Here is a 140,856-nt window from a genome sequence, read left to right as displayed (position 1 = left end):
CGGCGGGAGCCTCGGCTGGCGAAAGGTTTTCCTCGCCAGCACGAAACCATCCGAATCCTGCCCGTTTATGCGGTTCCCTTCCAGTTCCGGTGTTTCCTGGTCCCCTCCTAGGACAACGACAGGTGCTGTCGGGGGCGCGGGCTCCTCAGAGGGTGTGGAAGTGGTTGGGATGGGGGTGGTGGATTGCTTTTTCCCCTTGGAGTGCTTCTCCTGCTTGTTCTTCCTTACACGCCTTTGTCGGGATGTGGTGGACTTGAGTGGGGGGGATTTTAGGAACTGGGATCGGGTAGGGGGTTGGGTGGCAGTTACGGGTTTGGGGAGGATCTTAGTCGGTTGACTGGGCTTCTGCTTGCCATTTAGGCTGCGGATATGTTCAGCAAGGAGGCCACAGCCGTTGGCAAGCAGGAGAGGGCTGAGGAGAGTGGAGGGAGGGGCGGGATCGCAAGTCCTGACGATGTATTTATCTGTCTGCGTTTTATGTAGTTTTGCCATGTCGGTAGCGGAAAGGGGGCTTGCTGCCAGGTTATTGTCAGTTGCAACCTTTGTTGGCACCGTTAGGTTTTCCGGTTGCAGAGCTGACCCTAGTAACATGATGGCAGACGCGGAATTCTGGACGGGGGCGGCGGAAAACCTCTCTGTGGTTCCGCGGCCCGCTTCCAGGTCCTGGCCTACTTTTTCCCTATTCTTGGGGGGGGCAGAGACTGACTCTGCGGCAGCTGAGGTGCTCGAGACGGCCGGCCGCGCGGCCCGCGGCAACAAGAAAGCGCGCCTCGTGTCGTCGGCGGAAAGAGACCGCCGCGACCCCAAGGCGCCACCCAAGCTCGACATTCCACAACGGCGACAAGACACGACAACTCTGCCAGGCGACGCCATGCAAAATTTTCTCCAAGTGCCGTCCGTGCTGAGACCTAGGCGCAGGTGCCCGTCAATGTTTTAATAAAAACAGAGCCGGAGAACACCTCTGTTTGTACTCCCGTACTAGCGGGGGCCTATGGCTGACAGTACGCGAGTGAGAGGAGCGGTGCTCAACCCTCGACTGCTACTCAGCGAGTGCCGGCGCAGCCGGGGTGGGGGTGCTTTATGGGCTCGGGTGCGGCGGCCGGTTGCGCGCGCGCCCCATTGGTCGGCGGCCGCAACAGGGCGAGCTGGTAAAGGTGCGGCGGCGGCTGGCGGCGGGTGCGGCCGGCCGCGGCGATTCCGAGCTCGCACTCCGCGCTGAACGGAGCTTCCTGCTACCTGGCGCGCGTGTGCTTGCCGCCGCCTTTGTCCGCTCGCTGCCATTGTCTGCGCCGCCACGCTGTGGCGCGCTGACTGCTCCGACCACGTGGGCGTGAAGTGGACGACGCTTCGACGAGGCTTACAACTCGCATGCGAGTCTGTGAGCTAGCAAATTGTCGTGTTCGCCGATCTGTTCATGATGCTCGTCGGTATTCCAGGCTAGCTGGAATCTAGGCGTGTTAGTCAGGGACTGAGTGAGCCAGGGCCCCCTTCACGTGGGACAAGCCCGCGTTCACAGAGGCAAAGGCAGGGTTTCAGAACGCATCACATCCGACTGTCAGAAATTTTAGAAGCATCATCACACCCACCTCCGCCCGCCGCGGTACCCCCTGGGGTTCCCGCGGCCATCTCACATCATACAGTCCAAACAGAACACACACAGCACTCTACACACAACGCACTCACTCATGACAAGATAATGGGGGACGATCGAAAACAAAAAAGGAAAAACGACTCAACCCAAGGAGAGAGTTCTTCCGAACCCAAGCGGAAACTCGAACTCCGAAATGACTCCGACATCGACACAGATTCAGACCCAGAAAATTTAGTAATTGACGAAAGCCAGATGGAACAAGAACCGATCTTAGTAGCGCAGGTTCCGACCGAAAACAGGTTTAGTGAACTTCCAGACGATGACGCAGGGGACAAACCGGCCCCAGCTCAACCCTCTGAGAAACGACCGCGAGTGCCGCCAATTGTCGTATACGACACTAAAAACTATCTCAACATTCTAAAGGCACTCAAACCAAAACTCGAAGGTTCTCTAAACACACAATCTAGAGGGGGCAGAATTACCTTCCAGCTCTCGCTTCCCCAGGACTTCCAAAAACTCATAACCATACTTAGAAGTGAGAATATACAATACTACACTCACGAGCTAACACCAACGAAACCTCTAAAGGTGGTGGTCAAGAAGCTTCTGACCACTATGGACCCAAAACTAGTAGAAGAGGCACTTCTCGAGAAGGGGTTCCCAGTCCTGAAAGTCGCCCAAATGTCTACCCTCGATGAGGGTCAGACCGAAAAGCGGCTCCAGCCGAACTTCCAAGTCCATCTGGAAAACACCGTCGAAGCAAGGACGATATACAAACTGAAGTCACTTCTCCACTTAAAGGTCTCTGTAGAATCCTACCGCTCCCCAACTGGCCCCACGCAGTGCCATAACTGCCAGGGCTTCCATCATGGTGCCAGACACTGCAACCTAAAACCGAAGTGCGTCAAGTGCGGTCAAAACCACCGCACGGCCGAATGCGGAAAACAATTCGTAACCACACCGAAATGTGCAAACTGCGAAGGTCCACATACTGCAAACTACTCCAAATGCCCTGCAAGATTAGCAATAGTGAAAGCCAGGCAGGAAAGGAAACAAACAAAGGCTGCACAAAAAGTGCCGCCCCCACCTCCAGCCCCAGCCAACGATGTCAAAAACTTTCCTACTATTCGATCCAGGAAAACTCATAAAACAACTTTTGCATGGAACACCGCTTCCACTTCTACCACAACGCCAACAAACCAACCTCAGAGTGACACAGCACCTTCCACATCACCAGGAATAGGTGCTGATCTTCAGGAAATTCTTGGCCTCCTTACAAAATTCAATATACCGAAAATAATCAGAACCGTCCAGGACACTGCGGCACAGCTACGACAAGCCGCCGACCCAGTCACAAAATTTAGTATTATCTGCACTGCTGTGATGTCCATTCTCAGCCCTTAATAATGAAACCATAATCATGAACTGGAATGCCAATGGCATCCTACAACAAAAAATCGAATTGCAGGAATTCCTAGATGCACACAGTGTCGACATTGCACTAATCACAGAGACTCACCTCAACCCAGAGGAAACTCTAAAAATTAGAAACTACAATATTACCAGGACTGACAGGCCAAACAGACCTGGAGGAGGCACTGCTATACTTGTTAAAAACAGACTAGCACACAGGAAAATTCAGCCACCCAGGTTAATCAGGGCGGAAGCGACCGCTATAGAAACAAAAATTGGAGGAAAATTACTACAACTGGCAGCAGTATACAACCCACCTGGCGCCCCAAACCTACAGAGAGGAGACCTAGACGCCCTCCTTAACCTGGGTGACACAGTACTACTAGGAGGAGATTTCAACTCCAAGCATGCGGATTGGAATTGCAGGACTACTAATACAAATGGCAGGATACTCCGACCATACCTCAACACTCGGAGAGACACAACAGTCATTGCGCCAGACGTTCCGACCCACTATTCCCACTACGACAGGAACAGACCAGACATACTAGACATATTTCTAGCCAAAAATTTCGCACTCCAGACGTCGGTTTCGGTCATAAATGACCTAAACTCAGACCATAATCCTGTGATTCTGTCAGTAAACAGGGATGCAGTCAGACAGCTGGACTCGAGAAACATCAAAACCAAGCACTTCAACTGGGAAAAGTTCACTGGCATGTCACACCAGAAGACACCTCCTGTAGCCCCACTGCGAACAAGAAGAGAAATTAACAGGGCTATAGAAGAAATAACCGAAATTATCCAGGACTGTGCTAAAAATTCGACCATAACAATAACCCATACAACATCTAGAACAGACCTCCCTGCCCATATCCAGGACCTCCTCGCCGAAAAGAAATACTACAGACGTAGATGGCAAGACTATAGGGATCCTGCTGACAGGACCAGGATGTACAGGTTAGCCAGGAGAGCCAGAACAGAACTACAAACTCACCGTAGTAACTGCTGGGAAACTGTCCTATCGGACATGGAAACCTGCCCTGACAAATTCTGGCGGATGATTAAATCGAGGAAAAAGGAGAACACAGCCCTAACACCATTACACGGACGCAACGGTATAGTCTACGACCCCCAAGAAAGAGCAGAGGCAATGGCTGACTCTCTGGAATTACAATTTAGGACACCAAACACAGAAGATCAGGAAAGCGATGACCACGAGGAGCAGGTGTTGCGCCAACTTAACAGAATCTCCAGAACCCCATGCACCACATCCTTCACACACGTAGATCAAGATGAAATCACCACCATCATCAACACCATAGGAAGCAAGAAAGCTACAGGGCCAGACAACATTAGTCCTCTTCATCTGAAACACCTGGCGCCGAATGCAATACAATTTATCACATCCATACTAAATGCCTGCCTGGATCACCACTATTTTCCCCTGCCATGGAAAAAAGCAAAAATAATAACTATACCCAAACCACACAAGGACCACCTCTTTCCCCAGAATCACAGACCAATATCACTCCTGTGTTTCCTGGGGAAAATCCTGGAGAGAATCATACTAAAAGAGCTCCAGAGATTTCTGAAGGACAAAAACATCATCATAGCAGAACAGTTTGGATTCCGCAGTGAACATAGTACCATACACCAAGCCATGCGTCTGACGGAAACAATCTGTGTGGCCAAAAATATACGGAGCAGCACGGGAGCAGTCTTTCTCGATATCGAGAAAGCCTTTGACCGTGTCTGGCACCAGGGTTTAGTATACAAACTGCATAATCAAGGCTGTCCAAGGCACATCACCAACATTATTGCTTCGTTCCTGAGGAACCGCACTTTCTTCGTACATCTTTCTGGTGCAGACAGCACCACCAAGGACATAGAGGCTGGAGTCCCACAGGGCTCAGTTATGGGCCCAGTCCTCTACTCCATCTACACCAATGACATCCCGAAACAACCAGGAGGTCATCTCTCACTCTTCGCCGACGATACTGCCATCTATAGGAGCAGCCCAAACTTTCTCTTCATCGCAAAAAAGCTGGAACAACATCTCGCAGCCATACAGGATTGGGCAAACCTGTGGAAAATAACAGTAAATAGCACTAAGACACAGGCAATAATGTTTACCCACCGCAGAATGAGCCCCAACGTTAGCATAACATTCAACAATGTAGTCCTACCTTGGAAAGACAACATTAGATATTTAGGAATAGTATTCGACAAAAGACTGACATTCAAGGACCATATCACACAGATATGCAACAAGGGCTCACAGTTCATTTATCAACTATACCCTCTGCTAAAAGGAAACGGCCTCACGGTCAAATCGAAACTCAAGATGTATAAAACTATAGTACTACCAGCAATACTATATGGATCGGAACTCTGGTCGCTAGCCAGTGACACCAACATCAGAAGAGTCAAAGTAGTCCAAAACAAATTCCTTAGATTGGCGTCAAATGCGCCCCGTTATCTGTCAAACAGAGACTTATACAACAACACAAACTTCCCCTCAATCACAGACATCATCATCAGAAAATCAGAAACATTCTTTCGCAACTCGCTGAATTCTCCTTACCCACTCATTCGTAACATAGGCATCATACCAGACCATCACATAACCAAATTTCCGAAAATGACGACCGCTCGCATCTTTAACATCTAGACGCCACCACTAAACATCACACAAGAACTCAAAAACACAACACTTCCTACATCAAAAACCAATTAGCTTCGTTCCCCATAACATTCTGACAGAAGGCATGAGCTAACTGAAGCCTGAACCTTCAATACCAAGGGGTCCCTGCACCCATTCGACATGTCGCTCGCTCGCTCGCGGCGGGTGCCACTGTGTGGGGAGACGCTGACTAGAGCGGAGCGCTTGCTACTGGTGTTGCTGCTGCCGTACGTTGGTTCGAGATGCCGCCCAAGACTAGCGGGAAGGCCGCCAAGAAGGCTGGCAAGGCGCAGAAGAACATTTCGAAGGGCGACAAGAAGAAGAAGCGCAAGAGGAAGGAGAGCTATGCCATCTACATCTACAAGGTGCTGAAGCAGGTGCACCCTGACACGGGCATCTCGTCGAAGGCGATGAGCATCATGAACAGCTTCGTGAACGACATTTTCGAGCGCATTGCGGCCGAGGCTTCTCGCCTGGCGCACTACAACAAGCGCTCGACCATCACGTCCCGCGAGATCCAGACCGCTGTGCGGCTGTTGCTGCCTGGCGAGCTGGCCAAGCACGCCGTGAGCGAGGGCACGAAGGCGGTGACCAAGTACACGAGCTCCAAGTAAGGAGGTGGCTCTGGAATGGAAGGAAGGATGGAGAAGGCTCCTCCGTTGCGAGAGCGGCAAAACGGCCCTTTTCAGGGCCACCAACTTGCCTTTTGCGGGAAGGGCGGAATTGTTGTTGTTGTTTGTGTGGACGGCTGTGATGTATGTGTGCATTTTGATTGTGGGTGGGGGGGCGCGCGTCAAAGCGTGTTGCGGGGTACGGCCACGAGGTTGGTCGCCGTGGCGTGGAATGGTGGCACGCCTCGTTGGAGTGAGTGGTTTTGACCCATTGGTGTTGGTGTGTGTGTGTGTGTTACCTGTCTGCGAGGGGGGACAGTGCGATCGGCGACTTTTGTGTCACCGTAACGACGGCCGTTTGCGGGTTTGTTTTTTTTGCACATCATACATGGCGAGGGTGAAATGTGAAATGTTTTTGTTTGGTTTTTTTTTTTTTTTTTTTTTTGCCGCCCACTATTCCCTTTGCTGTACGCCGAGTTTGACAATGGTGCGACGTAACTGCAGCGTGGAGGTGTGTGAGTGACGTTGAAATGAACGTGCCATTAAGACGCATTGTTGTTGTATTGTACTGTACGTGTACGGCGACACGCACGATGATGTACCATTCGACTCTGATGTTTGATAGCCGTGTCTGACTGATTGCGTACGACGCACGCACACCGATGTCGTCATTCAAGATGCACGCGTGTCCAGTGCAGTACAGTAAGCGCGACGCTAGACGACGACGGCGGCGGTCGTTTGTTTGGCGAATGTCTGTACACGTGTTTGTCTGTGTCCATCCGGTATGTATTTGTTTGTTTGAAAGTGTTTTGTGTGTCGGTGACGTGGTCCGATCCGTCGCCCCCTGAGTAACTGTCGATCGGCGCGATAGACCGGCGTCACGCAACTGAACCGAAGTCTTGGGCACACCCGTCATACTGTTGTACACCGTCGCGCTGAGAACGGTAACGAAAGGTTGACTTTGATCGGTCGAATGTCTGGGCAGAACGTGAGGAATGAGGCAAGAGTGCAAGGAGGGGGGGCAAAAGAGAGAGGAAGGGAAAAAGGGGAGAAACGCATTCGTAGAGCAACGGAACGTTCCCGTGTCGGAGGCGTATTGGAGCCGCACTGAAATGCGTTTAACGGCGGCGCGGCTGCAAGTGTCTGCCGTGGTGAACGTTACCTTTGACGGCTGCATTGGGCTTTGCCTTTGCTTTTGCTTTCGCTTTCGCTTTCGCTTTCGCTTTCCCGGATGTACGTAACGTTTGTTGATATGGTTCTGAGGAAGAGTGTATGACAGTGCCGTGCCGTCCATGTTCGTGTGCCCTCCCATTGTGTGTATGCTATTGTCTGTGTACTTGAATGATGTATGTAGGTGTTAGTGGACATGTTTTACCAGTGGGGGGAAGTGGATCGTCGATAGTTGCCGTCACTCTGTCACGGTCGAGATGACGCACCCTCCGTACAGAAAGGTGTCGAGAAAGTGAGTGTGTGTGCGTGTGTGTGAATTGGCAGTGTTTGGAGGTGGGCGTGCCCTGCATGTGGCCCGGAAGGCTGTTCGTTTGGCGGTAGTGTTGTGTGGACAGGGGAGGGGCATGCGTAACGCTGCTGGCATGGCATTTCGGGAGATGGGAGGGGGCAAACGAGGAAACGAGGAGCGGCGGCCAAAGACGGGACGGGGAGGGGCGCGGTGTGGGTGGCTTGCGCCTGTGCTCGGCGTTGTGGTTTGTGCAAAAGAGGAGGAGAAAAACAATGTGAGTTGCCAGGGAGGGGAGCGGTGTTGTGTTGTGGTTGTCGTGGTGTAGCCGCAGACGCGGCTGTCAGTGAACGTGGCGAGACGGACGGATGCGCGGAGGGGCGGGGGCGGCGCATTTCGCCGGTGCCGTGCCGTGCCGTGCCGTGCCGTGCCGTGCCGTGCCGTGCCATGCCTGAAAGCCGCGTGGTCGCTGTGTTGTTGGTGGCGTGGGGGCGAGGAGAGTACCGTACGGGTGTGCTTGTGCGCCGGAAATGGCACACTGCGCCCGCCCGTCTTGGAGGCTGATGGCTGTGGTGTGGAAATGGGGCGCGGTGATGTTGAAGCAGTTGAAGAACAGAAAAGAAACCAAGAAAACGGAAGGCGTGATGCGGCGGTGGTGGTGAGAGCGGGAAAAACAAAACAAAAAAAAAAAACAACAAAAAAAAAAGAAGGAAAAACAACAAGAAACAAAAAAGAAAACAAAAAGTCTATCAATATTAAAATGTAAATGGAAATGGAAATGGACCCAGGTATAACCTCCCTGCACAAATAGCAGAGAGTCCGATGATAATAAAAATGTGCCAGAATGTTAACGTCCCTACAAAACAAACCCAACGATAATATTAATGAAAGAGTGAACCGTATGTAACATTGCAACAGACATAATGAAACCTGATAAATTGTATAAGGGCAGCAGCGTTGACCTTTGGCCCTGTATTCAGAATAAAAAGAGCCAAAGATCGTTACCCCAATGAAAAAGACACTGAAACACGTATGTAACATAGTAGCGATGGCGAGACATTGTAGCATCTGTGACCAGAGAGTTTGCGCTGGACTGCGCGAGTGTTGCGAGCGGTTCTCAGTCAGTCAGTCAGTCAGTCAGTCAGTCAGTCAGCCGTTGCGAGTCCGTAGCTCTGTGTAGTTGAGGGCTGTACTCTGTCAGTAGTCGTCGCGTGCAGTACGCTAATAGTCGTCATGCAGAGCGGTCGGTCAGTAGTAGCAGCCGAGTGCGGTTGTGTGATGTAGGCGGTCGGCAACACTGGTCAAGATGGTGAATAAGGTATACTGTTAATTAATATAATCATTAGATGATGAAAAATTGTATTTATTGTAATTATTCTCCAACAAGTTCCCCAATAATAATTTTTATTTCAAAAGCATTTTTCAAACATTTAATTTTTTATTGAACTAAAGAGTTCGTTGCACTTCACATTTCATTCCACTTCTTTGAAGAAAAATGTCACTAAAATCACAAAAAAAAGAGAATATTATTATTTGCAATGCAGTTCCTCCAAGCGCTGCGCAACAACCAGAGCAGAAATGTGACATCCATTTATTCGGAGGTAAGACTTTAATTCTGATTGTTTTGCACAGGGCCAAAGACCGATATTTCGGTTTAATTGAAGTTTCTTGTCACTGAACGGACTTTTTTAAATGTTGTGTGAAGACTTTATATTTGAGTCAGATTGCGAATTTCACATTTTTGTTGCCATTTTCAATACCTCTCATTGTGGGCGAGGTTACAATTAGCGCAATGTCCATTAGCATCCGTAAATAACATTGTCCATTATTTTAAATTTTGCTGGGAGGTTACAACACACACACAAAAAAAAAAAAACAAAAAATTGCATTTATATCCACTCCTCAATTGTAGATACCCCTTACACAGCTGTGTGCAATGAATGAGTGCTGGCTGGTAATTAATTGCACTCCTTGGAGGGAAATGCCATAGGAAGTAGTCTTTAAAAAGTGAATGTTTTTCGTTAAGAGACACAAGTTACTTTAGAAAAAAAAGTAATAGTGGGGCTTTTGTTGTTGAACAAAATAAGTACAATGAACATACGTTATCAGATTTGCGCAATGCAGCGTCACACCACCTTTTGATTATAACACAATATACTATACATCGTCCCGAACCGTGACCAGAGTCGCGAGACGAGCAGAGCACGCCGCCGACGCCCGCTCAGTACAACCGTCCACCCGCTACCACTGTCGACCGACTACTACCTCTCCCGACTCGCGCTACAATATATATAACAACTGTTCCTGGCGACCCGGTGCGTGCCACTACTGTCGTCTGGCGCGGTCCAAGCGCCGACTAGCAGCGATAAAGAACTCTCTGGTCAGACAGAGATGCTGTCATGCCTCGCCATCGCTCTGGTAATGAATACATACGTGTTGCAGCGTGCGTACCACCGGAACACGCAGTGGCGGAGCCAAAGACTGTGTTGTCGAGGTCGAGTGCGAGCGGGAAGAGAGGCAGCGTCGGCACGGAGATGCAAGCGAGCGCGAGACGCACGGGGGCTGCGGCGTGGCGCGTTTGCGGTCGGCGCCTTTGGTGGCAACGGCCGGGACAAGCAGCGGTGTATGGTGTGGTGCGGGGCGGACAGGGGCGGCGGTGGACGGGGAGGAGGCGGCGCGACGACGGCATGGGGGCGAAAACGGGACGGGGGACGGCGGATGTTGAGAGGCGTCACGCGCGGACAGGACACAGACACAGAGATTGGAAAGGGAGGGTGCGCGGTAGTAGTTGGGAATGTGCGTACCGTGCGGGATGGGAGTGGGCGAGGAACACGGTCGTGGCCCCTGTTTTGGGTGCGTGTGATGACGTCGGTGTGTTGTGGGAAGGGAAGGTGCTGTGGCGGCGGCGCGTAATGGGCGTAGGCCGAAAAGAGAAAGGAACGTGGGCAGTGTGTTGGCAAGCGTCGGTTCGACTGCTGCGACGTTGATGGGCAGGGCAGGGCAAGGTTAATGGTGGTAGGAGTAGGCGTGTGGGCGCAAAAAATCTGCCGCTGCAGGCGGTGCCGTAACCGCCATGGCGGGAAGGAGAGAGGGCCAAAGAAAGAAAGAAAGAAGACAAAAAAAAACAAAAAAAAAAGGAGGGGGGGGCGAAAGTGGAGAGGCGGTGGTGTGAGAAGGGCGGGGGCGGAAGGAAGGCAGGAAGGACAAGAGGCGAGGCGACGGCTTGCTTTGTGTATCGGTCGGTCTCTGGCTATGCTTCGTTTTCTGCAGCAGGGTCGGTGCGCGGCGTGGCTCGCGGCAGTGGGAACGCCTGGTGGCTGGACGGCCAGCAATGCGGTTGGATGGGCGGCCACAGCACCGCACCTGTGCCCGAGGAGGAGACGCTGGCGGCGGGCCCTGAGGTGAGGCCGGCTCGGCTGGGGCTGTGGATGTGTAGGTGTGCGCCGCTGCTGCAACAACGAGTAAAACGCGAGAAGAAGGGATGGCGGTAGAGAGAGAAAAAAAAAGGTCGTGTTGTGTTGATGCGCAGGCAGACGCGTACAGAGGGACGAGCCCGGTCTGCAGCAGGGTGTGGCCGTGCCGAGTGCAGAGCAGCGGCGGCTCGGTTCGGTTCGGCCCGGCCCGGCCCGGCCCGGCGGGCCGCGCTGTTGTCGCGGACGTGAGCGCCCCCTGGCGGGTGGCCGGAGGCGGCGCGGCGTGTTGGACGTGTGGCTGGTGGCAGTGCACAATTTGCGAGTGGCTGGCGGTGTGGTGTGGCGGTTGGCGCGTCGGGCGGCGGAGAGGTATGTGTTGCGGGCGCCCTTTGCTGCGCTGCGTCGTTGCGTGTGCCGTACAGGGCGGGCGCTTGTCGACTGTGTGGGCGGTGTGGCGAATTGGCGTGAAACGGCTGCCGAGAGGTGTGTGGTAGCGAGCCGGTCGGTGGTGTCAGTGCGAAGGGGAATGTGCGTGCGTTTGGCGGTTTCGGTGTGCTTTTTGCGGCGTGAGAGTGGGAACTAGTGGGGCCGGCTGTTGTGTTGGTTCCTTGTGTCTTGTGTCGCGTAGCTTGATGGCAACGTGGAAGGACGCCGGTTTCGTTTCGAGCCTTGCGTGTGGTTGTCGACGTTGACTGGTTGGCGTGTGCCGATGCACGTGCATGTGTGGGTCGCGAGTGCGTTTTTGGCTGGCTGTGTGTGTTTTGGGGGGGAAGGGGGAGGCGGTGGTGAAAGTGCAGTCGTTGCCACGGGCGTCGTCGGGTGGGGCTGGGGCTGTGCGTCGTGGCGGAAAGGTGGTAGGTTGCGGGAAGCGAGCCCGTCGTTGACGGTGTCGCGTGAGTTGTGAATCGAGCGGGGCGCGGGGCGCGGGGCGCGGGGCGCGGGGCGCGGGACAGGAGCAGCGTGCCGCTGCGTCGTGGTCGTCAGCAGAGGCTGTGCGTGTGCTTGTCCTTTTTGTGGGCGGTTCGTGCGAGGCGTTTTTGTTTTGTGTTGCCCTAGTTGTTAGTTTATTTTGTTTGTGTTTGTTATTGTGAGACGACGACTGGTTGGTGGCGTGCGCGCGAAGTGGCGGTGTGCGCTTCCCGTGTCGTTTGTGTTGTTTTGTTTTTTTGTTTTTGTGTGTTTTTTTGCACTGGGCCCCGGTGGGTGGGTGCGTGTGTGTCGATTGCCGGCTGGCGAAAGGTGCGCCATCGGCGGGGTGGGTCGCCGGCACAAGTAGAGGCGGCGGCGTTGTTGCTGTTGTTGTGTGGTGTTTGTTTTGTTCGGCTGTGTCGGCGAGCTGTGTTGCGGTGCGTGTGAATGGTGGTCGATGTTGTGAACAGCGGCTGTGTACGGTAGTGGTGTTGTTGTAGCACGACGTGCATCCGGGCCGGCGCGGAAAGCGCAGTTGCGGGCGGTTGCCCTTCGGTGCCAGCCATGTCGCGTGAGCGGCGGGTTGCTCTGGTGTCGACACGTGGTGCTCTGGGTTGTTGTGTGGTGCCCTTTGGCCGGTGGGTGGGGGTGGTTCGCGTGTGTCTCGTTCGCGCTCGGTGTCTGGTCGTGGTCGTGCTGCTCCCCCGTCTGTCGGCGGTTTCCGACGTGGTCTGTACGTTTTTGTTCGTTTGCGGCGTGCCTGCCGACGTCGTCCCGTCGCGACCTTTCAACCGAAAGTGTGGCGCCCGAAGGTGAACGAACGTAACCCTGACCTCGGCGCTTTACGCTGAGCCGAGCGAACCGAACCGAACCTAACCTGTGGTGTGGCGAGGTGAGCTCAGCCTGTGAGCCCCTAACGTCTACGTAAGGTAAGCTGTCCGGCTCACGCCTCACGTTTGAACGCTTTTTTAACCTACGTTTGACGCTTCTTAACCTAGCACTGACCCCTTAACCTAACGTGTAACCTAACCTAACCTAACCTAACCTAACCTAACCTAACCTAACCTAACCTAACCTAACCTAACCTAACCTCTGACGCCTGACGTGTTTGAATGCTTAACCTAAGTTTGACGCTTAACCTAACCCAGGTCCTCCTTAACCTAACCCACGTCCACCTAACCTAACCTAACGTAGACGTGTAAACGTAATGTGTAACGCGTAACGTGTAAGGTCGGCTGTCGTGTGTGCTTGACGGCAGATTGGGTTGGTCTGTAGATTCGGATTGCGGTTTGCCTCGGTCGAGGGGTTGGGTCGGAAGCGGCGAGGGGCGGCGGCGCCTGTTGCGCAGGCGGCGTCCGTTTGCGGCGGGCAATTGTTGAGAAACGGCTGTGAATGTTGGCGGGCGAGAGGAGGAGGACGGCGCGCGATGTGGCCCGACGGCTGCGGGCCGATCGGGAAACGGCGGGAGGGCGACGGAAGGCGATGGGGCGGCGGAGGCGCGTTTGCACGGCCGTCATCGCCGCACGCCTCGGCTTGTGTGGCTGTGGCGCCGGCCGCGCTGGCCGGGCTGCCGCGGCGACGGTGTGGGAGTTTTGCCGAAGGTTTGGCCATTGTGGCGGGTCGTCGGCTGGGGCTGTGGGGGCGGCATTTGGGCGGGGGCGGCGATTCTCGGCGGGCCGACCCAGGCTGTAGCGCGCGGTAGCTGCAGTTTGGCCGTGGTTTGCGGCGCTGCCGTGGCGACTGGTTGGCGACTGTGGTGTGGCTGTGTGTAGCCCCATCCTCGGTGGTTTGAAAGGCGCGGGCGGTTGTGGCGCAGGTTTGGGGCTGCTCCGCACAGGCTGTCGGACGTTGGGCGGTAGCAAGCGCGGGAGGCGCGGCGCGGCGGAGCGCAGAGTGGCGGCCGCTCTCTCGGCCGTCCGCGCCCGCCCGCGACACTGGCTGGGCCCTTGTGATTCTCTGCTCCGCTGCTGTGCTGTGCTTGCGTGCCTGCCGTGCCGTCCCGCTCGCTCTCGCTGTGTGTTACGCGCGTCGTCGAAATGGCAGATCAGGCGGCTACGAACGAGACTGCTGCGGCACCCGCCGCCACCGGCACTACGAAGAAGGCCAAGTCTGCGTCGTCTGCGAAGAAGCCGCGCGCCAAGCCTGCGCACCCGCGCACCTCTGAGATGGTGACGGCCGCCATCAAGAGTCTGAAGGAGCGCGGCGGGTCGTCGCTGCAGGCGATCAAGAAGTACATAGCCGCGCACTACAAGCTGGACGCGGAGAAGCTGGCGCCGTTTATCAAGAAGTACCTCAAGTCGGCCGTCGTGGCGGGCGAGCTGGTGCAGACGAAGGGGAAGGGCGCGTCCGGCTCGTTCAAGCTTGCCGGCGCCGGCGGCGGGGGGGCGGCCGAGGGCGGCAAGGCTCGTGCTGGCGGTGCCAAGAAGAAGCGCGCCGCTCCGGCCAGCAAGGAGAAGAAGGGCGCCCGTGCGGCCGGCGCAAAGAAGGCTGGTGGCGTGAAGGCGGCGACCGGTCGGAAGGCGGGCGCCGCCAAGAAGGCGTCTGCGGCGTCGGCCGCTCCCGCGGGTGCGAAGAAGGCGGCTGCGGCCAAGCCGGCCAAGGCCAAGTCGCCGTCGAAGGCGAAGAAGGCCGCCAAGGTTCCGACGAAGAAGCCGAAGGCGCCGCGCCCGAAGAAGGCGACGACGCCGTCTAAGGCGAAGGCTTCGCCCAAGAAGAAGAAGTAGAGTAGAGTAGAGGAGAAAGAGATGGGAAAGGAAGGGTTTGGCGCTTGACTCCGTCGTCCCCACCCCCCGTCGTCGTCTAGTGGCGCGCAAGAGACGCGCGGCCCAAAACGGCCCTTCTCAGGGCCATCAAAGCACGTCGGGGAAGGTTTTGATTGTCGTGTTGCGTTTGGTGTGGGTGTCTGTCTGTCTGTCTGGCGTTTCTGTATGCCCGTGGGGATGCTGTTTGCGTGCCGTGGTGGTTGGATTGCGGGGGTCGGTGGCGGGTGTGGGCGGCGGTAGCGGTAAGCGGTGTTGTTGTCGTGGTTGATTGTCGCCGTGTTTGTGGCGGCGGCCGACGGTTGGTTTTCTGTCACGTTGTTTTTGTTTGAATACGTTGGTTGGCTTGCCTGCGTTCGTTCTTCTCGGATGTCTGTCTTGTCGAGTCGTGTCTGGTCTTTGTTTTGTTCCTTTGTGTGTGTGTTATGTTTTGCAATGGGGGGCACGTTGAGATGTGGGAAGGAGTCGGCGGGGATTTCGGTGGCGTGTAGAGCGAGCGAGCGCGCCTGCCTGGCCGTTGGCCGTCGGAGTGGAGTGCGGGTTTTTTTTGTTTTCGAAACGAAAGCGGCGGCCGGCCAGCCAGCCAGCCACCCGTGCGGTGTGACGTCGGCCGTTGGGTATTGTGCGCTTTGAGCGCCGGGGAGGGATGATGTGTGATTGTTGCGCGCTGCTAGCAGGCAGGCAGAGTGAGCGGGTGTGGCGGACGGACGGGAAGTGGTGGTTTTTTTTGTTTTTGGGTTGCGGGGCGAGAGGCAGGCGACCGACAAAGTTTGCTCGCGACGGAGAGATGTTAGTGGCCCTGAAAAGGGCCGTTTTTGTTTGTGCGGTGCGGTGCCGCGGCGCGGTTTAGGCGCGCTCGCCGCGGATGCGGCGCGCGAGCTGGATGTCCTTGGGCATGATGGTGACGCGCTTGGCGTGGATTGCGCACAGGTTGGTGTCTTCGAAGAGGCCGACGAGGTAGGCCTCGCTGGCCTCCTGCAGGGCCATGACTGCGGAGCTCTGGAAGCGCAGGTCGGTCTTGAAGTCCTGGGCGATCTCGCGCACTAGGCGCTGGAATGGCAGCTTGCGGATGAGCAGCTCTGTGCTCTTCTGGTAGCGCCTGATTTCTCGCAGGGCGACGGTGCCCGGCCTGTAGCGGTGGGGCTTCTTGACGCCTCCGGTGGCGGGCGCGCTCTTCCTCGCCGCCTTGGTGGCGAGCTGTTTGCGCGGCGCCTTTCCGCCGGTGGACTTGCGGGCCGTTTGCTTTGTGCGGGCCATGGCGGTAGCGTTGGCGGTAGCGGTAGCGGTAGCGGAGCGGCGTGCGTGGAGGTTAGGTGCGGCGCGGCGTCCGGTGCTGCCTTGACAACGGGCCCGCGCGCCTCCGTGCTGCGCTTATATGCCCTCGGTTGCGCGTGGTGGGGGGAGGGCGGGCCAGAGTCTATATAGGGGGGCGGCGGGCGCGCTGGGCGCAGACCGTAGCCGACTCGCCAGCCGCTGCAGCTGCTGTTTGTGCACGTTTTGCTTTGCCCGAGGAAGGAAGGATGACAGGCCGCGGCAAGGGAGGAAAGGGGCTCGGCAAGGGTGGCGCCAAGCGGCACCGCAAGGTGTTGCGCGACAACATCCAGGGCATCACGAAGCCCGCCATCCGCCGCCTGGCTCGCAGGGGCGGCGTGAAGCGCATCTCTGGTCTGATCTACGAGGAGACCCGCGGGGTGCTGAAGGTGTTCCTGGAGAACGTGATCCGCGACGCGGTGACGTACACTGAGCACGCCAAGCGCAAGACTGTGACGGCCATGGACGTGGTGTACGCCCTGAAGAGGCAGGGGCGCACCCTGTACGGTTTCGGCGGTTAGGCTGCGTCGCAGCGGGCGCTGGCCTTCCCGCGGCCGTGCTTGTGGGTGGGAGAGACTAGAAAACGGCCCTTTTCAGGGCCACCACACTGTTCGGAAGTTGAAAAGTGCGAAAGAGTCTGTGTTGTTGCTGCGTGTGTGCGCTGTGTTGTTTGTTTGTTTGTTTCTTTCTTTCTTTCCGTTTGAGCGACGTGATGTGACTGGGAGGGGGAGAAGGAAAGGAAACGTGTCATGTGGCTGGAGCTGCTTCGTTTGTGTGTCTTTGTATCGATCGCGACGGAGATGGCGGGCTGTGTGTTGTTGTGCGAGAGGCGGTGATTATTTGCTTGCGTGGTTTGGCTCTGTGTGTGTGTGTGTTTGCGGCGGCGTTGGGGTTTCCGAGGCAAGGCGTGTGGGCATAGGCGGCCGGATCAGCTGTTTCGTTCGTGTCGACGGCCGTTGCGCGCGGGAGTGGAGGGCGGTGTGTCGACACGCCTCCCTTTAACAATGGTCATTATTGCTGCCGTTGTCGTTTGGAAGGCGACTGCGACCGTGCAAAATGTGGGTGGGTGTGTGTGTTGGGCCACACGGGCTGTGTGGACGACAAGATGGCGGACGTGCGCCGGCGGCGGCTGTGCTGTGACAGTGCAAAGTTAAAAAAAAAAAAAAAAACAAAACAAGGTGCGGCGAGGACGACTGAAATTTTGCTTTGGACGTAGGTTTGTGTGGTGGCCCTGAAAAGGGCCGATTGTTGTGGGCCGAGCCGAGCCGGCAAAGCGCGTTGCGTGCAGGGGAGCACGCGGCGCTGCGATTGCCTGGCCTCCTTTAGGCCTTCTTCTCGGTCTTCTTTGGCAGCAGGACGGCCTGGATGTTGGGCAGGACACCACCCTGTGCGATGGTGACGCCCGACAGGAGCTTGTTGAGCTCCTCGTCGTTGCGGATGGCAAGCTGCAGGTGGCGCGGGATGATGCGCGTCTTCTTGTTGTCGCGGGCCGCGTTTCCGGCCAGCTCGAGCACCTCAGCCGCGAGGTACTCCATGACGGCGGCGAGGTAGACGGGCGCCCCGGCGCCGACGCGCTCTGCGTAGTTTCCCTTGCGCAGGAGGCGGTGGATTCTGCCGACCGGGAACTGGAGCCCGGCCCTGCTTGAGCGGGACTTTGACTTGCCCTTGACTTTGCCTCCCTTTCCGCGTCCGGACATGGCGATGGGCTAGCGACGGTGCACACGAAACGGAAACGAAAACGACCGGTGCGAGCGGCAGCGAGTCGAGCAGCGGAGTGCGTGCCGGCGCACTCACTCACTGCAAAACACTGGCAACATCTGCCAGGTGTGGAGGCAGGGTAAGCAGCGTAGCTGCTGTTCCTGCATATACCTCTCTTTTGAATTTGGTTTCCTAACTTCAGGGATTTTCCTCGGTGAGCGCCTCTGACTAGGGAGGCGCTCTATGTGGCGTCATCGCCTCCGTGGGAGTTTGTTTACTCCCGCAGGAGGTCGGGCCAACGTGTAGTCGGCCTGTGGTGGACCTGGTGGCCCAGCCCACGAATCAGGCGGCTGCCAGAGTGTTCTGCAGCGTTGTAGAACCCTCTGGCGATGTGCCGGAAGCGGTCCCGCAGTAGCGGGACGCCTGCTTCCTCGTGCAGAAGCCTCGTAGGATAGCGAGGCGGCTTATGAAGGGCAAGGCGCAGCGCCCTGTTCTGTACTCGCTGAAGCACCGCGATGTGTGTGGCGGCAGCGTTGCCCCACACCACGGCCGCATACTCTAGTATCGGCCGTACCAGGGCCAGATACAGAGAGAGGCCGTGTCTTGGCGGGAGTGTGGAGGAGGGGTTGAGCAGCGGGTACAGCGCACGAAGGCGTCCCACTGCTCGCCCCCTGACCTCGCGGACGTGGGGGAGCCACGTCAGGCGCCGATCGAGCGTCACCCCGAGGTACTTTCCTGTCCGCAACCATGGAATGGGGCCTCCCATGATCGTGACTGGCTGCAGGTTCGGAGGTAGCCTTTTCCTGCTGAAGACAATGGCCTGGCTCTTTGCGGCGTTAAATTTGAGTCGCCATTTGGTGGACCAGGCTCCCAGGACGTCACATCCGAGCTGGAGGCGACGGCGCATCTCGGCCGCGTTCATGCTGCGGGTGAACAGCGCTGTGTCGTCAGCATAAAGTGCTAACTCCACGCGTGCCACCCGCGGAGCGTCGGCTGTGTAGAGGGAGTACAGCAGGGGGCCGAGTACCGACCCTTGTGGTACTCCCGCGCGGATCTGTCTATCTGTGGAGATGCCACCGTCTGCTCGGACGTGGAACGTTCGTCCCGAGAGATACGAGCGCAGCAGGACCACGTGTGACGTCGGTACCCCGTGTGCAAAGAGTTTGTACACGAGGCCGTCGTGCCACACGCAGTCGAAGGCCTTGGAGACATCAAGAAGCACCGCCCCGAGGTACTCCCGCGTCTCCAGCGCTCGCATCGCCTGCTCCACCAGGCGCAGCAGCTGTTGGCTGGTGGAATGGCCGCTCCGAAACCCAAATTGCTCCTCCGGGATGAGTTGCTGCTCCGTGGCGTGGCGGAGCAGCCGCCCCACGTACAGCCGCTCAAATACTTTTGAGAGGGACGGGAGCAAGCTGATCGGCCTGTAATTCGCTGCCTGGCGGGGGTCCTTCCCGCTCTTTGGTATGGCAATCACTTCCGCGTGTTTCCACGCGGAAGGGTAGGTGCCAGTGCGAAGAATGCTGTTAAAGATGTCCGCCAGAGTCTGGTGTATCTCCGGCGGCAGCATCTTCAGCAGACAGTTGGTGACCCCGTCCGAGCCACCCGCCTTTTTGGGATTGAGGCGACGGAGTTGCAGGTCTACTTCCTCCGCCGATATCTCCTCGATCTCGTCGTCGTCGGCCCGCGCAGCGAGGAAGACCGGCAGGCGGTCCTCCACCATGCGGACGTGGTCGACGTCGACGACGCCTTCGGCGGGTTGGAAGTTCTCCGCGAATGTGTCTGCGAGGACACTCGCCTTTGTGTCTGGCTCGCAGACGACGTTTCCCCCCACTTGGAGAGGCGGAACGCGTTGGTGTCTCCGGAGGAAGCGCTTGGCGGTCCGCCATGCGCTGCCGTCCGTTGTCGTGAGTGTGGCCACAAGGCCCGCCCAGTCGCGGTTCCTGTGTTCCTCGATTGCTGCCCGAATCTCGCGCCGAGCCCTGTTGAGGCGGCGTTTCGTTGCCGGCAGCCGCGTGAGCTGCCACTCCCGAAAGAGGCGATTCTTGTCCGTGATCGCCTCCAGGATGTGCGGCGGGAGTTGGCGCGACATCTCGCGCGGCCGTCCTGGCCGCCTGGGGGTGGCCACCTCTGCGGCCGCGAGTGTGTGGCGCGTGAGGAAGTTCAGTGCCCCGTCGGCACCCTCCACGTACGGGTCAGGCGCTCCCTCGAGGCGGTCTAAGACCTCCGCTCGGAAGCGCGCCTCGTCGATGCCGCGGAAGTTGCGGCGGGCGGCCGGCAGGGACGCTCCTATGACGTCCATGTCGAAGACCACCGGGAGGTGGTCGGACGACAGGGCGCTACGGACGGTGGCAGACGTGAAGTGCCCGACACCTTTCAGAACCGCGATGTCGAGCACGTCAGACTGGCCTCGGTTGGGAAATACCGTATGATCATAAGGCCCCAGCACAATCGCGCCATGCCGTTGCGTGGCGCGGAGGAGGCGGCGGCCACTGGTGTTGGTGAGGCGGGAGTTCCACTGCGTGTGCTTAGCGTTAAGGTCACCCGCAATGAAAATCTTCCCGCGCAACGCCAGTAGGACATCGAAGTCAGCCTCCTGGAGATGTCCCCTCGGCGGCCTGTAAGCCGCGACGAAGGTGATCACCCCTGCCGCAGTGGTAACAGCCACCCCAGTGGCTTCCACTGCGGCAAGGGGCGGAAGCTGAACTTCATGGTGCTTCAGGGAGGCCTTGATGTAAACGGCCGTCCCTCCGCCGTGGGTCAGCCTGTCGGTGCGGTAGCACCGGTAGTTGGCAACATTCACATGCACCCCAGGCTTCAGGAAGGTCTCGCACACGAGGCAGACATCTATTGCCTCGTCGCGCAAGAACTCCCTGAATTCCCCTTGTTGTGGGTACAGGCTGTTGGCGTTAAACGCGCAGATGGTGAGGCCGTGGACATGGTGATTATCCATGGCGGGGTTGGGGAGCTACGCCGGCCTGGAGGGCCGCGGTGGCCGCGGTGACGAGCACCGGGAGTTGCTCGAGCACCTGGCTCAACGATCGCAGAAGCGATCGGAGCTCGGCTGCTGCTTCTGGTGCCGTGGAGACGCCAGGGGCCGCTGGGGCGACCTCCGCCACAGGGGCGGTTGACTGGGGGCTCTCTGGTGGCGTTGACTGTCGCGAAGCGTCAGTATCTGGCCGTAGGCGAGGCGCAGCGCGGGTTGATTGCTGCTGCTGCGGCGGAGTGTCGGTGGCTGTCTGTTGCGCTGCGGCACGGGTGGCACGCCCCCCGCGCCGGCGACGCCTGCGCGAGCGGGTGACCCGCGCGTCAGGCGCGGCCACCGCCCTCTCGGGCGGAGCCGTGGACGGCGCAGACGGCTGCTGTATCTCTCTGTCGTGGAGGTCGGAGCGCTGCAGCCCGCTTTTGGTGGCAGCAGCGAAGCTGGTGGTAGAGTGCACCTTTCTAGACGGAGCACCTCTGCCTCGCTGCTGGTTCCGGCCCCTCTGGAAGGCCGTGCAGCCTCTGTAGCATGCAACGTGCGGCCCGCCGCAGTTGCAGCAGGTCGGTTTGTCCTCGCGGGGGAGTCCGCAAGATCGGCTCTCATGCTGTCCCGCGCACTTGACGCAGCGGGGGGGCATGGAGCAGTACCTTGAGACATGGTCCAGCCGCTGACAGGAGAAACATTGGGCCCTTTTTCCTTTGGCCCTAAGCGGTTCGACCTCGACCTTGACACGGCCGACCCGCTGTACCTGGAAGATCTTTCTATTTTCCAGGTTGTCGACTAGGACAACTTGGTACAGCGGCATGTCGCGGTGGGTCCTGGGAGACTTCATCAGGCCTGTGGACCTGATGCCGAATCCCATGTCTTCGAGCTCCTCGCGGAGGTAGTCCGCCCCAAACTTGAGGGGAAGGTGGCGGAATACCACCTTCAGGAGTTTGAGCGGCTCAGAGGGGTGTGTGAAGCAATGGACGTGCCGGCGCAGCCGGGGTGGGGGTGCTTTATGGGCTCGGGTGCGGCGGCCGGTTGCGCGCGCGCCCCATTGGTCGGCGGCCGCAACAGGGCGAGCTGGTAAAGGTGCGGCGGCGGCTGGCGGCGGGTGCCACTGTGTGGGGAGACGCTGACTAGAGCGGAGCGCTTGCTACTGGTGTTGCTGCTGCCGTACGTTGGTTCGAGATGCCGCCCAAGACTAGCGGGAAGGCCGCCAAGAAGGCTGGCAAGGCGCAGAAGAACATTTCGAAGGGCGACAAGAAGAAGAAGCGCAAGAGGAAGGAGAGCTATGCCATCTACATCTACAAGGTGCTGAAGCAGGTGCACCCTGACACGGGCATCTCGTCGAAGGCGATGAGCATCATGAACAGCTTCGTGAACGACATTTTCGAGCGCATTGCGGCCGAGGCTTCTCGCCTGGCGCACTACAACAAGCGCTCGACCATCACGTCCCGCGAGATCCAGACCGCTGTGCGGCTGTTGCTGCCTGGCGAGCTGGCCAAGCACGCCGTGAGCGAGGGCACGAAGGCGGTGACCAAGTACACGAGCTCCAAGTAAGGAGGTGGCTCTGGAATGGAAGGAAGGATGGAGAAGGCTCCTCCGTTGCGAGAGCGGCAAAACGGCCCTTTTCAGGGCCACCAACTTGCCTTTTGCGGGAAGGGCGGAATTGTTGTTGTTGTTTGTGTGGACGGCTGTGATGTATGTGTGCATTTTGATTGTGGGTGGGGGGGCGCGCGTCAAAGCGTGTTGCGGGGTACGGCCACGAGGTTGGTCGCCGTGGCGTGGAATGGTGGCACGCCTCGTTGGAGTGAGTGGTTTTGACCCATTGGTGTTGGTGTGTGTGTGTGTGTTACCTGTCTGCGAGGGGGGACAGTGCGATCGGCGACTTTTGTGTCACCGTAACGACGGCCGTTTGCGGGTTTGTTTTTTTTGCACATCATACATGGCGAGGGTGAAATGTGAAATGTTTTTGTTTGGTTTTTTTTTTTTTTTTTTTTTGCCGCCCACTATTCCCTTTGCTGTACGCCGAGTTTGACAATGGTGCGACGTAACTGCAGCGTGGAGGTGTGTGAGTGACGTTGAAATGAACGTGCCATTAAGACGCATTGTTGTTGTATTGTACTGTACGTGTACGGCGACACGCACGATGATGTACCATTCGACTCTGATGTTTGATAGCCGTGTCTGACTGATTGCGTACGACGCACGCACACCGATGTCGTCATTCAAGATGCACGCGTGTCCAGTGCAGTACAGTAAGCGCGACGCTAGACGACGACGGCGGCGGTCGTTTGTTTGGCGAATGTCTGTACACGTGTTTGTCTGTGTCCATCCGGTATGTATTTGTTTGTTTGAAAGTGTTTTGTGTGTCGGTGACGTGGTCCGATCCGTCGCCCCCTGAGTAACTGTCGATCGGCGCGATAGACCGGCGTCACGCAACTGAACCGAAGTCTTGGGCACACCCGTCATACTGTTGTACACCGTCGCGCTGAGAACGGTAACGAAAGGTTGACTTTGATCGGTCGAATGTCTGGGCAGAACGTGAGGAATGAGGCAAGAGTGCAAGGAGGGGGGGCAAAAGAGAGAGGAAGGGAAAAAGGGGAGAAACGCATTCGTAGAGCAACGGAACGTTCCCGTGTCGGAGGCGTATTGGAGCCGCACTGAAATGCGTTTAACGGCGGCGCGGCTGCAAGTGTCTGCCGTGGTGAACGTTACCTTTGACGGCTGCATTGGGCTTTGCCTTTGCTTTTGCTTTCGCTTTCGCTTTCGCTTTCGCTTTCCCGGATGTACGTAACGTTTGTTGATATGGTTCTGAGGAAGAGTGTATGACAGTGCCGTGCCGTCCATGTTCGTGTGCCCTCCCATTGTGTGTATGCTATTGTCTGTGTACTTGAATGATGTATGTAGGTGTTAGTGGACATGTTTTACCAGTGGGGGGAAGTGGATCGTCGATAGTTGCCGTCACTCTGTCACGGTCGAGATGACGCACCCTCCGTACAGAAAGGTGTCGAGAAAGTGAGTGTGTGTGCGTGTGTGTGAATTGGCAGTGTTTGGAGGTGGGCGTGCCCTGCATGTGGCCCGGAAGGCTGTTCGTTTGGCGGTAGTGTTGTGTGGACAGGGGAGGGGCATGCGTAACGCTGCTGGCATGGCATTTCGGGAGATGGGAGGGGGCAAACGAGGAAACGAGGAGCGGCGGCCAAAGACGGGACGGGGAGGGGCGCGGTGTGGGTGGCTTGCGCCTGTGCTCGGCGTTGTGGTTTGTGCAAAAGAGGAGGAGAAAAACAATGTGAGTTGCCAGGGAGGGGAGCGGTGTTGTGTTGTGGTTGTCGTGGTGTAGCCGCAGACGCGGCTGTCAGTGAACGTGGCGAGACGGACGGATGCGCGGAGGGGCGGGGGCGGCGCATTTCGCCGGTGCCGTGCCGTGCCGTGCCGTGCCGTGCCGTGCCGTGCCATGCCTGAAAGCCGCGTGGTCGCTGTGTTGTTGGTGGCGTGGGGGCGAGGAGAGTACCGTACGGGTGTGCTTGTGCGCCGGAAATGGCACACTGCGCCCGCCCGTCTTGGAGGCTGATGGCTGTGGTGTGGAAATGGGGCGCGGTGATGTTGAAGCAGTTGAAGAACAGAAAAGAAACCAAGAAAACGGAAGGCGTGATGCGGCGGTGGTGGTGAGAGCGGGAAAAACAAAACAAAAAAAAAAAAAACAACAAAAAAAAAAAGAAGGAAAAACAACAAGAAACAAAAAAGAAAACAAAAAGTCTATCAATATTAAAATGTAAATGGAAATGGAAATGGACCCAGGTATAACCTCCCTGCACAAATAGCAGAGAGTCCGATGATAATAAAAATGTGCCAGAATGTTAACGTCCCTACAAAACAAACCCAACGATAATATTAATGAAAGAGTGAACCGTATGTAACATTGCAACAGACATAATGAAACCTGATAAATTGTATAAGGGCAGCAGCGTTGACCTTTGGCCCTGTATTCAGAATAAAAAGAGCCAAAGATCGTTACCCCAATGAAAAAGACACTGAAACACGTATGTAACATAGTAGCGATGGCGAGACATTGTAGCATCTGTGACCAGAGAGTTTGCGCTGGACTGCGCGAGTGTTGCGAGCGGTTCTCAGTCAGTCAGTCAGTCAGTCAGCCGTTGCGAGTCCGTAGCTCTGTGTAGTTGAGGGCTGTACTCTGTCAGTAGTCGTCGCGTGCAGTACGCTAATAGTCGTCATGCAGAGCGGTCGGTCAGTAGTAGCAGCCGAGTGCGGTTGTGTGATGTAGGCGGTCGGCAACACTGGTCAAGATGGTGAATAAGGTATACTGTTAATTAATATAATCATTAGATGATGAAAAATTGTATTTATTGTAATTATTCTCCAACAAGTTCCCCAATAATAATTTTTATTTCAAAAGCATTTTTCAAACATTTAATTTTTTATTGAACTAAAGAGTTCGTTGCACTTCACATTTCATTCCACTTCTTTGAAGAAAAATGTCACTAAAATCACAAAAAAAAGAGAATATTATTATTTGCAATGCAGTTCCTCCAAGCGCTGCGCAACAACCAGAGCAGAAATGTGACATCCATTTATTCGGAGGTAAGACTTTAATTCTGATTGTTTTGCACAGGGCCAAAGACCGATATTTCGGTTTAATTGAAGTTTCTTGTCACTGAACGGACTTTTTTAAATGTTGTGTGAAGACTTTATATTTGAGTCAGATTGCGAATTTCACATTTTTGTTGCCATTTTCAATACCTCTCATTGTGGGCGAGGTTACAATTAGCGCAATGTCCATTAGCATCCGTAAATAACATTGTCCATTATTTTAAATTTTGCTGGGAGGTTACAACACACACACAAAAAAAAAAAAACAAAAAATTGCATTTATATCCACTCCTCAATTGTAGATACCCCTTACACAGCTGTGTGCAATGAATGAGTGCTGGCTGGTAATTAATTGCACTCCTTGGAGGGAAATGCCATAGGAAGTAGTCTTTAAAAAGTGAATGTTTTTCGTTAAGAGACACAAGTTACTTTAGAAAAAAAAGTAATAGTGGGGCTTTTGTTGTTGAACAAAATAAGTACAATGAACATACGTTATCAGATTTGCGCAATGCAGCGTCACACCACCTTTTGATTATAACACAATATACTATACATCGTCCCGAACCGTGACCAGAGTCGCGAGACGAGCAGAGCACGCCGCCGACGCCCGCTCAGTACAACCGTCCACCCGCTACCACTGTCGACCGACTACTACCTCTCCCGACTCGCGCTACAATATATATAACAACTGTTCCTGGCGACCCGGTGCGTGCCACTACTGTCGTCTGGCGCGGTCCAAGCGCCGACTAGCAGCGATAAAGAACTCTCTGGTCAGACAGAGATGCTGTCATGCCTCGCCATCGCTCTGGTAATGAATACATACGTGTTGCAGCGTGCGTACCACCGGAACACGCAGTGGCGGAGCCAAAGACTGTGTTGTCGAGGTCGAGTGCGAGCGGGAAGAGAGGCAGCGTCGGCACGGAGATGCAAGCGAGCGCGAGACGCACGGGGGCTGCGGCGTGGCGCGTTTGCGGTCGGCGCCTTTGGTGGCAACGGCCGGGACAAGCAGCGGTGTATGGTGTGGTGCGGGGCGGACAGGGGCGGCGGTGGACGGGGAGGAGGCGGCGCGACGACGGCATGGGGGCGAAAACGGGACGGGGGACGGCGGATGTTGAGAGGCGTCACGCGCGGACAGGACACAGACACAGAGATTGGAAAGGGAGGGTGCGCGGTAGTAGTTGGGAATGTGCGTACCGTGCGGGATGGGAGTGGGCGAGGAACACGGTCGTGGCCCCTGTTTTGGGTGCGTGTGATGACGTCGGTGTGTTGTGGGAAGGGAAGGTGCTGTGGCGGCGGCGCGTAATGGGCGTAGGCCGAAAAGAGAAAGGAACGTGGGCAGTGTGTTGGCAAGCGTCGGTTCGACTGCTGCGACGTTGATGGGCAGGGCAGGGCAAGGTTAATGGTGGTAGGAGTAGGCGTGTGGGCGCAAAAAATCTGCCGCTGCAGGCGGTGCCGTAACCGCCATGGCGGGAAGGAGAGAGGGCCAAAGAAAGAAAGAAAGAAGACAAAAAAAACAAAAAAAAAGGAGGGGGGGGCGAAAGTGGAGAGGCGGTGGTGTGAGAAGGGCGGGGGCGGAAGGAAGGCAGGAAGGACAAGAGGCGAGGCGACGGCTTGCTTTGTGTATCGGTCGGTCTCTGGCTATGCTTCGTTTTCTGCAGCAGGGTCGGTGCGCGGCGTGGCTCGCGGCAGTGGGAACGCCTGGTGGCTGGACGGCCAGCAATGCGGTTGGATGGGCGGCCACAGCACCGCACCTGTGCCCGAGGAGGAGACGCTGGCGGCGGGCCCTGAGGTGAGGCCGGCTCGGCTGGGGCTGTGGATGTGTAGGTGTGCGCCGCTGCTGCAACAACGAGTAAAACGCGAGAAGAAGGGATGGCGGTAGAGAGAAAAAAAAAAAGGTCGTGTTGTGTTGATGCGCAGGCAGACGCGTACAGAGGGACGAGCCCGGTCTGCAGCAGGGTGTGGCCGTGCCGAGTGCAGAGCAGCGGCGGCTCGGTTCGGTTCGGCCCGGCCCGGCCCGGCCCGGCGGGCCGCGCTGTTGTCGCGGACGTGAGCGCCCCCTGGCGGATGGCCGGAGGCGGCGCGGCGTGTTGGACGTGTGGCTGGTGGCAGTGCACAATTTGCGAGTGGCTGGCGGTGTGGTGTGGCGGTTGGCGCGTCGGGCGGCGGAGAGGTATGTGTTGCGGGCGCCCTTTGCTGCGCTGCGTCGTTGCGTGTGCCGTACAGGGCGGGCGCTTGTCGACTGTGTGGGCGGTGTGGCGAATTGGCGTGAAACGGCTGCCGAGAGGTGTGTGGTAGCGAGCCGGTCGGTGGTGTCAGTGCGAAGGGGAATGTGCGTGCGTTTGGCGGTTTCGGTGTGCTTTTTGCGGCGTGAGAGTGGGAACTAGTGGGGCCGGCTGTTGTGTTGGTTCCTTGTGTCTTGTGTCGCGTAGCTTGATGGCAACGTGGAAGGACGCCGGTTTCGTTTCGAGCCTTGCGTGTGGTTGTCGACGTTGACTGGTTGGCGTGTGCCGATGCACGTGCATGTGTGGGTCGCGAGTGCGTTTTTGGCTGGCTGTGTGTGTTTTGGGGGGGAAGGGGGAGGCGGTGGTGAAAGTGCAGTCGTTGCCACGGGCGTCGTCGGGTGGGGCTGGGGCTGTGCGTCGTGGCGGAAAGGTGGTAGGTTGCGGGAAGCGAGCCCGTCGTTGACGGTGTCGCGTGAGTTGTGAATCGAGCGGGGCGCGGGGCGCGGGGCGCGGGGCGCGGGACAGGAGCAGCGTGCCGCTGCGTCGTGGTCGTCAGCAGAGGCTGTGCGTGTGCTTGTCCTTTTTGTGGGCGGTTCGTGCGAGGCGTTTTTGTTTTGTGTTGCCCTAGTTGTTAGTTTATTTTGTTTGTGTTTGTTATTGTGAGACGACGACTGGTTGGTGGCGTGCGCGCGAAGTGGCGGTGTGCGCTTCCCGTGTCGTTTGTGTTGTTTTGTTTTTTTGTTTTTGTGTGTTTTTTTGCACTGGGCCCCGGTGGGTGGGTGCGTGTGTGTCGATTGCCGGCTGGCGAAAGGTGCGCCATCGGCGGGGTGGGTCGCCGGCACAAGTAGAGGCGGCGGCGTTGTTGCTGTTGTTGTGTGGTGTTTGTTTTGTTCGGCTGTGTCGGCGAGCTGTGTTGCGGTGCGTGTGAATGGTGGTCGATGTTGTGAACAGCGGCTGTGTACGGTAGTGGTGTTGTTGTAGCACGACGTGCATCCGGGCCGGCGCGGAAAGCGCAGTTGCGGGCGGTTGCCCTTCGGTGCCAGCCATGTCGCGTGAGCGGCGGGTTGCTCTGGTGTCGACACGTGGTGCTCTGGGTTGTTGTGTGGTGCCCTTTGGCCGGTGGGTGGGGGTGGTTCGCGTGTGTCTCGTTCGCGCTCGGTGTCTGGTCGTGGTCGTGCTGCTCCCCCGTCTGTCGGCGGTTTCCGACGTGGTCTGTACGTTTTTGTTCGTTTGCGGCGTGCCTGCCGACGTCGTCCCGTCGCGACCTTTCAACCGAAAGTGTGGCGCCCGAAGGTGAACGAACGTAACCCTGACCTCGGCGCTTTACGCTGAGCCGAGCGAACCGAACCGAACCTAACCTGTGGTGTGGCGAGGTGAGCTCAGCCTGTGAGCCCCTAACGTCTACGTAAGGTAAGCTGTCCGGCTCACGCCTCACGTTTGAACGCTTTTTTAACCTACGTTTGACGCTTCTTAACCTAGCACTGACCCCTTAACCTAACGTGTAACCTAACCTAACCTAACCTAACCTAACCTAACCTAACCTAACCTAACCTAACCTAACCTAACCTAACCTAACCTCTGACGCCTGACGTGTTTGAATGCTTAACCTAAGTTTGACGCTTAACCTAACCCAGGTCCTCCTTAACCTAACCCACATCCACCTAACCTAACCTAACGTAGACGTGTAAACGTAATGTGTAACGCGTAACGTGTAAGGTCGGCTGTCGTGTGTGCTTGACGGCAGATTGGGTTGGTCTGTAGATTCGGATTGCGGTTTGCCTCGGTCGAGGGGTTGGGTCGGAAGCGGCGAGGGGCGGCGGCGCCTGTTGCGCAGGCGGCGTCCGTTTGCGGCGGGCAATTGTTGAGAAACGGCTGTGAATGTTGGCGGGCGAGAGGAGGAGGACGGCGCGCGATGTGGCCCGACGGCTGCGGGCCGATCGGGAAACGGCGGGAGGGCGACGGAAGGCGATGGGGCGGCGGAGGCGCGTTTGCACGGCCGTCATCGCCGCACGCCTCGGCTTGTGTGGCTGTGGCGCCGGCCGCGCTGGCCGGGCTGCCGCGGCGACGGTGTGGGAGTTTTGCCGAAGGTTTGGCCATTGTGGCGGGTCGTCGGCTGGGGCTGTGGGGGCGGCATTTGGGCGGGGGCGGCGATTCTCGGCGGGCCGACCCAGGCTGTAGCGCGCGGTAGCTGCAGTTTGGCCGTGGTTTGCGGCGCTGCCGTGGCGACTGGTTGGCGACTGTGGTGTGGCTGTGTGTAGCCCCATCCTCGGTGGTTTGAAAGGCGCGGGCGGTTGTGGCGCAGGTTTGGGGCTGCTCCGCACAGGCTGTCGGACGTTGGGCGGTAGCAAGCGCGGGAGGCGCGGCGCGGCGGCGCGCAGAGTGGCGGCCGCTCTCTCGGCCGTCCGCGCCCGCCCGCGACACTGGCTGGGCCCTTGTGATTCTCTGCTCCGCTGCTGTGCTGTGCTTGCGTGCCTGCCGTGCCGTCCCGCTCGCTCTCGCTGTGTGTTACGCGCGTCGTCGAAATGGCAGATCAGGCGGCTACGAACGAGACTGCTGCGGCACCCGCCGCCACCGGCACTACGAAGAAGGCCAAGTCTGCGTCGTCTGCGAAGAAGCCGCGCGCCAAGCCTGCGCACCCGCGCACCTCTGAGATGGTGACGGCCGCCATCAAGAGTCTGAAGGAGCGCGGCGGGTCGTCGCTGCAGGCGATCAAGAAGTACATAGCCGCGCACTACAAGCTGGACGCGGAGAAGCTGGCGCCGTTTATCAAGAAGTACCTCAAGTCGGCCGTCGTGGCGGGCGAGCTGGTGCAGACGAAGGGGAAGGGCGCGTCCGGCTCGTTCAAGCTTGCCGGCGCCGGCGGCGGGGGGGCGGCCGAGGGCGGCAAGGCTCGTGCTGGCGGTGCCAAGAAGAAGCGCGCCGCTCCGGCCAGCAAGGAGAAGAAGGGCGCCCGTGCGGCCGGCGCAAAGAAGGCTGGTGGCGTGAAGGCGGCGACCGGTCGGAAGGCGGGCGCCGCCAAGAAGGCGTCTGCGGCGTCGGCCGCTCCCGCGGGTGCGAAGAAGGCGGCTGCGGCCAAGCCGGCCAAGGCCAAGTCGCCGTCGAAGGCGAAGAAGGCCGCCAAGGTTCCGACGAAGAAGCCGAAGGCGCCGCGCCCGAAGAAGGCGACGACGCCGTCTAAGGCGAAGGCTTCGCCCAAGAAGAAGAAGTAGAGTAGAGTAGAGGAGAAAGAGATGGGAAAGGAAGGGTTTGGCGCTTGACTCCGTCGTCCCCACCCCCCGTCGTCGTCTAGTGGCGCGCAAGAGACGCGCGGCCCAAAACGGCCCTTCTCAGGGCCATCAAAGCACGTCGGGGAAGGTTTTGATTGTCGTGTTGCGTTTGGTGTGGGTGTCTGTCTGTCTGTCTGGCGTTTCTGTATGCCCGTGGGGATGCTGTTTGCGTGCCGTGGTGGTTGGATTGCGGGGGTCGGTGGCGGGTGTGGGCGGCGGTAGCGGTAAGCGGTGTTGTTGTCGTGGTTGATTGTCGCCGTGTTTGTGGCGGCGGCCGACGGTTGGTTTTCTGTCACGTTGTTTTTGTTTGAATACGTTGGTTGGCTTGCCTGCGTTCGTTCTTCTCGGATGTCTGTCTTGTCGAGTCGTGTCTGGTCTTTGTTTTGTTCCTTTGTGTGTGTGTTATGTTTTGCAACGGGGGGCACGTTGAGATGTGGGAAGGAGTCGGCGGGGATTTCGGTGGCGTGTAGAGCGAGCGAGCGCGCCTGCCTGGCCGTTGGCCGTCGGAGTGGAGTGCGGGTTTTTTTTGTTTTCGAAACGAAAGCGGCGGCCGGCCAGCCAGCCAGCCACCCGTGCGGTGTGACGTCGGCCGTTGGGTATTGTGCGCTTTGAGCGCCGGGGAGGGATGATGTGTGATTGTTGCGCGCTGCTAGCAGGCAGGCAGAGTGAGCGGGTGTGGCGGACGGACGGGAAGTGGTGGTTTTTTTTGTTTTTGGGTTGCGGGGCGAGAGGCAGGCGACCGACAAAGTTTGCTCGCGACGGAGAGATGTTAGTGGCCCTGAAAAGGGCCGTTTTTGTTTGTGCGGTGCGGTGCCGCGGCGCGGTTTAGGCGCGCTCGCCGCGGATGCGGCGCGCGAGCTGGATGTCCTTGGGCATGATGGTGACGCGCTTGGCGTGGATTGCGCACAGGTTGGTGTCTTCGAAGAGGCCGACGAGGTAGGCCTCGCTGGCCTCCTGCAGGGCCATGACTGCGGAGCTCTGGAAGCGCAGGTCGGTCTTGAAGTCCTGGGCGATCTCGCGCACTAGGCGCTGGAATGGCAGCTTGCGGATGAGCAGCTCTGTGCTCTTCTGGTAGCGCCTGATTTCTCGCAGGGCGACGGTGCCCGGCCTGTAGCGGTGGGGCTTCTTGACGCCTCCGGTGGCGGGCGCGCTCTTCCTCGCCGCCTTGGTGGCGAGCTGTTTGCGCGGCGCCTTTCCGCCGGTGGACTTGCGGGCCGTTTGCTTTGTGCGGGCCATGGCGGTAGCGTTGGCGGTAGCGGTAGCGGTAGCGGAGCGGCGTGCGTGGAGGTTAGGTGCGGCGCGGCGTCCGGTGCTGCCTTGACAACGGGCCCGCGCGCCTCCGTGCTGCGCTTATATGCCCTCGGTTGCGCGTGGTGGGGGGAGGGCGGGCCAGAGTCTATATAGGGGGGCGGCGGGCGCGCTGGGCGCCAGACGAGACTGGGACGCCGTCGCGGAGGGTCGTGTAGCAGAGCAGCAGCGGGGAAGAGCAGGCAGGCGCCCCCCCCCTCCACCACCAACGACGGAGCGGTCCGACACCGGCAGTCGCTAAGCAGCGACCACTGCGGAGTCTCGCACACCAAGAGAAAGCTGAAGGGTGCCCCACCGTGATTGCAAAGCGCAGGGAATGGCAAACTGTCGTTCATCTTAAAAAGCAAAACTGTCGTAGGAGTCCCTGCGCTGTGATCTGGTGGCACCTTCCCACAACACACCGCATCATCAAACCACGTTGACAGCTGGAGATCATCGTACAAGAGGAACACCGACAGGGCGCAGTTGGTAACATTCACCCCTCACGCTGCCGCAGAGCCTCCCTCTGCCCCCCCCCTAGTCTGTTAGGGCAAGTACTCCTTCAGGGCCCAGTCACTGGCTGGATACCCGCGAGGAGAGGTGTAATCTACCCTCACCAGGCAGCAAACCCGCCCGCACACTACACTGAATCTGACGAACATGGCGAAGTTTGGGAGACTCGACCCTGCCACCCAAGAGTCGCCCGACTCTCCTGACTCTCCCCCAGACACCCCCGCCATCAACCATCACCCCCTCGTCGTGGTCGACCATCTTTCGCACGACGAGGTAGCAGCAGGCGACGACAACGAGGGCTGGACGGTGCAGCGCTCCAGAAGACGACGCAAATCGGACAGCGACTCCCTCCCCACTCACCATCGCCCGGGAAAGATTACACCGGAAAGGAGTCCCAGGGTGGGCATCGAGCAGAAAAGGCCCGCTGGAACAAAATCTCCCAGCCCCACCACCTACTTTCTCAAAAATCTGCCGGAAAAAACGACAAACAAGACTCTGTCGCTACAAATCAGGGAGCACATCAGGGACTATAGCGGCACCCTAAACGTCTTCAGGGACGGAAGGACCGCTAAACTCACGGCAGAAATACAGTATGACGTGAACTACTTGCAGAGAACCCTTCGGCAGTTTCTCCCAACCAATGTCATCGTGGAGAAAAAAGTAAGCAGGCCGATGGCAGGCCCCCTGCCGAAGCCCAAACCCCCATCGTTTAGTGCTGTAGTTAAGGATGTGTACTTCGATGTTGACAAGGATGACGTCATCTCTGAGCTGAAACTCCAGGGTCTAGAAATCAGTTCAGCTTGGCGCATCCAGTCGCGCAAAACAGGAAGGTTTGGGCCGATGTTCAGGGTCATCTCCCCCAACCAGAAGCATATTGACTATATGCTCGAAAATGGCGTGCACATTTTCCTCTCGCACCACAAGGTCGAACCCTCTAATCCCCCTAAACCACAGCCCATACAGTGCCAGAGGTGCCAGCAATTTAACCACCACACAAAAGACTGCTCAGCCACCCCAAAATGCAGTCGCTGCGGCGGCAAGCACCATCTCTCAGAATGCGCCAGCGACGACCGCTCCACCCCTTCCTGCGCAAACTGCGGAGGACCACACTCCGCAAGGTCTTTCAAGTGCAAGGAAAGGCCCCCAGCAGCCATTAATGAAAGACTTCAAGCCCCTCTTCAGCTGGCCGACACCTCCTCCTCACAGGGAGAAGTTCTAAATATCGAGGACTTCCTGAAAGTCGTTACTTTCTCTTTAACCAACCTCTTCCAAGGCCGCAAGGAGGAAGTAATTTACACTATTCGACAAGTGGCCCAGCGCTTCTTCGATAGGGACGTCATCTACAACCAAACAGGGCAACAAGTGACAACCACCATTACCCGCCGCTCTTATGCGCAGACCCTCAGGACTTAAAAAAAACTTCACACCCTCCCCTCCCCCAGACTCACCATGGACTACCGCCCCAACAGACACTCCACCAACCTGATGTTCGTTAATGCAAGCGGCATCAGGAACAAGAAACCACTGCTAAATGACATTCTGACAAGACAGGACATCGACATCGCGGGCATTGCCGAGACGTGGACGAAAGAAACACACAACATCAACGTTAACAGTGACTATGACAACTACTTCAAACATCGACCAGACGGCAGGGGTGGAGTTGCAATACTCACAAAAAAATCCCTCGCAGCCCTGGAAACCCCGCTCCCTATCCAATTCGATCACCTGGAAGCAGTTATGGTCACCATCCCTCGACCAAGACGCCGCCGATTGCTGATAGTCTGTTTATATGTCTCCCCAGGCACGGAAATCCCGAGGGCGTTCCTCCGATACGTGGCTACCTTCAGAGATTACATCCTAATGGGCGACCTTAATGCCAGACACGACCTCCTTGGTGACACAGGCAACAACAGAAACGGCGAAGCGCTCCTGGACTTCCTAACTACAGAAAACGCAACTAGAATCCCGATGACGACTTACACCTTCGTAGGACACGGTGGCAACTCCCTTCCCGACCACATCCTGCACAGCCCTAGTTTGACAGACACCATGACCTCAGCAACAATAGGAGACAGCATTACGAGCGACCACCTCCCCATTCTCTTTAGCACAACTGCAATCAATCCTCCTCCACCACCACAAACCTCCAGGACCGTACGACTATACTCGAAAGCGGACTGGAAGAAATACCAAGAGACGATAAATAACGACCTTCAAGCACCACTGACGATTACTAACGACACCGAGTTAGACCTCATTAATGACAGAATCGTGGACTCAATAAAAACAGCCATCGAGACAGCCATCCCCACTAAGACAATTGAGCGCTGGAAACCTCATCTCCCCCCTGACGTACTACTTCTCATCAGACGCAAAAGACAATTACACACTGAAATAGTAAGGACAAACAATCCAGAGCTCAAACAACAGTGGAACAGACTTAATGCAAAAATCAAGCGACTCGTCTCGGAACATCGACAAAACCAGTGGGACAACACATGCAAACAACTTGATCACAGACAAGGACGCAAGTTCTGGACGAAATTTAAAACACTCACAGGACAAAACACGGACAGGAAATACAAACTGACAATCGACAACACTCCTACCACCAACGACAAAGAAATTGCGGAGGCCTTCAAGGAAGTACTGGTCAATGCCCACAGTTTCCCTCAAGACAACCTATTCGACGAGCAATTCAGACATACAGTCACGGACGAACTTCCCCTCCTCCTTCACATGCCCACCGTGCCCTCCGAAAACGACCACGACTTACTTAAAGAAATAACTGACGGCGAAGTAGCTGAGGCCATCATGTCGGGTAAAAACTCCGCCCCAGGCGAAAATGGCATCCAAAGAACTCACCTCAGGAAATGCCCCCTCGCGACGCTAACCCCCTTACTGACCTTACTGTTTAACTACTGCATGACGCACGAAACTACCCCCACAGCGTGGAAAAAGACTAAAACCATTATGATTCACAAGCAAGGCAAATCAAAAACAGACCCGAAATCTTATCGACCCATATCCCTAATAGACGTGCTTAGGAAAACATTCGAAAGAATAATAACTGACAGACTGACCAAATATACAGAAAAACTGCAAATAATCCCCCACCTCCAATCAGGTTTCAGAAAAAGACACTCGACCAACGACCCCCTACTAAGACTTACCACAGACATAACAAGACACCAGAATCTGGGACAATGCACGCTCGCAGTCTTCCTAGACATCGAGCGCGCATTTGACAAGATCTGGCACGACGGCCTACTCTATAAATTACTGAAACTAGGACTGCCCCCCAAGACAGTAAGACTCATCCAATCGCTCCTACTAGACAGACAATCCCAAGTACATGTAAACGACGAAACTTCATCACCCTTCTCACCACAAGCAGGAGTTGCGCAGGGAGGAATAATCTCCCCCCTGCTATACTCACTATACACCACTGACGTACCCACTACGACCAGACCAAACGAACAAGTCCAACTTTATGCAGACGACACGGCGTACTGGAATTCAGGACCATCTACAAGCACAGTCAACCGTGAAGCGACGACCTTCCTGACGAAACTGCAACAGTGGATGCAGAAATGGCGCATAAAGCCTAACCCTAACAAAACCCAGTTAATCCTGTTCAGACACCGCGACATTCCCAAAAAGACGAAACAAAATCCGGACAACATCACGCTAACGCTGTGGGGAACTAGACTGAACATGACTGACAAAGCCAAGTACCTGGGAGTGACGTTAGACAAATACCTAAACCTAGACCAACACGTCAAAGACACACTCAACAAAGTCAGACAAAGACAATCCTTAATTAGACGAGTCCAGGGAAAATTCCACGGCTGCAATGACAAAACCGCCATCAATACTTACAAAACATTCGTCCGGCCCCTCTTCGAGTACGCTGCTGCCCCCCTAGCCTGCATGACACGAACCAAAACAGAAAGACTATATCAGACCGAAAGACGCATTCTACGAAGCATTCTGAGACTGCCACCCACGACCCCCAGACAAGAAGCATACGAAGAAGCGAAGGTCACCCCCCTTCAGACGAGACTAGCGGTCCTACGCGCACGGTACGGCCGACGCATACTCACAACTCGCCCCGACCTCACACAGATATTCACAAACATACCTAGACACAAAAACAAGCCAAAATTCAAATACACATTTCCACCACGAACAATTATACACAACATACTAGCAACACACCCAGACACCATACACGACCATGAACACTCTGCACAATTAACACTAATAGCAAACGAACCACCTACACCTCCACACCTACTGGCACTAGACCCAGATCCCAATCCAATATAACCTCCCAAACACCGGAACAACCCAAACATTGCACCGCCTCAAGCCAGGTAGCAGAGGTAACGGGTCACCCACTTAGCCTAAATGATAATAACTAAAATATCTCAGCTCACAATGTCAACCATCGAAGTACAGATCGCCATAGCAATAGTGTACCATATATATCATCATCTTCCCAAATATATCAAAATTCAGTTCTATTAAAACTTCTCTGTTAACTTAAGCCTATCTCTTAAAAACACCAAGTCAACCACCTCACCTTATTGTTGTACACCTAGTTAAGTCCGACTGAGGACACCAAGAAATATAATCACTCAAATGTATAATAGATCTATTTAAGTCCGACTGAGGACACCTAGTATCATAATTTCTCAAATGTATTATAGACATAAGTAGATGTAAGTAATAGTTATAAGGACAATGTCAATAAAGAGGAAATATCTAGAAAATTGTTAAACTAAGGCCAAATAGAGCGAGAAGCTCTCCAATGGCCCGCCCATTACCCCTCAGGAGTGGGAATGAAAAGTATAAAAAAAAAAAATAAAAAAAAAATAAAAAAAAAAAAAAATAAAAAATAAAAAAAAATAAAAATAAAAAAAAAAAAAAAAAAAAAACGCTGGGCGCAGACCGTAGCCGACTCGCCAGCCGCTGCAGCTGCTGTTTGTGCACGTTTTGCTTTGCCCGAGGAAGGAAGGATGACAGGCCGCGGCAAGGGAGGAAAGGGGCTCGGCAAGGGTGGCGCCAAGCGGCACCGCAAGGTGTTGCGCGACAACATCCAGGGCATCACGAAGCCCGCCATCCGCCGCCTGGCTCGCAGGGGCGGCGTGAAGCGCATCTCTGGTCTGATCTACGAGGAGACCCGCGGGGTGCTGAAGGTGTTCCTGGAGAACGTGATCCGCGACGCGGTGACGTACACTGAGCACGCCAAGCGCAAGACTGTGACGGCCATGGACGTGGTGTACGCCCTGAAGAGGCAGGGGCGCACCCTGTACGGTTTCGGCGGTTAGGCTGCGTCGCAGCGGGCGCTGGCCTTCCCGCGGCCGTGCTTGTGGGTGGGAGAGACTAGAAAACGGCCCTTTTCAGGGCCACCACACTGTTCGGAAGTTGAAAAGTGCGAAAGAGTCTGTGTTGTTGCTGCGTGTGTGCGCTGTGTTGTTTGTTTGTTTGTTTCTTTCTTTCTTTCCGTTTGAGCGACGTGATGTGACTGGGAGGGGGAGAAGGAAAGGAAACGTGTCATGTGGCTGGAGCTGCTTCGTTTGTGTGTCTTTGTATCGATCGCGACGGAGATGGCGGGCTGTGTGTTGTTGTGCGAGAGGCGGTGATTATTTGCTTGCGTGGTTTGGCTCTGTGTGTGTGTGTGTTTGCGGCGGCGTTGGGGTTTCCGAGGCAAGGCGTGTGGGCATAGGCGGCCGGATCAGCTGTTTCGTTCGTGTCGACGGCCGTTGCGCGCGGGAGTGGAGGGCGGTGTGTCGACACGCCTCCCTTTAACAATGGTCATTATTGCTGCCGTTGTCGTTTGGAAGGCGACTGCGACCGTGCAAAATGTGGGTGGGTGTGTGTGTTGGGCCACACGGGCTGTGTGGACGACAAGATGGCGGACGTGCGCCGGCGGCGGCTGTGCTGTGACAGTGCAAAGTTAAAAAAAAAAAAAAAAAACAAAACAAGGTGCGGCGAGGACGACTGAAATTTTGCTTTGGACGTAGGTTTGTGTGGTGGCCCTGAAAAGGGCCGATTGTTGTGGGCCGAGCCGAGCCGGCAAAGCGCGTTGCGTGCAGGGGAGCACGCGGCGCTGCGATTGCCTGGCCTCCTTTAGGCCTTCTTCTCGGTCTCCTTTGGCAGCAGGACGGCCTGGATGTTGGGCAGGACACCACCCTGTGCGATGGTGACGCCCGACAGGAGCTTGTTGAGCTCCTCGTCGTTGCGGATGGCAAGCTGCAGGTGGCGCGGGATGATGCGCGTCTTCTTGTTGTCGCGGGCCGCGTTTCCGGCCAGCTCGAGCACCTCAGCCGCGAGGTACTCCATGACGGCGGCGAGGTAGACGGGCGCCCCGGCGCCGACGCGCTCTGCGTAGTTTCCCTTGCGCAGGAGGCGGTGGATTCTGCCGACCGGGAACTGGAGCCCGGCCCTGCTTGAGCGGGACTTTGACTTGCCCTTGACTTTGCCTCCCTTTCCGCGTCCGGACATGGCGATGGGCTAGCGACGGTGCACACGAAACGGAAACGAAAACGACCGGTGCGAGCGGCAGCGAGTCGAGCAGCGGAGTGCGTGCCGGCGCAGCCGGGGTGGGGGTGCTTTATGGGCTCGGGTGCGGCGGCCGGTTGCGCGCGCGCCCCATTGGTCGGCGGCCGCAACAGGGCGAGCTGGTAAAGGTGCGGCGGCGGCTGGCGGCGGGTGCCACTGTGTGGGGAGACGCTGACTAGAGCGGAGCGCTTGCTACTGGTGTTGCTGCTGCCGTACGTTGGTTCGAGATGCCGCCCAAGACTAGCGGGAAGGCCGCCAAGAAGGCTGGCAAGGCGCAGAAGAACATTTCGAAGGGCGACAAGAAGAAGAAGCGCAAGAGGAAGGAGAGCTATGCCATCTACATCTACAAGGTGCTGAAGCAGGTGCACCCTGACACGGGCATCTCGTCGAAGGCGATGAGCATCATGAACAGCTTCGTGAACGACATTTTCGAGCGCATTGCGGCCGAGGCTTCTCGCCTGGCGCACTACAACAAGCGCTCGACCATCACGTCCCGCGAGATCCAGACCGCTGTGCGGCTGTTGCTGCCTGGCGAGCTGGCCAAGCACGCCGTGAGCGAGGGCACGAAGGCGGTGACCAAGTACACGAGCTCCAAGTAAGGAGGTGGCTCTGGAATGGAAGGAAGGATGGAGAAGGCTCCTCCGTTGCGAGAGCGGCAAAACGGCCCTTTTCAGGGCCACCAACTTGCCTTTTGCGGGAAGGGCGGAATTGTTGTTGTTGTTTGTGTGGACGGCTGTGATGTATGTGTGCATTTTGATTGTGGGTGGGGGGGCGCGCGTCAAAGCGTGTTGCGGGGTACGGCCACGAGGTTGGTCGCCGTGGCGTGGAATGGTGGCACGCCTCGTTGGAGTGAGTGGTTTTGACCCATTGGTGTTGGTGTGTGTGTGTGTGTTACCTGTCTGCGAGGGGGGACAGTGCGATCGGCGACTTTTGTGTCACCGTAACGACGGCCGTTTGCGGGTTTGTTTTTTTTGCACATCATACATGGCGAGGGTGAAATGTGAAATGTTTTTGTTTGGTTTTTTTTTTTTTTTTTTTTGCCGCCCACTATTCCCTTTGCTGTACGCCGAGTTTGACAATGGTGCGACGTAACTGCAGCGTGGAGGTGTGTGAGTGACGTTGAAATGAACGTGCCATTAAGACGCATTGTTGTTGTATTGTACTGTACGTGTACGGCGACACGCACGATGATGTACCATTCGACTCTGATGTTTGATAGCCGTGTCTGACTGATTGCGTACGACGCACGCACACCGATATCGTCATTCAAGATGCACGCGTGTCCAGTGCAGTACAGTAAGCGCGACGCTAGACGACGACGGCGGCGGTCGTTTGTTTGGCGAATGTCTGTACACGTGTTTGTCTGTGTCCATCCGGTATGTATTTGTTTGTTTGAAAGTGTTTTGTGTGTCGGTGACGTGGTCCGATCCGTCGCCCCCTGAGTAACTGTCGATCGGCGCGATAGACCGGCGTCACGCAACTGAACCGAAGTCTTGGGCACACCCGTCATACTGTTGTACACCGTCGCGCTGAGAACGGTAACGAAAGGTTGACTTTGATCGGTCGAATGTCTGGGCAGAACGTGAGGAATGAGGCAAGAGTGCAAGGAGGGGGGGCAAAAGAGAGAGGAAGGGAAAAAGGGGAGAAACGCATTCGTAGAGCAACGGAACGTTCCCGTGTCGGAGGCGTATTGGAGCCGCACTGAAATGCGTTTAACGGCGGCGCGGCTGCAAGTGTCTGCCGTGGTGAACGTTACCTTTGACGGCTGCATTGGGCTTTGCCTTTGCTTTTGCTTTCGCTTTCGCTTTCGCTTTCGCTTTCTCGGATGTACGTAACGTTTGTTGATATGGTTCTGAGGAAGAGTGTATGACAGTGCCGTGCCGTCCATGTTCGTGTGCCCTCCCATTGTGTGTATGCTATTGTCTGTGTACTTGAATGATGTATGTAGGTGTTAGTGGACATGTTTTACCAGTGGGGGGAAGTGGATCGTCGATAGTTGCCGTCACTCTGTCACGGTCGAGATGACGCACCCTCCGTACAGAAAGGTGTCGAGAAAGTGAGTGTGTGTGCGTGTGTGTGAATTGGCAGTGTTTGGAGGTGGGCGTGCCCTGCATGTGGCCCGGAAGGCTGTTCGTTTGGCGGTAGTGTTGTGTGGACAGGGGAGGGGCATGCGTAACGCTGCTGGCATGGCATTTCGGGAGATGGGAGGGGGCAAACGAGGAAACGAGGAGCGGCGGCCAAAGACGGGACGGGGAGGGGCGCGGTGTGGGTGGCTTGCGCCTGTGCTCGGCGTTGTGGTTTGTGCAAAAGAGGAGGAGAAAAACAATGTGAGTTGCCAGGGAGGGGAGCGGTGTTGTGTTGTGGTTGTCGTGGTGTAGCCGCAGACGCGGCTGTCAGTGAACGTGGCGAGACGGACGGATGCGCGGAGGGGCGGGGGCGGCGCATTTCGCCGGTGCCGTGCCGTGCCGTGCCGTGCCGTGCCGTGCCGTGCCGTGCCATGCCTGAAAGCCGCGTGGTCGCTGTGTTGTTGGTGGCGTGGGGGCGAGGAGAGTACCGTACGGGTGTGCTTGTGCGCCGGAAATGGCACACTGCGCCCGCCCGTCTTGGAGGCTGATGGCTGTGGTGTGGAAATGGGGCGCGGTGATGTTGAAGCAGTTGAAGAACAGAAAAGAAACCAAGAAAACGGAAGGCGTGATGCGGCGGTGGTGGTGAGAGCGGGAAAAACAAAACAAAAAAAAAACAACAAAAAAAAAAGAAGGAAAAACAACAAGAAACAAAAAAGAAAACAAAAAGTCTATCAATATTAAAATGTAAATGGAAATGGAAATGGACCCAGGTATAACCTCCCTGCACAAATAGCAGAGAGTCCGATGATAATAAAAATGTGCCAGAATGTTAACGTCCCTACAAAACAAACCCAACGATAATATTAATGAAAGAGTGAACCGTATGTAACATTGCAACAGACATAATGAAACCTGATAAATTGTATAAGGGCAGCAGCGTTGACCTTTGGCCCTGTATTCAGAATAAAAAGAGCCAAAGATCGTTACCCCAATGAAAAAGACACTGAAACACGTATGTAACATAGTAGCGATGGCGAGACATTGTAGCATCTGTGACCAGAGAGTTTGCGCTGGACTGCGCGAGTGTTGCGAGCGGTTCTCAGTCAGTCAGTCAGTCAGTCAGTCAGTCAGTCAGCCGTTGCGAGTCCGTAGCTCTGTGTAGTTGAGGGCTGTACTCTGTCAGTAGTCGTCGCGTGCAGTACGCTAATAGTCGTCATGCAGAGCGGTCGGTCAGTAGTAGCAGCCGAGTGCGGTTGTGTGATGTAGGCGGTCGGCAACACTGGTCAAGATGGTGAATAAGGTATACTGTTAATTAATATAATCATTAGATGATGAAAAATTGTATTTATTGTAATTATTCTCCAACAAGTTCCCCAATAATAATTTTTATTTCAAAAGCATTTTTCAAACATTTAATTTTTTATTGAACTAAAGAGTTCGTTGCACTTCACATTTCATTCCACTTCTTTGAAGAAAAATGTCACTAAAATCACAAAAAAAAGAGAATATTATTATTTGCAATGCAGTTCCTCCAAGCGCTGCGCAACAACCAGAGCAGAAATGTGACATCCATTTATTCGGAGGTAAGACTTTAATTCTGATTGTTTTGCACAGGGCCAAAGACCGATATTTCGGTTTAATTGAAGTTTCTTGTCACTGAACGGACTTTTTTAAATGTTGTGTGAAGACTTTATATTTGAGTCAGATTGCGAATTTCACATTTTTGTTGCCATTTTCAATACCTCTCATTGTGGGCGAGGTTACAATTAGCGCAATGTCCATTAGCATCCGTAAATAACATTGTCCATTATTTTAAATTTTGCTGGGAGGTTACAACACACACACAAAAAAAAAAAAAAAAAAAATTGCATTTATATCCACTCCTCAATTGTAGATACCCCTTACACAGCTGTGTGCAATGAATGAGTGCTGGCTGGTAATTAATTGCACTCCTTGGAGGGAAATGCCATAGGAAGTAGTCTTTAAAAAGTGAATGTTTTTCGTTAAGAGACACAAGTTACTTTAGAAAAAAAAGTAATAGTGGGGCTTTTATTGTTGAACAAAATAAGTACAATGAACATACGTTATCAGATTTGCGCAATGCAGCGTCACACCACCTTTTGATTATAACACAATATACTATACATCGTCCCGAACCGTGACCAGAGTCGCGAGACGAGCAGAGCACGCCGCCGACGCCCGCTCAGTACAACCGTCCACCCGCTACCACTGTCGACCGACTACTACCTCTCCCGACTCGCGCTACAATATATATAACAACTGTTCCTGGCGACCCGGTGCGTGCCACTACTGTCGTCTGGCGCGGTCCAAGCGCCGACTAGCAGCGATAAAGAACTCTCTGGTCAGACAGAGATGCTGTCATGCCTCGCCATCGCTCTGGTAATGAATACATACGTGTTGCAGCGTGCGTACCACCGGAACACGCAGTGGCGGAGCCAAAGACTGTGTTGTCGAGGTCGAGTGCGAGCGGGAAGAGAGGCAGCGTCGGCACGGAGATGCAAGCGAGCGCGAGACGCACGGGGGCTGCGGCGTGGCGCGTTTGCGGTCGGCGCCTTTGGTGGCAACGGCCGGGACAAGCAGCGGTGTATGGTGTGGTGCGGGGCGGACAGGGGCGGCGGTGGACGGGGAGGAGGCGGCGCGACGACGGCATGGGGGCGAAAACGGGACGGGGGACGGCGGATGTTGAGAGGCGTCACGCGCGGACAGGACACAGACACAGAGATTGGAAAGGGAGGGTGCGCGGTAGTAGTTGGGAATGTGCGTACCGTGCGGGATGGGAGTGGGCGAGGAACACGGTCGTGGCCCCTGTTTTGGGTGCGTGTGATGACGTCGGTGTGTTGTGGGAAGGGAAGGTGCTGTGGCGGCGGCGCGTAATGGGCGTAGGCCGAAAAGAGAAAGGAACGTGGGCAGTGTGTTGGCAAGCGTCGGTTCGACTGCTGCGACGTTGATGGGCAGGGCAGGGCAAGGTTAATGGTGGTAGGAGTAGGCGTGTGGGCGCAAAAAATCTGCCGCTGCAGGCGGTGCCGTAACCGCCATGGCGGGAAGGAGAGAGGGCCAAAGAAAGAAAGAAAGAAGACAAAAAAAAACAAAAAAAAAAGGAGGGGGGGGCGAAAGTGGAGAGGCGGTGGTGTGAGAAGGGCGGGGGCGGAAGGAAGGCAGGAAGGACAAGAGGCGAGGCGACGGCTTGCTTTGTGTATCGGTCGGTCTCTGGCTATGCTTCGTTTTCTGCAGCAGGGTCGGTGCGCGGCGTGGCTCGCGGCAGTGGGAACGCCTGGTGGCTGGACGGCCAGCAATGCGGTTGGATGGGCGGCCACAGCACCGCACCTGTGCCCGAGGAGGAGACGCTGGCGGCGGGCCCTGAGGTGAGGCCGGCTCGGCTGGGGCTGTGGATGTGTAGGTGTGCGCCGCTGCTGCAACAACGAGTAAAACGCGAGAAGAAGGGATGGCGGTAGAGAGAAAAAAAAAAAAGGTCGTGTTGTGTTGATGCGCAGGCAGACGCGTACAGAGGGACGAGCCCGGTCTGCAGCAGGGTGTGGCCGTGCCGAGTGCAGAGCAGCGGCGGCTCGGTTCGGTTCGGCCCGGCCCGGCCCGGCCCGGCCCGGCCCGGCGGGCCGCGCTGTTGTCGCGGACGTGAGCGCCCCCTGGCGGGTGGCCGGAGGCGGCGCGGCGTGTTGGACGTGTGGCTGGTGGCAGTGCACAATTTGCGAGTGGCTGGCGGTGTGGTGTGGCGGTTGGCGCGTCGGGCGGCGGAGAGGTATGTGTTGCGGGCGCCCTTTGCTGCGCTGCGTCGTTGCGTGTGCCGTACAGGGCGGGCGCTTGTCGACTGTGTGGGCGGTGTGGCGAATTGGCGTGAAACGGCTGCCGAGAGGTGTGTGGTAGCGAGCCGGTCGGTGGTGTCAGTGCGAAGGGGAATGTGCGTGCGTTTGGCGGTTTCGGTGTGCTTTTTGCGGCGTGAGAGTGGGAACTAGTGGGGCCGGCTGTTGTGTTGGTTCCTTGTGTCTTGTGTCGCGTAGCTTGATGGCAACGTGGAAGGACGCCGGTTTCGTTTCGAGCCTTGCGTGTGGTTGTCGACGTTGACTGGTTGGCGTGTGCCGATGCACGTGCATGTGTGGGTCGCGAGTGCGTTTTTGGCTGGCTGTGTGTGTTTTGGGGGGGAAGGGGGAGGCGGTGGTGAAAGTGCAGTCGTTGCCACGGGCGTCGTCGGGTGGGGCTGGGGCTGTGCGTCGTGGCGGAAAGGTGGTAGGTTGCGGGAAGCGAGCCCGTCGTTGACGGTGTCGCGTGAGTTGTGAATCGAGCGGGGCGCGGGGCGCGGGGCGCGGGGCGCGGGGCGCGGGACAGGAGCAGCGTGCCGCTGCGTCGTGGTCGTCAGCAGAGGCTGTGCGTGTGCTTGTCCTTTTTGTGGGCGGTTCGTGCGAGGCGTTTTTGTTTTGTGTTGCCCTAGTTGTTAGTTTATTTTGTTTGTGTTTGTTATTGTGAGACGACGACTGGTTGGTGGCGTGCGCGCGAAGTGGCGGTGTGCGCTTCCCGTGTCGTTTGTGTTGTTTTGTTTTTTTGTTTTTGTGTGTTTTTTTGCACTGGGCCCCGGTGGGTGGGTGCGTGTGTGTCGATTGCCGGCTGGCGAAAGGTGCGCCATCGGCGGGGTGGGTCGCCGGCACAAGTAGAGGCGGCGGCGTTGTTGCTGTTGTTGTGTGGTGTTTGTTTTGTTCGGCTGTGTCGGCGAGCTGTGTTGCGGTGCGTGTGAATGGTGGTCGATGTTGTGAACAGCGGCTGTGTACGGTAGTGGTGTTGTTGTAGCACGACGTGCATCCGGGCCGGCGCGGAAAGCGCAGTTGCGGGCGGTTGCCCTTCGGTGCCAGCCATGTCGCGTGAGCGGCGGGTTGCTCTGGTGTCGACACGTGGTGCTCTGGGTTGTTGTGTGGTGCCCTTTGGCCGGTGGGTGGGGGTGGTTCGCGTGTGTCTCGTTCGCGCTCGGTGTCTGGTCGTGGTCGTGCTGCTCCCCCGTCTGTCGGCGGTTTCCGACGTGGTCTGTACGTTTTTGTTCGTTTGCGGCGTGCCTGCCGACGTCGTCCCGTCGCGACCTTTCAACCGAAAGTGTGGCGCCCGAAGGTGAACGAACGTAACCCTGACCTCGGCGCTTTACGCTGAGCCGAGCGAACCGAACCGAACCTAACCTGTGGTGTGGCGAGGTGAGCTCAGCCTGTGAGCCCCTAACGTCTACGTAAGGTAAGCTGTCCGGCTCACGCCTCACGTTTGAACGCTTTTTTAACCTACGTTTGACGCTTCTTAACCTAGCACTGACCCCTTAACCTAACGTGTAACCTAACCTAACCTAACCTAACCTAACCTAACCTAACCTAACCTAACCTAACCTAACCTAACCTCTGACGCCTGACGTGTTTGAATGCTTAACCTAAGTTTGACGCTTAACCTAACCCAGGTCCTCCTTAACCTAACCCACGTCCACCTAACCTAACCTAACGTAGACGTGTAAACGTAATGTGTAACGCGTAACGTGTAAGGTCGGCTGTCGTGTGTGCTTGACGGCAGATTGGGTTGGTCTGTAGATTCGGATTGCGGTTTGCCTCGGTCGAGGGGTTGGGTCGGAAGCGGCGAGGGGCGGCGGCGCCTGTTGCGCAGGCGGCGTCCGTTTGCGGCGGGCAATTGTTGAGAAACGGCTGTGAATGTTGGCGGGCGAGAGGAGGAGGACGGCGCGCGATGTGGCCCGACGGCTGCGGGCCGATCGGGAAACGGCGGGAGGGCGACGGAAGGCGATGGGGCGGCGGAGGCGCGTTTGCACGGCCGTCATCGCCGCACGCCTCGGCTTGTGTGGCTGTGGCGCCGGCCGCGCTGGCCGGGCTGCCGCGGCGACGGTGTGGGAGTTTTGCCGAAGGTTTGGCCATTGTGGCGGGTCGTCGGCTGGGGCTGTGGGGGCGGCATTTGGGCGGGGGCGGCGATTCTCGGCGGGCCGACCCAGGCTGTAGCGCGCGGTAGCTGCAGTTTGGCCGTGGTTTGCGGCGCTGCCGTGGCGACTGGTTGGCGACTGTGGTGTGGCTGTGTGTAGCCCCATCCTCGGTGGTTTGAAAGGCGCGGGCGGTTGTGGCGCAGGTTTGGGGCTGCTCCGCACAGGCTGTCGGACGTTGGGCGGTAGCAAGCGCGGGAGGCGCGGCGCGGCGGCGCGCAGAGTGGCGGCCGCTCTCTCGGCCGTCCGCGCCCGCCCGCGACACTGGCTGGGCCCTTGTGATTCTCTGCTCCGCTGCTGTGCTGTGCTTGCGTGCCTGCCGTGCCGTCCCGCTCGCTCTCGCTGTGTGTTACGCGCGTCGTCGAAATGGCAGATCAGGCGGCTACGAACGAGACTGCTGCGGCACCCGCCGCCACCGGCACTACGAAGAAGGCCAAGTCTGCGTCGTCTGCGAAGAAGCCGCGCGCCAAGCCTGCGCACCCGCGCACCTCTGAGATGGTGACGGCCGCCATCAAGAGTCTGAAGGAGCGCGGCGGGTCGTCGCTGCAGGCGATCAAGAAGTACATAGCCGCGCACTACAAGCTGGACGCGGAGAAGCTGGCGCCGTTTATCAAGAAGTACCTCAAGTCGGCCGTCGTGGCGGGCGAGCTGGTGCAGACGAAGGGGAAGGGCGCGTCCGGCTCGTTCAAGCTTGCCGGCGGCGGGGGGGCGGCCGAGGGCGGCAAGGCTCGTGCTGGCGGTGCCAAGAAGAAGCGCGCCGCTCCGGCCAGCAAGGAGAAGAAGGGCGCCCGTGCGGCCGGCGCAAAGAAGGCTGGTGGCGTGAAGGCGGCGACCGGTCGGAAGGCGGGCGCCGCCAAGAAGGCGTCTGCGGCGTCGGCCGCTCCCGCGGGTGCGAAGAAGGCGGCTGCGGCCAAGCCGGCCAAGGCCAAGTCGCCGTCGAAGGCGAAGAAGGCCGCCAAGGTTCCGACGAAGAAGCCGAAGGCGCCGCGCCCGAAGAAGGCGACGACGCCGTCTAAGGCGAAGGCTTCGCCCAAGAAGAAGAAGTAGAGTAGAGTAGAGGAGAAAGAGATGGGAAAGGAAGGGTTTGGCGCTTGACTCCGTCGTCCCCACCCCCCGTCGTCGTCTAGTGGCGCGCAAGAGACGCGCGGCCCAAAACGGCCCTTCTCAGGGCCATCAAAGCACGTCGGGGAAGGTTTTGATTGTCGTGTTGCGTTTGGTGTGGGTGTCTGTCTGTCTGTCTGGCGTTTCTGTATGCCCGTGGGGATGCTGTTTGCGTGCCGTGGTGGTTGGATTGCGGGGGTCGGTGGCGGGTGTGGGCGGCGGTAGCGGTAAGCGGTGTTGTTGTCGTGGTTGATTGTCGCCGTGTTTGTGGCGGCGGCCGACGGTTGGTTTTCTGTCACGTTGTTTTTGTTTGAATACGTTGGTTGGCTTGCCTGCGTTCGTTCTTCTCGGATGTCTGTCTTGTCGAGTCGTGTCTGGTCTTTGTTTTGTTCCTTTGTGTGTGTGTTATGTTTTGCAACGGGGGGCACGTTGAGATGTGGGAAGGAGTCGGCGGGGATTTCGGTGGCGTGTAGAGCGAGCGAGCGCGCCTGCCTGGCCGTTGGCCGTCGGAGTGGAGTGCGGGTTTTTTTTGTTTTCGAAACGAAAGCGGCGGCCGGCCAGCCAGCCAGCCACCCGTGCGGTGTGACGTCGGCCGTTGGGTATTGTGCGCTTTGAGCGCCGGGGAGGGATGATGTGTGATTGTTGCGCGCTGCTAGCAGGCAGGCAGAGTGAGCGGGTGTGGCGGACGGACGGGAAGTGGTGGTTTTTTTTGTTTTTGGGTTGCGGGGCGAGAGGCAGGCGACCGACAAAGTTTGCTCGCGACGGAGAGATGTTAGTGGCCCTGAAAAGGGCCGTTTTTGTTTGTGCGGTGCGGTGCCGCGGCGCGGTTTAGGCGCGCTCGCCGCGGATGCGGCGCGCGAGCTGGATGTCCTTGGGCATGATGGTGACGCGCTTGGCGTGGATTGCGCACAGGTTGGTGTCTTCGAAGAGGCCGACGAGGTAGGCCTCGCTGGCCTCCTGCAGGGCCATGACTGCGGAGCTCTGGAAGCGCAGGTCGGTCTTGAAGTCCTGGGCGATCTCGCGCACTAGGCGCTGGAATGGCAGCTTGCGGATGAGCAGCTCTGTGCTCTTCTGGTAGCGCCTGATTTCTCGCAGGGCGACGGTGCCCGGCCTGTAGCGGTGGGGCTTCTTGACGCCTCCGGTGGCGGGCGCGCTCTTCCTCGCCGCCTTGGTGGCGAGCTGTTTGCGCGGCGCCTTTCCGCCGGTGGACTTGCGGGCCGTTTGCTTTGTGCGGGCCATGGCGGTAGCGTTGGCGGTAGCGGTAGCGGTAGCGGAGCGGCGTGCGTGGAGGTTAGGTGCGGCGCGGCGTCCGGTGCTGCCTTGACAACGGGCCCGCGCGTTTTTTTTTTTTTTTTTTTTTTTTTTTTTTTTTTTTTTTTTTTATTTTTGTGTCACAATGTTGTTGAACAGGCTTATCGGCTTCGCCGATTTTCCGTGTATTGATGTAGTTGTGTTTAGGTAGTGCTGTTGGGGCACCATTTATTCTCTTTGGGGGTCAGGATTGTGATTTTTGAACTTAAAAGTTCACCAATCCGCCGCCCTTGATGGGGTACTGCGCCTTTCAGAAGGCTTGGTGTTGATTTTCCTTCCGCTCCTCTTGGCCCGTGGTGTTTTTGTTGCGGCTGGGATGCCGCTTTCCTCTTGTCCCTGGTGGTTCAGCGTCTGCTTGCCACTAGGTTGTCTCTCGCAATACGATCTACTTGGTCTGGTTTAAGGTGGTTGGTGTGATTGGAATTGCTTGTAAATGGGAGATGGGGTGTATTTCCTGGTTTATTCTGTGGGGTCCTCTGTGATGGATCGAGGTACCCTCTGTTTGTGCCAGGTTTTAGGTCTTTGGGTCCCTACGTCTGTCAGGTGTCTGCAGCTATTTCTAATGTTATCTATCTTTTGAAAAAGTTTTGTTGTCTGTTTCCTAATTGTTTGATCAAGTGTGTCCATCTCCAGCTGTTCGTGTAATTTGGATATTTTAGTCCAGTAGGGTGCTCCTAGGATCCACCTGAGCACTTTGTTTTGCACTACTTGCAATTCATATTTTCTTGTAGGGCAAGCCACTGCCCAAGATGAGCTACCATACGTCATTGTGGGCAGCACCGTTGTCTTATATAGTGTCCGCTTTGTTTCAGCTTTTAGGTTTTTGCTCTTGAAGAGGGGGTACAGTGCTTTAGCTAGGTTCAGTGCTTTTGTCTTTTTCTCTCTGATGTGGTGGTGGTACAGCAGTCTTCTGTCCAGCGTCACGCCAAGGTACTTGACCTCGTCCCTCCAGGGTAGCTCCTGGGCGTTGAGGCGCAGATGGTTTTCCAGGATTGGTCGCTTTCGGGTGAAGTAAATGGCAGTTGTTTTTGTGGCGTTGAGTTGTAATTTGTTTGTTCTACACCAGTTTTCTACGCGATTGAGTTGGCGTTGTAGTCTGCCAATGGATACATGCTGGCGGTGTTCACTGGTGTAGAACGCCGTGTCGTCAGCGAATTGGGCGATGTGGACTCCTGCCTCCAAGGGAATGTCGTTGACGTAGATGTTGAATAGAGTCGGCGAAAGGACAGACCCTTGGGGGATGCCCGCCATCAGCTGGCGACGAGTGGAACGTTTGCCATCCACCTCAACCACGAAATGCCTCTCGTTTAAGTAGCTGTCAAGTAGCTTGGCGTAGACGTCTGGGATAGATGTTTGATGCAGTATCTTCCATATTAAGTTTTCATGCCACACCTTGTCAAAGGCTTTTTCCCAGTCAAGGAACACGGCTGCGGTGGATTTCTGCAAGTTCATATTTGCTGCTATGTGTTCGGTGACGCGAAGCACTTGGAGTTCTGCTGACACCTTCTTTTGGAAGCCGAATTGCTCGGCTCTGAGTGTATTATTGTCGGTCAGGGATGGTTGGAGACGCTGAAGTAGGATCCTCTCAAACAGCTTCCCCATGGTCTGTAGCAAGCTGATAGGTCTGTTGTTTGAAGGGATTTTTGGGTCTTTTCCTGCTTTCGGTATGGTGATCAGTTTAGCTATTTTCCAGGAGGAGGGAAAGTACGATAGGTGCAGACATTTATTGAATATTCTGGTTAGGAGCACTATTGGCTTACGTGGCAGATTTTTTAGATGCATATGAGTTATTTTGTCAAGTCCAGGTGCAGAACCCCCCTTTCTTTTTCGTATTTCTCTTCTGACCTCAGTTGGGGTGGTTAGCTGCGGTGTTGTGGAGGGTGGCGTAGTCCTCAATGTATTGATGGTCTGTTTAATTTTGTCTTCTTGGTCTTGGTCGTCGCGTGTCTGTACGTCGTGGGTTGGGAGGGTGTTTTGTTCTTCGAAGGTGTCAGCGAGTAACTCGGCCTTCGACAAGGCGTCGTAAATTGTGCCCTGGTTGCCTGTCATGGCCCTTTTGGGTGGTTGGGCGGCTCTTATATTCCTTACAACCTTCCACTCGTCGGTGGTTTGGAGGTTGAAAGAATCCATTTTGTCCGCCCATACTTCCGCACGCCATTCCGTTAACCGTTTCCTCAGCTCGCGCATTAGTTGGTTGGCGGTGGTACGATCTCTTGGGTCGCGAGTTTGTTGCCAGCGTCTTTTGGCTTTGTTTTTAATGTAACGGAGATCACGGAGGAGGGGTGGGAGTTCGAAATCATTGCTTGGTTGATTTGTTTTGGTTGTTGATTGGCGTGCAACTGTTTGGATCTGAGTGGTGAGAGATTCTATTGCTGAGTCGATTTCTTCTGTTGTGTTGAGTTGGATGTCTGGGCGGATGGTCGCTGTTAGGGAAGTTCGGTATAAGTCCCAGTCGGTTTTGAACGTTTGGTGCTGCGGTGGCGGTGGTGGCATGAGTCTGTGGAAATTTACTAGTACAGGCTTGTGGTCAGAGGACAGGTCGTCCTGCACATCTAAGTGAATGTTGTCTGCTAACCCCTTGGTCACAACGATGTCCAGGACGTCAGGCCTCTGTTGTGGTAATAGCGGGACGTGGGTGGGGTCGTCAGGGCCCCAGACTGTGATTTGGAGTGCCTCTTCTAGGCTAACTAGTTTGTTGCCCTTCGGGTTTGCCACTCGTGAGTTCCAGAATGGGTGTTTAGCATTTAGGTCTCCCCCAAGTAACACCCTTGGATGGAGGTCAAATATCTGGCGTAGCTCGTTTTCGCGAAGTTCTCTGTTTGGGGCAAGATATGCAGCCCCAATCAGCAGAACTCCGAGAGTTGTGTTGATTTTTAACAAGGTGGCTTCTAATTCTTCTATTGCAGGGGTTTCTACTATGTCGTGCGTAATATTGTTTTTGATGAAAATCGCTGTGCCACCGCCTCTCTGGTGCTGTCTGTCTGTTCTGTAAGTGGCCATGTTTCTGAGTCGGAAGGTGTCAGGTGGACGTAGGTGGGTTTCCGTCACGAGCATAATGTCGATGTCGTTTTCAGCGATGAATGCTTGTACTTCGGTCTTTTTGGATTTTATGCCATTGGCATTCCAGACGCATAATGTCGTGTTTCGTTTGGGTGTTCTGCGACCTGCCATAGCTACTCTATGATGGTGAATACTGCCTCCATCAGTATTATCGCTTTGGTGGCCTTGTCGTTTGTTTGCCGGAGTTTTTGAGCGGTGAGTTTGATTGTATTCAGCAGTCGCTGTTTGTCGAAGAGCTTGAGGGTGCTGAGTATTTCGCCTATATATGCTCCCAGTTCAGTTTGAAGGGGAGTTTGGCCTGGTTCTGTGTTTTGTGGTGGTGCTGGTTTTTCGCTGTTTGGTGGTGGTGCTGGTTTCTCAGTTTCTGTAGTAGTTGGCTGGTTTGGTACAGTTATGGTTTCCGCTGTGTGGCTTCCTTGTAGGTGTGTAGCTTTTATTTGTGTTGGCGTATTTGTTGATGGTGTCACTCGCTCGACTTCGGTGGATTTTGAGCTGTGCCCTGGCCTCGGGATTGGCACATGTTCCCTGGGCTTGGGCGTAGGCGGTGATTTTGAGGGCCCTTGGATTGGCGTCTTGGTATTATCCCTGCTTTCCACCTGGGTGTGCATTGGTGTCAGTTGCTTTGGTGAAACTGCGCTTGCATATGTGCGAGCTGTTGGTTGACCGAGTTGCTGTTGGGTTCCTGTGGTTTCAGAGGTTCCTTGGCGCTGCACTGCATTTTGGAGTTGGCTAGCCCGCTTTGGTGGGTGTGAGTGTTGTACGGATCGTGTGACTGGTAGAAAGGGTTTCAACTTGCTTTGGTAGACTTCGCAGCCTTTGTAATTTGCGGGGTGCGCTCCATTGCAGTTGGCGCACACTGGGCTGTCTGATCGCGGTTTAGTGCAATCTTTAGCCTCGTGCAGGCCCGCACAAATCAAGCACCTGGTGGGGAGCGTACAGTAGTTCGCTGTGTGGTCGAACCTTTGGCAGCGCCGGCACTGCCTTGGTCCAATTCTGGGTTTGTATGATTCGATACGAATCTTCATCCCCAGGAGGAAGCGCTCATCATATAGGCGGTCGGCTTCGGGTCTGGGTGGTGTGTTTATTTGATAAGTTCCTTCGTGAATCAGTTCCCTCGTTTCATGATTTCTTTTCTTGTACTCAAACACTGATACTATTTCGTGGCCTTTTTCCTCAAGTGCAGTTTTTACGTCTTCCTCGGGCGTCCGCGGGGGGAGGCCCTTCATCACGAATCTTCTTTGTCTGTCTGTGGCCAGCTGGTGTGTGAAGTGAGGAACATTTTCCTCTCTGAGGAATTTTTCCGCAGCGCGGAAGTCTTCGACAGAGTCAAAGTGATATTTGGTGTTATCCCCACGGAAGATTGCTTTTAGGGGACCTTTCAGTTTGGTTTTTAGGATCTTGTTTAGTTTGATGTAATCACACGGCTGATGAACAATGATCGGTGGTATCATGGAGAAGGGTGTGTGTTGATTTTGACTGTTGTTATCCTGTGGTACTATCACTTGTGGTGCAGCTGTTGGTGACTCATTCCCCTCTTTAGGCTCATTTTGTGTGGCTAGTGCGCCCGGGAGTTCTTCTATTAGGTCAAGGACCTGGTATAGGTTTTCAGTTTCGAAGGACAGGCACTCTGGCACCGGTTCCGGAGATGATCTGGGTGAACGCCTACGCCTAGGTGATCTGGCATTTTGCCAGTCGCCTACGGCCCCTTCCTGTGATGGATCGTTACCGCCTGGGGATGGTGTTTCTGCGGTGTTGTCTGGTGGTTTCTGGGTGATCTGGTTGCTCCTAGTTCCTTCCATTTCACGTGGTGGCATATATTTAGGCATTACATTGAGGTGGTTGGTGGACCCTAACAGTGGAGATGGACACACCTGATCGCGAAAATCTTCACTAGCCCTAATCTCTGGCCTGGCCTGGCAGAACGCGGGCTGACCCCGCCGCAGCAGGGGGCCCTGGCTCTACAGCGTACCCTAACACTAACCAGCCCTAAATTCCAGCTGTCCGGAATTACTAGACGCTATCCCTACTTACGAGAGACAAACCTAGTGACAATTTGCTTTTTCTTGAAGGCGGCGCACGGAGCGCGGCGCCGAAGGCAGCGGCGGTGGATGGCCGCCGGAGAAGCAGCAGCGGTACCTCCCCGCTAAACGGCAGCGACAGCGGCCGCAGCAGCGACGGCGGCAAGTCTGCTGTGAGCAGCAGCGAGCCCCCTCGCGCCGAACACGACAACTCTGCCTCAAGCGTCTGCGCACTGGCGAGCGAAGCGAGCGCTACGACTGCCAGCGCGAGACTGGGCCCGCGCGCTCGCACCTTTCTTCATGTGAGGAAGGTTCTTCTCTCTTCCCCGGCGTCTTGCAGTGTGAGCTGTTGAGCTATTCCTGCGGACAAATCTGAGATACAGGTATATGGGGTACATACATAATTTGGGTGGCTTCTTTGATTTACACTTTTTTGGTGCTATGCTATTTTCTTCTATGCTAGGTAGCGATTTTTTTTTTTTTTTTTTTTTTTTTTTTTTTTTTTTTTTCGTTCACACACACATTCATACTCACCACTTAAGGTTATCTCTGGTCACATTCATCCTATCATTCATACTTTACCTACTCGCCCCCTGTTGGTGGCGATACTATTCTAGTTAGGGAGAATATTTACAATATTTGCGTTCTTTTGGGGTGGGTGATTTACAATAATCGGGATGGGGTAACAGGATGGGTGTTGTCGTCTCTTGGTCTATCCCAGCAGCAGGTCCGGCCGTCTGGTGTGGATGTTGCGATGCTCTCGGTGTCCAAGGGCAGAGATGAGGGGGTTCTCTGCTGCTGCCGTCCTCTCGTAGAAGGTGTGTGCTGCTTGTCGGAACCTCTCGCGTAGGCGGGGGACCCCGGTCAGTTCGTGGAGCTCCTCTGTTGGGAAGTCCCATGGTAGGTGCAGGGCTCTCTTCAGCGCCCTGTTCTGTACGCGTTGCAGACTTCCGATGTGTTGTTCTGCTGCGTTACCCCACACTACTGCGGCGTACTCTAGGAGTGGCCGCACTAGTGCGAGGTATAGTTTGATGCCCAGCTCCTGCGGTAGTGCGGAGGTGGGATTGAGTATCGGGTACAGCATCCGTAGTCGTCCCATTGCTTTGTCTTTGATATTCTTGACGTGGTCCTTCCATGTAAGACGTCTGTCCAGCGTGACTCCTAGATACAGAGCTGTTCTGCTCCAGGGGACGGCTGTTCCTCGGACTTCTATTGGTGGTAGATTCATTGGAAACTTCCTTCTGCAGATGGGTATTGCTTGGGTCTTCGTCCCATTGAACGCCAGGCGCCACTTCTTCGCCCAGTCGCAGAGGTTGTCTGTGGCTCGTTGAAGTCTGTGCCTGAGAACCCTGGCGCTTCTGTTGCGTGCGTAGAGCGCGGTGTCGTCCGCATAGAGAGCTGTGTGGACGTTGGGTGCTTGTGGGATGTCGCTGGTGTAGAGAGTGTATAGCACTGGGCCTAGTACACTCCCTTGCGGTACTCCAGCTAGGATGTTTCTTCTGGACGATTCTCCATTCGGGACTCTTACATGGAACGTTCTTCCTTCTAGGTAGGACTTTAGTAGCGTCACGTGGGACACTGGGACTCCTCTGTCTAGCAATTTGAACAGCAGGCCTTCATGCCATACCGAGTCAAATGCTCTGGAGACATCTAGGAATACTGCACCGAAGAATTCCCTCCGCTCCATCGCTTCCATGGCCTCTTCTGTCACTCTGAGGAGCTGCTGCGTAGTCGAGTGTCCTGCTCGGAAGCCGAACTGCGTGTTGGGTAGTATCTGGTCCTCATTTACGTGTCGTAGTAGCCTAGCCAGATATAGGCGCTCGAATACTTTCGAGATCGCCGGTAGGAGGCTTATGGGCCTGTAGCTTGCTGGTTGGGTGGCGTCTTTTCCCGGTTTGGGTATTGGTACTACTATTGCATGTTTCCATGTTCTGGGGAACTTCTTTGTCCGCAGTATGGTGTTGAAGGATCTTGCTAACACTGCGGCTGCTTCTTCTGGCATCTCTTTTAGCATCTTGTTTGTGAACAGGTCTATACCTCCCGCTTTTCTTGGGTTTAGGTATCTGAGCTGTATTTTTACTTCCTCTGTGGTGATTTCCTGTATTTGGTCATCTTCGTCCTGGGCTTCCAGGAATCTGGGGAGACGGCTGGTCACCAGTTCGATGTGTTCCGGGTCACTGGGGTCTTCTATCGGGGTGAAATTTTGTGCGAATACATCTGCGAGTGCGTCCGCTTTGCTGTTGGGTTCACACACCTTGTCGTTCGCCACTGTGAGTGGTGGTATTCTCTGGTAGTGGCTCAGGAGGTTCTTTGTGGTTTTCCAGGCCGTCCCATCTTCGATTCGGAGTGCTGATATTCTGGCTGCCCATGTTTGTATCCTGTGGGCCTCCACTGCAGCTTTTATTTCCCTCTGCAACCTGTTAACTTGCCTCTTGGTTGCAGGGTTCCTTGTTCTGGTCCACTCCCGGAAGAGCCTGTTCTTGTCGGCTATTGATGCTCTTATTTGCGGTGGGAGGTGGTGTGGTGTCGAGTCTTGTTCTTCTTCTCTTCTTACTGGTGTGGCGGCTACTGCTGCGTCTATGGCTTTCTCCGTCACGTATCTTATGGTTTCTTCTGCTCCGGCTTCTTCTGGGTCGGGTGGGGTGGCTAGATCTTCAGCTAGCAGTTCTCTGTAGTTCTGCCATCGGGTGCCTTTCAGGTCGAGCCCTTCCTTTTGTGGGGCGAGTCCTTCCAGGGCGATGTCGTAGACTACTGGTATGTGGTCTGAGGCCAGTACATCTCGGGTGCTGGCGTGGATGGCCAGGGGGAGCCCTTTTACTAGGGCTACATCCAGTATGTCTGGGTTGTGTTGCCTCGGGTAGTACGTCGGACTGTTGGGTCCGATTATGGTTGCTTGTCTTCTTTCAGCGGCGTTCAGTAGTCTTCTTCCGCTGTTGTTGTTGACTCTCGAGTTCCATGCGTGGTTCTTTGCATTGTAGTCTCCTCCCGCGAAGACGTTCCCTGGGATGGAGAGTAGTGCTTCAATGTCCGCTGGGTCGAGAGCTCCGTTTCTTCGGGGCTGCCTGTAGACGGCGATGAAGTTGATTTTCCCGAATGTCGTGTCCACTGCTACTCCGTTTGCTTCCAGTGTGCTGAGGCGCGGGAGTTCTATAGGGTGGTGCCGGAGCGATCTTCTTACGTAGATGGCCGTCCCTCCCTTGTGCGTCGGTCTATCCTTCCTATGGCAGTCATAGTTGGGTACTCCTACCCTGACTCCCGGTTTCAGGAAAGTTTCACATATGAGACATATGTCCACGGCTTCGTCGTATAAGAACTGACGAAATTCGCCTGCCTGGTGTGTTATTCCATTGGCATTCCACACGGCGACTCTCAATCCCTGCGCGGGTCTATTTGCCATTTTGGTTTCTTGGGGCTGGGATTGTGTTTGCCATGTATGTGGCTATCTTCTCTGTCACGCTCTTGAGCGTGACGATGGCTTCCATCATGACTGTCATGAGGGAGGCGATGTCTGCGGCTGTGGGTGCGTTTGGGGCCGCGTCTTCTCTGGCGTTGACTTTTTGTTGTTCTTCTGCGCCTGTTGTGGTACCCTGCTGCTCGTGGTGGTCGGGGCCTTGCTGTTCTTCTTCCATCCTCGGCCTCTTCTGTAGGTGGCGGCGGGGCAGCGGTCGCGGTGCTTGTGTGGGCTCCGCCTGGTTTCTTGGTGCTTCTGTTTCCGGGTTCCTGCTGCGCTGGTGGGCTGCTGGGCCAGTGCTGGGAGTGTCCCTCGGCTGGCGGCGGCGGCGGCTCTTCACTGTGTCGGCGTAGCTCGTTCCCGGCTTTCTGTGTGATGCCTCTTGTCTGGCCCGTGCATCAAGCAGGGTCTTGCACCCGCCATAGCTCGCTGGGTGCGCTTCCCCGCAGTTGAAGCATTTGGCCGGTTCTTCACGTGGGACAGGGCACTCGTCGCTGCGGTGGTCTCCCGCGCACCTGACGCACTTCTGCGGTCTGTCGCAGTAGCGAGCCACATGCCCGGGTTGGAGGCACCTGTAGCATTGTGCCTGCTTCTTCTTGGCCCTTGGGTCTTCTACTGTGGTGTCGCAGGCGGCTATGGTTTTGACGTTCCATATCGCCCTATTTTGGGCATTGTTCGTGGCAACTACTTCGAACAATGGCATTGGTCTTCGCGTCCTTGGGGACTTCATCTTGGTCACCGATCTTGTTGTGAACCCCAGGTCTGTCAGTGCCTTTTTCATATTTTCTGCAGTGAAAGAGTGTGGCATACCTCTTATTACCACTCTCAGTGGTTTGTCATTCCCTGACGAGTGGGTGTGGAACGGGATGCTCCTGCGTTTTAATTCCCGCAGGATTTTCACGTAGTCTTCCGCGTTTTTTGTCGTGATTTTGAGGGTGTCCCCTCCTGCTGATTTTACACGGAAGACGTGCGTTGTCGCTTCCTTCAAGCTTTCGTACAGCTCCATGTAAGAGCCACTGTACGTCGCTATGATGGGGGCGATCTTCGAGTTGCTTGTTGCCTGTGCGCTTTTCGCAGCAGCTTCTACAGGGTCTGGTTGTGCTTCTCCCAGCGTTGAGAAGCTGTTTGTTGTGGCTACTGGGGCGGGGGCCGCCTGGTTGATGTGGGCTGCTGGCGCTGTCTTCTTGGGGAAACTGGGCCCGCGCGCCTCCGTGCTGCGCTTATATGCCCTCGGTTGCGCGTGGTGGGGGGAGGGCGGGCCAGAGTCTATATAGGGGGGCGGCGGGCGCGCTGGGCGCAGAAGAGCGGGCAGAAGACGCAGAGCAGAAGAGACGCGCTGGAGACGCCGGCGCGCACGCATCTCCACACGCAGACGAGCGAACATGGCTGGACGCGGGAGGGGCAGCAAGATTGCGGCCGCGCTGGAACTCCTGGTCGATGCGATCGGGACGGACCGCGGACGCAGTCGGCGCCACAGGAAGAAGAAGAGCACGGAGCAGCAATGCTTCAAGTGCCAAAGGATGGGGCACATCGCTAAAGAGTGCAGGGGCACTTTTGCGTGTCTGAAGTGTGCCGAGGCACACGACACACGCAACTGCACCAAGCCCCGCGACGCGGCTGCCAAGTGCGTGAACTGCGGCGGTGCCCACGCCGCAAACTCGCGCAGCTGCGCTTACGTGCGGGGCTACAGATGCAAGATGGCCGCCCCACGCCCTGCCGAGGTACCTGGCGTCGAGACGGACGTCCCACCCCCCCGCTCCCGTGGGGATGGTGGACCATGCCGTCGCGAAGCCACCACGGACGACGCACTGACCGTCTTCCACACCGCCTTTGCGGCCGAAAGGGCCGCCATGAGGGAGGAACTCGTGGCTGTTCACCGCCAGCTGCAACAGCTGCGTGAGGAGCTGCGGGTCCTCAAGAAGACGTCTGCCACCAACGCCAGCTCCGCTGCGAGTCGGCCAGTGGGGGTCGACGCCTCCACCCAGACGGAGCCACCTGCGCCGCCAGTTGATGAAACGGGCGTCGTAGTGGCTCCCATGGACATCGAGGTGGAGCTGCCTGCTCTCCCTCCCGACGGGGAGGTCGAGCCGCGGGCACACGACGAGGTGACGCACATGGAGACACCCACTGCTGCTGCGGCGGAGACAGAATGCCGGGTGCCCCCTTCGGAGCTCATCTCGGACGCTGTGCTGCAGACGTTGTTCTCGAACAACGCCTGTCCAGCCACTCAACCCCATAGGACGAAGACCGCTTCTTCACAAGCCGAAGAAGCAGCAACAGACGAAGAGCTGCCCCTCCCGCTCCCAGACGAGCGGAGCGTGCAGCCCTTCCTCAAGAAGATCGCGGCGTCGCTGAAGGACGGGTCGTACCCTCACGGGGATAACCCATATCCCTTCACGCCGGCGCGCGCGAAGCCACCACTGCCTCACGTACCGTGCGATCTCACGCTCATGCGTGACATGTTACGTGAGGCAGTAACGAAGAAGGAGCTGATTCGGCTCAATAGCCGCCCCATCTTCACCCCTTCGGACTGGCAACACCTCTGCCGGGTCACACAGAAGTGGGTGATGGAGGAGTGGCGCTCTGGCAGGCGTCAGCCTGCCCCAGAAGACATAGAGATAAACAACTACTTCGCTGGTCTAAAATCAGCGAGGTAGCCGAGGCACATTCCAACGAGAGGCCAAAAGAAGTACGACAACAGAGGAGTAAGGAGGAACAGCAGCACTACTGCTAAGCCTCCACCATCTCCGGACTGAGGAGGTCCGTGATTTTCTAGCGAGCGAGCGCTGGGCGCAGACCGTAGCCGACTCGCCAGCCGCTGCAGCTGCTGTTTGTGCACGTTTTGCTTTGCCCGAGGAAGGAAGGATGACAGGCCGCGGCAAGGGAGGAAAGGGGCTCGGCAAGGGTGGCGCCAAGCGGCACCGCAAGGTGTTGCGCGACAACATCCAGGGCATCACGAAGCCCGCCATCCGCCGCCTGGCTCGCAGGGGCGGCGTGAAGCGCATCTCTGGTCTGATCTACGAGGAGACCCGCGGGGTGCTGAAGGTGTTCCTGGAGAACGTGATCCGCGACGCGGTGACGTACACTGAGCACGCCAAGCGCAAGACTGTGACGGCCATGGACGTGGTGTACGCCCTGAAGAGGCAGGGGCGCACCCTGTACGGTTTCGGCGGTTAGGCTGCGTCGCAGCGGGCGCTGGCCTTCCCGCGGCCGTGCTTGTGGGTGGGAGAGACTAGAAAACGGCCCTTTTCAGGGCCACCACACTGTTCGGAAGTTGAAAAGTGCGAAAGAGTCTGTGTTGTTGCTGCGTGTGTGCGCTGTGTTGTTTGTTTGTTTGTTTCTTTCTTTCTTTCCGTTTGAGCGACGTGATGTGACTGGGAGGGGGAGAAGGAAAGGAAACGTGTCATGTGGCTGGAGCTGCTTCGTTTGTGTGTCTTTGTATCGATCGCGACGGAGATGGCGGGCTGTGTGTTGTTGTGCGAGAGGCGGTGATTATTTGCTTGCGTGGTTTGGCTCTGTGTGTGTGTGTGTTTGCGGCGGCGTTGGGGTTTCCGAGGCAAGGCGTGTGGGCATAGGCGGCCGGATCAGCTGTTTCGTTCGTGTCGACGGCCGTTGCGCGCGGGAGTGGAGGGCGGTGTGTCGACACGCCTCCCTTTAACAATGGTCATTATTGCTGCCGTTGTCGTTTGGAAGGCGACTGCGACCGTGCAAAATGTGGGTGGGTGTGTGTGTTGGGCCACACGGGCTGTGTGGACGACAAGATGGCGGACGTGCGCCGGCGGCGGCTGTGCTGTGACAGTGCAAAGTTAAAAAAAAAAAAAAAAAACAAAACAAGGTGCGGCGAGGACGACTGAAATTTTGCTTTGGACGTAGGTTTGTGTGGTGGCCCTGAAAAGGGCCGATTGTTGTGGGCCGAGCCGAGCCGGCAAAGCGCGTTGCGTGCAGGGGAGCACGCGGCGCTGCGATTGCCTGGCCTCCTTTAGGCCTTCTTCTCGGTCTTCTTTGGCAGCAGGACGGCCTGGATGTTGGGCAGGACACCACCCTGTGCGATGGTGACGCCCGACAGGAGCTTGTTGAGCTCCTCGTCGTTGCGGATGGCAAGCTGCAGGTGGCGCGGGATGATGCGCGTCTTCTTGTTGTCGCGGGCCGCGTTTCCGGCCAGCTCGAGCACCTCAGCCGCGAGGTACTCCATGACGGCGGCGAGGTAGACGGGCGCCCCGGCGCCGACGCGCTCTGCGTAGTTTCCCTTGCGCAGGAGGCGGTGGATTCTGCCGACCGGGAACTGGAGCCCGGCCCTGCTTGAGCGGGACTTTGACTTGCCCTTGACTTTGCCTCCCTTTCCGCGTCCGGACATGGCGATGGGCTAGCGACGGTGCACACGAAACGGAAACGAAAACGACCGGTGCGAGCGGCAGCGAGTCGAGCAGCGGAGTGCGTGCCGGCGCAGCCGGGGTGGGGGTGCTTTATGGGCTCGGGTGCGGCGGCCGGTTGCGCGCGCGCCCCATTGGTCGGCGGCCGCAACAGGACGAGCTGGTAAAGGTGCGGCGGCGGCTGGCGGCGGGTGCCACTGTGTGGGGAGACGCTGACTAGAGCGGAGCGCTTGCTACTGGTGTTGCTGCTGCCGTACGTTGGTTCGAGATGCCGCCCAAGACTAGCGGGAAGGCCGCCAAGAAGGCTGGCAAGGCGCAGAAGAACATTTCGAAGGGCGACAAGAAGAAGAAGCGCAAGAGGAAGGAGAGCTATGCCATCTACATCTACAAGGTGCTGAAGCAGGTGCACCCTGACACGGGCATCTCGTCGAAGGCGATGAGCATCATGAACAGCTTCGTGAACGACATTTTCGAGCGCATTGCGGCCGAGGCTTCTCGCCTGGCGCACTACAACAAGCGCTCGACCATCACGTCCCGCGAGATCCAGACCGCTGTGCGGCTGTTGCTGCCTGGCGAGCTGGCCAAGCACGCCGTGAGCGAGGGCACGAAGGCGGTGACCAAGTACACGAGCTCCAAGTTAGGAGGTGGCTCTGGAATGGAAGGAAGGATGGAGAAGGCTCCTCCGTTGCGAGAGCGGCAAAACGGCCCTTTTCAGGGCCACCAACTTGCCTTTTGCGGGAAGGGCGGAATTGTTGTTGTTGTTTGTGTGGACGGCTGTGATGTATGTGTGCATTTTGATTGTGGGTGGGGGGGCGCGCGTCAAAGCGTGTTGCGGGGTACGGCCACGAGGTTGGTCGCCGTGGCGTGGAATGGTGGCACGCCTCGTTGGAGTGAGTGGTTTTGACCCATTGGTGTTGGTGTGTGTGTGTGTGTTACCTGTCTGCGAGGGGGGACAGTGCGATCGGCGACTTTTGTGTCACCGTAACGACGGCCGTTTGCGGGTTTGTTTTTTTTGCACATCATACATGGCGAGGGTGAAATGTGAAATGTTTTTGTTTGGTTTTTTTTTTTTTTTTTTTTTTTGCCGCCCACTATTCCCTTTGCTGTACGCCGAGTTTGACAATGGTGCGACGTAACTGCAGCGTGGAGGTGTGTGAGTGACGTTGAAATGAACGTGCCATTAAGACGCATTGTTGTTGTATTGTACTGTACGTGTACGGCGACACGCACGATGATGTACCATTCGACTCTGATGTTTGATAGCCGTGTCTGACTGATTGCGTACGACGCACGCACACCGATGTCGTCATTCAAGATGCACGCGTGTCCAGTGCAGTACAGTAAGCGCGACGCTAGACGACGACGGCGGCGGTCGTTTGTTTGGCGAATGTCTGTACACGTGTTTGTCTGTGTCCATCCGGTATGTATTTGTTTGTTTGAAAGTGTTTTGTGTGTCGGTGACGTGGTCCGATCCGTCGCCCCCTGAGTAACTGTCGATCGGCGCGATAGACCGGCGTCACGCAACTGAACCGAAGTCTTGGGCACACCCGTCATACTGTTGTACACCGTCGCGCTGAGAACGGTAACGAAAGGTTGACTTTGATCGGTCGAATGTCTGGGCAGAACGTGAGGAATGAGGCAAGAGTGCAAGGAGGGGGGGCAAAAGAGAGAGGAAGGGAAAAAGGGGAGAAACGCATTCGTAGAGCAACGGAACGTTCCCGTGTCGGAGGCGTATTGGAGCCGCACTGAAATGCGTTTAACGGCGGCGCGGCTGCAAGTGTCTGCCGTGGTGAACGTTACCTTTGACGGCTGCATTGGGCTTTGCCTTTGCTTTTGCTTTCGCTTTCGCTTTCCCGGATGTACGTAACGTTTGTTGATATGGTTCTGAGGAAGAGTGTATGACAGTGCCGTGCCGTCCATGTTCGTGTGCCCTCCCATTGTGTGTATGCTATTGTCTGTGTACTTGAATGATGTATGTAGGTGTTAGTGGACATGTTTTACCAGTGGGGGGAAGTGGATCGTCGATAGTTGCCGTCACTCTGTCACGGTCGAGATGACGCACCCTCCGTACAGAAAGGTGTCGAGAAAGTGAGTGTGTGTGCGTGTGTGTGAATTGGCAGTGTTTGGAGGTGGGCGTGCCCTGCATGTGGCCCGGAAGGCTGTTCGTTTGGCGGTAGTGTTGTGTGGACAGGGGAGGGGCATGCGTAACGCTGCTGGCATGGCATTTCGGGAGATGGGAGGGGGCAAACGAGGAAACGAGGAGCGGCGGCCAAAGACGGGACGGGGAGGGGCGCGGTGTGGGTGGCTTGCGCCTGTGCTCGGCGTTGTGGTTTGTGCAAAAGAGGAGGAGAAAAACAATGTGAGTTGCCAGGGAGGGGAGCGGTGTTGTGTTGTGGTTGTCGTGGTGTAGCCGCAGACGCGGCTGTCAGTGAACGTGGCGAGACGGACGGATGCGCGGAGGGGCGGGGGCGGCGCATTTCGCCGGTGCCGTGCCGTGCCGTGCCGTGCCGTGCCGTGCCGTGCCGTGCCATGCCTGAAAGCCGCGTGGTCGCTGTGTTGTTGGTGGCGTGGGGGCGAGGAGAGTACCGTACGGGTGTGCTTGTGCGCCGGAAATGGCACACTGCGCCCGCCCGTCTTGGAGGCTGATGGCTGTGGTGTGGAAATGGGGCGCGGTGATGTTGAAGCAGTTGAAGAACAGAAAAGAAACCAAGAAAACGGAAGGCGTGATGCGGCGGTGGTGGTGAGAGCGGGAAAAACAAAACAAAAAAAAAAAAACAACAAAAAAAAAGAAGGAAAAACAACAAGAAACAAAAAAGAAAACAAAAAGTCTATCAATATTAAAATGTAAATGGAAATGGAAATGGACCCAGGTATAACCTCCCTGCACAAATAGCAGAGAGTCCGATGATAATAAAAATGTGCCAGAATGTTAACGTCCCTACAAAACAAACCCAACGATAATATTAATGAAAGAGTGAACCGTATGTAACATTGCAACAGACATAATGAAACCTGATAAATTGTATAAGGGCAGCAGCGTTGACCTTTGGCCCTGTATTCAGAATAAAAAGAGCCAAAGATCGTTACCCCAATGAAAAAGACACTGAAACACGTATGTAACATAGTAGCGATGGCGAGACATTGTAGCATCTGTGACCAGAGAGTTTGCGCTGGACTGCGCGAGTGTTGCGAGCGGTTCTCAGTCAGTCAGTCAGTCAGTCAGTCAGTCAGTCAGCCGTTGCGAGTCCGTAGCTCTGTGTAGTTGAGGGCTGTACTCTGTCAGTAGTCGTCGCGTGCAGTACGCTAATAGTCGTCATGCAGAGCGGTCGGTCAGTAGTAGCAGCCGAGTGCGGTTGTGTGATGTAGGCGGTCGGCAACACTGGTCAAGATGGTGAATAAGGTATACTGTTAATTAATATAATCATTAGATGATGAAAAATTGTATTTATTGTAATTATTCTCCAACAAGTTCCCCAATAATAATTTTTATTTCAAAAGCATTTTTCAAACATTTAATTTTTTATTGAACTAAAGAGTTCGTTGCACTTCACATTTCATTCCACTTCTTTGAAGAAAAATGTCACTAAAATCACAAAAAAAAGAGAATATTATTATTTGCAATGCAGTTCCTTCCAAGCGCTGCGCAACAACCAGAGCAGAAATGTGACATCCATTTATTCGGAGGTAAGACTTTAATTCTGATTGTTTTGCACAGGGCCAAAGACCGATATTTCGGTTTAATTGAAGTTTCTTGTCACTGAACGGACTTTTTTAAATGTTGTGTGAAGACTTTATATTTGAGTCAGATTGCGAATTTCACATTTTTGTTGCCATTTTCAATACCTCTCATTGTGGGCGAGGTTACAATTAGCGCAATGTCCATTAGCATCCGTAAATAACATTGTCCATTATTTTAAATTTTGCTGGGAGGTTACAACACACACACAAAAAAAAAAAACAAAAAATTGCATTTATATCCACTCCTCAATTGTAGATACCCCTTACACAGCTGTGTGCAATGAATGAGTGCTGGCTGGTAATTAATTGCACTCCTTGGAGGGAAATGCCATAGGAAGTAGTCTTTAAAAAGTGAATGTTTTTCGTTAAGAGACACAAGTTACTTTAGAAAAAAAAGTAATAGTGGGGCTTTTGTTGTTGAACAAAATAAGTACAATGAACATACGTTATCAGATTTGCGCAATGCAGCGTCACACCACCTTTTGATTATAACACAATATACTATACATCGTCCCGAACCGTGACCAGAGTCGCGAGACGAGCAGAGCACGCCGCCGACGCCCGCTCAGTACAACCGTCCACCCGCTACCACTGTCGACCGACTACTACCTCTCCCGACTCGCGCTACAATATATATAACAACTGTTCCTGGCGACCCGGTGCGTGCCACTACTGTCGTCTGGCGCGGTCCAAGCGCCGACTAGCAGCGATAAAGAACTCTCTGGTCAGACAGAGATGCTGTCATGCCTCGCCATCGCTCTGGTAATGAATACATACGTGTTGCAGCGTGCGTACCACCGGAACACGCAGTGGCGGAGCCAAAGACTGTGTTGTCGAGGTCGAGTGCGAGCGGGAAGAGAGGCAGCGTCGGCACGGAGATGCAAGCGAGCGCGAGACGCACGGGGGCTGCGGCGTGGCGCGTTTGCGGTCGGCGCCTTTGGTGGCAACGGCCGGGACAAGCAGCGGTGTATGGTGTGGTGCGGGGCGGACAGGGGCGGCGGTGGACGGGGAGGAGGCGGCGCGACGACGGCATGGGGGCGAAAACGGGACGGGGGACGGCGGATGTTGAGAGGCGTCACGCGCGGACAGGACACAGACACAGAGATTGGAAAGGGAGGGTGCGCGGTAGTAGTTGGGAATGTGCGTACCGTGCGGGATGGGAGTGGGCGAGGAACACGGTCGTGGCCCCTGTTTTGGGTGCGTGTGATGACGTCGGTGTGTTGTGGGAAGGGAAGGTGCTGTGGCGGCGGCGCGTAATGGGCGTAGGCCGAAAAGAGAAAGGAACGTGGGCAGTGTGTTGGCAAGCGTCGGTTCGACTGCTGCGACGTTGATGGGCAGGGCAGGGCAAGGTTAATGGTGGTAGGAGTAGGCGTGTGGGCGCAAAAAATCTGCCGCTGCAGGCGGTGCCGTAACCGCCATGGCGGGAAGGAGAGAGGGCCAAAGAAAGAAAGAAAGAAGACAAAAAAAAACAAAAAAAAAAGGAGGGGGGGGCGAAAGTGGAGAGGCGGTGGTGTGAGAAGGGCGGGGGCGGAAGGAAGGCAGGAAGGACAAGAGGCGAGGCGACGGCTTGCTTTGTGTATCGGTCGGTCTCTGGCTATGCTTCGTTTTCTGCAGCAGGGTCGGTGCGCGGCGTGGCTCGCGGCAGTGGGAACGCCTGGTGGCTGGACGGCCAGCAATGCGGTTGGATGGGCGGCCACAGCACCGCACCTGTGCCCGAGGAGGAGACGCTGGCGGCGGGCCCTGAGGTGAGGCCGGCTCGGCTGGGGCTGTGGATGTGTAGGTGTGCGCCGCTGCTGCAACAACGAGTAAAACGCGAGAAGAAGGGATGGCGGTAGAGAGAGAAAAAAAAAGGTCGTGTTGTGTTGATGCGCAGGCAGACGCGTACAGAGGGACGAGCCCGGTCTGCAGCAGGGTGTGGCCGTGCCGAGTGCAGAGCAGCGGCGGCTCGGTTCGGTTCGGCCCGGCCCGGCCCGGCCCGGCGGGCCGCGCTGTTGTCGCGGACGTGAGCGCCCCCTGGCGGGTGGCCGGAGGCGGCGCGGCGTGTTGGACGTGTGGCTGGTGGCAGTGCACAATTTGCGAGTGGCTGGCGGTGTGGTGTGGCGGTTGGCGCGTCGGGCGGCGGAGAGGTATGTGTTGCGGGCGCCCTTTGCTGCGCTGCGTCGTTGCGTGTGCCGTACAGGGCGGGCGCTTGTCGACTGTGTGGGCGGTGTGGCGAATTGGCGTGAAACGGCTGCCGAGAGGTGTGTGGTAGCGAGCCGGTCGGTGGTGTCAGTGCGAAGGGGAATGTGCGTGCGTTTGGCGGTTTCGGTGTGCTTTTTGCGGCGTGAGAGTGGGAACTAGTGGGGCCGGCTGTTGTGTTGGTTCCTTGTGTCTTGTGTCGCGTAGCTTGATGGCAACGTGGAAGGACGCCGGTTTCGTTTCGAGCCTTGCGTGTGGTTGTCGACGTTGACTGGTTGGCGTGTGCCGATGCACGTGCATGTGTGGGTCGCGAGTGCGTTTTTGGCTGGCTGTGTGTGTTTTGGGGGGGAAGGGGGAGGCGGTGGTGAAAGTGCAGTCGTTGCCACGGGCGTCGTCGGGTGGGGCTGGGGCTGTGCGTCGTGGCGGAAAGGTGGTAGGTTGCGGGAAGCGAGCCCGTCGTTGACGGTGTCGCGTGAGTTGTGAATCGAGCGGGGCGCGGGGCGCGGGGCGCGGGGCGCGGGACAGGAGCAGCGTGCCGCTGCGTCGTGGTCGTCAGCAGAGGCTGTGCGTGTGCTTGTCCTTTTTGTGGGCGGTTCGTGCGAGGCGTTTTTGTTTTGTGTTGCCCTAGTTGTTAGTTTATTTTGTTTGTGTTTGTTATTGTGAGACGACGACTGGTTGGTGGCGTGCGCGCGAAGTGGCGGTGTGCGCTTCCCGTGTCGTTTGTGTTGTTTTGTTTTTTTGTTTTTGTGTGTTTTTTTGCACTGGGCCCCGGTGGGTGGGTGCGTGTGTGTCGATTGCCGGCTGGCGAAAGGTGCGCCATCGGCGGGGTGGGTCGCCGGCACAAGTAGAGGCGGCGGCGTTGTTGCTGTTGTTGTGTGGTGTTTGTTTTGTTCGGCTGTGTCGGCGAGCTGTGTTGCGGTGCGTGTGAATGGTGGTCGATGTTGTGAACAGCGGCTGTGTACGGTAGTGGTGTTGTTGTAGCACGACGTGCATCCGGGCCGGCGCGGAAAGCGCAGTTGCGGGCGGTTGCCCTTCGGTGCCAGCCATGTCGCGTGAGCGGCGGGTTGCTCTGGTGTCGACACGTGGTGCTCTGGGTTGTTGTGTGGTGCCCTTTGGCCGGTGGGTGGGGGTGGTTCGCGTGTGTCTCGTTCGCGCTCGGTGTCTGGTCGTGGTCGTGCTGCTCCCCCGTCTGTCGGCGGTTTCCGACGTGGTCTGTACGTTTTTGTTCGTTTGCGGCGTGCCTGCCGACGTCGTCCCGTCGCGACCTTTCAACCGAAAGTGTGGCGCCCGAAGGTGAACGAACGTAACCCTGACCTCGGCGCTTTACGCTGAGCCGAGCGAACCGAACCGAACCTAACCTGTGGTGTGGCGAGGTGAGCTCAGCCTGTGAGCCCCTAACGTCTACGTAAGGTAAGCTGTCCGGCTCACGCCTCACGTTTGAACGCTTTTTTAACCTACGTTTGACGCTTCTTAACCTAGCACTGACCCCTTAACCTAACGTGTAACCTAACCTAACCTAACCTAACCTAACCTAACCTAACCTAACCTCTGACGCCTGACGTGTTTGAATGCTTAACCTAAGTTTGACGCTTAACCTAACCCAGGTCCTCCTTAACCTAACCCACGTCCACCTAACCTAACCTAACGTAGACGTGTAAACGTAATGTGTAACGCGTAACGTGTAAGGTCGGCTGTCGTGTGTGCTTGACGGCAGATTGGGTTGGTCTGTAGATTCGGATTGCGGTTTGCCTCGGTCGAGGGGTTGGGTCGGAAGCGGCGAGGGGCGGCGGCGCCTGTTGCGCAGGCGGCGTCCGTTTGCGGCGGGCAATTGTTGAGAAACGGCTGTGAATGTTGGCGGGCGAGAGGAGGAGGACGGCGCGCGATGTGGCCCGACGGCTGCGGGCCGATCGGGAAACGGCGGGAGGGCGACGGAAGGCGATGGGGCGGCGGAGGCGCGTTTGCACGGCCGTCATCGCCGCACGCCTCGGCTTGTGTGGCTGTGGCGCCGGCCGCGCTGGCCGGGCTGCCGCGGCGACGGTGTGGGAGTTTTGCCGAAGGTTTGGCCATTGTGGCGGGTCGTCGGCTGGGGCTGTGGGGGCGGCATTTGGGCGGGGGCGGCGATTCTCGGCGGGCCGACCCAGGCTGTAGCGCGCGGTAGCTGCAGTTTGGCCGTGGTTTGCGGCGCTGCCGTGGCGACTGGTTGGCGACTGTGGTGTGGCTGTGTGTAGCCCCATCCTCGGTGGTTTGAAAGGCGCGGGCGGTTGTGGCGCAGGTTTGGGGCTGCTCCGCACAGGCTGTCGGACGTTGGGCGGTAGCAAGCGCGGGAGGCGCGGCGCGGCGGCGCGCAGAGTGGCGGCCGCTCTCTCGGCCGTCCGCGCCCGCCCGCGACACTGGCTGGGCCCTTGTGATTCTCTGCTCCGCTGCTGTGCTGTGCTTGCGTGCCTGCCGTGCCGTCCCGCTCGCTCTCGCTGTGTGTTACGCGCGTCGTCGAAATGGCAGATCAGGCGGCTACGAACGAGACTGCTGCGGCACCCGCCGCCACCGGCACTACGAAGAAGGCCAAGTCTGCGTCGTCTGCGAAGAAGCCGCGCGCCAAGCCTGCGCACCCGCGCACCTCTGAGATGGTGACGGCCGCCATCAAGAGTCTGAAGGAGCGCGGCGGGTCGTCGCTGCAGGCGATCAAGAAGTACATAGCCGCGCACTACAAGCTGGACGCGGAGAAGCTGGCGCCGTTTATCAAGAAGTACCTCAAGTCGGCCGTCGTGGCGGGCGAGCTGGTGCAGACGAAGGGGAAGGGCGCGTCCGGCTCGTTCAAGCTTGCCGGCGCCGGCGGCGGGGGGGCGGCCGAGGGCGGCAAGGCTCGTGCTGGCGGTGCCAAGAAGAAGCGCGCCGCTCCGGCCAGCAAGGAGAAGAAGGGCGCCCGTGCGGCCGGCGCAAAGAAGGCTGGTGGCGTGAAGGCGGCGACCGGTCGGAAGGCGGGCGCCGCCAAGAAGGCGTCTGCGGCGTCGGCCGCTCCCGCGGGTGCGAAGAAGGCGGCTGCGGCCAAGCCGGCCAAGGCCAAGTCGCCGTCGAAGGCGAAGAAGGCCGCCAAGGTTCCGACGAAGAAGCCGAAGGCGCCGCGCCCGAAGAAGGCGACGACGCCGTCTAAGGCGAAGGCTTCGCCCAAGAAGAAGAAGTAGAGTAGAGTAGAGGAGAAAGAGATGGGAAAGGAAGGGTTTGGCGCTTGACTCCGTCGTCCCCACCCCCCGTCGTCGTCTAGTGGCGCGCAAGAGACGCGCGGCCCAAAACGGCCCTTCTCAGGGCCATCAAAGCACGTCGGGAAAGGTTTTGATTGTCGTGTTGCGTTTGGTGTGGGTGTCTGTCTGTCTGTCTGGCGTTTCTGTATGCCCGTGGGGATGCTGTTTGCGTGCCGTGGTGGTTGGATTGCGGGGGTCGGTGGCGGGTGTGGGCGGCGGTAGCGGTAAGCGGTGTTGTTGTCGTGGTTGATTGTCGCCGTGTTTGTGGCGGCGGCCGACGGTTGGTTTTCTGTCACGTTGTTTTTGTTTGAATACGTTGGTTGGCTTGCCTGCGTTCGTTCTTCTCGGATGTCTGTCTTGTCGAGTCGTGTCTGGTCTTTGTTTTGTTCCTTTGTGTGTGTGTTATGTTTTGCAACGGGGGGCACGTTGAGATGTGGGAAGGAGTCGGCGGGGATTTCGGTGGCGTGTAGAGCGAGCGAGCGCGCCTGCCTGGCCGTTGGCCGTCGGAGTGGAGTGCGGGTTTTTTTTTGTTTTCGAAACGAAAGCGGCGGCCGGCCAGCCAGCCAGCCACCCGTGCGGTGTGACGTCGGCCGTTGGGTATTGTGCGCTTTGAGCGCCGGGGAGGGATGATGTGTGATTGTTGCGCGCTGCTAGCAGGCAGGCAGAGTGAGCGGGTGTGGCGGACGGACGGGAAGTGGTGGTTTTTTTTGTTTTTGGGTTGCGGGGCGAGAGGCAGGCGACCGACAAAGTTTGCTCGCGACGGAGAGATGTTAGTGGCCCTGAAAAGGGCCGTTTTTGTTTGTGCGGTGCGGTGCCGCGGCGCGGTTTAGGCGCGCTCGCCGCGGATGCGGCGCGCGAGCTGGATGTCCTTGGGCATGATGGTGACGCGCTTGGCGTGGATTGCGCACAGGTTGGTGTCTTCGAAGAGGCCGACGAGGTAGGCCTCGCTGGCCTCCTGCAGGGCCATGACTGCGGAGCTCTGGAAGCGCAGGTCGGTCTTGAAGTCCTGGGCGATCTCGCGCACTAGGCGCTGGAATGGCAGCTTGCGGATGAGCAGCTCTGTGCTCTTCTGGTAGCGCCTGATTTCTCGCAGGGCGACGGTGCCCGGCCTGTAGCGGTGGGGCTTCTTGACGCCTCCGGTGGCGGGCGCGCTCTTCCTCGCCGCCTTGGTGGCGAGCTGTTTGCGCGGCGCCTTTCCGCCGGTGGACTTGCGGGCCGTTTGCTTTGTGCGGGCCATGGCGGTAGCGTTGGCGGTAGCGGTAGCGGTAGCGGAGCGGCGTGCGTGGAGGTTAGGTGCGGCGCGGCGTCCGGTGCTGCCTTGACAACGGGCCCGCGCGCCTCCGTGCTGCGCTTATATGCCCTCGGTTGCGCGTGGTGGGGGGAGGGCGGGCCAGAGTCTATATAGGGGGGCGGCGGGCGCGCTGGGCGCAGACCGTAGCCGACTCGCCAGCCGCTGCAGCTGCTGTTTGTGCACGTTTTGCTTTGCCCGAGGAAGGAAGGATGACAGGCCGCGGCAAGGGAGGAAAGGGGCTCGGCAAGGGTGGCGCCAAGCGGCACCGCAAGGTGTTGCGCGACAACATCCAGGGCATCACGAAGCCCGCCATCCGCCGCCTGGCTCGCAGGGGCGGCGTGAAGCGCATCTCTGGTCTGATCTACGAGGAGACCCGCGGGGTGCTGAAGGTGTTCCTGGAGAACGTGATCCGCGACGCGGTGACGTACACTGAGCACGCCAAGCGCAAGACTGTGACGGCCATGGACGTGGTGTACGCCCTGAAGAGGCAGGGGCGCACCCTGTACGGTTTCGGCGGTTAGGCTGCGTCGCAGCGGGCGCTGGCCTTCCCGCGGCCGTGCTTGTGGGTGGGAGAGACTAGAAAACGGCCCTTTTCAGGGCCACCACACTGTTCGGAAGTTGAAAAGTGCGAAAGAGTCTGTGTTGTTGCTGCGTGTGTGCGCTGTGTTGTTTGTTTGTTTGTTTCTTTCTTTCTTTCCGTTTGAGCGACGTGATGTGACTGGGAGGGGGAGAAGGAAAGGAAACGTGTCATGTGGCTGGAGCTGCTTCGTTTGTGTGTCTTTGTATCGATCGCGACGGAGATGGCGGGCTGTGTGTTGTTGTGCGAGAGGCGGTGATTATTTGCTTGCGTGGTTTGGCTCTGTGTGTGTGTGTGTTTGCGGCGGCGTTGGGGTTTCCGAGGCAAGGCGTGTGGGCATAGGCGGCCGGATCAGCTGTTTCGTTCGTGTCGACGGCCGTTGCGCGCGGGAGTGGAGGGCGGTGTGTCGACACGCCTCCCTTTAACAATGGTCATTATTGCTGCCGTTGTCGTTTGGAAGGCGACTGCGACCGTGCAAAATGTGGGTGGGTGTGTGTGTTGGGCCACACGGGCTGTGTGGACGACAAGATGGCGGACGTGCGCCGGCGGCGGCTGTGCTGTGACAGTGCAAAGTTAAAAAAAAAAAAAAAAAAAAACAAAACAAGGTGCGGCGAGGACGACTGAAATTTTGCTTTGGACGTAGGTTTGTGTGGTGGCCCTGAAAAGGGCCGATTGTTGTGGGCCGAGCCGAGCCGGCAAAGCGCGTTGCGTGCAGGGGAGCACGCGGCGCTGCGATTGCCTGGCCTCCTTTAGGCCTTCTTCTCGGTCTTCTTTGGCAGCAGGACGGCCTGGATGTTGGGCAGGACACCACCCTGTGCGATGGTGACGCCCGACAGGAGCTTGTTGAGCTCCTCGTCGTTGCGGATGGCAAGCTGCAGGTGGCGCGGGATGATGCGCGTCTTCTTGTTGTCGCGGGCCGCGTTTCCGGCCAGCTCGAGCACCTCAGCCGCGAGGTACTCCATGACGGCGGCGAGGTAGACGGGCGCCCCGGCGCCGACGCGCTCTGCGTAGTTTCCCTTGCGCAGGAGGCGGTGGATTCTGCCGACCGGGAACTGGAGCCCGGCCCTGCTTGAGCGGGACTTTGACTTGCCCTTGACTTTGCCTCCCTTTCCGCGTCCGGACATGGCGATGGGCTAGCGACGGTGCACACGAAACGGAAACGAAAACGACCGGTGCGAGCGGCAGCGAGTCGAGCAGCGGAGTGCCGGCGCAGCCGGGGTGGGGGTGCTTTATGGGCTCGGGTGCGGCGGCCGGTTGCGCGCGCGCCCCATTGGTCGGCGGCCGCAACAGGGCGAGCTGGTAAAGGTGCGGCGGCGGCTGGCGGCGGGTGCCACTGTGTGGGGAGACGCTGACTAGAGCGGAGCGCTTGCTACTGGTGTTGCTGCTGCCGTACGTTGGTTCGAGATGCCGCCCAAGACTAGCGGGAAGGCCGCCAAGAAGGCTGGCAAGGCGCAGAAGAACATTTCGAAGGGCGACAAGAAGAAGAAGCGCAAGAGGAAGGAGAGCTATGCCATCTACATCTACAAGGTGCTGAAGCAGGTGCACCCTGACACGGGCATCTCGTCGAAGGCGATGAGCATCATGAACAGCTTCGTGAACGACATTTTCGAGCGCATTGCGGCCGAGGCTTCTCGCCTGGCGCACTACAACAAGCGCTCGACCATCACGTCCCGCGAGATCCAGACCGCTGTGCGGCTGTTGCTGCCTGGCGAGCTGGCCAAGCACGCCGTGAGCGAGGGCACGAAGGCGGTGACCAAGTACACGAGCTCCAAGTAAGGAGGTGGCTCTGGAATGGAAGGAAGGATGGAGAAGGCTCCTCCGTTGCGAGAGCGGCAAAACGGCCCTTTTCAGGGCCACCAACTTGCCTTTTGCGGGAAGGGCGGAATTGTTGTTGTTGTTTGTGTGGACGGCTGTGATGTATGTGTGCATTTTGATTGTGGGTGGGGGGGCGCGCGTCAAAGCGTGTTGCGGGGTACGGCCACGAGGTTGGTCGCCGTGGCGTGGAATGGTGGCACGCCTCGTTGGAGTGAGTGGTTTTGACCCATTGGTGTTGGTGTGTGTGTGTGTGTTACCTGTCTGCGAGGGGGGACAGTGCGATCGGCGACTTTTGTGTCACCGTAACGACGGCCGTTTGCGGGTTTGTTTTTTTTGCACATCATACATGGCGAGGGTGAAATGTGAAATGTTTTTGTTTGGTTTTTTTTTTTTTTTTTTTTTTTTTGCCGCCCACTATTCCCTTTGCTGTACGCCGAGTTTGACAATGGTGCGACGTAACTGCAGCGTGGAGGTGTGTGAGTGACGTTGAAATGAACGTGCCATTAAGACGCATTGTTGTTGTATTGTACTGTACGTGTACGGCGACACGCACGATGATGTACCATTCGACTCTGATGTTTGATAGCCGTGTCTGACTGATTGCGTACGACGCACGCACACCGATGTCGTCATTCAAGATGCACGCGTGTCCAGTGCAGTACAGTAAGCGCGACGCTAGACGACGACGGCGGCGGTCGTTTGTTTGGCGAATGTCTGTACACGTGTTTGTCTGTGTCCATCCGGTATGTATTTGTTTGTTTGAAAGTGTTTTGTGTGTCGGTGACGTGGTCCGATCCGTCGCCCCCTGAGTAACTGTCGATCGGCGCGATAGACCGGCGTCACGCAACTGAACCGAAGTCTTGGGCACACCCGTCATACTGTTGTACACCGTCGCGCTGAGAACGGTAACGAAAGGTTGACTTTGATCGGTCGAATGTCTGGGCAGAACGTGAGGAATGAGGCAAGAGTGCAAGGAGGGGGGGCAAAAGAGAGAGGAAGGGAAAAAGGGGAGAAACGCATTCGTAGAGCAACGGAACGTTCCCGTGTCGGAGGCGTATTGGAGCCGCACTGAAATGCGTTTAACGGCGGCGCGGCTGCAAGTGTCTGCCGTGGTGAACGTTACCTTTGACGGCTGCATTGGGCTTTGCCTTTGCTTTTGCTTTCGCTTTCGCTTTCGCTTTCGCTTTCCCGGATGTACGTAACGTTTGTTGATATGGTTCTGAGGAAGAGTGTATGACAGTGCCGTGCCGTCCATGTTCGTGTGCCCTCCCATTGTGTGTATGCTATTGTCTGTGTACTTGAATGATGTATGTAGGTGTTAGTGGACATGTTTTACCAGTGGGGGGAAGTGGATCGTCGATAGTTGCCGTCACTCTGTCACGGTCGAGATGACGCACCCTCCGTACAGAAAGGTGTCGAGAAAGTGAGTGTGTGTGCGTGTGTGTGAATTGGCAGTGTTTGGAGGTGGGCGTGCCCTGCATGTGGCCCGGAAGGCTGTTCGTTTGGCGGTAGTGTTGTGTGGACAGGGGAGGGGCATGCGTAACGCTGCTGGCATGGCATTTCGGGAGATGGGAGGGGGCAAACGAGGAAACGAGGAGCGGCGGCCAAAGACGGGACGGGGAGGGGCGCGGTGTGGGTGGCTTGCGCCTGTGCTCGGCGTTGTGGTTTGTGCAAAAGAGGAGGAGAAAAACAATGTGAGTTGCCAGGGAGGGGAGCGGTGTTGTGTTGTGGTTGTCGTGGTGTAGCCGCAGACGCGGCTGTCAGTGAACGTGGCGAGACGGACGGATGCGCGGAGGGGCGGGGGCGGCGCATTTCGCCGGTGCCGTGCCGTGCCGTGCCGTGCCGTGCCGTGCCGTGCCGTGCCATGCCTGAAAGCCGCGTGGTCGCTGTGTTGTTGGTGGCGTGGGGGCGAGGAGAGTACCGTACGGGTGTGCTTGTGCGCCGGAAATGGCACACTGCGCCCGCCCGTCTTGGAGGCTGATGGCTGTGGTGTGGAAATGGGGCGCGGTGATGTTGAAGCAGTTGAAGAACAGAAAAGAAACCAAGAAAACGGAAGGCGTGATGCGGCGGTGGTGGTGAGAGCGGGAAAAACAAAACAAAAAAAAAAAAACAACAAAAAAAAAAGAAGGAAAAACAACAAGAAACAAAAAAGAAAACAAAAAGTCTATCAATATTAAAATGTAAATGGAAATGGAAATGGACCCAGGTATAACCTCCCTGCACAAATAGCAGAGAGTCCGATGATAATAAAAATGTGCCAGAATGTTAACGTCCCTACAAAACAAACCCAACGATAATATTAATGAAAGAGTGAACCGTATGTAACATTGCAACAGACATAATGAAACCTGATAAATTGTATAAGGGCAGCAGCGTTGACCTTTGGCCCTGTATTCAGAATAAAAAGAGCCAAAGATCGTTACCCCAATGAAAAAGACACTGAAACACGTATGTAACATAGTAGCGATGGCGAGACATTGTAGCATCTGTGACCAGAGAGTTTGCGCTGGACTGCGCGAGTGTTGCGAGCGGTTCTCAGTCAGTCAGTCAGTCAGTCAGTCAGTCAGTCAGCCGTTGCGAGTCCGTAGCTCTGTGTAGTTGAGGGCTGTACTCTGTCAGTAGTCGTCGCGTGCAGTACGCTAATAGTCGTCATGCAGAGCGGTCGGTCAGTAGTAGCAGCCGAGTGCGGTTGTGTGATGTAGGCGGTCGGCAACACTGGTCAAGATGGTGAATAAGGTATACTGTTAATTAATATAATCATTAGATGATGAAAAATTGTATTTATTGTAATTATTCTCCAACAAGTTCCCCAATAATAATTTTTATTTCAAAAGCATTTTTCAAACATTTAATTTTTTATTGAACTAAAGAGTTCGTTGCACTTCACATTTCATTCCACTTCTTTGAAGAAAAATGTCACTAAAATCACAAAAAAAAGAGAATATTATTATTTGCAATGCAGTTCCTCCAAGCGCTGCGCAACAACCAGAGCAGAAATGTGACATCCATTTATTCGGAGGTAAGACTTTAATTCTGATTGTTTTGCACAGGGCCAAAGACCGATATTTCGGTTTAATTGAAGTTTCTTGTCACTGAACGGACTTTTTTAAATGTTGTGTGAAGACTTTATATTTGAGTCAGATTGCGAATTTCACATTTTTGTTGCCATTTTCAATACCTCTCATTGTGGGCGAGGTTACAATTAGCGCAATGTCCATTAGCATCCGTAAATAACATTGTCCATTATTTTAAATTTTGCTGGGAGGTTACAACACACACACAAAAAAAAAAAACAAAAAATTGCATTTATATCCACTCCTCAATTGTAGATACCCCTTACACAGCTGTGTGCAATGAATGAGTGCTGGCTGGTAATTAATTGCACTCCTTGGAGGGAAATGCCATAGGAAGTAGTCTTTAAAAAGTGAATGTTTTTCGTTAAGAGACACAAGTTACTTTAGAAAAAAAAGTAATAGTGGGGCTTTTGTTGTTGAACAAAATAAGTACAATGAACATACGTTATCAGATTTGCGCAATGCAGCGTCACACCACCTTTTGATTATAACACAATATACTATACATCGTCCCGAACCGTGACCAGAGTCGCGAGACGAGCAGAGCACGCCGCCGACGCCCGCTCAGTACAACCGTCCACCCGCTACCACTGTCGACCGACTACTACCTCTCCCGACTCGCGCTACAATATATATAACAACTGTTCCTGGCGACCCGGTGCGTGCCACTACTGTCGTCTGGCGCGGTCCAAGCGCCGACTAGCAGCGATAAAGAACTCTCTGGTCAGACAGAGATGCTGTCATGCCTCGCCATCGCTCTGGTAATGAATACATACGTGTTGCAGCGTGCGTACCACCGGAACACGCAGTGGCGGAGCCAAAGACTGTGTTGTCGAGGTCGAGTGCGAGCGGGAAGAGAGGCAGCGTCGGCACGGAGATGCAAGCGAGCGCGAGACGCACGGGGGCTGCGGCGTGGCGCGTTTGCGGTCGGCGCCTTTGGTGGCAACGGCCGGGACAAGCAGCGGTGTATGGTGTGGTGCGGGGCGGACAGGGGCGGCGGTGGACGGGGAGGAGGCGGCGCGACGACGGCATGGGGGCGAAAACGGGACGGGGGACGGCGGATGTTGAGAGGCGTCACGCGCGGACAGGACACAGACACAGAGATTGGAAAGGGAGGGTGCGCGGTAGTAGTTGGGAATGTGCGTACCGTGCGGGATGGGAGTGGGCGAGGAACACGGTCGTGGCCCCTGTTTTGGGTGCGTGTGATGACGTCGGTGTGTTGTGGGAAGGGAAGGTGCTGTGGCGGCGGCGCGTAATGGGCGTAGGCCGAAAAGAGAAAGGAACGTGGGCAGTGTGTTGGCAAGCGTCGGTTCGACTGCTGCGACGTTGATGGGCAGGGCAGGGCAAGGTTAATGGTGGTAGGAGTAGGCGTGTGGGCGCAAAAAATCTGCCGCTGCAGGCGGTGCCGTAACCGCCATGGCGGGAAGGAGAGAGGGCCAAAGAAAGAAAGAAAGAAGACAAAAAAAAACAAAAAAAAAAGGAGGGGGGGGCGAAAGTGGAGAGGCGGTGGTGTGAGAAGGGCGGGGGCGGAAGGAAGGCAGGAAGGACAAGAGGCGAGGCGACGGCTTGCTTTGTGTATCGGTCGGTCTCTGGCTATGCTTCGTTTTCTGCAGCAGGGTCGGTGCGCGGCGTGGCTCGCGGCAGTGGGAACGCCTGGTGGCTGGACGGCCAGCAATGCGGTTGGATGGGCGGCCACAGCACCGCACCTGTGCCCGAGGAGGAGACGCTGGCGGCGGGCCCTGAGGTGAGGCCGGCTCGGCTGGGGCTGTGGATGTGTAGGTGTGCGCCGCTGCTGCAACAACGAGTAAAACGCGAGAAGAAGGGATGGCGGTAGAGAGAGAAAAAAAAAGGTCGTGTTGTGTTGATGCGCAGGCAGACGCGTACAGAGGGACGAGCCCGGTCTGCAGCAGGGTGTGGCCGTGCCGAGTGCAGAGCAGCGGCGGCTCGGTTCGGTTCGGCCCGGCCCGGCCCGGCCCGGCGGGCCGCGCTGTTGTCGCGGACGTGAGCGCCCCCTGGCGGGTGGCCGGAGGCGGCGCGGCGTGTTGGACGTGTGGCTGGTGGCAGTGCACAATTTGCGAGTGGCTGGCGGTGTGGTGTGGCGGTTGGCGCGTCGGGCGGCGGAGAGGTATGTGTTGCGGGCGCCCTTTGCTGCGCTGCGTCGTTGCGTGTGCCGTACAGGGCGGGCGCTTGTCGACTGTGTGGGCGGTGTGGCGAATTGGCGTGAAACGGCTGCCGAGAGGTGTGTGGTAGCGAGCCGGTCGGTGGTGTCAGTGCGAAGGGGAATGTGCGTGCGTTTGGCGGTTTCGGTGTGCTTTTTGCGGCGTGAGAGTGGGAACTAGTGGGGCCGGCTGTTGCGTTGGTTCCTTGTGTCTTGTGTCGCGTAGCTTGATGGCAACGTGGAAGGACGCCGGTTTCGTTTCGAGCCTTGCGTGTGGTTGTCGACGTTGACTGGTTGGCGTGTGCCGATGCACGTGCATGTGTGGGTCGCGAGTGCGTTTTTGGCTGGCTGTGTGTGTTTTGGGGGGGAAGGGGGAGGCGGTGGTGAAAGTGCAGTCGTTGCCACGGGCGTCGTCGGGTGGGGCTGGGGCTGTGCGTCGTGGCGGAAAGGTGGTAGGTTGCGGGAAGCGAGCCCGTCGTTGACGGTGTCGCGTGAGTTGTGAATCGAGCGGGGCGCGGGGCGCGGGGCGCGGGGCGCGGGACAGGAGCAGCGTGCCGCTGCGTCGTGGTCGTCAGCAGAGGCTGTGCGTGTGCTTGTCCTTTTTGTGGGCGGTTCGTGCGAGGCGTTTTTGTTTTGTGTTGCCCTAGTTGTTAGTTTATTTTGTTTGTGTTTGTTATTGTGAGACGACGACTGGTTGGTGGCGTGCGCGCGAAGTGGCGGTGTGCGCTTCCCGTGTCGTTTGTGTTGTTTTGTTTTTTTGTTTTTGTGTGTTTTTTTGCACTGGGCCCCGGTGGGTGGGTGCGTGTGTGTCGATTGCCGGCTGGCGAAAGGTGCGCCATCGGCGGGGTGGGTCGCCGGCACAAGTAGAGGCGGCGGCGTTGTTGCTGTTGTTGTGTGGTGTTTGTTTTGTTCGGCTGTGTCGGCGAGCTGTGTTGCGGTGCGTGTGAATGGTGGTCGATGTTGTGAACAGCGGCTGTGTACGGTAGTGGTGTTGTTGTAGCACGACGTGCATCCGGGCCGGCGCGGAAAGCGCAGTTGCGGGCGGTTGCCCTTCGGTGCCAGCCATGTCGCGTGAGCGGCGGGTTGCTCTGGTGTCGACACGTGGTGCTCTGGGTTGTTGTGTGGTGCCCTTTGGCCGGTGGGTGGGGGTGGTTCGCGTGTGTCTCGTTCGCGCTCGGTGTCTGGTCGTGGTCGTGCTGCTCCCCCGTCTGTCGGCGGTTTCCGACGTGGTCTGTACGTTTTTGTTCGTTTGCGGCGTGCCTGCCGACGTCGTCCCGTCGCGACCTTTCAACCGAAAGTGTGGCGCCCGAAGGTGAACGAACGTAACCCTGACCTCGGCGCTTTACGCTGAGCCGAGCGAACCGAACCGAACCTAACCTGTGGTGTGGCGAGGTGAGCTCAGCCTGTGAGCCCCTAACGTCTACGTAAGGTAAGCTGTCCGGCTCACGCCTCACGTTTGAACGCTTTTTTAACCTACGTTTGACGCTTCTTAACCTAGCACTGACCCCTTAACCTAACGTGTAACCTAACCTAACCTAACCTAACCTAACCTAACCTAACCTAACCTCTGACGCCTGACGTGTTTGAATGCTTAACCTAAGTTTGACGCTTAACCTAACCCAGGTCCTCCTTAACCTAACCCACGTCCACCTAACCTAACCTAACGTAGACGTGTAAACGTAATGTGTAACGCGTAACGTGTAAGGTCGGCTGTCGTGTGTGCTTGACGGCAGATTGGGTTGGTCTGTAGATTCGGATTGCGGTTTGCCTCGGTCGAGGGGTTGGGTCGGAAGCGGCGAGGGGCGGCGGCGCCTGTTGCGCAGGCGGCGTCCGTTTGCGGCGGGCAATTGTTGAGAAACGGCTGTGAATGTTGGCGGGCGAGAGGAGGAGGACGGCGCGCGATGTGGCCCGACGGCTGCGGGCCGATCGGGAAACGGCGGGAGGGCGACGGAAGGCGATGGGGCGGCGGAGGCGCGTTTGCACGGCCGTCATCGCCGCACGCCTCGGCTTGTGTGGCTGTGGCGCCGGCCGCGCTGGCCGGGCTGCCGCGGCGACGGTGTGGGAGTTTTGCCGAAGGTTTGGCCATTGTGGCGGGTCGTCGGCTGGGGCTGTGGGGGCGGCATTTGGGCGGGGGCGGCGATTCTCGGCGGGCCGACCCAGGCTGTAGCGCGCGGTAGCTGCAGTTTGGCCGTGGTTTGCGGCGCTGCCGTGGCGACTGGTTGGCGACTGTGGTGTGGCTGTGTGTAGCCCCATCCTCGGTGGTTTGAAAGGCGCGGGCGGTTGTGGCGCAGGTTTGGGGCTGCTCCGCACAGGCTGTCGGACGTTGGGCGGTAGCAAGCGCGGGAGGCGCGGCGCGGCGGCGCGCAGAGTGGCGGCCGCTCTCTCGGCCGTCCGCGCCCGCCCGCGACACTGGCTGGGCCCTTGTGATTCTCTGCTCCGCTGCTGTGCTGTGCTTGCGTGCCTGCCGTGCCGTCCCGCTCGCTCTCGCTGTGTGTTACGCGCGTCGTCGAAATGGCAGATCAGGCGGCTACGAACGAGACTGCTGCGGCACCCGCCGCCACCGGCACTACGAAGAAGGCCAAGTCTGCGTCGTCTGCGAAGAAGCCGCGCGCCAAGCCTGCGCACCCGCGCACCTCTGAGATGGTGACGGCCGCCATCAAGAGTCTGAAGGAGCGCGGCGGGTCGTCGCTGCAGGCGATCAAGAAGTACATAGCCGCGCACTACAAGCTGGACGCGGAGAAGCTGGCGCCGTTTATCAAGAAGTACCTCAAGTCGGCCGTCGTGGCGGGCGAGCTGGTGCAGACGAAGGGGAAGGGCGCGTCCGGCTCGTTCAAGCTTGCCGGCGCCGGCGGCGGGGGGGCGGCCGAGGGCGGCAAGGCTCGTGCTGGCGGTGCCAAGAAGAAGCGCGCCGCTCCGGCCAGCAAGGAGAAGAAGGGCGCCCGTGCGGCCGGCGCAAAGAAGGCTGGTGGCGTGAAGGCGGCGACCGGTCGGAAGGCGGGCGCCGCCAAGAAGGCGTCTGCGGCGTCGGCCGCTCCCGCGGGTGCGAAGAAGGCGGCTGCGGCCAAGCCGGCCAAGGCCAAGTCGCCGTCGAAGGCGAAGAAGGCCGCCAAGGTTCCGACGAAGAAGCCGAAGGCGCCGCGCCCGAAGAAGGCGACGACGCCGTCTAAGGCGAAGGCTTCGCCCAAGAAGAAGAAGTAGAGTAGAGTAGAGGAGAAAGAGATGGGAAAGGAAGGGTTTGGCGCTTGACTCCGTCGTCCCCACCCCCCGTCGTCGTCTAGTGGCGCGCAAGAGACGCGCGGCCCAAAACGGCCCTTCTCAGGGCCATCAAAGCACGTCGGGGAAGGTTTTGATTGTCGTGTTGCGTTTGGTGTGGGTGTCTGTCTGTCTGTCTGGCGTTTCTGTATGCCCGTGGGGATGCTGTTTGCGTGCCGTGGTGGTTGGATTGCGGGGGTCGGTGGCGGGTGTGGGCGGCGGTAGCGGTAAGCGGTGTTGTTGTCGTGGTTGATTGTCGCCGTGTTTGTGGCGGCGGCCGACGGTTGGTTTTCTGTCACGTTGTTTTTGTTTGAATACGTTGGTTGGCTTGCCTGCGTTCGTTCTTCTCGGATGTCTGTCTTGTCGAGTCGTGTCTGGTCTTTGTTTTGTTCCTTTGTGTGTGTGTTATGTTTTGCAACGGGGGGCACGTTGAGATGTGGGAAGGAGTCGGCGGGGATTTCGGTGGCGTGTAGAGCGAGCGAGCGCGCCTGCCTGGCCGTTGGCCGTCGGAGTGGAGTGCGGGTTTTTTTTTGTTTTCGAAACGAAAGCGGCGGCCGGCCAGCCAGCCAGCCACCCGTGCGGTGTGACGTCGGCCGTTGGGTATTGTGCGCTTTGAGCGCCGGGGAGGGATGATGTGTGATTGTTGCGCGCTGCTAGCAGGCAGGCAGAGTGAGCGGGTGTGGCTGGCGGACGGACGGACGGGAAGTGGTGGTTTTTTTTGTTTTTGGGTTGCGGGGCGAGAGGCAGGCGACCGACAAAGTTTGCTCGCGACGGAGAGATGTTAGTGGCCCTGAAAAGGGCCGTTTTTGTTTGTGCGGTGCGGTGCCGCGGCGCGGTTTAGGCGCGCTCGCCGCGGATGCGGCGCGCGAGCTGGATGTCCTTGGGCATGATGGTGACGCGCTTGGCGTGGATTGCGCACAGGTTGGTGTCTTCGAAGAGGCCGACGAGGTAGGCCTCGCTGGCCTCCTGCAGGGCCATGACTGCGGAGCTCTGGAAGCGCAGGTCGGTCTTGAAGTCCTGGGCGATCTCGCGCACTAGGCGCTGGAATGGCAGCTTGCGGATGAGCAGCTCTGTGCTCTTCTGGTAGCGCCTGATTTCTCGCAGGGCGACGGTGCCCGGCCTGTAGCGGTGGGGCTTCTTGACGCCTCCGGTGGCGGGCGCGCTCTTCCTCGCCGCCTTGGTGGCGAGCTGTTTGCGCGGCGCCTTTCCGCCGGTGGACTTGCGGGCCGTTTGCTTTGTGCGGGCCATGGCGGTAGCGTTGGCGGTAGCGGTAGCGGTAGCGGAGCGGCGTGCGTGGAGGTTAGGTGCGGCGCGGCGTCCGGTGCTGCCTTGACAACGGGCCCGCGCGCCTCCGTGCTGCGCTTATATGCCCTCGGTTGCGCGTGGTGGGGGGAGGGCGGGCCAGAGTCTATATAGGGGGGCGGCGGGCGCGCTGGGCGCAGACCGTAGCCGACTCGCCAGCCGCTGCAGCTGCTGTTTGTGCACGTTTTGCTTTGCCCGAGGAAGGAAGGATGACAGGCCGCGGCAAGGGAGGAAAGGGGCTCGGCAAGGGTGGCGCCAAGCGGCACCGCAAGGTGTTGCGCGACAACATCCAGGGCATCACGAAGCCCGCCATCCGCCGCCTGGCTCGCAGGGGCGGCGTGAAGCGCATCTCTGGTCTGATCTACGAGGAGACCCGCGGGGTGCTGAAGGTGTTCCTGGAGAACGTGATCCGCGACGCGGTGACGTACACTGAGCACGCCAAGCGCAAGACTGTGACGGCCATGGACGTGGTGTACGCCCTGAAGAGGCAGGGGCGCACCCTGTACGGTTTCGGCGGTTAGGCTGCGTCGCAGCGGGCGCTGGCCTTCCCGCGGCCGTGCTTGTGGGTGGGAGAGACTAGAAAACGGCCCTTTTCAGGGCCACCACACTGTTCGGAAGTTGAAAAGTGCGAAAGAGTCTGTGTTGTTGCTGCGTGTGTGCGCTGTGTTGTTTGTTTGTTTGTTTCTTTCTTTCTTTCCGTTTGAGCGACGTGATGTGACTGGGAGGGGGAGAAGGAAAGGAAACGTGTCATGTGGCTGGAGCTGCTTCGTTTGTGTGTCTTTGTATCGATCGCGACGGAGATGGCGGGCTGTGTGTTGTTGTGCGAGAGGCGGTGATTATTTGCTTGCGTGGTTTGGCTCTGTGTGTGTGTGTGTTTGCGGCGGCGTTGGGGTTTCCGAGGCAAGGCGTGTGGGCATAGGCGGCCGGATCAGCTGTTTCGTTCGTGTCGACGGCCGTTGCGCGCGGGAGTGGAGGGCGGTGTGTCGACACGCCTCCCTTTAACAATGGTCATTATTGCTGCCGTTGTCGTTTGGAAGGCGACTGCGACCGTGCAAAATGTGGGTGGGTGTGTGTGTTGGGCCACACGGGCTGTGTGGACGACAAGATGGCGGACGTGCGCCGGCGGCGGCTGTGCTGTGACAGTGCAAAGTTAAAAAAAAAAAAAAAAAAAAAAAAAAAAAACAAAACAAGGTGCGGCGAGGACGACTGAAATTTTGCTTTGGACGTAGGTTTGTGTGGTGGCCCTGAAAAGGGCCGATTGTTGTGGGCCGAGCCGGCAAAGCGCGTTGCGTGCAGGGGAGCACGCGGCGCTGCGATTGCCTGGCCTCCTTTAGGCCTTCTTCTCGGTCTTCTTTGGCAGCAGGACGGCCTGGATGTTGGGCAGGACACCACCCTGTGCGATGGTGACGCCCGACAGGAGCTTGTTGAGCTCCTCGTCGTTGCGGATGGCAAGCTGCAGGTGGCGCGGGATGATGCGCGTCTTCTTGTTGTCGCGGGCCGCGTTTCCGGCCAGCTCGAGCACCTCAGCCGCGAGGTACTCCATGACGGCGGCGAGGTAGACGGGCGCCCCGGCGCCGACGCGCTCTGCGTAGTTTCCCTTGCGCAGGAGGCGGTGGATTCTGCCGACCGGGAACTGGAGCCCGGCCCTGCTTGAGCGGGACTTTGACTTGCCCTTGACTTTGCCTCCCTTTCCGCGTCCGGACATGGCGATGGGCTAGCGACGGTGCACACGAAACGGAAACGAAAACGACCGGTGCGAGCGGCAGCGAGTCGAGCAGCGGAGTGCGTGCCGGCGCAGCCGGGGTGGGGGTGCTTTATGGGCTCGGGTGCGGCGGCCGGTTGCGCGCGCGCCCCATTGGTCGGCGGCCGCAACAGGGCGAGCTGGTAAAGGTGCGGCGGCGGCTGGCGGCTATGAAGTCCACAACATTGTGGCATACAAAAAAGTTGAGGAAGTCGATGGAACGCGGCAGATCGGCAAAATGCCGATCTTCTGCGTCACCATCTCAAGGAGCCCAAACTGGGACTCCATTTATAAGATCAAACGCCTCCTCGACTTTAAGTGCAGGATTGAATCGTTCAAAAAATCAGATGGCCCTACCCAGTGCTTCAGGTGCCAGAGATTTAACCATGGGTCACGGAATTGTCATGCAAACCCCCGCTGCGTCAAGTGCGGCGGTGACCACTTCAGCAATCTGTGCACTAAACCGCGAACGACACCGGCAAAGTGCGTCCACTGCCAGGGGGCGCACCCAGCGAACTACAGAAAGTGCACAGCTTGGCTTTCCATGATCCAGCAAATGAGTGCTAACACCACTCGAAAAGCAAACACAGTAGCACCTAAACCAACCCCAGATCTCACACTAAACCAATTCCCAATACTACGGCAGAACCGTCGTCAGCAACCCCAGGCTGCACAACAGCCAGCTGCTGCCCCTACCACCACTTCTACCGCCACTCCCAAGACTGTCGGGCGCGCTGCACCTGCACCACCACGCAGGTCAGCTTGGAACATCCCTACACCTCCACAAACCAACCAAATGGACATGCTCGCACAAATCATGAGTCTCCTAGGAAACTGTGACGTGTCCAGGCTATTCCAAACGGTAAAAACTACCCTAGAGCAACTGGCAAATGCCCCCAACAATTTCAGTAAAATCATGATAATAGCTCAGGGTGTCATGTCTTACTTCAATGGACCGTAGTGCCCAAAGAAGTTTAACTATTTCAATCTGGAATGCCGATGGTATTCCGAACCAAAAACAAACTCTAGAACTATTCCTAGATGACTGTGGCATAGATGTTGCCCTCATTAACGAGACACATCTATCCCCACGGGACAACCTTAACATTAGGAACTATGTAGTATATAGAAACGATAGGATAAATCGCCAAGGGGGCGGAACACTAGTTTTAGTCAAAAATAGGATAGTACATAGGCAATTAGTAATCCCTCCACTAGAAAGAGTAGAAGCAACAGCCATAGAGCTGAAAGTAGGACAACACCCACTAGTTCTAGTCGCTACCTATAATCCTCCTGGCAGGAACATCCCAGAAGGGGACTTAGACATAATACTAGGTTTAGGTGAAAGGCTCGTCATTGGTGGAGACTTAAACTCAAAAGACAGATCATGGGGTTGCAGAACTATAAACGCCAGTGGGAGATTCCTGAGGAACTACCTCCTGAGAAGAGATGATGTCACAGTGGTAGCACCAGAGGAGCCAACCCACTTTCCAAGGGTAGCACAACATAGGCCAGACATCTTGGACATCTTCCTAGTCAAGAATTTCCCCTGGCTATACAACCCCACAGTTATAAACCAGCTCGACTCCGACCACAATCCAGTAACAGCTGAACTAGCTGGGGCTGGGCATGATGGAGACAGTGGATCCTACTACACCTATGATACCGACTGGGAGAGGTATTCAGAACTTGTTGGTCTGCACACAGAAGTAGTTCCGCAGCTACACACAAAACGCCAAGTTGATGAGGCGGTAACTCACTTCTCAAACATAATAAACGAATGTTGTAAGCAGACCACAACAAGAACTCGTCACGAGAGGAGGCGACAGGACCTGCCAGAGGAGCTCCGTGTACTTATAAGTACAAAAAGGAGATACAGGAAGCGCTGGCAGGACTATCGCGATCCGATCGATCGACGAATAATGCACAGCCTAGCTGAAGAGCTAAGAGTGAAACTAGCGGAGTACAGAAGTACCCGCTGGGAAAGCACCCTAAGAGACACGAAAGGCAACCCCCAGAAATTCTGGCGGATTGTCAAGTCAAGAAGAGAGAAACCGAGGAGTTTGCAACCACTCCACGGAGAAAATGGCCTCGTATACGACACCCAAGACAAGACAGAGGCCATGGCCAACTCACTGGAACTCCAATTCCAGGAACACATCGTCGACGACGAAGAGGCTGACAACCAGGAAGATATAGTCGAGAGGGAGGTCCCAAGGATACTGCGGAGAGTGCCGACTACGTCTTTCGCACCTGTCACTTGCCAAACAGTCTGCTCAGTCATAAAAGGGCTCGGCAATGCTAAATCACCCGGTCCCGACGGCGTAAAGCCCCTGCAGCTCAAAAACTTACCTCCCCCAGCTCTCCTCTACCTCACAACGATATTCAACTCCTGCCTGAAACTGATGTACTTCCCTTCCTGCTGGAAAACAGCCAAAGTAATCACCATCCCTAAACCAAACAAAAATCCCCTCTTTCCTCAAAACTATCGTCCTATCTCACTCCTAAGTTTCCAAGCTAAAATTCTTGAACGCCTAATCCTAAAATCACTCCAATCCTTCCTCACCGACAAAAACATCACCATTCCAGAGCAATTCGGTTTCCGTGCTGGGCATGGCACAATATCCCAAGCCACCCGAGTAATTGAGCAGGTCTGTAAGGCAAGGGCAGATGGAAACAGCATGGGAGCAGTGTTCCTGGATATTGAAAAAGCCTTTGACCGAGTCTGGCATAATGGGCTCATCTATAAGCTCCACCAATACGAATGCCCACTTCACATTACCAAAATCATAGCTTCTTTCCTAGTTAATAGAAAATTCTACGTAAGTTTAGCAAAATGTAAAAGTAGGCTTAAGACTATAGAAGCAGGTGTCCCCCAAGGCTCAGTGTTAGGACCAATCCTCTATAGTATATATACAAATGACATCCCTAAACGTCCCAACACTCAAATAGCTCTATTTGCAGACGACACTGCCGTCTACTCTACTCACCCGAACCTCAATTACATAACAATAAATCTAAATAGGCACCTTGAGGTGATAACTCAATGGTGCAACATTTGGAAAATTAAAGCAAATGCGGACAAATGTAATGCAATTATGTTTACAACCAGAAGGAGACCACCAAACCGCCAAGTCTCCATAGATGGGAGAAACCTTCCCTGGTGTAACGATGTAAATTACCTCGGCCTAAAATTTGATTCCAAACTGCTGTGGAATGCACACATCACAGATGTGTGTAATCGAGGTTCGGGTAGTATTTATAAACTATACCCATTACTAAAGGGTAATGGATTAACCACCAAAACTAAACTACTTATATGGAAGATGGTGGTTCTTCCATCACTACTGTATGGCTGTGAGATCTGGGGTATGGCTGCAGACACCCACTTAAAAAAGATTCAGATCCTGCAGAACAAGGCTCTCAGGATTATCACCGCCGCTCCATGGTTCGCCTCCAACAGAGTCATCCACCACAACACAAACATGCCCACCATAACACAATCCATACAACAAAAAACACAAGCTTTCTACGCTTCTTCTGAAACCTCGCCCCATCTACTCATCTCTACCCTGGGCTCTGACCCGCTACATGAAAATTACAAACATCCCAAGAACACACTAACTCGCCATTTTCGAGTATAAGAACATGCACACAAATAACAGACACACAGCACACACACAACATAACACAAGGACTAACAACAACATTTCAAAACACCCTAGCTCAGACAGAAGGCATAATGGGTAAGTCCACTGACCCTTCAAAAATTACATGGGCAACTGCCCACCATGTTAACGGCAACGGCAACGGCGGGTGCCACTGTGTGGGGAGACGCTGACTAGAGCGGAGCGCTTGCTACTGGTGTTGCTGCTGCCGTACGTTGGTTCGAGATGCCGCCCAAGACTAGCGGGAAGGCCGCCAAGAAGGCTGGCAAGGCGCAGAAGAACATTTCGAAGGGCGACAAGAAGAAGAAGCGCAAGAGGAAGGAGAGCTATGCCATCTACATCTACAAGGTGCTGAAGCAGGTGCACCCTGACACGGGCATCTCGTCGAAGGCGATGAGCATCATGAACAGCTTCGTGAACGACATTTTCGAGCGCATTGCGGCCGAGGCTTCTCGCCTGGCGCACTACAACAAGCGCTCGACCATCACGTCCCGCGAGATCCAGACCGCTGTGCGGCTGTTGCTGCCTGGCGAGCTGGCCAAGCACGCCGTGAGCGAGGGCACGAAGGCGGTGACCAAGTACACGAGCTCCAAGTAAGGAGGTGGCTCTGGAATGGAAGGAAGGATGGAGAAGGCTCCTCCGTTGCGAGAGCGGCAAAACGGCCCTTTTCAGGGCCACCAACTTGCCTTTTGCGGGAAGGGCGGAATTGTTGTTGTTGTTTGTGTGGACGGCTGTGATGTATGTGTGCATTTTGATTGTGGGTGGGGGGGCGCGCGTCAAAGCGTGTTGCGGGGTACGGCCACGAGGTTGGTCGCCGTGGCGTGGAATGGTGGCACGCCTCGTTGGAGTGAGTGGTTTTGACCCATTGGTGTTGGTGTGTGTGTGTGTGTTACCTGTCTGCGAGGGGGGACAGTGCGATCGGCGACTTTTGTGTCACCGTAACGACGGCCGTTTGCGGGTTTGTTTTTTTTGCACATCATACATGGCGAGGGTGAAATGTGAAATGTTTTTGTTTGGTTTTTTTTTTTTTTTTTTTTTTGCCGCCCACTATTCCCTTTGCTGTACGCCGAGTTTGACAATGGTGCGACGTAACTGCAGCGTGGAGGTGTGTGAGTGACGTTGAAATGAACGTGCCATTAAGACGCATTGTTGTTGTATTGTACTGTACGTGTACGGCGACACGCACGATGATGTACCATTCGACTCTGATGTTTGATAGCCGTGTCTGACTGATTGCGTACGACGCACGCACACCGATGTCGTCATTCAAGATGCACGCGTGTCCAGTGCAGTACAGTAAGCGCGACGCTAGACGACGACGGCGGCGGTCGTTTGTTTGGCGAATGTCTGTACACGTGTTTGTCTGTGTCCATCCGGTATGTATTTGTTTGTTTGAAAGTGTTTTGTGTGTCGGTGACGTGGTCCGATCCGTCGCCCCCTGAGTAACTGTCGATCGGCGCGATAGACCGGCGTCACGCAACTGAACCGAAGTCTTGGGCACACCCGTCATACTGTTGTACACCGTCGCGCTGAGAACGGTAACGAAAGGTTGACTTTGATCGGTCGAATGTCTGGGCAGAACGTGAGGAATGAGGCAAGAGTGCAAGGAGGGGGGGCAAAAGAGAGAGGAAGGGAAAAAGGGGAGAAACGCATTCGTAGAGCAACGGAACGTTCCCGTGTCGGAGGCGTATTGGAGCCGCACTGAAATGCGTTTAACGGCGGCGCGGCTGCAAGTGTCTGCCGTGGTGAACGTTACCTTTGACGGCTGCATTGGGCTTTGCCTTTGCTTTTGCTTTCGCTTTCGCTTTCGCTTTCGCTTTCCCGGATGTACGTAACGTTTGTTGATATGGTTCTGAGGAAGAGTGTATGACAGTGCCGTGCCGTCCATGTTCGTGTGCCCTCCCATTGTGTGTATGCTATTGTCTGTGTACTTGAATGATGTATGTAGGTGTTAGTGGACATGTTTTACCAGTGGGGGGAAGTGGATCGTCGATAGTTGCCGTCACTCTGTCACGGTCGAGATGACGCACCCTCCGTACAGAAAGGTGTCGAGAAAGTGAGTGTGTGTGCGTGTGTGTGAATTGGCAGTGTTTGGAGGTGGGCGTGCCCTGCATGTGGCCCGGAAGGCTGTTCGTTTGGCGGTAGTGTTGTGTGGACAGGGGAGGGGCATGCGTAACGCTGCTGGCATGGCATTTCGGGAGATGGGAGGGGGCAAACGAGGAAACGAGGAGCGGCGGCCAAAGACGGGACGGGGAGGGGCGCGGTGTGGGTGGCTTGCGCCTGTGCTCGGCGTTGTGGTTTGTGCAAAAGAGGAGGAGAAAAACAATGTGAGTTGCCAGGGAGGGGAGCGGTGTTGTGTTGTGGTTGTCGTGGTGTAGCCGCAGACGCGGCTGTCAGTGAACGTGGCGAGACGGACGGATGCGCGGAGGGGCGGGGGCGGCGCATTTCGCCGGTGCCGTGCCGTGCCGTGCCGTGCCGTGCCGTGCCGTGCCGTGCCATGCCTGAAAGCCGCGTGGTCGCTGTGTTGTTGGTGGCGTGGGGGCGAGGAGAGTACCGTACGGGTGTGCTTGTGCGCCGGAAATGGCACACTGCGCCCGCCCGTCTTGGAGGCTGATGGCTGTGGTGTGGAAATGGGGCGCGGTGATGTTGAAGCAGTTGAAGAACAGAAAAGAAACCAAGAAAACGGAAGGCGTGATGCGGCGGTGGTGGTGAGAGCGGGAAAAACAAAACAAAAAAAAAAAACAACAAAAAAAAAAGAAGGAAAAACAACAAGAAACAAAAAAGAAAACAAAAAGTCTATCAATATTAAAATGTAAATGGAAATGGAAATGGACCCAGGTATAACCTCCCTGCACAAATAGCAGAGAGTCCGATGATAATAAAAATGTGCCAGAATGTTAACGTCCCTACAAAACAAACCCAACGATAATATTAATGAAAGAGTGAACCGTATGTAACATTGCAACAGACATAATGAAACCTGATAAATTGTATAAGGGCAGCAGCGTTGACCTTTGGCCCTGTATTCAGAATAAAAAGAGCCAAAGATCGTTACCCCAATGAAAAAGACACTGAAACACGTATGTAACATAGTAGCGATGGCGAGACATTGTAGCATCTGTGACCAGAGAGTTTGCGCTGGACTGCGCGAGTGTTGCGAGCGGTTCTCAGTCAGTCAGTCAGTCAGTCAGTCAGTCAGTCAGCCGTTGCGAGTCCGTAGCTCTGTGTAGTTGAGGGCTGTACTCTGTCAGTAGTCGTCGCGTGCAGTACGCTAATAGTCGTCATGCAGAGCGGTCGGTCAGTAGTAGCAGCCGAGTGCGGTTGTGTGATGTAGGCGGTCGGCAACACTGGTCAAGATGGTGAATAAGGTATACTGTTAATTAATATAATCATTAGATGATGAAAAATTGTATTTATTGTAATTATTCTCCAACAAGTTCCCCAATAATAATTTTTATTTCAAAAGCATTTTTCAAACATTTAATTTTTTATTGAACTAAAGAGTTCGTTGCACTTCACATTTCATTCCACTTCTTTGAAGAAAAATGTCACTAAAATCACAAAAAAAAGAGAATATTATTATTTGCAATGCAGTTCCTCCAAGCGCTGCGCAACAACCAGAGCAGAAATGTGACATCCATTTATTCGGAGGTAAGACTTTAATTCTGATTGTTTTGCACAGGGCCAAAGACCGATATTTCGGTTTAATTGAAGTTTCTTGTCACTGAACGGACTTTTTTAAATGTTGTGTGAAGACTTTATATTTGAGTCAGATTGCGAATTTCACATTTTTGTTGCCATTTTCAATACCTCTCATTGTGGGCGAGGTTACAATTAGCGCAATGTCCATTAGCATCCGTAAATAACATTGTCCATTATTTTAAATTTTGCTGGGAGGTTACAACACACACACAAAAAAAAAAAAACAAAAAATTGCATTTATATCCACTCCTCAATTGTAGATACCCCTTACACAGCTGTGTGCAATGAATGAGTGCTGGCTGGTAATTAATTGCACTCCTTGGAGGGAAATGCCATAGGAAGTAGTCTTTAAAAAGTGAATGTTTTTCGTTAAGAGACACAAGTTACTTTAGAAAAAAAAGTAATAGTGGGGCTTTTGTTGTTGAACAAAATAAGTACAATGAACATACGTTATCAGATTTGCGCAATGCAGCGTCACACCACCTTTTGATTATAACACAATATACTATACATCGTCCCGAACCGTGACCAGAGTCGCGAGACGAGCAGAGCACGCCGCCGACGCCCGCTCAGTACAACCGTCCACCCGCTACCACTGTCGACCGACTACTACCTCTCCCGACTCGCGCTACAATATATATAACAACTGTTCCTGGCGACCCGGTGCGTGCCACTACTGTCGTCTGGCGCGGTCCAAGCGCCGACTAGCAGCGATAAAGAACTCTCTGGTCAGACAGAGATGCTGTCATGCCTCGCCATCGCTCTGGTAATGAATACATACGTGTTGCAGCGTGCGTACCACCGGAACACGCAGTGGCGGAGCCAAAGACTGTGTTGTCGAGGTCGAGTGCGAGCGGGAAGAGAGGCAGCGTCGGCACGGAGATGCAAGCGAGCGCGAGACGCACGGGGGCTGCGGCGTGGCGCGTTTGCGGTCGGCGCCTTTGGTGGCAACGGCCGGGACAAGCAGCGGTGTATGGTGTGGTGCGGGGCGGACAGGGGCGGCGGTGGACGGGGAGGAGGCGGCGCGACGACGGCATGGGGGCGAAAACGGGACGGGGGACGGCGGATGTTGAGAGGCGTCACGCGCGGACAGGACACAGACACAGAGATTGGAAAGGGAGGGTGCGCGGTAGTAGTTGGGAATGTGCGTACCGTGCGGGATGGGAGTGGGCGAGGAACACGGTCGTGGCCCCTGTTTTGGGTGCGTGTGATGACGTCGGTGTGTTGTGGGAAGGGAAGGTGCTGTGGCGGCGGCGCGTAATGGGCGTAGGCCGAAAAGAGAAAGGAACGTGGGCAGTGTGTTGGCAAGCGTCGGTTCGACTGCTGCGACGTTGATGGGCAGGGCAGGGCAAGGTTAATGGTGGTAGGAGTAGGCGTGTGGGCGCAAAAAATCTGCCGCTGCAGGCGGTGCCGTAACCGCCATGGCGGGAAGGAGAGAGGGCCAAAGAAAGAAAGAAAGAAGACAAAAAAAAACAAAAAAAAAAGGAGGGGGGGGGCGAAAGTGGAGAGGCGGTGGTGTGAGAAGGGCGGGGGCGGAAGGAAGGCAGGAAGGACAAGAGGCGAGGCGACGGCTTGCTTTGTGTATCGGTCGGTCTCTGGCTATGCTTCGTTTTCTGCAGCAGGGTCGGTGCGCGGCGTGGCTCGCGGCAGTGGGAACGCCTGGTGGCTGGACGGCCAGCAATGCGGTTGGATGGGCGGCCACAGCACCGCACCTGTGCCCGAGGAGGAGACGCTGGCGGCGGGCCCTGAGGTGAGGCCGGCTCGGCTGGGGCTGTGGATGTGTAGGTGTGCGCCGCTGCTGCAACAACGAGTAAAACGCGAGAAGAAGGGATGGCGGTAGAGAGAGAAAAAAAAAGGTCGTGTTGTGTTGATGCGCAGGCAGACGCGTACAGAGGGACGAGCCCGGTCTGCAGCAGGGTGTGGCCGTGCCGAGTGCAGAGCAGCGGCGGCTCGGTTCGGTTCGGCCCGGCCCGGCCCGGCCCGGCGGGCCGCGCTGTTGTCGCGGACGTGAGCGCCCCCTGGCGGGTGGCCGGAGGCGGCGCGGCGTGTTGGACGTGTGGCTGGTGGCAGTGCACAATTTGCGAGTGGCTGGCGGTGTGGTGTGGCGGTTGGCGCGTCGGGCGGCGGAGAGGTATGTGTTGCGGGCGCCCTTTGCTGCGCTGCGTCGTTGCGTGTGCCGTACAGGGCGGGCGCTTGTCGACTGTGTGGGCGGTGTGGCGAATTGGCGTGAAACGGCTGCCGAGAGGTGTGTGGTAGCGAGCCGGTCGGTGGTGTCAGTGCGAAGGGGAATGTGCGTGCGTTTGGCGGTTTCGGTGTGCTTTTTGCGGCGTGAGAGTGGGAACTAGTGGGGCCGGCTGTTGTGTTGGTTCCTTGTGTCTTGTGTCGCGTAGCTTGATGGCAACGTGGAAGGACGCCGGTTTCGTTTCGAGCCTTGCGTGTGGTTGTCGACGTTGACTGGTTGGCGTGTGCCGATGCACGTGCATGTGTGGGTCGCGAGTGCGTTTTTGGCTGGCTGTGTGTGTTTTGGGGGGGAAGGGGGAGGCGGTGGTGAAAGTGCAGTCGTTGCCACGGGCGTCGTCGGGTGGGGCTGGGGCTGTGCGTCGTGGCGGAAAGGTGGTAGGTTGCGGGAAGCGAGCCCGTCGTTGACGGTGTCGCGTGAGTTGTGAATCGAGCGGGGCGCGGGGCGCGGGGCGCGGGGCGCGGGGCGCGGGACAGGAGCAGCGTGCCGCTGCGTCGTGGTCGTCAGCAGAGGCTGTGCGTGTGCTTGTCCTTTTTGTGGGCGGTTCGTGCGAGGCGTTTTTGTTTTGTGTTGCCCTAGTTGTTAGTTTATTTTGTTTGTGTTTGTTATTGTGAGACGACGACTGGTTGGTGGCGTGCGCGCGAAGTGGCGGTGTGCGCTTCCCGTGTCGTTTGTGTTGTTTTGTTTTTTTGTTTTTGTGTGTTTTTTTGCACTGGGCCCCGGTGGGTGGGTGCGTGTGTGTCGATTGCCGGCTGGCGAAAGGTGCGCCATCGGCGGGGTGGGTCGCCGGCACAAGTAGAGGCGGCGGCGTTGTTGCTGTTGTTGTGTGGTGTTTGTTTTGTTCGGCTGTGTCGGCGAGCTGTGTTGCGGTGCGTGTGAATGGTGGTCGATGTTGTGAACAGCGGCTGTGTACGGTAGTGGTGTTGTTGTAGCACGACGTGCATCCGGGCCGGCGCGGAAAGCGCAGTTGCGGGCGGTTGCCCTTCGGTGCCAGCCATGTCGCGTGAGCGGCGGGTTGCTCTGGTGTCGACACGTGGTGCTCTGGGTTGTTGTGTGGTGCCCTTTGGCCGGTGGGTGGGGGTGGTTCGCGTGTGTCTCGTTCGCGCTCGGTGTCTGGTCGTGGTCGTGCTGCTCCCCCGTCTGTCGGCGGTTTCCGACGTGGTCTGTACGTTTTTGTTCGTTTGCGGCGTGCCTGCCGACGTCGTCCCGTCGCGACCTTTCAACCGAAAGTGTGGCGCCCGAAGGTGAACGAACGTAACCCTGACCTCGGCGCTTTACGCTGAGCCGAGCGAACCGAACCGAACCTAACCTGTGGTGTGGCGAGGTGAGCTCAGCCTGTGAGCCCCTAACGTCTACGTAAGGTAAGCTGTCCGGCTCACGCCTCACGTTTGAACGCTTTTTTAACCTACGTTTGACGCTTCTTAACCTAGCACTGACCCCTTAACCTAACGTGTAACCTAACCTAACCTAACCTAACCTAACCTAACCTAACCTAACCTCTGACGCCTGACGTGTTTGAATGCTTAACCTAAGTTTGACGCTTAACCTAACCCAGGTCCTCCTTAACCTAACCCACGTCCACCTAACCTAACCTAACGTAGACGTGTAAACGTAATGTGTAACGCGTAACGTGTAAGGTCGGCTGTCGTGTGTGCTTGACGGCAGATTGGGTTGGTCTGTAGATTCGGATTGCGGTTTGCCTCGGTCGAGGGGTTGGGTCGGAAGCGGCGAGGGGCGGCGGCGCCTGTTGCGCAGGCGGCGTCCGTTTGCGGCGGGCAATTGTTGAGAAACGGCTGTGAATGTTGGCGGGCGAGAGGAGGAGGACGGCGCGCGATGTGGCCCGACGGCTGCGGGCCGATCGGGAAACGGCGGGAGGGCGACGGAAGGCGATGGGGCGGCGGAGGCGCGTTTGCACGGCCGTCATCGCCGCACGCCTCGGCTTGTGTGGCTGTGGCGCCGGCCGCGCTGGCCGGGCTGCCGCGGCGACGGTGTGGGAGTTTTGCCGAAGGTTTGGCCATTGTGGCGGGTCGTCGGCTGGGGCTGTGGGGGCGGCATTTGGGCGGGGGCGGCGATTCTCGGCGGGCCGACCCAGGCTGTAGCGCGCGGTAGCTGCAGTTTGGCCGTGGTTTGCGGCGCTGCCGTGGCGACTGGTTGGCGACTGTGGTGTGGCTGTGTGAACGAAGCCGCTCAAAGTAGTGTTTCGGCACTTGCCGCGCACAATCCTGCCTTCAGAAGTAAAGGAGGACCTGGAGAACATGGGATTCGTGGTCGAAGAGGTCGTAAGAATGCGCCCTTTTCGCACACGCAGGCGTGGCCCACTTATGCTGGTAATAGCCAGCAATACAACTCATAACAGGCAGCTCTTCAGCCTCACAAAAATAGGCAATGTGGAAGTGAAAGCTGAAGAACTGCGAAACAAGGCGGCCTACGCACAATGTTACCGCTGCCTTGAACCTGGCCACGTCAGTAAGTACTGTGCAATGCCAGATTACTGCGTGAAGTGCGGCGAGCAACACTCAACCGAGTCATGCGCGCTTAAAGGGGTGCCACACCAAGATTTCACCCCGACTTGCAAGCTCTGCAAAGGCAAACACGTGGCAAGTTACCGTGGCTGCCCAGTGCTCCTCGACTTCGCCGATCGCGCGCGCGGGAACGAAGACAAAGGAACACAAAGGCAGAGTTCCCGCCAACGCAGTACCCAGCCCCGGAAGAAGCGGAACAACAGGAGAGGCGGCCGCCGAGGCAGGGCAACGACCGCAAAAGCGCGCCAAGTCGCAGACAATGCGACGCCACAAAATGGAGTCCCCGCTCCGCGCGCATCGGCGAGAAATGGCGGACAGACTCCACCTACCGTAGCCCAGCCGGCAGCTGGCCCATCTGCAGGACAAAGCGCCGTTGCCCCGCCCACAGCGCTGCCGCGCAGGCAGGTAGTCCCGGCCGCTGCACCCCAGCAGCGCCAGGCTCCCCTCCCTGCAGCGACCCAGCGCGTCGCGGACCAATCAGCGCGAGCCTTCCCGGCCCCGCCGGCACGCGCAGCGGACCAACCACCGGCAGCCGCGCCTAACCTTGCGAGCCAGAAGGACTTCCCGGAGCCAAGATGGCGGCGTCCCACGGCGCCCCGCCATACTGTCGGCGCCCGACAAGATGGCGGACAAATGGAGACCAACGCGCGCCATGTTGTCGGCGGCAACGCTGCCAATGAAGCCCGCGTGGAACGGATGCTCAGCTGCATGGAAACAATGATGCAGCAGATGACTGAGCTCCTGGCCGTGGTGCAGAAAGTTGCATCCGCCATCCAACCATGCAGCCATCATGCCTGAAGCGCTAAGGAGTTTAACAGCCTGCGTCTTCAACGCCGAGGGACTCCTTAAGCAGGCAGGCGAATTCCGGCAGCTTATACGGGACGAGAACATCGACGTATGTCTCGTCACCGAAACGTGGCTTAAGCCTGGCGTCCGAGTCGGCGTAGCGAACTACGAATGCTACAGGGACGACAGGCCAACACACGGAGGCGGCACAGCGGTGTATGTACGGAGGACGCTACGACACCACCGCGTCCAAATACCGGAACTGGCAAAGACAGAAGCGACTGCCGTATCAGTGGAGACGGCACACGGCGCCATAACGTTCGTCGCTGTCTACAGACCGCCTAGAGGAGCGCTCCTACCGGGAGACTACAACAAGTTGCTGGCTCTCCCCGGAAAAATCATACTGGGGGGAGACTTCAACGCGAAGCATGCGGTCTGGAACAGCAGGACGACCAACACAAGCGGGCGGCGCTTACTCCATGTCGCGGAACGCCACGAAGCTGTCGTCATCGGTCCTCATGAACCGACAATATATCCACGGAACCGGGGCCACCCGGATATCCTGGATATCATTATCATCAAGGGCGCTCGCCTGCACGTCACGGCCGGTACGCGGCCAAAGATGTCCTCCGACCACGTACCGGTCATATTTGACCTCGACGCCGACGCTCTCCCGAGACAGCGGAGAGGGCTCGACATACGAGACATCAGCTGGGACGAGTTCCGCAACGCCGTCGCCGATTCCCTTGAGGCCACACCGGACGCGGCGGAACACGGAGCAGACGCAGCACTTCAACACATCAGGCAGTCGATAGTTGACGCCGCGGCAGCGGCCACGCCTGTCAGAGACGACGCCAACATCGACTGCCGGCCACACCCTCTGCCACGACACATCCGGGAGGCTATAGCGCAAAAGAACCGCCTACAGCGCGAGTGGCAGAGGACAAGAAATCGAGCCACAAAGCGCGAATTAAATAGATTGTGCCGGCATATCAAGGCCGATGTCGACACGCACCGCAATCAGGAGTGGGCGCGCAAGGTGGCGCAACTAAACATCGATGACGGCTCGGCGTGGAAAGCCGTAAAAGGCTACCTGCGCCGTATGCAACGGATTCCGCCGCTGCAAGTGGGAGCCGAATTCGTGAGCGAGCCGAACGCGAAGGCAGAAGCCCTAGCGGACGCGTTCGCCGCGAATTTCACTCCGGTCGACGACCCGATAGACGCCGCCCACATCCAGATGGTAGAAGAACGCCTCCCCGTCTTCCTCGATGCGGAGTATGACGAGGTAGAAGACGCCATTCCGCCGATCTCAGCCGACGAAGTCAAGCTGCAACTTCGCCACCTAAATGCTAAAAAAGCAGGTGGACCAGATGACGTAACGAACATAATGCTGAAGCAGCTACCAGACACGGCAGCCGACGTCCTCGCGTCAACCTTTAACCAGGTGCTGCTCAGCAAACAGTTCCCGTCGTGCTGGAAGCATGCTGAAATAGTAGCCCTCCCCAAGCCAGGGAAGGACATTCGAAGGGCGAAAAACTACAGGCCAATCAGCCTGCTTCCAGCACTTTCGAAAATATTCGAACGCCTGTATCTGGTCCGCCTGCGGGCGATCATAGAGGCAGAACAACTCCTACCAAACGAACAGTTTGGCTTCAGGAGTCAACACGCCACGACACACCAGTTGCTGCGCCTAACAGAGGAGGCGTTCGGTGCCATCGACCGACGCGAGTATTTCGGCGCTCTCCTGCTCGACGTGTCGCGTGCCTTCGACTCCGTGTGGCATCGGGGCCTCCTGTTCAAACTATTTGACCTGGGCGTCCCGGTGTCGCACGTGAAGCTCTTACAGAGCTACCTCGAGGGCAGAACGTTCCACGTCAGAGCAGACAGTGGAATCTCCACGGAGCGTCGTATACTCGCGGGTGTACCTCAAGGCTCGGTCGTTGGGCCGACGCTCTACTCTCTGTACACGGCCGACCCACCGCGCACAGCCCACGTCAACCTGGCGCTGTATGCGGACGACACAGCCGTGTACAGCCGCAGCAGATGCGTCGAGGCGTTGCAGCGGAAACTTCAGACGGCCACCGACGCCCTCACTGACTGGGCGAAAAAATGGCGCCTGGCCTACAATGGGGAGAAGTCCCAGGCCATCGTCATTGCGACGAGACACGTCAAGGACGGCGCGCCCACAGTCTCGGTCCGAGGCGTCCCGGTCCCGTGGAACGGTACTGCGAAGTACCTGGGCGTCACACTGGACCGGCACCTCACCTGGAGGCCACACGTGGAGAGCATCAGGGGCAAAGCACTGGGTAGACTAAGACTCCTCTACCCACTGCTAAACCCCACTACGACGCTGCCTACCTGCGTCGGCCTCACGCTATATAAGTCCGTAATTCGACCTCTCCTCGAATACGCGGCGGTAGTGTGGGGCAACACGGCGCAAACTAACCTGGAGCGGCTGCAAAAACTGCAGAACAGGGCTCTCAGGTTAGCTCTTCACCTCCCAAGGGACTTCCCGACGGAGGACACTCACGTGGTCGCAGACATCGAACCGCTACGCAGGCGGTTCGAAGAAGCGGCCACAAACTTCTACAACAAAGCGGGTACATCCACCAACCCGCTGATAAGGAATCTGGGACAACGTCCACACTGGCGACGCACACTCCGCTGGCCGGACCTGCTGAGACGGCCAGCAGACGTTGCCGCCCTACCAGATTAGAAGACATTGCTACGTAACAAGTAGCGCCTAGCCACATCTGCTGCGGGAAAAAAAAAAAAAAAAAAAAAAAAAAAAAAAAAAAAAAAAAAAAAAAAAAACCGCAGCAAGCATCAATTATCAAATTGCCCACGAAGCAGGGCAGCATAGACACCCAAAAGCTTCTCTCTAAGAAAAACCTGGAAGGACACTGTTGTCCCACTTGTTGAAGGAAGGGTAGAGCGATTCTACCAGAACTTCACCCACACACCAGTAGTGTCAACCTGGAGGACACTACACCATGATGCGACAGCCGATTCTCTGCTCCGCTGCTGTGCTGTGCTTGCGTGCCTGCCGTGCCGTCCCGCTCGCTCTCGCTGTGTGTTACGCGCGTCGTCGAAATGGCAGATCAGGCGGCTACGAACGAGACTGCTGCGGCACCCGCCGCCACCGGCACTACGAAGAAGGCCAAGTCTGCGTCGTCTGCGAAGAAGCCGCGCGCCAAGCCTGCGCACCCGCGCACCTCTGAGATGGTGACGGCCGCCATCAAGAGTCTGAAGGAGCGCGGCGGGTCGTCGCTGCAGGCGATCAAGAAGTACATAGCCGCGCACTACAAGCTGGACGCGGAGAAGCTGGCGCCGTTTATCAAGAAGTACCTCAAGTCGGCCGTCGTGGCGGGCGAGCTGGTGCAGACGAAGGGGAAGGGCGCGTCCGGCTCGTTCAAGCTTGCCGGCGCCGGCGGCGGGGGGGCGGCCGAGGGCGGCAAGGCTCGTGCTGGCGGTGCCAAGAAGAAGCGCGCCGCTCCGGCCAGCAAGGAGAAGAAGGGCGCCCGTGCGGCCGGCGCAAAGAAGGCTGGTGGCGTGAAGGCGGCGACCGGTCGGAAGGCGGGCGCCGCCAAGAAGGCGTCTGCGGCGTCGGCCGCTCCCGCGGGTGCGAAGAAGGCGGCTGCGGCCAAGCCGGCCAAGGCCAAGTCGCCGTCGAAGGCGAAGAAGGCCGCCAAGGTTCCGACGAAGAAGCCGAAGGCGCCGCGCCCGAAGAAGGCGACGACGCCGTCTAAGGCGAAGGCTTCGCCCAAGAAGAAGAAGTAGAGTAGAGGAGAGGAGAAAGAGATGGGAAAGGAAGGGTTTGGCGCTTGACTCCGTCGTCCCCACCCCCCGTCGTCGTCTAGTGGCGCGCAAGAGACGCGCGGCCCAAAACGGCCCTTCTCAGGGCCATCAAAGCACGTCGGGGAAGGTTTTGATTGTCGTGTTGCGTTTGGTGTGGGTGTCTGTCTGTCTGTCTGGCGTTTCTGTATGCCCGTGGGGATGCTGTTTGCGTGCCGTGGTGGTTGGATTGCGGGGCTCGGTGGCGGGTGTGGGCGGCGGTAGCGGTAAGCGGTGTTGTTGTCGTGGTTGATTGTCGCCGTGTTTGTGGCGGCGGCCGACGGTTGGTTTTCTGTCACGTTGTTTTTGTTTGAATACGTTGGTTGGCTTGCCTGCGTTCGTTCTTCTCGGATGTCTGTCTTGTCGAGTCGTGTCTGGTCTTTGTTTTGTTCCTTTGTGTGTGTGTTATGTTTTGCAACGGGGGGCACGTTGAGATGTGGGAAGGAGTCGGCGGGGATTTCGGTGGCGTGTAGAGCGAGCGAGCGCGCCTGCCTGGCCGTTGGCCGTCGGAGTGGAGTGCGGGTTTTTTTTGTTTTCGAAACGAAAGCGGCGGCCGGCCAGCCAGCCAGCCACCCGTGCGGTGTGACGTCGGCCGTTGGGTATTGTGCGCTTTGAGCGCCGGGGAGGGATGATGTGTGATTGTTGCGCGCTGCTAGCAGGCAGGCAGAGTGAGCGGGTGTGGCGGACGGACGGGAAGTGGTGGTTTTTTTTGTTTTTGGGTTGCGGGGCGAGAGGCAGGCGACCGACAAAGTTTGCTCGCGACGGAGAGATGTTAGTGGCCCTGAAAAGGGCCGTTTTTGTTTGTGCGGTGCGGTGCCGCGGCGCGGTTTAGGCGCGCTCGCCGCGGATGCGGCGCGCGAGCTGGATGTCCTTGGGCATGATGGTGACGCGCTTGGCGTGGATTGCGCACAGGTTGGTGTCTTCGAAGAGGCCGACGAGGTAGGCCTCGCTGGCCTCCTGCAGGGCCATGACTGCGGAGCTCTGGAAGCGCAGGTCGGTCTTGAAGTCCTGGGCGATCTCGCGCACTAGGCGCTGGAATGGCAGCTTGCGGATGAGCAGCTCTGTGCTCTTCTGGTAGCGCCTGATTTCTCGCAGGGCGACGGTGCCCGGCCTGTAGCGGTGGGGCTTCTTGACGCCTCCGGTGGCGGGCGCGCTCTTCCTCGCCGCCTTGGTGGCGAGCTGTTTGCGCGGCGCCTTTCCGCCGGTGGACTTGCGGGCCGTTTGCTTTGTGCGGGCCATGGCGGTAGCGTTGGCGGTAGCGGTAGCGGTAGCGGAGCGGCGTGCGTGGAGGTTAGGTGCGGCGCGGCGTCCGGTGCTGCCTTGACAACGGGCCCGCGCGCCTCCGTGCTGCGCTTATATGCCCTCGGTTGCGCGTGGTGGGGGGAGGGCGGGCCAGAGTCTATATAGGGGGGCGGCGGGCGCGCTGGGCGCAGACCGTAGCCGACTCGCCAGCCGCTGCAGCTGCTGTTTGTGCACGTTTTGCTTTGCCCGAGGAAGGAAGGATGACAGGCCGCGGCAAGGGAGGAAAGGGGCTCGGCAAGGGTGGCGCCAAGCGGCACCGCAAGGTGTTGCGCGACAACATCCAGGGCATCACGAAGCCCGCCATCCGCCGCCTGGCTCGCAGGGGCGGCGTGAAGCGCATCTCTGGTCTGATCTACGAGGAGACCCGCGGGGTGCTGAAGGTGTTCCTGGAGAACGTGATCCGCGACGCGGTGACGTACACTGAGCACGCCAAGCGCAAGACTGTGACGGCCATGGACGTGGTGTACGCCCTGAAGAGGCAGGGGCGCACCCTGTACGGTTTCGGCGGTTAGGCTGCGTCGCAGCGGGCGCTGGCCTTCCCGCGGCCGTGCTTGTGGGTGGGAGAGACTAGAAAACGGCCCTTTTCAGGACCACCACACTGTTCGGAAGTTGAAAAGTGCGAAAGAGTCTGTGTTGTTGCTGCGTGTGTGCGCTGTGTTGTTTGTTTGTTTGTTTCTTTCTTTCTTTCCGTTTGAGCGACGTGATGTGACTGGGAGGGGGAGAAGGAAAGGAAACGTGTCATGTGGCTGGAGCTGCTTCGTTTGTGTGTCTTTGTATCGATCGCGACGGAGATGGCGGGCTGTGTGTTGTTGTGCGAGAGGCGGTGATTATTTGCTTGCGTGGTTTGGCTCTGTGTGTGTGTGTGTTTGCGGCGGCGTTGGGGTTTCCGAGGCAAGGCGTGTGGGCATAGGTGGCCGGATCAGCTGTTTCGTTCGTGTCGACGGCCGTTGCGCGCGGGAGTGGAGGGCGGTGTGTCGACACGCCTCCCTTTAACAATGGTCATTATTGCTGCCGTTGTCGTTTGGAAGGCGACTGCGACCGTGCAAAATGTGGGTGGGTGTGTGTGTTGGGCCACACGGGCTGTGTGGACGACAAGATGGCGGACGTGCGCCGGCGGCGGCTGTGCTGTGACAGTGCAAAGTTAAAAAAAAAAAAAAAAAAAAAACAAAACAAGGTGCGGCGAGGACGACTGAAATTTTGCTTTGGACGTAGGTTTGTGTGGTGGCCCTGAAAAGGGCCGATTGTTGTGGGCCGAGCCGAGCCGGCAAAGCGCGTTGCGTGCAGGGGAGCACGCGGCGCTGCGATTGCCTGGCCTCCTTTAGGCCTTCTTCTCGGTCTTCTTTGGCAGCAGGACGGCCTGGATGTTGGGCAGGACACCACCCTGTGCGATGGTGACGCCCGACAGGAGCTTGTTGAGCTCCTCGTCGTTGCGGATGGCAAGCTGCAGGTGGCGCGGGATGATGCGCGTCTTCTTGTTGTCGCGGGCCGCGTTTCCGGCCAGCTCGAGCACCTCAGCCGCGAGGTACTCCATGACGGCGGCGAGGTAGACGGGCGCCCCGGCGCCGACGCGCTCTGCGTAGTTTCCCTTGCGCAGGAGGCGGTGGATTCTGCCGACCGGGAACTGGAGCCCGGCCCTGCTTGAGCGGGACTTTGACTTGCCCTTGACTTTGCCTCCCTTTCCGCGTCCGGACATGGCGATGGGCTAGCGACGGTGCACACGAAACGGAAACGAAAACGACCGGTGCGAGCGGCAGCGAGTCGAGCAGCGGAGTGCGTGCCGGCGCACGCACGCTCATTACCTGGTTGGGTAGTGCCTGACTACCTCTTGGTTAAGCAAGTTAAGTGCAAGCACTATTCCTGCGTTTCCTAATATGTGTTGGAGTTGGCCTATCGTGTGTGTAGGTCCTATTTTGTGATGAGCATTTATGTTACTTTATAATCGTTACTGGAAAGGTTTTACTGCCGCAGCAGGTCGGGCCATCTTGTGGTGGCCCTTTTATGTGGTTGGTTCCCGAGGTTCGAGACCAGTCTGTTCTCTGACTGCTGTGTTTTCTCATAAAACAGTTGAGCGGTCTGTCTTATCCTATCCTTTATTGGCTGCACTCCAGTGATGGCATGCAACTCCCTGTTGGGAAAATCACGCGGGAGTTTCATGACCATCCTAAGCACTCTACCCTGGAGGCCCTGCAATCTCCGGATGTGGCAGTCTGCCGCATTGCCCCACACTACTGCCGCATACTCCATCACCGGCCTTATAAGGGCGAGAAACAGCGTAATGCCGCAGCGTGTGGGTAGGGTTGTCTTCGGGTTCAGGATTGGGTATAGCGCTCTCAATCTGCCATAGGCTTTACCCACAATGTCCCTTATGTGCGGTCCCCACGTGAGGCGCCTATCCAGGGTGACCCCTAGGTATTTTGCAGTGCGGGTCCATGTGATGGGGCCTCCCATGATCCGCACCGGCTGTAGGTCGTTGGGGATTCTTTTCCTTGTAATGATGATTGCCTGGCTTTTGCTGGCATTGTATTTCAGGCGCCACTTTGTGGCCCATGTCCCTAAAGCTTCACATGCCGTCTGCAGGCGGCGGCGCATGAGGTTTGCGTTCGCGGTTCTGGTATACAACGCGGTGTCATCGGCGTACAATGCGACCGAGACTCTGTTAGCCTTTGGCGTGTCCGAGGTGTATAGGGAGTACAAAAGGGGGCCAAGGACAGAACCCTGTGGCACTCCCGCCTGTATGGGCCTTGCCGTGGATATACCCGCTCCCGCACGGACATTGAACGTGCGTCCACTAAGGTAGGACTTGATGAGTCGAACGTGTGGCGTAGGTACCCCCATTGCAAACAGTTTGTAGAGGAGGCCCTCGTGCCACACACAATCGAAGGCCCTAGAGACATCAAGCAGCACTACCCCTGCGTACTGCCGACTCTCCAGGGCACCCATCGCATCCTCCACAAGACGTAACAGCTGTTGCTCTGTGCTATGTCCACGTCGGAAGCCGAATTGTTCCGGCGGGATTAGCTCCTCAGCGTTGACGTGAAGCATTAGCCTTTTGGAGTACAGGCGCTCAAATACCTTAGATATTGATGGTAAAAGGCTGATCGGCCTGTAGTTCTGTGGAAGCCTGGTGTCTTTGCCCTGTTTCGGTATGGCAACCACCTCTGCATGTTTCCATGCTGAGGGGAAGTTGCCAGTCTGCATGATCCGATTGAAGATCGCGGTGATGGGGCGAATGGCTGCTTGTGGTAACTGAAGCAGTATTGCATTTTCTATCTGGGGTGGGGGTGCTTTATGGGCTCGGGTGCGGCGGCCGGTTGCGCGCGCGCCCCATTGGTCGGCGGCCGCAACAGGGCGAGCTGGTAAAGGTGCGGCGGCGGCTGGCGGCGGGTGCCACTGTGTGGGGAGACGCTGACTAGAGCGGAGCGCTTGCTACTGGTGTTGCTGCTGCCGTACGTTGGTTCGAGATGCCGCCCAAGACTAGCGGGAAGGCCGCCAAGAAGGCTGGCAAGGCGCAGAAGAACATTTCGAAGGGCGACAAGAAGAAGAAGCGCAAGAGGAAGGAGAGCTATGCCATCTACATCTACAAGGTGCTGAAGCAGGTGCACCCTGACACGGGCATCTCGTCGAAGGCGATGAGCATCATGAACAGCTTCGTGAACGACATTTTCGAGCGCATTGCGGCCGAGGCTTCTCGCCTGGCGCACTACAACAAGCGCTCGACCATCACGTCCCGCGAGATCCAGACCGCTGTGCGGCTGTTGCTGCCTGGCGAGCTGGCCAAGCACGCCGTGAGCGAGGGCACGAAGGCGGTGACCAAGTACACGAGCTCCAAGTAAGGAGGTGGCTCTGGAATGGAAGGAAGGATGGAGAAGGCTCCTCCGTTGCGAGAGCGGCAAAACGGCCCTTTTCAGGGCCACCAACTTGCCTTTTGCGGGAAGGGCGGAATTGTTGTTGTTGTTTGTGTGGACGGCTGTGATGTATGTGTGCATTTTGATTGTGGGTGGGGGGGCGCGCGTCAAAGCGTGTTGCGGGGTACGGCCACGAGGTTGGTCGCCGTGGCGTGGAATGGTGGCACGCCTCGTTGGAGTGAGTGGTTTTGACCCATTGGTGTTGGTGTGTGTGTGTGTGTTACCTGTCTGCGAGGGGGGACAGTGCGATCGGCGACTTTTGTGTCACCGTAACGACGGCCGTTTGCGGGTTTGTTTTTTTTGCACATCATACATGGCGAGGGTGAAATGTGAAATGTTTTTGTTTGGTTTTTTTTTTTTTTTTTTTTTGCCGCCCACTATTCCCTTTGCTGTACGCCGAGTTTGACAATGGTGCGACGTAACTGCAGCGTGGAGGTGTGTGAGTGACGTTGAAATGAACGTGCCATTAAGACGCATTGTTGTTGTATTGTACTGTACGTGTACGGCGACACGCACGATGATGTACCATTCGACTCTGATGTTTGATAGCCGTGTCTGACTGATTGCGTACGACGCACGCACACCGATGTCGTCATTCAAGATGCACGCGTGTCCAGTGCAGTACAGTAAGCGCGACGCTAGACGACGACGGCGGCGGTCGTTTGTTTGGCGAATGTCTGTACACGTGTTTGTCTGTGTCCATCCGGTATGTATTTGTTTGTTTGAAAGTGTTTTGTGTGTCGGTGACGTGGTCCGATCCGTCGCCCCCTGAGTAACTGTCGATCGGCGCGATAGACCGGCGTCACGCAACTGAACCGAAGTCTTGGGCACACCCGTCATACTGTTGTACACCGTCGCGCTGAGAACGGTAACGAAAGGTTGACTTTGATCGGTCGAATGTCTGGGCAGAACGTGAGGAATGAGGCAAGAGTGCAAGGAGGGGGGGCAAAAGAGAGAGGAAGGGAAAAAGGGGAGAAACGCATTCGTAGAGCAACGGAACGTTCCCGTGTCGGAGGCGTATTGGAGCCGCACTGAAATGCGTTTAACGGCGGCGCGGCTGCAAGTGTCTGCCGTGGTGAACGTTACCTTTGACGGCTGCATTGGGCTTTGCCTTTGCTTTTGCTTTCGCTTTCGCTTTCGCTTTCCCGGATGTACGTAACGTTTGTTGATATGGTTCTGAGGAAGAGTGTATGACAGTGCCGTGCCGTCCATGTTCGTGTGCCCTCCCATTGTGTGTATGCTATTGTCTGTGTACTTGAATGATGTATGTAGGTGTTAGTGGACATGTTTTACCAGTGGGGGGAAGTGGATCGTCGATAGTTGCCGTCACTCTGTCACGGTCGAGATGACGCACCCTCCGTACAGAAAGGTGTCGAGAAAGTGAGTGTGTGTGCGTGTGTGTGAATTGGCAGTGTTTGGAGGTGGGCGTGCCCTGCATGTGGCCCGGAAGGCTGTTCGTTTGGCGGTAGTGTTGTGTGGACAGGGGAGGGGCATGCGTAACGCTGCTGGCATGGCATTTCGGGAGATGGGAGGGGGCGAACGAGGAAACGAGGAGCGGCGGCCAAAGACGGGACGGGGAGGGGCGCGGTGTGGGTGGCTTGCGCCTGTGCTCGGCGTTGTGGTTTGTGCAAAAGAGGAGGAGAAAAACAATGTGAGTTGCCAGGGAGGGGAGCGGTGTTGTGTTGTGGTTGTCGTGGTGTAGCCGCAGACGCGGCTGTCAGTGAACGTGGCGAGACGGACGGATGCGCGGAGGGGCGGGGGCGGCGCATTTCGCCGGTGCCGTGCCGTGCCGTGCCGTGCCGTGCCGTGCCGTGCCGTGCCATGCCTGAAAGCCGCGTGGTCGCTGTGTTGTTGGTGGCGTGGGGGCGAGGAGAGTACCGTACGGGTGTGCTTGTGCGCCGGAAATGGCACACTGCGCCCGCCCGTCTTGGAGGCTGATGGCTGTGGTGTGGAAATGGGGCGCGGTGATGTTGAAGCAGTTGAAGAACAGAAAAGAAACCAAGAAAACGGAAGGCGTGATGCGGCGGTGGTGGTGAGAGCGGGAAAAACAAAACAAAAAAAAAAACAACAAAAAAAAAAGAAGGAAAAACAACAAGAAACAAAAAAGAAAACAAAAAGTCTATCAATATTAAAATGTAAATGGAAATGGAAATGGACCCAGGTATAACCTCCCTGCACAAATAGCAGAGAGTCCGATGATAATAAAAATGTGCCAGAATGTTAACGTCCCTACAAAACAAACCCAACGATAATATTAATGAAAGAGTGAACCGTATGTAACATTGCAACAGACATAATGAAACCTGATAAATTGTATAAGGGCAGCAGCGTTGACCTTTGGCCCTGTATTCAGAATAAAAAGAGCCAAAGATCGTTACCCCAATGAAAAAGACACTGAAACACGTATGTAACATAGTAGCGATGGCGAGACATTGTAGCATCTGTGACCAGAGAGTTTGCGCTGGACTGCGCGAGTGTTGCGAGCGGTTCTCAGTCAGTCAGTCAGTCAGTCAGTCAGTCAGTCAGCCGTTGCGAGTCCGTAGCTCTGTGTAGTTGAGGGCTGTACTCTGTCAGTAGTCGTCGCGTGCAGTACGCTAATAGTCGTCATGCAGAGCGGTCGGTCAGTAGTAGCAGCCGAGTGCGGTTGTGTGATGTAGGCGGTCGGCAACACTGGTCAAGATGGTGAATAAGGTATACTGTTAATTAATATAATCATTAGATGATGAAAAATTGTATTTATTGTAATTATTCTCCAACAAGTTCCCCAATAATAATTTTTATTTCAAAAGCATTTTTCAAACATTTAATTTTTTATTGAACTAAAGAGTTCGTTGCACTTCACATTTCATTCCACTTCTTTGAAGAAAAATGTCACTAAAATCACAAAAAAAAGAGAATATTATTATTTGCAATGCAGTTCCTCCAAGCGCTGCGCAACAACCAGAGCAGAAATGTGACATCCATTTATTCGGAGGTAAGACTTTAATTCTGATTGTTTTGCACAGGGCCAAAGACCGATATTTCGGTTTAATTGAAGTTTCTTGTCACTGAACGGACTTTTTTAAATGTTGTGTGAAGACTTTATATTTGAGTCAGATTGCGAATTTCACATTTTTGTTGCCATTTTCAATACCTCTCATTGTGGGCGAGGTTACAATTAGCGCAATGTCCATTAGCATCCGTAAATAACATTGTCCATTATTTTAAATTTTGCTGGGAGGTTACAACACACACACAAAAAAAAAAAAAAAAAAAATTGCATTTATATCCACTCCTCAATTGTAGATACCCCTTACACAGCTGTGTGCAATGAATGAGTGCTGGCTGGTAATTAATTGCACTCCTTGGAGGGAAATGCCATAGGAAGTAGTCTTTAAAAAGTGAATGTTTTTCGTTAAGAGACACAAGTTACTTTAGAAAAAAAAGTAATAGTGGGGCTTTTGTTGTTGAACAAAATAAGTACAATGAACATACGTTATCAGATTTGCGCAATGCAGCGTCACACCACCTTTTGATTATAACACAATATACTATACATCGTCCCGAACCGTGACCAGAGTCGCGAGACGAGCAGAGCACGCCGCCGACGCCCGCTCAGTACAACCGTCCACCCGCTACCACTGTCGACCGACTACTACCTCTCCCGACTCGCGCTACAATATATATAACAACTGTTCCTGGCGACCCGGTGCGTGCCACTACTGTCGTCTGGCGCGGTCCAAGCGCCGACTAGCAGCGATAAAGAACTCTCTGGTCAGACAGAGATGCTGTCATGCCTCGCCATCGCTCTGGTAATGAATACATACGTGTTGCAGCGTGCGTACCACCGGAACACGCAGTGGCGGAGCCAAAGACTGTGTTGTCGAGGTCGAGTGCGAGCGGGAAGAGAGGCAGCGTCGGCACGGAGATGCAAGCGAGCGCGAGACGCACGGGGGCTGCGGCGTGGCGCGTTTGCGGTCGGCGCCTTTGGTGGCAACGGCCGGGACAAGCAGCGGTGTATGGTGTGGTGCGGGGCGGACAGGGGCGGCGGTGGACGGGGAGGAGGCGGCGCGACGACGGCATGGGGGCGAAAACGGGACGGGGGACGGCGGATGTTGAGAGGCGTCACGCGCGGACAGGACACAGACACAGAGATTGGAAAGGGAGGGTGCGCGGTAGTAGTTGGGAATGTGCGTACCGTGCGGGATGGGAGTGGGCGAGGAACACGGTCGTGGCCCCTGTTTTGGGTGCGTGTGATGACGTCGGTGTGTTGTGGGAAGGGAAGGTGCTGTGGCGGCGGCGCGTAATGGGCGTAGGCCGAAAAGAGAAAGGAACGTGGGCAGTGTGTTGGCAAGCGTCGGTTCGACTGCTGCGACGTTGATGGGCAGGGCAGGGCAAGGTTAATGGTGGTAGGAGTAGGCGTGTGGGCGCAAAAAATCTGCCGCTGCAGGCGGTGCCGTAACCGCCATGGCGGGAAGGAGAGAGGGCCAAAGAAAGAAAGAAAGAAGACAAAAAAAAACAAAAAAAAAAGGAGGGGGGGGCGAAAGTGGAGAGGCGGTGGTGTGAGAAGGGCGGGGGCGGAAGGAAGGCAGGAAGGACAAGAGGCGAGGCGACGGCTTGCTTTGTGTATCGGTCGGTCTCTGGCTATGCTTCGTTTTCTGCAGCAGGGTCGGTGCGCGGCGTGGCTCGCGGCAGTGGGAACGCCTGGTGGCTGGACGGCCAGCAATGCGGTTGGATGGGCGGCCACAGCACCGCACCTGTGCCCGAGGAGGAGACGCTGGCGGCGGGCCCTGAGGTGAGGCCGGCTCGGCTGGGGCTGTGGATGTGTAGGTGTGCGCCGCTGCTGCAACAACGAGTAAAACGCGAGAAGAAGGGATGGCGGTAGAGAGAGAAAAAAAAAGGTCGTGTTGTGTTGATGCGCAGGCAGACGCGTACAGAGGGACGAGCCCGGTCTGCAGCAGGGTGTGGCCGTGCCGAGTGCAGAGCAGCGGCGGCTCGGTTCGGTTCGGCCCGGCCCGGCCCGGCCCGGCGGGCCGCGCTGTTGTCGCGGACGTGAGCGCCCCCTGGCGGGTGGCCGGAGGCGGCGCGGCGTGTTGGACGTGTGGCTGGTGGCAGTGCACAATTTGCGAGTGGCTGGCGGTGTGGTGTGGCGGTTGGCGCGTCGGGCGGCGGAGAGGTATGTGTTGCGGGCGCCCTTTGCTGCGCTGCGTCGTTGCGTGTGCCGTACAGGGCGGGCGCTTGTCGACTGTGTGGGCGGTGTGGCGAATTGGCGTGAAACGGCTGCCGAGAGGTGTGTGGTAGCGAGCCGGTCGGTGGTGTCAGTGCGAAGGGGAATGTGCGTGCGTTTGGCGGTTTCGGTGTGCTTTTTGCGGCGTGAGAGTGGGAACTAGTGGGGCCGGCTGTTGTGTTGGTTCCTTGTGTCTTGTGTCGCGTAGCTTGATGGCAACGTGGAAGGACGCCGGTTTCGTTTCGAGCCTTGCGTGTGGTTGTCGACGTTGACTGGTTGGCGTGTGCCGATGCACGTGCATGTGTGGGTCGCGAGTGCGTTTTTGGCTGGCTGTGTGTGTTTTGGGGGGGAAGGGGGAGGCGGTGGTGAAAGTGCAGTCGTTGCCACGGGCGTCGTCGGGTGGGGCTGGGGCTGTGCGTCGTGGCGGAAAGGTGGTAGGTTGCGGGAAGCGAGCCCGTCGTTGACGGTGTCGCGTGAGTTGTGAATCGAGCGGGGCGCGGGGCGCGGGGCGCGGGGCGCGGGACAGGAGCAGCGTGCCGCTGCGTCGTGGTCGTCAGCAGAGGCTGTGCGTGTGCTTGTCCTTTTTGTGGGCGGTTCGTGCGAGGCGTTTTTGTTTTGTGTTGCCCTAGTTGTTAGTTTATTTTGTTTGTGTTTGTTATTGTGAGACGACGACTGGTTGGTGGCGTGCGCGCGAAGTGGCGGTGTGCGCTTCCCGTGTCGTTTGTGTTGTTTTGTTTTTTTGTTTTTGTGTGTTTTTTTGCACTGGGCCCCGGTGGGTGGGTGCGTGTGTGTCGATTGCCGGCTGGCGAAAGGTGCGCCATCGGCGGGGTGGGTCGCCGGCACAAGTAGAGGCGGCGGCGTTGTTGCTGTTGTTGTGTGGTGTTTGTTTTGTTCGGCTGTGTCGGCGAGCTGTGTTGCGGTGCGTGTGAATGGTGGTCGATGTTGTGAACAGCGGCTGTGTACGGTAGTGGTGTTGTTGTAGCACGACGTGCATCCGGGCCGGCGCGGAAAGCGCAGTTGCGGGCGGTTGCCCTTCGGTGCCAGCCATGTCGCGTGAGCGGCGGGTTGCTCTGGTGTCGACACGTGGTGCTCTGGGTTGTTGTGTGGTGCCCTTTGGCCGGTGGGTGGGGGTGGTTCGCGTGTGTCTCGTTCGCGCTCGGTGTCTGGTCGTGGTCGTGCTGCTCCCCCGTCTGTCGGCGGTTTCCGACGTGGTCTGTACGTTTTTGTTCGTTTGCGGCGTGCCTGCCGACGTCGTCCCGTCGCGACCTTTCAACCGAAAGTGTGGCGCCCGAAGGTGAACGAACGTAACCCTGACCTCGGCGCTTTACGCTGAGCCGAGCGAACCGAACCGAACCTAACCTGTGGTGTGGCGAGGTGAGCTCAGCCTGTGAGCCCCTAACGTCTACGTAAGGTAAGCTGTCCGGCTCACGCCTCACGTTTGAACGCTTTTTTAACCTACGTTTGACGCTTCTTAACCTAGCACTGACCCCTTAACCTAACGTGTAACCTAACCTAACCTAACCTAACCTAACCTAACCTAACCTAACCTAACCTCTGACGCCTGACGTGTTTGAATGCTTAACCTAAGTTTGACGCTTAACCTAACCCAGGTCCTCCTTAACCTAACCCACGTCCACCTAACCTAACCTAACGTAGACGTGTAAACGTAATGTGTAACGCGTAACGTGTAAGGTCGGCTGTCGTGTGTGCTTGACGGCAGATTGGGTTGGTCTGTAGATTCGGATTGCGGTTTGCCTCGGTCGAGGGGTTGGGTCGGAAGCGGCGAGGGGCGGCGGCGCCTGTTGCGCAGGCGGCGTCCGTTTGCGGCGGGCAATTGTTGAGAAACGGCTGTGAATGTTGGCGGGCGAGAGGAGGAGGACGGCGCGCGATGTGGCCCGACGGCTGCGGGCCGATCGGGAAACGGCGGGAGGGCGACGGAAGGCGATGGGGCGGCGGAGGCGCGTTTGCACGGCCGTCATCGCCGCACGCCTCGGCTTGTGTGGCTGTGGCGCCGGCCGCGCTGGCCGGGCTGCCGCGGCGACGGTGTGGGAGTTTTGCCGAAGGTTTGGCCATTGTGGCGGGTCGTCGGCTGGGGCTGTGGGGGCGGCATTTGGGCGGGGGCGGCGATTCTCGGCGGGCCGACCCAGGCTGTAGCGCGCGGTAGCTGCAGTTTGGCCGTGGTTTGCGGCGCTGCCGTGGCGACTGGTTGGCGACTGTGGTGTGGCTGTGTGTAGCCCCATCCTCGGTGGTTTGAAAGGCGCGGGCGGTTGTGGCGCAGGTTTGGGGCTGCTCCGCACAGGCTGTCGGACGTTGGGCGGTAGCAAGCGCGGGAGGCGCGGCGCGGCGGCGCGCAGAGTGGCGGCCGCTCTCTCGGCCGTCCGCGCCCGCCCGCGACACTGGCTGGGCCCTTGTGATTCTCTGCTCCGCTGCTGTGCTGTGCTTGCGTGCCTGCCGTGCCGTCCCGCTCGCTCTCGCTGTGTGTTACGCGCGTCGTCGAAATGGCAGATCAGGCGGCTACGAACGAGACTGCTGCGGCACCCGCCGCCACCGGCACTACGAAGAAGGCCAAGTCTGCGTCGTCTGCGAAGAAGCCGCGCGCCAAGCCTGCGCACCCGCGCACCTCTGAGATGGTGACGGCCGCCATCAAGAGTCTGAAGGAGCGCGGCGGGTCGTCGCTGCAGGCGATCAAGAAGTACATAGCCGCGCACTACAAGCTGGACGCGGAGAAGCTGGCGCCGTTTATCAAGAAGTACCTCAAGTCGGCCGTCGTGGCGGGCGAGCTGGTGCAGACGAAGGGGAAGGGCGCGTCCGGCTCGTTCAAGCTTGCCGGCGCCGGCGGCGGGGGGGCGGCCGAGGGCGGCAAGGCTCGTGCTGGCGGTGCCAAGAAGAAGCGCGCCGCTCCGGCCAGCAAGGAGAAGAAGGGCGCCCGTGCGGCCGGCGCAAAGAAGGCTGGTGGCGTGAAGGCGGCGACCGGTCGGAAGGCGGGCGCCGCCAAGAAGGCGTCTGCGGCGTCGGCCGCTCCCGCGGGTGCGAAGAAGGCGGCTGCGGCCAAGCCGGCCAAGGCCAAGTCGCCGTCGAAGGCGAAGAAGGCCGCCAAGGTTCCGACGAAGAAGCCGAAGGCGCCGCGCCCGAAGAAGGCGACGACGCCGTCTAAGGCGAAGGCTTCGCCCAAGAAGAAGAAGTAGAGTAGAGTAGAGGAGAAAGAGATGGGAAAGGAAGGGTTTGGCGCTTGACTCCGTCGTCCCCACCCCCCGTCGTCGTCTAGTGGCGCGCAAGAGACGCGCGGCCCAAAACGGCCCTTCTCAGGGCCATCAAAGCACGTCGGGGAAGGTTTTGATTGTCGTGTTGCGTTTGGTGTGGGTGTCTGTCTGTCTGTCTGGCGTTTCTGTATGCCCGTGGGGATGCTGTTTGCGTGCCGTGGTGGTTGGATTGCGGGGGTCGGTGGCGGGTGTGGGCGGCGGTAGCGGTAAGCGGTGTTGTTGTCGTGGTTGATTGTCGCCGTGTTTGTGGCGGCGGCCGACGGTTGGTTTTCTGTCACGTTGTTTTTGTTTGAATACGTTGGTTGGCTTGCCTGCGTTCGTTCTTCTCGGATGTCTGTCTTGTCGAGTCGTGTCTGGTCTTTGTTTTGTTCCTTTGTGTGTGTGTTATGTTTTGCAACGGGGGGCACGTTGAGATGTGGGAAGGAGTCGGCGGGGATTTCGGTGGCGTGTAGAGCGAGCGAGCGCGCCTGCCTGGCCGTTGGCCGTCGGAGTGGAGTGCGGGTTTTTTTTGTTTTCGAAACGAAAGCGGCGGCCGGCCAGCCAGCCAGCCACCCGTGCGGTGTGACGTCGGCCGTTGGGTATTGTGCGCTTTGAGCGCCGGGGAGGGATGATGTGTGATTGTTGCGCGCTGCTAGCAGGCAGGCAGAGTGAGCGGGTGTGGCGGACGGACGGGAAGTGGTGGTTTTTTTTGTTTTTGGGTTGCGGGGCGAGAGGCAGGCGACCGACAAAGTTTGCTCGCGACGGAGAGATGTTAGTGGCCCTGAAAAGGGCCGTTTTTGTTTGTGCGGTGCGGTGCCGCGGCGCGGTTTAGGCGCGCTCGCCGCGGATGCGGCGCGCGAGCTGGATGTCCTTGGGCATGATGGTGACGCGCTTGGCGTGGATTGCGCACAGGTTGGTGTCTTCGAAGAGGCCGACGAGGTAGGCCTCGCTGGCCTCCTGCAGGGCCATGACTGCGGAGCTCTGGAAGCGCAGGTCGGTCTTGAAGTCCTGGGCGATCTCGCGCACTAGGCGCTGGAATGGCAGCTTGCGGATGAGCAGCTCTGTGCTCTTCTGGTAGCGCCTGATTTCTCGCAGGGCGACGGTGCCCGGCCTGTAGCGGTGGGGCTTCTTGACGCCTCCGGTGGCGGGCGCGCTCTTCCTCGCCGCCTTGGTGGCGAGCTGTTTGCGCGGCGCCTTTCCGCCGGTGGACTTGCGGGCCGTTTGCTTTGTGCGGGCCATGGCGGTAGCGTTGGCGGTAGCGGTAGCGGTAGCGGAGCGGCGTGCGTGGAGGTTAGGTGCGGCGCGGCGTCCGGTGCTGCCTTGACAACGGGCCCGCGCGCCTCCGTGCTGCGCTTATATGCCCTCGGTTGCTCGTGGTGGGGGGAGGGCGGGCCAGAGTCTATATAGGGGGGCGGCGGGCGCGCTGGGCGCAGACAGACATGCCGCGTGAGACGGACGCACGCGCCGAGCGCTCCGCGCCACCGCTCGCTAATATGTCGACAGCGGACAGGGCCGCGCCCCTGCACGCATCGGGAGTCGAGTCGAGTACGTCGGGAGAGCACTCGCGGCCTTCCGATAGTACTCCTCCTCCATCGCGTAGCGTTGCCTCCGTAGGCAACGCATCAGCAGACAAGGCCGCGTCCTTGAACGCAACCAGAGTCGGTAGCAACACATCCGCTGAACCGACTGTTGAAACAGCGTGTGCTTCCTCTCAGTCCCTCGATGCAATGGATCTCCAGCGCATTAGAAAGGAGATGAGGGAGGCATGTATGGACAATGAAGGGAGCTACTACGTCCTCGATGACGAGACTCCCGAAACCACAGCCAACACCGCACCTGCAACAACAACGCCTGCAAACCAGGAAGCAGAAAGTGCGGAGGCAGCGCTGAACTCCTTGTTGGCACTCCTGCCGACGTCCAACACATCACTGGCGGCGCACGACAACAGCGCCCCAAACCAGGACAACGCCGGCGACGTCACTGAAATGGAGCACCACACCATTCAGAATAAGAGAAGACATTCTGATGGTGACGCTCCCGTGCCATCTAATGCACGGAAGTTCCGGAAGGCAGCAGGCCCTCCCGCACGGCCGAAGGCGACGGCCAAAGGTCGCAGGCGCAGCAATGGAGAGGTAGTGCAACAGCAGGCAGACGCAGACGGCTTCGAACAAGTGAAGAAACCGGCAAAGCGCGCCAATATCCCGTCCTCCACCCCGATTGCTGTGGATAACCAATATAGCGCTCTGAGCGACGACGACAGCGAAGACGATGTGCAGATGACGCCCGCACCGCCACGCCGCTCTAAACCGCCACCGTTAGTTCTGGATTACCCTGGCACGTTCCGCGAGCTGCAACAACTGCTGCAGAAGGTGCTAGGGAAGAACAACTTCATAATACGAGTGTCTGGGGAGCTATTCAAAGTCCAGACGAATAGCACCACAGACTACATGATGCTCAATAAAACAGTAACAGAAAAGGGCATCAAATTCTACACGTACTCCGCAACGAGAGAGAAACCACTGCGTGTAGTATACCGAGGGTTCTCGTACAAAACGGAACCCAGCCACATCAAAGAGGAGCTGGAGGACTTGGGATATGCTGTGAGCGGCGTCTCCAAAATGAAAAATCCTGGAACGAGAAAAGACTCGCCGCTCTTCTGCGTGTACGCTCCCAACACAGAGCGCAACAGGCAGCTGTTCCAGCTCCGTCTAATAGCCAACTGCAGTGTGACACCCGAAAACCTGCGCAATAAACAACCTTATGCACAGTGCTTCAGGTGTCAGCAACTCGGCCACGTCCAGAAACACTGCAACATGGACGAGAGATGCGTGAGATGCGCAGGGGAACACGCATCTCGCGATTGTACAATCAAAGGTATACCACACAAGGACTTCACACCGAAGTGCGCCCTGTGTGGTGAAAACCACATGGCCGCGTATAGAGGCTGTGAACGGCACATAGCCTTCCTCGAGCGCGCCCAAGGCCAGCAGCTGCGCGGAGGGAAGACGGCCAGAAACGGGAAAACCGCATTCCGCGACTCGCAGAACTGCCCAGCAACCGGTCGGCCACAAAGACGACGACGCCGCCGGACACGTGGAGGTCGACGCGCCGGATACAACCCAGCGCCGCCAGGGGCCAGCACCTCCCGGCCGAGTACGCAGAGGCAGCCGCCAACAGTCGGTAAGGCAGCTCGCGACGCGACCGGCAGTGCAGTCCCAGCCACCTCCCTTACGCGCGAGTCTCAAAACTCGCCGCGAGAGGGCAGCACCTCCCGGACGCATCCGGGAAAGCCAGCCGCCGAGTACAGCTCGACGCCACCAGAGGGCAGCAGCATGCAGACGTTGCAGCCAGCAGCCGGTAAGGCAGCCGCCACGGCTACCTACAACACAATCCCGGAGGCCGCTACCACGACGGAGTCCCGCAACCCGCCGCGTGGTGGCAGCACCTCACGGACACAGCCAGCGGCAAGTGACGCCCAGAGAGGCGCGCCGCTCACAGGTGGCAGCACCGCACGGCCGCAGCCGGCACCCCGTGCTAACGCATGGGCCCGGCAGCGATCAGCTGATCTGACGGCAGCCACTGCTGCTACCGGGCGCGCGCAACGAGCGCGCACAAATAACGAAGACGCAGCCCCCGGGCGGCGCCCTCCGAGATTAGACAGCCCCGTTGACTTCCCGGAAATGCGCCAGCGCGGAAGCCGCTACCAACAGCGGCACATCGACGCGCCCCATCCTCCAAAACAACCACAGGAGGAAGACAAGGCCACCCAAATGCTGCAGCTGTTGGCAGGCCTCATAGACAGGGTCCTCCATGTGATCGAGGACCTTCCAAACAAATACGCGGCGTCTGTGGAGCAGATCACACAGACGATCACCTTGGCCATCTCCACAAAACATCATGGATAGACACGACCGTGGTGTAAAAATCGGCGTCTTTAACGCCAACGGCTTGCGTCACCAGGACGCTGAATTCAGAAGCTTCATCTGCGACGAGAACCTGGACATCTGTCTCGTCGCAGAAACACACCTGAAGCCCGGCGTGAAAGTGGGAGTGGCCAACTACCACTGCTACCGGGACGACCGGCCAACCGCGGGTGGCGGCACGGCGGTATACGTAAGGAGGACGATGCGCCACCACCGGATTCACCTGCCACAACTCGCCACAATAGAGGCCACGGGAGTAGCCGTGCAAACGGATCAAGGACCGATAAACTTCGTGGCAATATACCGACGTCCAAGGGGTCTACTGCAGCCAGATGAGTTCGCGGCGCTGATTTCCCTCCCTGGAAACACATTCCTCGGAGGCGACGTTAACGCCAAGAACATCATCTGGAACTCCAGGACCACAAACACAAGCGGCCGCCGTCTACATCGGGTGGCCGAGCAGCTCGGAGCGGCGGTGATAGGACCGCACCAGCCGACCATCTTCCCGACACGAAGAGGTGCGCAACCGGACGTCATAGACGTGGCCATCGTCCGCGGGGTGAGACACTTCATCTCCGCCACAACGAGGGCCACGATGGCGTCCGACCACGCCCCCGTGGTCTTTGAACTGAATGCGGACATCGTCCAAACGACCAAACGTGGCCACGACATCAGGGGCATCACATGGGACACGTACCAAACAGAAATGGCGGCCAAAATCGGAGACGCGCCGAACCCGACTGAACACGGTGCGGAAGCGGCGCTGCGGCACCTCACCCGAGGAGTCGCAGAAGCTGTGGCGGCAGCCACTCCAAACGGAAGAACAGAGAAGCCACACGCCCGTGAATTCCCGCAACATCTCAAAGCTGCCATCACGGAGAAGAACAGACTTCGCCGCGAATGGCAGCTAACACGGAATCCCGCAACAAAGCGGCAACTGAACAGGATGCAGCGGGAGATTAAAGCAGCCGCCGACGCCCACAGAATCGAGGAGTGGTCGCAGAAAGTCGCCTCCCTGAAGACAGAGGACGGAACAGCCTGGCACGCGGTGAAGGGATTCATCCGCCGCACCGCCAAAATACCGCCACTGCAAGTCGGGAACGTCTTCGTCAGCGAACCGGACGCAAAGGCCAACGCCCTCGCGGACGCGTTCGCTGAAAACTTCACCCCGGTGGAAGACCCCGTAGACCAGGCACACATGGCACTGGTGGAGGAACGACTTCCGGTCTTCTTGGCGGCCGAAGACAACGACACCGTCATCGAGCCGATCGAGGAAGCGGAAGTCGAGATCCAGCTGCGCAATCTCAACGGCAGGAAGGCAGGAGGCCCCGACCACGTCACAAATCAGCTGCTCAAGCAACTGCCGCCCATCGCAATCGGGCACCTCACGGGGATCTTCAATTCCATCATCCGCACTGGCGTATTTCCAGAGTGCTGGAAGCACGCCGAGATCGTGGCCCTTCCCAAGCCAGGGAAGGATCACAGGCGGGCAAACAACTACCGCCCGATCAGCCTGCTGCCAGCACTCTCGAAGGTCTTCGAGAGGTTGTACCTGCGGCGTCTTGGAAATCACATCGACGCGGAGGGCATCCTGCCCGACGAGCAGTTTGGATTCCGGAAGGGACACTCCACCACACAGCAACTACTGCGGCTGACAGAGGAAGCCTTCTGTGCCCTGGACCGACGCGAGTACTTCGGCGCGCTTCTGCTCGACGTGTCTCGTGCATTTGATTCAGTGTGGCACAATGGTCTCCTTTATAAACTATTTACATTGGGGATTCCTGGGCCACACGTGAAACTCCTGCAGAGTTACCTCGCGGGTCGCACGTTTCACGTACGGGCAGACTGTGGAATCTCCACAGAACGCCGAATACTCGCCGGAGTCCCGCAAGGTTCGGTCCTGGGTCCAGTGCTATACTCGCTGTACACTGCCGACCTACCACGCACAGATCGGGTGCAACTCGCTCTGTACGCGGACGATACGGCAGTGTACTGCCGCAGCATGCAGCCGCAACTCCTTCAAAGGCGACTGCAATCCGCAGCCAACAACTTGGAAGACTGGGCGGCAAAGTGGCGGCTGGCGTACAACGCCGCCAAATCACAGGCAATCGTCATTGCCCACCGGAACGTGCCGGCTGACCTCCAGGAGATAACATTACGAGGAAGACCGGTCCCCTGGAGCGCAACGGCAAAATATCTGGGCGTCACACTAGACAAACGTCTAACGTGGCGCCCACACATTGAAGAGACGAGGAAAAAGGCAATGGGGCGCATGAACATGCTGTACCCCATCCTAAACCCACGCTCTTCATTACCAGACCACCTAGGGGTGATCCTCTACAAATCCCTCATACGACCAGTGCTGGAATACGCCGCGGTCGTATGGGGAAACACGGCACCAACCAACTTACAACGAATCCAGGCAGTGCAGAACAGAGCACTGAAATGGGCACTCCATCTGCCGGCTGACTTCCCAACTGAGGAACTCCACCAGATAGCGGACGTCCAGAGACTCCGAAGAAGAATCGAAGAACAGGCTGTAATATTTTACACCACCGCCGAAACTTCGCAGAACGCGAAAGTACGACTACTCGGCAGCCGAGAAGAGTGGAGAGCGCACCTGCGCTGGCCACACCATCTTCGTCAAGCACGCTGACGAAGACGCAATCAATCTCGAAATTATGAAGCACCAAAACATGGACAACCGAAAACTAGGAAACTAAAGATCTCGCAATTGGAAGAAATGGAAGGAAGAGCACATTACGTGCTGAAACTTCGTGAAACCCAGAAACCCACAGAGGAGTTTCAACAAGAGGTGCACAGGCTGGGCGCAGACCGTAGCCGACTCGCCAGCCGCTGCAGCTGCTGTTTGTGCACGTTTTGCTTTGCCCGAGGAAGGAAGGATGACAGGCCGCGGCAAGGGAGGAAAGGGGCTCGGCAAGGGTGGCGCCAAGCGGCACCGCAAGGTGTTGCGCGACAACATCCAGGGCATCACGAAGCCCGCCATCCGCCGCCTGGCTCGCAGGGGCGGCGTGAAGCGCATCTCTGGTCTGATCTACGAGGAGACCCGCGGGGTGCTGAAGGTGTTCCTGGAGAACGTGATCCGCGACGCGGTGACGTACACTGAGCACGCCAAGCGCAAGACTGTGACGGCCATGGACGTGGTGTACGCCCTGAAGAGGCAGGGGCGCACCCTGTACGGTTTCGGCGGTTAGGCTGCGTCGCAGCGGGCGCTGGCCTTCCCGCGGCCGTGCTTGTGGGTGGGAGAGACTAGAAAACGGCCCTTTTCAGGGCCACCACACTGTTCGGAAGTTGAAAAGTGCGAAAGAGTCTGTGTTGTTGCTGCGTGTGTGCGCTGTGTTGTTTGTTTGTTTGTTTCTTTCTTTCTTTCCGTTTGAGCGACGTGATGTGACTGGGAGGGGGAGAAGGAAAGGAAACGTGTCATGTGGCTGGAGCTGCTTCGTTTGTGTGTCTTTGTATCGATCGCGACGGAGATGGCGGGCTGTGTGTTGTTGTGCGAGAGGCGGTGATTATTTGCTTGCGTGGTTTGGCTCTGTGTGTGTGTGTGTGTTTGCGGCGGCGTTGGGGTTTCCGAGGCAAGGCGTGTGGGCATAGGCGGCCGGATCAGCTGTTTCGTTCGTGTCGACGGCCGTTGCGCGCGGGAGTGGAGGGCGGTGTGTCGACACGCCTCCCTTTAACAATGGTCATTATTGCTGCCGTTGTCGTTTGGAAGGCGACTGCGACCGTGCAAAATGTGGGTGGGTGTGTGTGTTGGGCCACACGGGCTGTGTGGACGACAAGATGGCGGACGTGCGCCGGCGGCGGCTGTGCTGTGACAGTGCAAAGTTAAAAAAAAAAAAAAAAAAAAAAACAAAACAAGGTGCGGCGAGGACGACTGAAATTTTGCTTTGGACGTAGGTTTGTGTGGTGGCCCTGAAAAGGGCCGATTGTTGTGGGCCGAGCCGAGCCGGCAAAGCGCGTTGCGTGCAGGGGAGCACGCGGCGCTGCGATTGCCTGGCCTCCTTTAGGCCTTCTTCTCGGTCTTCTTTGGCAGCAGGACGGCCTGGATGTTGGGCAGGACACCACCCTGTGCGATGGTGACGCCCGACAGGAGCTTGTTGAGCTCCTCGTCGTTGCGGATGGCAAGCTGCAGGTGGCGCGGGATGATGCGCGTCTTCTTGTTGTCGCGGGCCGCGTTTCCGGCCAGCTCGAGCACCTCAGCCGCGAGGTACTCCATGACGGCGGCGAGGTAGACGGGCGCCCCGGCGCCGACGCGCTCTGCGTAGTTTCCCTTGCGCAGGAGGCGGTGGATTCTGCCGACCGGGAACTGGAGCCCAGCCCTGCTTGAGCGGGACTTTGACTTGCCCTTGACTTTGCCTCCCTTTCCGCGTCCGGACATGGCGATGGGCTAGCGACGGTGCACACGAAACGGAAACGAAAACGACCGGTGCGAGCGGCAGCGAGTCGAGCAGCGGAGTGCGTGCCGGCGCAGCCTGCCTGCTGCTCCTTTTCTGACTTCCTCACTGTGAGGAGGTTCAGGTGGAAGTTTGTGGCCTGTTGGCCTTTACTCCCCTGGGATGATTGATGAGTCTTCTTTCTTGACTTGTAGGTTGTTCTGTACTGGCAAGGAGTGCCGATAACCTATTTTCTGTATTTGTCGGTGTGACGACTTTTCTTCTTCTTCTTCTTACTTGAGGGCTCTCCCTCGGTTGGGATAGTGGATACAGTGTATCCAGCTTTCTCATACTCTCCGTGGACGAGAGCGAAGATGACGTAGCGCATTTGCCACTCTGTGAAAATTGGGAAGGAATTGATCAGATCGTAATCCTCCTTGGAAAGACCAACAAGGCCTTCTGGATATTCGATTGGTTGGTGTGGAGGTGAAGGTTTAGAAAGGTTAGGAGGAACGAAGGGATAAGGGTTGTCGTGGTGGGGATATGTACCATCGCGAAGCGATGCAGCTATCTTCTGCGTCACAGCGCTTGCGCTGTACATGTCGGGAAGCGGGAGGAATGGGACTTCTTCCCACCCTTCTTCTTGCGCTTCTGCTTCTGCGTCCGTCTTGGGCAGTGTTGCCTCCCCTTCGGCAGGCACGTCGGTCTGCGTGGCCACCGTCGCAAACTTCTTCTCTCGAGGAGGAGTCGTCTGGCTGGCGGTGTCGACCGCTGTGGCGGAAGCTGCCTTGGCTGAGCGAAGCTCCTGCGTCAGCTCAGCAATCTGACGCCGAGCCTCGCCCAGTTCCGCCAGCATGGCCGCCCTCTCTTCCGCCATGGCGGATTTGAAGGCGGACATGGCTTCTTCTACGGCGTCGCTGAGGCGCCTGGTGATGGCGTCTTCTGAGCGAGTGACCACCTCTTCGCGTGTGGTGGTCACTTGCTTCTGCGTCTTCTCTGGTCCGCGCCAATTTCTCCTGTACGCGCAGGAACGGGCGTTAGCCGCGTGTGCGCCACCGCAGTTGGCGCATGTGCAGGGGGCGTCCTTCGGCTTCTTGCAGTCGCGTGTGTCGTGTGCTTGCGCACACTTCAAACACGCGACTGCTCCGCTGCAGTGCTTGGCGACGTGGCCAAGCTTTTGGCAGCGAAAGCACTGCGGTGTAGACTTCTTCTTCTTCTTCCCGGCAGGTCCTGCTAACGTGAGCAGCAACTCAGCCAAGGCAGCAGCTTTGCGTCCACTTCCGCGTCCCGACATCACGATAACCAACAGCGACAACGAACTAACGTGTACTCTCCGCGGCGTGAGCGGGAATGCCGGCGCAGCCGGGGTGGGGGTGCTTTATGGGCTCGGGTGCGGCGGTCGGTTGCGCGCGCGCCCCATTGGTCGGCGGCCGCAACAGGGCGAGCTGGTAAAGGTGCGGCGGCGGCTGGCGGCGGGTGCCACTGTGTGGGGAGACGCTGACTAGAGCGGAGCGCTTGCTACTGGTGTTGCTGCTGCCGTACGTTGGTTCGAGATGCCGCCCAAGACTAGCGGGAAGGCCGCCAAGAAGGCTGGCAAGGCGCAGAAGAACATTTCGAAGGGCGACAAGAAGAAGAAGCGCAAGAGGAAGGAGAGCTATGCCATCTACATCTACAAGGTGCTGAAGCAGGTGCACCCTGACACGGGCATCTCGTCGAAGGCGATGAGCATCATGAACAGCTTCGTGAACGACATTTTCGAGCGCATTGCGGCCGAGGCTTCTCGCCTGGCGCACTACAACAAGCGCTCGACCATCACGTCCCGCGAGATCCAGACCGCTGTGCGGCTGTTGCTGCCTGGCGAGCTGGCCAAGCACGCCGTGAGCGAGGGCACGAAGGCGGTGACCAAGTACACGAGCTCCAAGTAAGGAGGTGGCTCTGGAATGGAAGGAAGGATGGAGAAGGCTCCTCCGTTGCGAGAGCGGCAAAACGGCCCTTTTCAGGGCCACCAACTTGCCTTTTGCGGGAAGGGCGGAATTGTTGTTGTTGTTGTTTGTGTGGACGGCTGTGATGTATGTGTGCATTTTGATTGTGGGTGGGGGGGGGCGCGTCAAAGCGTGTTGCGCGGGGTACGGCCACGAGGTTGGTCGCCGTGGCGTGGAATGGTGGCACGCCTCGTTGGCGTGGTTTTTGACCCATTGGTGTTGTTGGTGTGTGTGTGTGTGTGTGTGTGTGTGTGTGTGTGTGTGTGTGTGTGTGTTACCCGTCTGCGAGGGGGGACAGTGCGATCGGCGACTTTTGTGTCACCGTAACGACGGCCGTTTGCGGGTTTGTTTTTTTTTGCACATCATACATGGCGAGGGTGAAATGTGAAATGTTTTTGTTTGGTTTTTTTTTTTTTTTTTGCCGCCCACTATTCCCTTTGCTGTGCGCCGAGTTTGACAATGGTGCGACGTAACTGCAGCGTGGAGGTGTGTGAGTGACGTTGAAATGAACGTGCCATTAAGACGCATTGTTGTTGTATTGTACTGTACGTGTACGGCGACACGCACGATGATGTACCATTCGACTCTGATGTTTGATAGCCGTGTCTGACTGATTGCGTACGACGCACGCACACCGATGTCGTCATTCAAGATGCACGCGTGTCCAGTGCAGTACAGTAAGCGCGACGACGGCGGCGGCGGCGGCGGCGGTCGTTTGTTTGGCGAATGTCTGTACACGTGTTTGTCTGTGTCCATCCGGTATGTATTTGTTTGTTTGAAAGTGTTTTGTGTGTCGGTGACGTGGTCCGATCCGTCGCCCCCTGAGTAACTGTCGATCGGCGCGATAGACCGGCGTCACGCAACTGAACCGAAGTCGTGGGCACACCCGTCATACTGTTGTACACCGTCGCGCTGAGAACGGTAACGAAAGGTTGACTTTGATCGGTCGAATGTCTGGGCAGAACGTGAGGAATGAGGCACGAGTGCAAGGAGGGGGGGCAAAAGAGAGAGGAAGGGAAAAAGGGGAGAAACGCATTCGTAGAGCAACGGAACGTTCCCGTGTCGGAGGCGTATTGGAGCCGCACTGAAATGCGTTTAACGGCGGCGCGGCTGCAAGTGTCTGCCGTGGTGAACGTTACCTTTGACGGCTGCATTGGGCTTTGCCTTTGCTTTTTTTGCTTTCGCTTTCGCTTTCGCTTTCCCGGATGTACGTAACGTTTGTTGATATGGTTCTGAGGAAGAGTGTATGACAGTGCCGTGCCGTCCATGTTCGTGTGCCCTCCCATTGTGTGTATGCTATTGTCTGTGTACTTGAATGATGTATGTAGGTGTTAGTGGACATGTTTTACCAGTGGGGGGAAATGGATCGTCGATAGTTGCCGTCACTCTGTCACGGTCGAGATGACGCACCCTCCGTACAGAAAGGTGTCGAGAAAGTGAGTGTGTGTGTGTGTGTGTGTGTGTGTGTGTGTGTGTGTGTGTGTGTGTGTGCGTGCGTGCGTGCGTGCGTCCGTGAATTGGCAGTGTTTGGAGGTGGGCGTGCCCTGCATGTGGCCCGGAAGGCTGTTCGTTAGGCGGTAGTGTTGTGTGGACAGGGGAGGGGCATGCGTAACGCTGCTGGCATGGCATTTCGGGAGATGGGAGGGGGCAAACGAGGAAACGAGGAGCGGCGGCCAAAGACGGGACGGGGAGGGGCGCGGTGTGGGTGGCTTGCGCCTGTGCTCGGCGTTGTGGTTTGTGCAAAAGAGGAGGAGAAAAACAATGTGAGTTGCCAGGGAGGGGAGCGGTGTTGTGTTGTGTTGTGGTTGTCGTGGTGTAGCCGCAGACGCGGCTGTCAGTGAACGTGGCGAGACGGACGGATGCGCGGAGGGGCGGGGGCGGCGCATTTCGCCGGTGCCGTGCCGTGCCGTGCCGTGCCGTGCCATGCCTGAAAGCCGCGTGGTCGCTGTGTTGTTGGTGGCGTGGGGGCGAGGAGAGTACCGTACGGGTGTGCTTGTGCGCCGGAAATGGCACACTGCGCCCGCCCGTCTTGGAGGCTGATGGCTGTGGTGTGGAAATGGGGCGCGGTGATGTTGAAGCAGTTGAAGAACAGAAAAGAAACCAAGAAAACGGAAGGCGTGATGCGGCGGTGGTGGTGAGAGCGGGAAAAACAAAACAAAAAAAAAACAACAAAAAAAAAGAAGGAAAAACAACAAGAAAACAAAAAGTCTATCAATATTAAAATGTAAATGGAAATGGAAATGGACCCAGGTATAACCTCCCTGCACAAATAGCAGAGAGTCCGATGATAATAAAAATGTGCCAGAATGTTAACGTCCCTACAAAACAAACCCAACGATAATATTAATGAAAGAGTGAACCGTATGTAACATTGCAACAGACATAATGAAACCTGATAAATTGTATAAGGGCAGCAGCGTTGACCTTTGGCCCTGTATTCAGAATAAAAAGAGCCAAAGATCGTTACCCCAATGAAAAAGACACTGAAACACGTATGTAACATAGTAGCGATGGCGAGACATTGTAGCATCTGTGACCAGAGAGTTTGCGCTGGACTGCGCGAGTGTTGCGAGCGGTTCTCAGTCAGTCAGTCAGTAGTTGTTGCGAGTCCGTAGCTCTGTGTAGTTGAGGGCTGTACTCTGTCAGTAGTCGTCGCGTGCAGTACGCTAATAGTCGTCATGCAGAGCGGTCGGTCAGTAGTAGCAGCCGAGTGCGGTTGTGTGATGTAGGCGGTCGGCAACACTGGTCAAGATGGTGAATAAGGTATACTGTTAATTAATATAATCATTAGATAATGAAAAATTGTATTTATTGTAATTATTCTCCAACAAGTTCCCCAATAATAATTTTTATTTCAAAAGCATTTTTCAAACATTTAATTGTTTATTGAACTAAAGAGTTCGTTGCACTTCACATTTCATTCCACTTCTTTGAAGAAAAATGTCACTAAAATCACAAAAAAAGAGAATATTATTATTTGCAATGCAGTTCCTCCAAGCGCTGCGCAACAACCAGAGCAGAAATGTGACATCCATTTATTCGGAGGTAAGACTTTAAGTCTGATTGTTTTGCACAGGGCCAAAGACCGATATTTCGGTTTAATTGAAGTTTCTTGTCACTGAACGGACTTTTTTAAATGTTGTGTGAAGACTTTATATTTGAGTCAGATTGCGAATTTCACATTTTTGTTGCCATTTTCAATACCTCTCATTGTGGGCGAGGTTACAATTAGCGCAATGTCCATTAGCATCCGTAAATAACATTGTCCATTATTTTAAATTTTGCTGGGAGGTTACAACACACACACACACAAAAAAAAAACAAAATAAACAAAAAATTGCATTTATATCCGCTCCTCAATTGTAGATACCCCTTACACAGCTGTGTGCAATGAATGAGTGCTGGCTGGTAATTAATTGCACTCCTTGGAGGGAAATGCCATAGGAAGTAGTCTTTAAAAAGTGAATGTTTTTCGTTAAGAGACAAAAGTTACTTTAGAAAAAAAGTAATAGTGGGGCTTTTGTTGTTGAACAAAATAAGTACAATGAACATACGTTATCAGATTTGCGCAATGCAGCGTCACACCACCTTTTGATTATAACACAATAGACTATACATCGTCCCGAACCGTGACCAGAGTCGCGAGACGAGCAGAGCACGCCGCCGACGCCCGCTCAGTACAACCGTCCACCCGCTACTACTGTCGACCGACTACTACCTCTCCCGACTCGCGCTACAATATATATATAACAACTGTTCCTGGCGACCCGGTGCGTGCCACTACTGTCGTCTGGCGCGGTCCAAGCGCCGACTAGCAGCGATAAAGAACTCTCTGGTCAGACAGAGATGCTGTCATGCCTCGCCATCGCTCTGGTAATGAATACATACGTGTTGCAGCGTGCGTACCACCGGAACACGCAGTGGCGGAGCCAAAGACTGTGTTGTCGAGGTCGAGTGCGAGCGGGAAGAGAGGCAGCGTCGGCACGGAGATGCAAGCGAGCGCGAGACGCACGGGGGCTGCGGCGTGGCGCGTTTGCGGTCGGCGCCTTTGGTGGCAACGGCCGGGACAAGCAGCGGTGTATGGTGTGGTGCGGGGCGGACAGGGGCGGAGGCGGCGCGACGACGGCATGGGGGCGAAAACGGGACGGGGGACGGCGGATGTTGAGAGGCGTCACGCGCGGACAGGACACAGACACAGAGACACACAGATTGGAAAGGGAGGGTGCGCGGTAGTAGTTGGGAATGTGCGTACCGTGCGGGATGGGAGTGGGCGAGGAACACGGTCGTGGCCCCTGTTTTGGGTGCGTGTGATGACGTCGGTGTGTTGTGGGAAGGGAAGGTGCTGTGGCGGCGGCGCGTAATGGGCGTAGGCCGAAAAGAGAAAGGAACGTGGGCAGTGTGTTGGCAAGCGTCGGTTCGACTGCGACGTTGATGGGCAGGGCAGGGCAGGGCAAGGTTAATGGTGGTAGGAGTAGGCGTGTGGGCGCAAAAAATCTGCCGCTGCAGGCGGTGCCGTAACCGCCATGGCGGGAAGGAGAGAGGGCCAAAGAAAGAAAGAAAGAAAGAAAGAAGAAAACAAAAAAAAAAAAAAAAAAAAAAGGAGGGGGGGGGCGAAAGTGGAGAGGCGGTGGTGTGAGAAGGGCGGGGGCGGAAGGAAGGCAGGAAGGACAAGAGGCGAGGCGACGGCTTGCTTTGTGTATCGGTCGGTCTCTGGCTATGCTTCGTTTTCTGCAGCAGGGTCGGTGCGCGGCGTGGCTCGCGGCAGTGGGAACGCCTGGTGGCTGGACGGCCAGCAATGCGGTTGGATGGGCGGCCACAGCACCGCACCTGTGCCCGAGGAGGAGACGCTGGCGGCGGGCCCTGAGGTGAGGCCGGCTCGGCTGGGGCTGTGGATGTGTAGGTGTGCGCCGCTGCTGCAACAACGAGTAAAACGCGAGAAGAAGGGATGGCGGTAGAGAGAGAGAGAGAAAAAAAAAAGGTCGTGTTGTGTTGATGCGCAGGCAGACGCGTACAGAGGGACGAGCCCGGTCTGCAGCAGGGTGTGGCCGTGCCGAGTGCAGAGCAGCGGCGGCTCGGTTCGGTTCGGCCCGGCCCGGCGGGCCGCGCTGTTGTCGCGGACGTGAGCGCCCCCTGGCGGGTGGCCGGAGGCGGCGCGGCGTGTTGGACGTGTGGCTGGTGGCAGTGCACAATTTGCGAGTGGCTGGCGGTGTGGTGTGGCGGTTGGCGCGTCGGGCGGCGGAGAGGTATGTGTTGCGGGCGCCCTTTGCTGCGCTGCGTCGTTGCGTGTGCCGTACAGGGCGGGCGCTTGTCGACTGTGTGGGCGGTGTGGCGAATTGGCGTGAAACGGCTGCCGAGAGGGTGTGTGGTAGCGAGCCGGTCGGTGGTGTCAGTGCGAAGGGGAATGTGCGTGCGTGTTTGGCGGTTTCGGTGTGCTTTTTGCGGCGTGAGAGTGGGAATTAGTGGGGCCGGCTGTTGTGTTGGTTCCTTGTGTCTTGTGTCGCGTAGCTTGATGGCAACGTGGAAGGACGCCGGTTTCGTTTTCGTTTCGAGCCTTGCGTGTGGTTGTCGACGTTGACTGGTTGGCGTGTGCCGATGCACGTGCATGTGTGGGTCGCGAGTGCGTTTTTGGCTGCCTGTGTGTGTGTGTGTGTGTGTGTGTGTTTTGGGGGGGGAAGGGGGAGGCGGTGGTGAAAGTGCAGTCGTCGGGTGGGGCTGGGGCTGTGCGTCGTGGCGGAAAGGTGGTAGGTTGCGGGAAGCGAGCCCGTCGTTGACGGTGTCGCGTGAGTTGTGAATCGAGTGGGGCGCGGGGCGCGGGACAGGAGCAGCGTGCCGCTGCGTCGTGGTCGTCAGCAGAGGCTGTGCGTGTGCTTGTCCTTTTTGTGGGCGGTTCGTGCGAGGCGTTTTTGTTTTGTGTTGCCCTAGTTGTTAGTTTATTTTGTTTGTGTTTGTTATTTTGAGACGACGACTGGTTGGTGGCGTGCGCGCGAAGTGGCGGTGTGCGCTTCCCGTGTCGTTTGTGTTGTTTTGTTTTTTTGTTTTTGTGTGTTTTTTTTTGCACTGGGCCCCGGTGGGTGGGTGCGTGTGTGTCGATTGCCGGCTGGCGAAAGGTGCGCCATCGGCGGGGTGGGTCGCCGGCACAAGTAGAGGCGGCGGCGTTGTTGCTGTTGTTGTGTGGTGTTTGTTTTGTTCGGCTGTGTCGGCGAGCTGTGTTGCGGTGCGTGTGAATGGTGGTGCAAAAGTGCTGGCGTTGGGGCTGCGACTGCGACGGCGGCGAGCCGCGGGCGCGCCATTGATAGTGATGTTGTGAACAGCGGCTGTGTACGGTAGTGGTGTTGTTGTAGCACGACGTGCATCCGGGCCGGCGCGGAAAGCGCAGTTGCGGGCGGTTGCCCTTCGGTGCCAGCCATGTCGCGTGAGCGGCGGGTTGCTCTGGTGTCGACACGTGGTGCTCTGGGTTGTTGTGTGGTGCCCTTTGGCCGGTGGGGGTGGTTCGCGTGTGTCTCGTTCGCGCTCGGTGTCTGGTCGTGGTCGTGCTGCTCCCCCGTCTGTCGGCGGTTTCCGACGTCGTCTGTACGTTTTTGTTCGTTTGCGGCGTGCCTGCCGACGTCGTCCCGTCGCGACCTTTCAACCGAAAGTGTGGCGCCCGAAGGTGAACGAACGTAACCCTGACCTCGGCGCTTTACGCTGAGCCGAGCGAACCGAACCGAACCTAACCTGTGGTGTGGTGTGGCGAGGTGAGCTCAGCCTGTGAGCCCCTAACGTCTACGTAAGGTAAGCTGTCCGGCTCACGCCTCACGTTTGAACGCTTTTTTAACCTACGTTTGACGCTTCTTAACCTAGCACTGACCCCTTAACCTAACGTGTAACCTAACCTAACCTAACCTAACCTCTGACGCCTGACGTGTTTGAATGCTTAACCTAAGTTTGACGCTTAACCTAACCCAAGTCCCCTTAACCTAACCCACGTCCACCTAACCTAACCTAACGTAGACGTGTAAACGTAATGTGTAACGCGTAACGTGTAAGGTCGGCTGTCGTGTGTGCTTGACGGCAGATTGGGTTGGTCTGTAGATTCGGATTGCGGTTTGCCTCGGTCGAGGGGTTGGGTCGGAAGCGGCGAGGGGCGGCGGCGCCTGTTGCGCAGGCGGCGTCCGTTTGCGGCGGGCAATTGTTGAGAAACGGCTGTGAATGTTGGCGGGCGAGAGGAGGAGGACGGCGCGCGATGTGGCCCGACGGCTGCGGGCCGATCGGGAAACGGCGGGAGGGCGACGGAAGGCGATGGGGCGGCGGAGGCGCGTTTGCACGGCCGTCATCGCCGCACGCCTCGGCTTGTGTGGCTGTGGCGCCGGCCGCGCTGGCCGGGCTGCCGCGGCGACGGTGTGGGAGTTTTGCCGAAGGTTTGGCCATTGTGGCGGGTCGTCGGCTGGGGCTGTGGGGGCGGCATTTGGGCGGGGGCGGCGATTCTCGGCGGGCCGACCCAGGCTGTAGCGCGCGGTAGCTGCAGTTTGGCCGTGGTTTGCGGCGCTGCCGTGGCGACTGGTTGGCGACTGTGGTGTGGCTGTGTGTAGCCCCATCCTCGGTGGTTTGAAAGGCGCGGGCGGTTGTGGCGCAGGTTTGGGACTGCTCCGCACAGGCTGTCGGACGTTGGGCGGTAGCAAGCGCGGGAGGCGCGGCGCGGCGGCGCGCAGAGTGGCGGCCGCTCTCTCGGCCGTCCGCGCCCGCCCGCGACACTGGCTGGGCCTTGTGATTCTCTGCTCTGCTGCTGTGCTGTGCTTGCGTGCCTGCCGTCCCGCTCGCTCTCGCTGTGTGTTACGCGCGTCGTCGAAATGGCAGATCAGGCGGCTACGAACGAGACTGCTGCGGCACCCGCCGCCACCGGCACTACGAAGAAGGCCAAGTCTGCGTCGTCTGCGAAGAAGCCGCGCGCCAAGCCTGCGCACCCGCGCACCTCTGAGATGGTGACGGCCGCCATCAAGAGTCTGAAGGAGCGCGGCGGGTCGTCGCTGCAGGCGATCAAGAAGTACATAGCCGCGCACTACAAGCTGGACGCGGAGAAGCTGGCGCCGTTTATCAAGAAGTACCTCAAGTCGGCCGTCGTGGCGGGCGAGCTGGTGCAGACGAAGGGGAAGGGCGCGTCCGGCTCGTTCAAGCTTGCCGGCGCCGGCGGCGGGGGGGCGGCCGAGGGCGGCAAGGCTCGTGCTGGCGGTGCCAAGAAGAAGCGCGCCGCTCCGGCCAGCAAGGAGAAGAAGGGCGCCCGTGCGGCCGGCGCAAAGAAGGCTGGTGGCGTGAAGGCGGCGACCGGTCGGAAGGCGGGCGCCGCCAAGAAGGCGTCTGCGGCGTCGGCCGCTCCCGCGGGTGCGAAGAAGGCGGCTGCGGCCAAGCCGGCCAAGGCCAAGTCGCCGTCGAAGGCGAAGAAGGCCGCCAAGGTTCCGACGAAGAAGCCGAAGGCGCCGCGCCCGAAGAAGGCGACGACGCCGTCTAAGGCGAAGGCTTCGCCCAAGAAGAAGAAGTAGAGTAGAGGAGAAAGAGATGGGAAAGGAAGGGTTTGGCGCTTGACTCCGTCGTCCCCACCCCCCGTCGTCGTCTAGTGGCGCGCAAGAGACGCGCGGCCCAAAACGGCCCTTCTCAGGGCCATCAAAGCACGTCGGGGAAGGTTTTGATTGTCGTGTTGCGTCTGGTGTGGGTGTCTGTCTGTCTGGCGTTTCTGTATGCCCGTGGGGATGCTGTTTGCGTGCCGTGGTGGTTGGATTGCGGGGGTCGGTGGCGGGTGTGGGCGGCGGTAGCGGTAAGCGGTGTTGTTGTTGTTGTTGTTGTCGTGGTTGATTGTCGCCGTGTTTGTGGCGGCGGCCGACGGTTGGTTTTCTGTGACGTTGTTTTGTTTGAATACGTTGGTTGGCTTGCCTGCGTTCGTTCTTCTCGGATGTCTGTCTTGTCTAGTCGTGTCTGGTCTTTGTTTTGTTCCTTTGTGTGTGTTATGTTTTGCAACGGGGGGCACGTTGAGATGTGGAAGGAGTCGGCGGGGATTTCGGTGGCGTGTAGAGCGAGCGAGCGCGCCTGCCTGGCCGTTGGCCGTCGGAGTGGAGTGCGGGTTTTTTTTTTTTTGTTTTCGAAACGAAAGCGGCGGCCGGCCAGCCAGCCACCCGTGCGGTGTGACGTCGGCCGTTGGGTATTGTGCGCTTTGAGCGCCGGGGAGGGATGATGTGTGATTGTTGCGTGCTGCTAGCAGGCAGGCAGAGTGAGCGGGTGTGGCTGGCGGACGGACGGACGGGAAGTGGTGGTTTTTGTTTTTGGGTTGCGGGGCGAGAGGCAGGCGACCGACAAAGTTTGCTCGCGACGGAGAGATGTTAGTGGCCCTGAAAAGGGCCGTTTTTGTTTGTGCGGTGCGGTGCCGCGGCGCGGTTTAGGCGCGCTCGCCGCGGATGCGGCGCGCGAGCTGGATGTCCTTGGGCATGATGGTGACGCGCTTGGCGTGGATTGCGCACAGGTTGGTGTCTTCGAAGAGGCCGACGAGGTAGGCCTCGCTGGCCTCCTGCAGGGCCATGACTGCGGAGCTCTGGAAGCGCAGGTCGGTCTTGAAGTCCTGGGCGATCTCGCGCACTAGGCGCTGGAATGGCAGCTTGCGGATGAGCAGCTCTGTGCTCTTCTGGTAGCGCCTGATTTCTCGCAGGGCGACGGTGCCCGGCCTGTAGCGGTGGGGCTTCTTGACGCCTCCGGTGGCGGGCGCGCTCTTCCTCGCCGCCTTGGTGGCGAGCTGTTTGCGCGGCGCCTTTCCGCCGGTGGACTTGCGGGCCGTTTGCTTTGTGCGGGCCATGGCGGTAGCGGTAGCGGTAGCGGAGCGGCGTGCGTGGAGGTTAGGTGCGGCGCGGCGTCCGGTGCTGCCTTGACAACGGGCCCGCGCGCCTCCGTGCTGCGCTTATATGCCCTCGGTTGCGCGTGGTGGGGGGAGGGCGGGCCAGAGTCTATATAGGGGGGCGGCGGGCGCGCTGGGCGCAGACCGTAGCCGACTCGCCAGCCGCTGCAGCTGCTGTTTGTGCACGTTTTGCTTTGCCCGAGGAAGGAAGGATGACAGGCCGCGGCAAGGGAGGAAAGGGGCTCGGCAAGGGTGGCGCCAAGCGGCACCGCAAGGTGTTGCGCGACAACATCCAGGGCATCACGAAGCCCGCCATCCGCCGCCTGGCTCGCAGGGGCGGCGTGAAGCGCATCTCTGGTCTGATCTACGAGGAGACCCGCGGGGTGCTGAAGGTGTTCCTGGAGAACGTGATCCGCGACGCGGTGACGTACACTGAGCACGCCAAGCGCAAGACTGTGACGGCCATGGACGTGGTGTACGCCCTGAAGAGGCAGGGGCGCACCCTGTACGGTTTCGGCGGTTAGGCTGCGTCGCAGCGGGCGCTGGCCTTCCCGCGGCCGTGCTTGTGGGTGGGAGAGACTAGAAAACGGCCCTTTTCAGGGCCACCACACTGTTCGGAAGTTGAAAAGTGCGAAAGAGTCTGTGTTGTTGCTGCGTGTGTTTGTTTGTCTGTTTGTTTGTTTCTTTCTTTCTTTCCGTTTGAGCGACGTGATGTGACTGGGAGGGGAGAAGGAAAGGAAACGTGTCATGTGGCTGGCTGTGTGTGGAGCTGCTTCGTTTGTGTGTTTGTTATTGTGTGTCTTTGTATCGATCGCGACGGAGATGGCGGGCTGTGTGTTGTTGTGCGAGAGGCGGTGATTATTTGCTTGCGTGGTTTGGCTCTGTGTGTTTGTTTGCGGCGGCGTTGGGGTTTCCGAGGCAAGGCGTGTGGGCATAGGCGGCCGGATCAGCTGTTTCGTTCGTGTCGACGGCCGTTGCGCGCGGGAAGTGGAGGGCGGTGTGTCGACACGCCTCCCTTTAACAATGGTCATTATTGCTGCCGTTGTCGGTTTGGAAGGCGACTGCGACCGTGCAAAATGTGTGTGTGTGTGTGTGTGTGTTGGGCCACACGGGCTGTGTGGACGACAAGATGGCGGACGTGCGCCGGCGGCGGCTGTGCTGTGACAGTGCAAAGTTAAAACAAAACAACGTGCGGCGAGGACGACTGAAATTTTGCTTTGGACGTAGGTTTGTGTGGTGGCCCTGAAAAGGGCCGATTGTTGTGGGCCGAGCCGGCAAAGCGCGTTGCGTGCAGGGGAGCACGCGGCGCTGCGATTGCCTGGCCTCCTTTAGGCCTTCTTCTCGGTCTTCTTTGGCAGCAGGACGGCCTGGATGTTGGGCAGGACACCACCCTGTGCGATGGTGACGCCCGACAGGAGCTTGTTGAGCTCCTCGTCGTTGCGGATGGCAAGCTGCAGGTGGCGCGGGATGATGCGCGTCTTCTTGTTGTCGCGGGCCGCGTTTCCGGCCAGCTCGAGCACCTCAGCCGCGAGGTACTCCATGACGGCGGCGAGGTAGACGGGCGCCCCGGCGCCGACGCGCTCTGCGTAGTTTCCCTTGCGCAGGAGGCGGTGGATTCTGCCGACCGGGAACTGGAGCCCAGCCCTGCTTGAGCGGGACTTTGACTTGCCCTTGACTTTGCCTCCCTTTCCGCGTCCGGACATGGCGATGGGCTAGCGACGGTGCACACGAAACGGAAACGAAAACGACCGGTGCGAGCGGCAGCGAGTCGAGCAGCGGAGTGCGTGCCGGCGCAGCCCTGCCCCCCCTGCTCTCCTTTTGTGACTTCCTCACTGTGAGGATGTTCTGTTGGAAGTCTGTGGCCGTTTGGCCTTTACTCCCCTGGGAATCTGGGTGGATCTTCTGTCTGTACTGGTAGGTTTCTCTGTACTGGCAAGGAGTGCCGATGACCTACTTCCTGTACTTGTCGGTGTGACGACTTTTCTTCTTTTTCTTTGCTGTTGATGAGGGTCCTTCCTCGGTTGGGATGTCGTGCAAAATGCATCCCGCTTTATCGTACTCTCCGTTGACGAGAGCGATGATGATGCAGCGCATCTGCCACTCTGTGAAAATAGGGTAGGAGTCAATCAGATTGAACTCCTCCCTAGAAAGACCGAGTAGGCCTTCAGGATACCCGAGTGGGCGATGTGGGAGTTGTGGTTTGGGATGGTTAGGAGGAACGAAGGGATAAGGGTTATCGTGGTGGGGGTACGTACCATCGCGAAGCGATGCAGCTATTTTCTGTGTCACAGCGCTTGCGCTGTACATGTCCGGAAGCGGGAGGAATGGGACTTCTTCCCACTCGTCTTCGTGCGCTGCAGCCTCGGTGTCCGTCTTGGGTTGTGTTGCCTCCCCTTCGGCAGGCACGTCGGTTTGCGTGGCCACCGTCGCGAACTTCTTCTCTTGTGAAGGAGTTGTCTGGCTGGCGGCGTCGACTGCTGTGGCGGAAGCTGCTTTGGCTGAGCGAAGCTCCCGCGTCAGCTCAGCGATCTGACGGCGAGCCTCCCCCAGCTCCGCCAGCATGGCCGCCCTCTCTTCCGCCATGGCGGATTTGAAGGCGGCCATGGCGTCTTGTACGGCGTCATTAAGGCGCCTGACGGCGACGTCTTCTGTGCAAGTGACCACCTCTTCGTGTGTGGTGGTCACTTGCTTCTGGGTCTTCTTCTCCGCCGGTCCGCGCCAGTTCCTTCTGTAGGCGCAGGAACGGGCATTGGCCGCGTGTGCGCCGCCGCAGTTGGCGCAGGTACAGGGGGCGTCCTTCTGCTTCTTGCAGTCGCGTGTGTCGTGTGCTTGCGCACACTTCAAGCACGCGACTGCTCCGCTGCATTGCTTGGCAACGTGGCCAAGCTTTTGGCAGCGAAAGCACTGCGGTGTAGACTTCTTCTTCTTCCTGCCGGATGTTCCTGCTAGCGTGAGCAGCAACTCCGCCAAGGCAGCAGCTTTGCGTCCACTTCCGCGTCCCGACATCACGAGTAGCAACAGCGACAATGGCCGGCCGCCGGCGCAGCCGGGGTGGGGGTGCTTTATGGGCTCGGGTGCGGCGGCCGGTTGCGCGCGCGCCCCATTGGTCGGCGGCCGCAACAGGGCGAGCTGGTAAAGGTGCGGCGGCGGCTGGCGGCGGGTGCCACTGTGTGGGGAGACGCTGACTAGAGCGGAGCGCTTGCTACTGGTGTTGCTGCTGCCGTACGTTGGTTCGAGATGCCGCCCAAGACTAGCGGGAAGGCCGCCAAGAAGGCTGGCAAGGCGCAGAAGAACATTTCGAAGG

Source organism: Schistocerca serialis, chromosome 9 (genome assembly GCF_023864345.2).
Source record: "Schistocerca serialis cubense isolate TAMUIC-IGC-003099 chromosome 9, iqSchSeri2.2, whole genome shotgun sequence".
NCBI classification, from domain to species: Eukaryota; Metazoa; Arthropoda; class Insecta; order Orthoptera; family Acrididae; genus Schistocerca; species Schistocerca serialis.
This window is presented reverse-complemented; position numbering follows the sequence as displayed.